The following is a 143,469-nucleotide window of genomic DNA, read 5'->3' as shown; positions in this document are numbered from 1 at the left end:
AATACAGAATAAACATGCCATTCCAAGCTGTGATGAATGGAAATTCATGAACGGAATCCCTGGAGGGGAAGCGCCTGGGGAGGTGACGTCAGGGGTGAGAGTGAAGGACGAGCCGGCATCTCCGGTGAAGAAAGGGGAACTGGAGCCCTGAGCAGAGGGGTAACAGGTGCAAAGGCCTTGGGAGCAGGGACTGGAGAGGGTGGTGGGTGAAGAGCTGGAGGAGCCAGCAGGGGCCGGATCGTGCAGGCAGCGGCTTACCCTGATGCCAGGAGCTTGGCCTTGTTCTGAGAACCTTGAGCCGCCTTCAGACGGAGTTCCTCACACTGGAAGAGGCAGGGTCTGGCTTGACTTCCAGAGCCTGGACTTCATTTATTATTTTGTGCCTCTAAGGACAAGGCTCTGCGCTGGTTCTTAGATAGGGAAGAGGGCCTGAGGTGCCTCTGGCCGTGTGGGCACCGGAATAAGAATCAGCAGATGGCGGGACACCCTGATGATGTAAGAACAGTAGTCTTCAAACTTGAGTTTCTGGGAATGGGTGGAGAATTTGCATCTAGTTCTTTTTCTTTTTTAAAAAATGTGTTTACGTATTTGTGTTTGGCTGTGCTGAGGCCTCGTTGCCGCATGTACGCTTTCTCTAGCTGCAGCGAGCGGGGCTACTCTGGCTGCACGGTGCGGACTTCCCACTGGGGCGGCTTCTGCTGCAAAGCGTTGCCCTGAGTGTGAGGGCTTCAGCAGTCATGGCTTGTGGGCTTGCTTAGCTGCTCTATGGCACGTGGAATCCTCCCGGGCCAAGGGTACAACCTGTGTCCCCTGCATTGGCAGGCAGATTCTTACTCACTGTACCACTAGGGAAGCCTGAACTTACATTTCTAAGTCCCCAGAAGGTGGTCTGCGAGCTGTCGGTCTGGGAGCACATTGTCGGGGGCCTCCACAGAGCCATACAGTGGAGCGCCTCCAGGGAAGGCAGATTCTTGGCTGGAGTCAGGGTCAGTCTGGGCTCCACCCAGAAGCAGAACCATAGGAGATATATACATGTATATACACATACATATGTCTCATGGGATTTATTATAGGGAGTCAGCTTACTCCCTTGTGGGGTCTGGCTTCGCAGGTTGGAATCCAGATGATTCTGGCAGTCACGAGGGGCTGCACAGACGCAGGCGGGACCCCACTGACATCAGCAGAGGCTTGTGGTTCCAGGAAGCTCTCAGGAGGGAGGCGCGGGGAAAGGAGAGCGAGCGCAGCCCCTGCTCTGGTCTGGACTCTCAGCCTCAGGGCCGCCTGAGTCGACCCAAAGGGCTTCTAAGTGGTTAAGTCAGGCCCACCCAGGAAATCCCTCCTTTGCTTATTTAAGGTCAGCTGATGATGGGCTTCAGCCCCGTCCGCGGGATCCCCCACACGGCGCCTCACAGTGACGCTGGGCAGTGGGTGGGAGGTGTGTGCGCTATGGGTTTCGCAGGTGGAGCAACGGTAACGAGTCCTCCCGCCAACGCAGGGGGTGTGGAAGACTCGGGTTCCATCCCTGGGCTGGGAAGGGCCCCTGGGGGAGGAAATGGCAGCCCACTCCAGTAATCTTGTCTGGAGAATCCCGTGGACAGAGAAGCCTGGTGGGCTACAGTCCACGGGTCAAAAGGAGCAGGACAAAGCTGAGTGAGCACATGCTTACGCTACAGTCGCCACGGCCCCTTCTGCACCCCAGGAGAACCGCTCTCAGAGCCCAGTGTGATGGAAGCATGCTAGAAAGGACACTCCGGGAACTGTGTCCCGCCTGGCGCACTGACCTGGCATGGAGCCTGTGCGACGCAGAGCGGGCGTCCCACTCTTTGGAGGCTCAGGTCAGGTCCTGTCTGATGCCCAGGTTCCGACGCCTGCACCCTCACCTGCTTCTTTGGTCTGGGCCTCCCTGGCCTCCCTGCCTACCTGTACCACCCTGGCCTCATGGCTTGTAAAACAGCTGCCCAGGTGGCCAGACTCTGTCCCCAAGAGTGGAGCTCAGCCTGCAAGACACTAACAGGGGAGACTGAGGCAGGGAGACGCCCAGAACACGTGGTGGGAAAGAAATCTGCACCCATCCAAGCAGGACAGGGGATGGAGCGGATTCCTCTCTGGACCCAAATTTCCTGCCTGGATGACAAAGTGTGGGAATCCAGGATCCTGGAGGACAAGAGAGGAGATTCTTGGAGCAAACTGAAGACATCCGGCCAGATCCCCAGGAAGGGGAATAGACGCGGCGTGGAACCGTTCTGTGCAGCGCCTGGTGCTAAGGCCACTGGGCCAGTGGCTCCCACACACTGATGTCGTTTAGTCACTCAGTCGTGTCTGACTCTTTACAGTCCCTGGACTGCAGCGCGCCAGGCTCCCCTGTCCTTCACCGGCTCCCAGACTTTGCTCAGATTTATATCCATTGCGCCGGCGACGCCATCCAACCATCTCATCTTCTGCCAACACGCTGAAGGATATTTATTTTCAACCTAGAATATGCTGCTCCAGCACATCATGATTTTAAAGTGAGGTTAGGTCCTTCACAAGGTGGTCCAGTGGTTAAGACTCTGTACTTCCACTATAGGGGCCGTGGGTTCAGGCCCTGGTTGGGAAACTTAAGATCCCTCAGGCTGCTCGATGAAGCCACAAAAAAGAAATGTGAAGGTAGAGTAGAATTATTGTCAGCCTTGAAAAACCTCAGAAAATTCAATTTCCAGACACCCTTTCCAGGGAAACTACCCAGGATGGGCTTTAGCAAGAGGAGGGACTAGACTGGGAATGAAGAGGCCTCGGGGATCTTAAAACGGTGGATCGGGTTCCGGGGAGGCCCAGGACGGGAGGACTCCCGGGGGATGCCCAGTTCAGGTAGAAAGACACCCTTAGAACTGGATTTGAGGTTTAAGAAAAAAACCCAAAAATCTGTTGGCCGACAGGTGGAAAATCCTGTGGAGCAACTGAAAAGAGAAACCAGCAAGAAGCCCATAGAAAAATAAGCTGGTGAAAAAAAAATGTCAGTGATTTAAGGAGAAGAAAAGATGTCCAAGGAAAAGAAACAAAAATTGTACTGTGCTGCAAACACTATATTTATATGATTATAACAATGGAAATAAACACTGTTGAGTAGAAGATATGATTATATTAACGGGGCGGGGAAGGGCCGTGCATGAGGGTGGGGAGAGCTGAAGCCTCAGCCATCCTGGTAGGAGACCTGCACAACACTATGATGGTTCAGTCATTAAGACAGAAGCGTCTTATTACCAAGAAATTTGTCAATTCCAGAAGAAACGGTTAAGAGAGGCCAAAGCAGATGCATTGCGTGGGGAGGGGCTGGTGGCTAAGCGATTGCTGTGTAGGCCTTTTAATAATAGCTGATTCCAGATCCGTATGCATATATTGCATTGGCCAAAAAGTTCTTTTGGAATTTTCCATACTACCTTATGGAAAAAATCCAAACAAACTTTTGGCCAACCCTACACAATTCTTGGGAAAGATAAAATTAATTTTAGAATGGCAAAATCCATCAAAATAAAAAATTGGAGAAAATAAAAAATCATGAACGCTATCTATGGGAGGCCTGCTGTGACAATACCTGACCATGCCCACCCCGCCCCCATCCCAACCTCCCTGCCCCAGTGAAGTTCTGCCAACCTACCCTTCTGGTGTCTGGGAAAATAAACTGACAGCTGAGTCTGTCTCTCTGAGAGAAGCCTATGAGCTCTAGCCAAGGAAAAAAAAATTTTTCAGTTTATTTTATTGACGTATAGTTGATTTACAATGTTGTGTTAGTTTCTCCTGTGGAGCAAAGCAATTCAGTTATACGTAGATATCCATGTTTGTCGTGTTCTTTTCCATTATGGTTTATCTTAGGATATTTGTCTGAAGAATCCCATGGACAGAGGACAGTAGCAGGGCTACAGTCCATGGGGTCGCAGAGTCAGACATGACTGAAATGACTTAGCACATTGAATATAGTTCCCTGGGTTATACAGCAGGACCTTGTTTGATCCATCCTCAATATAATAGTTTGCATCTGCTAATCCCAAATTCCCAATTCATCCCTCTAACAAGGAAAACTTTTTGATGTTTTGATTGTTTTAGGCAAACAGTCAATCTGAAAGAAAAAAACTTTTCAAGAGATAAATAAGGGCTTGGGTGGATGATCCCTTCCAAACTCTTAAAATAGCAACTCTTGGTTAAACAGTCCTTCCAGGGCCTCAGATATGTGAGAAGAGTTGGTAGCAGGTGGCTGTGTGCATAGTAGGAGCACCTTGCAAAGTGGCTCAGGGCACGGCTTTCCCCTGCTTTTAAAAAGCAAGCAGGTCTGTTTAGAGATGATGCTATGGGGCCGAGTTCAGGAATTACATACCGAACAGGTGCTAAAGAGGCAGGCGGATGCAGTGCCTGGCACTTGATTACTGTGTGTGCACTGGGTGCAGGGCTAGCTGCTACCTTGACAGAGCAAGTAAAGGCTGCATGCTGATAGCTGTGCAAACAGCGTCCCTCACGAGGGCTGTTTGTCCGCCTTCTGTATTTACCTAGCTGGTCCCTCTGTTTTCATAGGAGGGGATTCTCGGAAGGCAAACGTAATGTGAGTGTACTTGAAAGCAGCGCAGGTAGCTCTGTAAACAGCCCCTAATGAAGCTTTACAGGTATAGCCAGCCTTGTTCTTCATGGCTTCCCTGGCGGCTCAGAAAACAAAGCGTCTGCCTGCAGTGCGGGAGAACTGGGTTCAATCCCTGGGTCAGGAAGATGCTCTGGAGAAGGAAATGGCAACCCACTCCAGTACTCTTGCCTGGAAAATCCCATGGACAGATGAGCCTGGTAGGCTGCAGCCCATGGGGTGGCAAAGAGTTGGACAGAACTGAGCGACTTCTCTCTCTATTCTTCGTGGCTCTTTTTAAAATTTTTATTTTTATTGGAGTATAGTTGATTTACAATGTCATGTCAGTTTCAGGTGTATGGCCAAGTGATTCAGTTATACACACACACACACACACACACACACACACATTCTTTTTCAGGTTCTTTTCCATTATAGGTTATTACAAGATATTGAATACATTGCCTGTCCTTGTCCTTGTTGGTTGTCTATTTTATACACAGCAGTGTTCCCAGATTCTGTATTTGTGCATTTGTCTACTTGTTAAAAGGTACTCGTAACCCCTAGATCAATACTCGCAGTGTTTGGTTTTGGGGTCCTTTGCAGACACGAGCAGGCTTCGCAGGTGGTGCAGTGGTAAGGAATCCGCCTGCCGGTGCAGGAGAGGCAGGAGATGGGGGGTTGATCCCTGGGTTGGGAAGATTCCCTGAAGGAGGAAATGGAAACTCACTTGAGTGTTCTTGCCTGGGGAACCCCACGGACAGAAGAGCCTGGCAGGCCGCAGTCCATGGTGTAAAGAGTTGACAGGACTGGGAAACTAAGCATGCATGCGTGCACATGGACCCGGGCACAGGGCAGAGACGGGGCCACTCGATGTGTCTGTCCCCCGCTGGACTTGGGCAAAACGGGGACCTGCCTTCTTGTTTCAGTTCAGACTACAAGTAACCTCGTGTCCTTTTCATGGTCTGCTTACCGTCGTGGTCTTCACATTTTTGTGCTTTCTGTGGGTGATTTCACTGTTTAAAACTCCCTTCTGGCGAGTGCTGAAGTGCTGTCTAGTGCCCCATGGATGAGAAGGCTGTGTGTGACTTTTGGAGGGACTTGAGTCAGATGCGCCTCCTCCGTTCATGAGTTACAGCACTGCTGGCCGTGAGTTGAGTGTGAGTGACCTACAATGTAGATTAGATAAAGTGTCTTTACATAGAAACACTCAAGGTTCTAGACTGACTGGTGGACCAAAATCTGGCAACTGCAGGCTCAGGACCCTGATCCTGTATTTTCCCCGGGAGCGATGGTTCAGTGTCATAATCCAGTGTTCACCATGACTTTCTACACCAGCGGTCCTCAGCCTTTTTGGCACCAGGAACTGGTTTCATAGAAGACAGTTTTTACACTGACTGGAGTCAGGGGGAGGGTTTTGGGATGATTCAAGTGCATTACAATAGATGTAATGTGCACGAATCACTTTATTTCCATTATTAATACATCAACTCCATCTCAGGTCATCAGGCATTAGATCCCGGAGGTTGGGGACTGCTAGTCTGGACCACAACCACTGCCAAGGATGAGATCCAACTCTGCTCACTTATACGTGGTTACAGTCCTTGTGGTCGCCTCCTTTTCCCACCTGGAGCGCCCAGCCCCACAGTCTGGAAGGACTCGGTGTCACCCCCGGGCCCAGGTTGGATCCTGACAGGACTGTCTGCCTCCTCTTATAGCAGTCTGGTTCAGGAACAAGATCATGTCCTAAGTTGGTTCTCCCAGAGCACAGTTTGTCTGAAATGAGGCTCCTCAAAAGTAGCAGAGCTAAATACGGGACACCCACTTATTTATTTATTTACTTTTATTTTTTATTAGTTGGAGGCTAATTACTTTACAATATTGTAGTGGTTTTTGTCATACATTGACATGAATCAGCCATGGATTTACATGTATTCCCCATCCCAATCCCCCCTCCCACCTCCCTCTCCACCCGATCCCTCTGGGTCTTCCCAGTGCACCAGGCCCGAGCACTTGTCTCATGCACCCAACCTGGGCTGGTGATCTGTTTCACCCTAGACAATACACATGTTTCGATGCTGTTCTCTTGAAACATCCCACCCTCGCCTTCTCCCACAGAGTCCACAAGTCTGTTCTATACATCTGGGCACACCCACTTATATTTGAATTTCAGATCAACAACCAATTATTTTTTCATATAAGTGTGTCCCAAATATTTCATGGGACATATTTACACTAAAAATTAATTTGTTGTTGAAATTAATTTGATGTGAAATTCAAAGTTCACTGCGCTTTTATTAATTTACTGTGTTTTCAATGTTGTATAATAACCCACTAATGGAAAAATCTGAGAAAGAATATATATATGTATATATGAATAAATAAATCACTTTGCTATATACCTGAAGCTAACACATCATTATAAATCAGCTGTACTTCAATTTTATTTTTTTTTTTTTACTTTTTTTTTTTTTTATTAGTTGGAGGCTAATTACTTTACATCATTACAGTAGTTTTTGTTGTACATTGAAATGAATTAGCCATGGATTTACATGTATTCCCCATCCCGGTCCCCCCTCCCACCTCCCTCTCCATCCGATCCCTCTGGGTCTTCCCAGTGCACCAGGCCCGAGCACTTGTCTCATGCATCCAACCGGGGCTGGTGATCTGTTTCACCCTAGATAATATACATGTTTCAATGCTGTTCTTTTGAAACATCCCACCCTCGCCTTCTCCCAGAGTCCACAAGTCTGTTCTGTACATCTGAGTCTCTTTTTCTGTTTTGCATATAGGGTTATCGTTACCATCTTTCTAAATCCCGTATATGTGTGTTAGTATGCTGTAATGGTGGGCCATATGACCCAGCAATCCCACTTCTAGGCATACACACCGAGGAAACCAGATCTGAAAGAGACACGTGCACCCCAATGTTCATCGCAGCACTGTTTATAATAGCCAGGACATGGAAGCAACCTAGATGCCCATCAGCAGACGAATGGATGAGGAAGCTGTGGTACATATACACCATGGAATATTACTCAGCCATTAAAAAGAATTCATTTGAATCAGTTCTAATGAGATGGATGAAACTGGAGCCCATTTTACAGAGTGAAGTAAGCCAGAAAGATAAAGACCATTACAGTATACTAACACATATATATGGAATTTAGAAAGATGGTAACGATAACCCTATATGTACTTCAATTTTAAAATGCTTAAAAATAAAAATTAAATATAAGAAAGACTTTAATTTTGCTTATTAAGTATGACTAACCTTTATTTTATTATCACTGCGAACTGTATCTTTATTTGCTGAATTCTCAACCTTACCCAGACACAGACTCTGAAACAAAGATCCCCAGTCAATGCCTTGTGATGGAAGTACTCTTGGGGGGACCACTGGGGGCGTGGGAAAAGCCAGGCCAGGCTGTGACTTCAGGTAAGGTCCTGGGAAGGTAGCTGCAGAGGGTGGAGGGTCCTCCGGGGAGCTCAGGTGTGTGAGCTGCCCTTCCCAGGAAGCAAGGCAGCTGGGCTTGCAGAGGACCGCCCCCTGAGGATGAAAACCCCCTTGTTCTTTGCATGAGGTTCCCCAGGATGCCAAGGACAGCCTCTATGCAGTGTCAGGTGCTGGCACAGAGGCAGAGGCCGGCAGAGCCCACGAAGAGGACCCAGGAGGCCCGAGTAGAGCCCCCCAACACTTGCCCTGGAGCTTTCGTTCCCTAGTTGGGAAGGCACCTGTGTCCACCAGGCCCGTCTCCTCATTTGGCTTTCCGGCTCTCTGGTATCTGAAAGGGCAGGCAGCCAGAGGGGGGTTGAAGTGTCCCTCCCAATTCACCTGGAACCTCAGAATGTGGTTGGGAAATCCTGGGAAAGAGGGTCTCCAGAAATGTAATAAATTACGATGAGATCACCCTGCATAGGTAGGCCCTAAATCCCACATCTCTGATGTCCTGATAAAAGCACACAAAGGGAAGATAAGGTGGAGTTGAGAGATATAGGCTACAGTTTGAGGGATTCCAGGCTTGCTTGGAGGGGCAAGGAAGGGTTTTGCCCTGGGAAGCTGGGATGGGGGAGGAAGGATTTTTGCCCTGAGTCACAGAGGGAGCCTTGCCTTGGGACCACCTGGATTTCAGACTTTTAGCCTCTAGTCTCTGACAGGATGTTGCTGTTATTTAGTCACTAAGTAGTGTTCCAACTCTTTGCAACCCCATGGACTATACAACCCTGTCACCCTCGTCTGTTCGTGGGATTTCCCAGGCAAGAATACTGGAATGGGTTGCCATTTCCTTCTCAAGGGAATCTTCCCAACCCAGGGATCAAATCTGAGTCTCCTGCTTGGCAAGTGGATTCTTTACCACTGAGCCACCTGGGAAGCCCTCTGAGAAGATAAACCTCTTATTTTAATCAACCCAGTTTGTGGACATTTGTTACAGGAGCCTTAGAAAACAGAGGATGAAGCCGTCACGGTGACATGAGAAGCAGCATCCTGGAAATACACTGGCTCCCTTGCCTGGACCAGCCCTCAACTATCTGAAGTTGGCCCCATGGGCATTTTTGGTTAGAGGAGCTGACAGATTTCATGTGGTTGGTTCAGCAGGTGGACTCAGAGCTTCTCTACCTCATAGCTGAAAGCACCCTGACACTTACTCTCCAAAGTACTGTCTTGGGGACGGTGCTAGAGCCCCGCACACGAAGCCTGTTCTGAGCTGCTTGTGACGGGTTCCACTTGGCACTGAATCAGCACCCTGGCCACTCACTGTGCTTCTGCCTGCCCAGGCCTCTCATGGGAGCAAACTTTCCTTCTCTCCTCGGGGGAAATCTGAGTTACGAAAGTGTTCTATTAGGTGCCATCTGGGGAGAGACAGTTTTGTTATTGTTGTTAATAAATATTGGCTTATTTCTTAAACCTTATTGATATTTATTAAACAAAGAAGAACCAGGTGCAGATACAGCATTAGACGCTCTATGACTCAGTGTTCTCCAGAGAAACAGAATCAATAGGATGTGACTACATAAAGAGATTTGTCTTAAGGAATTGGCTCACAGGATTACAGAGGCTTGGTGAATCCCAAATCTGGTGGGAGAGGCCAGCTAGGTGAGGACTCAGGAAAAAGTTGCAAATCCAAAGGCAGTCTGCTGGCCAGCCAGGAAGAATGAGTGCTTCAGAGGCAGTCCAAAGGCAGTCAGCTGGCAGGACTCCTTTCTGCTGATGCAAGGTCAGCCATTTGTTCTCAGGGCCTTCAACTGGTTGGATGTGGCCCACCCATGTTATGAAGGACAATCTGCTTTACTCAAAGGCCACCCATTTAAATGGAAATCTCACCCAAAAACACCCTCACAGAAACATCAAGAACAGTGCTTGGCTGAATCCCTGGGCACTGTGGCCCAGTCAAGTTGACACATGGCATTAGAGGGCTAGTTGTTATCAGATTAGTCAGGAAACACTAGGAGAAACTGAGGAGCAGTTCTGTTGTTCGTTGTCTGAAACTATAGCTGTTTCCCTGTAGAACTGGCTGAAGCACCAGGTCTTGGGGACCCTGATGGACACTGGGTCTGCAGAGACCCTGGTGCCTCCTTCCCCATCCCCTGCAGTGCTCATGGCCCCTGGTGGGTCTGCAGACTGGTCACTGATGGTCCCATTTGATAGAGGGGTGGCCGGTTGGGGAGGCGGGGTCAGAACTCTTGGCCTCTGTGACGCCAGTGCCCTGCTCAGGGTTCTCTGTGTCAGAATCCTGTGGGCAAATACATTCCAGATTCTATTGCTTCTTTCCCTCCCAAATTCATGTGACATCTATCCAGAGTTTACAGTGTATGGAGTCCATGGTGAGTATTGAATTTTAAGTGGCATCTCTAAGTAGCAGCCACAAACCATCTTAGCAGGTAACTAAGCTAGCACGGTACAGCCCTAATGGACTAGATGATGGATGAGCCCCCCAGGGAGATGGGGCAGGAGGCCCAAATCAATCGCCTGGATGGTTCTCTTGCCTGCAGTACTTGCCGGGCAAGAAGTCCCTGACAACCCATCCACGATGTCCCAGAAACACACAAAGGGATCTTTTTCCTGCTTCCTTCGGCAGGCCCAAATGTTCTGAAATATTTATCTGGTACCAAGAGTGAGACACTTCTGGGTAGGGGAGGCAAAGAGCACTGGATTCTGGAGGTGCAGAAAGATGCCAAAAGGATTGCCTCTTTGCCTGTTCCAAAATGAGGATTCATTGGAGCTGGTTTATACTTCAGAATTCTCTCTGAAGTCCACAGAATGTAATAAAGAGGTTTTAAATGTTCGGTTTTCTGAAATGTTTCCTCTTAGAATAAAGGTTGTTTAACGAAATCTGGAATGTTTGGGAAGGGCACAAGGGATGTGATTTCATTTTGATTCTGCTGCTTTAGTAAGGGCGTAACCTTGGTTAGGTTCATTACTCCCATTGAATTGGTTTTGTCAACTGTAAAATCAAGATGATAACTCCAAAATGATAACTCCAAATATCACTGGTTTGTTGTGAAGATTGCGGGAGGGGGTTAAGGAATGTCACTTTCCCTGCAGCACTGACTCGGGGCCTGGGTGTCCCCGGGGTCAGCACTGACTCGGGGCCTGGGTGTCCCCAGGGTCTGGCCTTGGATTTTTTTTTTTTTTTAAGAGTTTTGTTGTTGTTGCCCTGGACCATTTTTTGTTACCGTATTGCTTCTGTTTCATGTTTTGCTTTTTTCACCCCTTGACATGTGGACTCTTAGCTCCCCAACCAGGGATCAGATTCGCAGCCCCTGCATCGGAAGGGGGAGCCTTAACAGCCGGACCACAGGGAAGTCCCTGGCCTTGGCTGTTCTTCACCCTTTCATTCTAGAGCGGTGCAAAGGACAGCAGCTCTGGGTAGGCAGGTGTCCACCTCCAAGTTAGAGAGGATATAGACATCTCTTTTTCTTTGCAGCCCCTAATATAATCCTCCATGCTGGGGCCACCCACCCACCCAGGACACAGAGCTCGGGGCCTGGAAACCTTTATCTCTCAGCCTAAATTGATGACTCGTTCCTCTCCCAAAACTACTAACATCCTCAACCCTGAAGAGGAAGCACCTATTTCCTTTGCCACGGGCCAGCTGTTCAACACTTTGGAGACAGTCTCACACCTCCCTGGAGATTCTCCTGTTAGACATGGTTCCCAAGCACTGGAGAGTCTCCTCATTCTCTTGGGGAGAGAGTGGGACTGTGAAATGCCAGTTCCAGGGACTAAATTTCACACTTCTAAGGTTCAAGTATACAAGAGGGAATCTCCATATTTAGCTAGCATCATTTAATTTCTCTTTTGTGGAGGCAGGGGCATTTAGATTTTTTTAAGTTCACTGCTTTTCTTTATAAATTTTTAAAAATTGTATTAAGTATAGCTGATGTGCAACATTGTATTAATTTCTGCTATACAGAAAAGTGATTCAATTACACATACTTATACATTCTTTTTCATATTCTTTTCCATGATAGGCTTACCATAGGATATTGAATATATTGAATCATTCCTTTTGCAATACAGTAGGATCTTGTTGTTTATCTATTCTGTATATAGTAGTTTGCCTCTGCTAATCCCAAACTTCTAATCCATCCTTCCCCCACTACCCTCACCCTTAGCAACCACAATTCTGTTCTCTATACTTGAGCATCACTTAATTTCTAATGCTGAGACCCATTCTGTTGAATGCCTCCTAGTCTCCTAGGAGTAAACTGAGTCAAAATCAGAGATTTCTTAGCTATTGTGGATTTAAAACTATATCAATTCAGAATTTCTCCCAATGCACAACTCCCAGCACACCAGTGACCAGGATGAATTGGAGGAGGGAGAGGAGATTAAGCAGATGTCCTGAGAGAGGGTGTTTTTGTCTCAGGGCCATTTTACTGGTACCTGTATAAGGTATGTCCTGTCCTATCCAGACTTACGCTCAGGTCCAGGGCCTGAGTGCCCTCTCGCCACGGTCTGTGGCTCCATCTTGACCACCCATGACAGTCCTAGGATAGAACGGAGTCCTCACCCTGTCTTCCAGGCACTTCTCTCTGCTGTTTCAGGAGCCCTGGCAGGTCTCAAGGATTTGTTCTTGCAGTTACCTCAGCTCCACAGTCCAGGACCCTAACCCTAAGCTGTGAAAATCCGTACACCATCCCAGCCACTGCCTTTCTCTAGGGTCACATCTGAGACCTCAGTGATACCCTACTGTCTTTCCCACATTCTATTGTCGCGCTGGGACCTGCCAGCTTTCGCATCTCTTGTCCTGGCCCCATACAGGAGTTGCTGTCCTCTTTTGCTTCCTTCTCTTCCAAGATTCAGAGACCTTCATCATGATCTCCCTTCCCAGAATATCTTTTTGTTGACAGCCTTATCTTTTTTTCTTTCGCCACTTGGGAAGCACTTATAATGTGCAAGCGCTGGGCTGATTTCGCACCCATTACCATTATCTTCGCACAGCTCCTGCAGGGAAAGTGTTAGGTCCACGTGACAGACAGCGGCACGGAGGCACAGACAGGGGTGGGCGCCCTAGGCCGTAACCAGGGGACACCGCGTGGCGCTCGTGACGACTCCTGCCCCAGAGGATGTGTTTACGGAGGCAGAGACCTTGCCCTGAATCTGGGGCTTGGCTCAGAGTCGAGGCCTCTCAGTCTTCCAGCTCATAAGAGGTTGTTGTTTTTCAGCCGCTAAGTTGGGTCTGAGTCTTTGGGACCGAACAGATTGCAGCACCCCTGGCTTCCCCATCCTCCACTGTCTCCTGGAGTCTGCTCAAGTTCATGTCCACTGAGTCGGTGATGCTGTCTAACCATCTCACCCTCTGCTGCCCTCTTCTCCTTTTGCCTTCAGTCTTTCCCAGCATCAGGGTCTTTTCCAGTGGATCAGAAAAGAGGGTGTCCCGATCAAATGCAGAGCAAGTTCTGATGGCCAAGAACAGAAAACCAAGGACAGCCAGCGGGCAGGGGGCTAGAGTCAGAGTCAAGGGCAAAGGACCCTCTCTCCATCCCTCTCCAGTCTCCCTCTCTCCATTCTGCCTGGTATCCTGCTCTGCCGGGGGACTCCGTCCTTTCTGCAGGCCAGTGTCCCCACATGTGCATGGGTAGACTCAGGGTGACCACACCAGAAATGCTGCTTGAATCCCTCAGCACCTTCCACACAGCCCATCATTCCACAGGTCTCCATGCCCAGTGGATCGGCCATGTTGCCTTTGACTCTACCACCTGTCAAGTCAGTTGTGGCCAGGAGATAGGGCCCCGGCCAGGGGTGTGGGCAGGCAGCAAGCAGTGGGCATTTCTTCAACTGCTCAGTAAAGGGCAGTTGTGTGAATCCCGTTCAAGGTCACTCACCAGTAACTAGAGTACTGGGAACAAATGCCAATGATCACACCTTCCCTGCAACACCAAACAGCTGTCCCCTGATCGCTTTTGCTGTCTTCTAAGCAGATCGGCTCTATTGGCAAAAGACCCCATCTCCATATCTAGGCCTGTTGATGAGTGAGTCACCCTATCCCCTTTGCAATGACACTTCCCTCTAAGCTCCAGGATAAGCCCCTTCCAGGTTAAAAATGGTTCATATGCAAACCATCATCTGTGAAATGGCAGGATGTTGCTCTTCAAGGGCTTTCAGAAAGGACAGTTCTGGGGGTTGAATGGCAGGTTAATTCTGATCCACAAATTAATTTTGTCTCTTTGTATATCAAGGGTGTGCAAGACTTATTTAATTTGAAATAAATGTAATTATAGAAATGAATGAGCTATCAAAATTTTAAACATATGATCCATCAATATTGGCAGGATGTGAGTGGCTGGTTATTATAAATAAAATGGGTCTTTGGCAATATGGAATCCAATTTCCCCCACAGTGTGTCTCATTATGTCTTGACATCTGGGTTAATGCTAAATTACAATCCTTAATTTCTAAATCGGAGCTTAATTTCTAAATACGAGGTTAACATAAATAACCTCTCCAGCTGTGGGGCTTTGGGGGGGCTCAGAAGAGAAACTTCAAGGCAGAATAGTATGTGGTTTTGTGCAATTCTTTGCCCCTCCAAATTCTCTCCACAAGTCAGGGCAGAGGTGGCAGCACTTTCTGGCCACCAGGAGTGTCTGTGGGATCCATCCGTTGGGCATGACGGCCCAAGCCAGTGGAGGGTCTCCAGACAGGGCTGCCCCGGCGCCTGTGTTCTCAGGGCTGGGGCTGGGTGCTGTGTTCATGAGCCTGCTCTCATCTGTCATGCAGGTGGAATTTATCCAGCCCCAGAGCCCATGGCACACAACGAGGAGGGGGCTTCTGTCCTACCCTCTGAACATCACTGAAAAGAACACGGCGGGACTTCATAACCCTCACCCAAGTGTGAGTCCAGGAAAGCAGACTTCTATACGACACCTGTGGAGAAAGACCACAGTGAGAGAAAGTCAAAGTCATTTTAAGGACTCAATATCCTCCCCAGAGGCAGAAAAGAACACGTGGAAGTGGGAAAAACTGAATTGACGGCACGGTGGATGAGTGAAGGACATTTTGGCAAGTTGTCCCAGATTACTGGAAATAATATAGAAGCAAATGATAAAAATTTTATAACTATATATTAAAGGTGAAACCAAGCAGGACACAGTGGGGCTCCTGGGTACGGAAGCCTGTCTGTGTCCCGTTTCCTGTTTGTGGGGAACAGACTCCAGCCTCCGTGACTTTCCCTGAGTTCTGATGAGCAGGTTCGGATCGCTGATAATCAGGTGAGGGAGGGGATGCAGAGACAATGGAGGAGCAGCCAAGAAGCAATAGTGCAGCCTTGGGACAGGCTCTGCCTCTGCCTCAAGGAACGCAGGAGGATATCTTTGAGTTCTTTTACAAGACTAAAGAAAAGGAGAGTGAAGTCGCTCAGTCTTGTCCAACTCTTTGCAACCCCATAGACTGTAGCCTGCCAGGCTCTTCCGTCCTTGGGATTTTCCAGGCAAGAATACGGGAGTGGGTTGCCATTTCCTTCTCCAGGGGATCTTCCCAACCCAGGGATCGAACCCGGGTCTCCCACACTGCAGGCAGACTCTTCACTGTCTGAGCCAGAAGGGAAGGCCTTTACAGAACTAAAACCTCCACAAATGGAAGACGAAAGTACTTGATGAGGCATTTTTCATTCCAGAGAGGTCACCGGTAAGCTCATCACCAGTTGAAAAGTATATAGCTCCCTTGCTAAGACTAGCAAGGGGGGCACTCTCCATCCCCCTTCTGATGTCTGTGTCAGAAGTTTTCTCTCTCCCTTTTTCACTTTAATAAAACCCTGCTACACAAAAGCTCTTGAGTGATCAAGCCTGATCCCTGGTCCCAAAACTAAATCTTCTTTGGAGATCACAAATCCGACATCATTCTCTGTAAGCTATCATCTTGGGGACTCACCCGGGATCTTCAGAACAAGATGGGAGCTAGCAGTTCCAGAGCCACTCCTTTCAAATGTATTTTTAAAAAACTGAGACGAATTTGATCCCCAGAGTTTAAGAAAAGACATGCCTGATCTTCTTCCGTGATCCTGGGTGGCCACTATATTCAGGGAACGCTGGCTGGGTGAGGGGCCTCAGCTATAATACTGTTTAACTGCTAGACTGGTTCTATAGAAAACAAGGGAGGTGGGCAGAAGCGCCATGTGTGCTGCTCTGTACCCTCGGTGAGACTTGCCAGACTTATGTCCTAAGAGTGCAGATTTGGGTGTGGAAGTCTCAGCTCCCTCCTGTCCTCTTACCATGCCCCTGTATCCAGGGCTCCCAGCCGCACAGGCTGAGAGTCAGGGTGAAACCGTTTACCACAGATTGGGACTTGAACCCATGTGCCGGGACTCGAACCCAGCCAAAGCCCAGTTGGAACTTAGACCCGCATGGCTGGGACTCGAACCCAGCCAAAATCCTGATTGGGACTTGAACCCACGTGGATGGGGACTCAAACCCAGCCAAAACCCATCGCACCTGGTTTCAGGGTCTAATGAAGTTCAGGTTCTTGATGTCTCATTGCAGAAAGAATTTGGTGAGAGACAAAGTGATAGGTAAGAAGTGGATTTATTTAGATACAGAAAGAAGTGCATTCCACAGACAGAGTGTGGGCAAAGGGTGTATGTGGCTGCCACATGTGGCATGGTTGGTTTTTATGGGCTGGGCAGTTTCATATGTTAATGAGGATTGGGAGGATTATCCCAACTATTCTGGGAAAGGTGTGGAGATTTCCAGGATTTGGGCCACCACCCCCTCCTTGGTCTTTTAACAGTGCCTGGGAACTGTCGTGGCATCTCTGGGTGTGTCATTTCCCTTGCTGACTGAGGATCAAGGTCTAGTCTTGTCTGCCATCTTGGTCCCATTTGATTCTAATAAGTTTATGTGATGTCCTTGGGCCTATGTCATTCTTTCAAAAGTCGTGCCCTGCCCCTTTTCCTCCTGTTACAAGAGCATCCTTCCAGGAGGGTTTGCTTCAGTCTCCATAGACTATTTAGAGGATATGTCTTGGGACAAACGTTGACCCCTTACTCAAAAACTCCAACTTTGGTGGGAGCTACTACCTCCACCAGAGTTTGGTCTCAGGTCAAACAACAGGAAGGGAACACAGCCCCACCCGCCAACAGAGAACTGGATTAAAAGTTTCACTGAGCATGGTCCCTCCCATCAGAACAAGACCCAGTTTTTCCCACAGTCAGTCTTTCCCATCAGGAAGCTTCCATAAGCCTCTTATCCTTATCTGTCAGAGGGCAGACAGAATGAAAACCACAATCTTAGAAAATTAATCAAACTGGTCACATGGACCTGTCTAACTCAATGAAACTATGAGCCATGCCCTATAGGGCCACCCAAGATGGATGGGTCATGGTGGAGAGTTCTGACAAAACGTGGTCCACTGGGAGAAGGGAATAGCAAACCACTTCAGTATTCTTGTCTTGAGAACCCCATGAACAGTATGAAAAAGCAAAAAGATAGGACACTGAAAGATGAACTCCCCAGGTCAGTAGGTGCCGAATATGCTACTGGAGAAGAGTGTGAAATAACTCCAGACAGAATGAAGAGATGGAGCCAAAGTGAAAACAACACCTAGCTGTGGATGTGACTGGTGATGGAAGTAAAGACCAATGCTGTAAAGAGCAATATTGCATAGGAACCTGGAATATTGGGTCCATGAATCAAAGTAAATTAGAAGTGGGCAAACAGGAGGTGGCAAGAGTGAACATCGATATGTTAGGTAGTTAGAATAGGAAAAACAAGTCCAGAATGGTTGTGGCTAAAAGACAAGGAAGGGGAAAACTCATGAAAATAGAACAAAGGAAGGCCCAAGGACCTCAGATAAAATAAACAGCATTCCTGGCTAGCCCAATTTACATAGGGCAGGCCCAGGGAAAGGAGAAAAACGTATAAGAAGAGGAGCCAAAATTTGGCTGGGAGCCTCTCTTTTCTTTGCATCTTTTGGGTTGGCATGCCCTCACGCCTCAAGGATGTATTTTCCTTTACTTTCTAAATAAAACTGAGCTGTAACATGGAGCTGTAACACTGGTCCTTCTGAAGGCTGTAACACTTGTCTGTCATTTCGAATTTTTGTTGTGATGAGACAGAACTGAGGAAATTATAGACATTTTAGGAATCAGTAAACTAAAATGGACTTGAATGGGTTAATTTAATTCAGTTGACCATTATATCTACTACTGTGGGCAAGAATCCCTTAGAAGAAATGGAGTAGCCCTCATAGTCAACAGAAGAGTCTGAAATGCAGTACTTGATGCAATCTCAAAAATGACAGAAAGATCTCTGTTCATTTTGAAGGCAAAATATTCAATATCACAGTAATCCAAGTCTATGCCCTGATCAATAAAGCTGAAGAAGCTGAAGCTGAATGCTTCTATGAAGACCTACATTACTTTCTAGAACTAACACCCAAAAAAGATGTCTTTTTCATCATTGGGGCCTGGAATGCAAAAGTAGGAGGTCAAGAGATACCTAGAGTAACAGGCAAATTTGGCCTTGGAGTAAAAAATGAAGTTGGGCAAAGGCTAACAGAGTTTTGCTAAGAGAACACACTGGTCATAGCAAACACCCTCTTCCAACAACACAAGAGAAGACTCTATGCATGGACCTCACCAGGTGGTCAAGACCGAAATCAGATTGCTTATATACTTTGAAGCCAAAGATAGAGAAGCTCTATGCAGTCAGCAAAAACAGACTGGGAGCTGACTGTGGCTCAGATCATGAACTCCTTATTGCCAAATTTGGACTTAAATTGAAGAAAGTAGGGAAAACCAGTAGACCATCCAGGTATGGCCTATATCAAATCCCTTATGATTATACAGTGGAAGTGACAAATAGATTCAAGGGATTAGATCTGATAGAGGGCCTGAAGAACTATGGACAGAGGTTCGTGACATTGTACTGGAGGTGGTGATCAAGACCATCCCCAAGAGAAAGAAACGCAAAAAGGCAAAATGGTTGTCTGAGGAGGCCTTAGAAATAGCTGAGGAAAGAAGAGATGCTAAAGGCAAAGGAGAAAAGGAAAGATATACCCATTTGAATGCAGCATTACAAAGAATAGCAAGGAGAGATAAGAAAGACTTCCTCAGTAATCAATGCAAATAAGTAGAGGAAAACAATAGAATGAGAAAGACTGGAGATCGATCTTTTCAAGAAAATTAGAGATACCAAGAGAACATTTCATGCAAAGATGGTCACAATAAAGGAAAGAAATGATATGGACCTAACAAAAGCAGAAGATATTAAGAAAAGGTGGCAAAAATACACAGAAGAAGTATACAAAAAAGATCTTCATGACCCAGATAACCACAATGATGTGATCACTCACCTAGAACCAGATATCCTGGAATGCAAAGTCAAGTGGGCCTTAGGAAGCATCATCACCAACAAAGTTAGTGGAGGTGATGGAATTCCAGCTAAGCTATTTCAAATCCTAAAAGATGATGCTGTGAAAGTGCTGCACTCAATATGCCAGCAAGTTTGGAAAACTCAGCAGTGGCCACAGGACTGGAAAAGTCAGTTTTCATTCCAATCCCAAAGAAGGGCAATGCCAAAGAATGCTCAAACTACTGCATAATTGCATTCGTCTCATACGTTAGCAAAGTAATGCTCAAAATTCTCCAAGACAGGCTTCAACAGTACGTGAACTGTGAACTTCCAGATGTTCAAGCTGGATTTAGACAAGGCAGAGAAACCAGAGATCAAACTGCCAATATCTGTTGAATCATCAGAAAAGCAAGAGAATTACAGAAAAACATCTGCTTTGTTGATTACTCCAAAGCCTTTGACTGTGTGAATCACAACAAACTGTGGAAAATTCTGAAACAGATGGAAATACCAGACCACCTCACTCGCCCCCTGAGAAATCTGTATGCAGATCAAGAAGCAACAGTTAGAACTGGACATGGAACAACAGACTGGTTCCAAATTGGGAAAGGAGTACATCAAGGCTGTACATTGTCACCCTGCTTACTTAACTTACATGCAGAGTTCATCATATGAAATGCTGGGGTGGATGAAACACAAGCTGGAATCAAGATTACTGGGAGAAATATCAATAACTTCAAATACGCAGATGATACCACCCTTATGGCAGAAATTGGAGAGTTACTGAAGAGCCTCTTGATGAAAGTGAAAGAGGAGAGTGGAAAAGCTGGCTTAAAACCCAACATTCAAAAAACTAAGATCATGGCATCCAGTCCCATCACTTCATGACAAATACATCTGAAACAGTAGAAACAGTGAAAGATTTTATTTTCTTGGGCTCCAAATCACTGCAGATGGTGACTGCAGCCATGAAATTAAAAGACGCTTGCTCCTTGGAAGAAAAGCTTTGAACAACCTAGACAGCATATTAAAAAGCAGAGATATTACTTTGCCAACAAAAGTCCATTTAGTCAAAGGTATGGTTTTTCCAGTAGTCAAGTATCGATGTGAGAGTTGGACTATAAAGAAAGCTGAGTGCTGAAGCTGAAGAATTGATGCTTTTGAACTGTGGTGTTGGAGAAGACTCTTGAGAGTCCCTTGGACTGCACGGAGATCCAACCAGTCCATCCTGAAGGAAATCAGTCCTGAATATTCATTGGAAGGACTGATGGTAAAGCTGAAACGCCAATCCTTTGGCCACCTGATATGAAGAACTGACTCCTTGGAAAAGACCCTGATGCTGGGAAAGATTGAAGGCCAGAGGAGAAGGGGACAACAGAGGATGAGATCGTTGGGTGGCATCACCTACTTGATGGACATAAGTTTGAGGAAGCTCTGGGAATTGTTGATGGACAGGGAGGCTTGGTGTGCTGCAGTCCATCGGGTCACAAGGAGTTGGACATGCCTGAGCAACTAAACTGAACTGAAGGAAGGAAGAGGCTGAAATTCCAGACCATTCACCCTCTCCTGCCACCCTAGGTGGCCTCTCTGCCAACCGCATTCTCCACCCCTCATGCAGTTTTATTATCCTCCAAAATCCTGCCTGCTGCTGCCTGGAGCTCTTGTTTGTCATTTTTGTTTGGTTATTGACTGTTTCCCTTAATATCTGGAAGCTCCCTGAGGGCAGGAGCTTTCTCCTCTTCACTGCTGAATTCCAGTCCTGGAACCTAGGTACTCAATAAACAGTTTGTGAATGTGGAAGGAGTGATCAATATATTATAAAAAAGAGATTTCCCAGCTAGAGAGCTGTGTATGTGGATCAAACAGGATCAGGGAAGATGTTTATACTCATATCATGCAAAACTTTTGGAACTGCATTATGAAGAAAAAAAGTCTTAGGCCATTAGGCAGAAAAATAAGAGTTTTTTCTTAAGGAACAAGAATTCAGCTAGTGTCAGCGTCCTATTCTGTTACTTCTAATGCCAGAAGTCAATGGAGCCATAGTGAGGCAATTTTGAAGGAGAAAGTTCACAGCCTGAGATGTTACAACCAGACAGATCACCTAGCACCAGAGATAACAGTGGAAAAAATGCAGCTAGTATGCAAGAACTGAGTGATATTGGCCAGGGTTCTAGGCCTTCCCCAATCAATAGAGATTGATAAGAGGCCAGGCAAGACATTCAGACAAATCTTTCTTGGGGTTCTTGTTGCAGAAGGAAGGAGTGAGAACCAATAACAGGTTCCCTTACTTTCTCCCTGAGGTGGAGTAGGCTACTTCCTCATGTGGGGTAGGGGTGTGTCCAGGGGTTGGGCAGAGGGGTGACTTAAGTGGTCTGCCCGTCCCTTAGGTGGTGTCATGTGAAGGGGGCCTGCCCTGCTTTTGCTCCTAACATCCTGTTTTGTCTCCTGGCTCTTCAGAAGCAGCACTTGGGACTTTGTTTTGGAGTGGGGGTGGGGGCGTCTTTTTGCATCTTGTCCATAATCTGTCCCAGCTGTGCACACCTGCAGTTGTTTTAGTCCCTTATAGTTTTTATTTATTTATTTATTATTTTTATTTATTTACTGGCCATGCTGGGTCTTGTCCCAGCGTGTGGGATCTAGTTCCCTGACCAGGGATCGAGCCCAGGCCCCCTGCACTGGGATGTGGAGTCTTCGCCCCTGGACCACCAGGGAAGTCCCAGCCCCCTGTAGTTTTGCTATTGTTGCTTGCAGAGATGTTTGTCTAGGTGCAAGCACTGCAGCAAAGAGTCCCAACCTGTCTCATCAGGACCTCCAACCCTTGTGTCCTACGGATGACAATCATCCAAAGACACACTTTCTAGGCCACCCCAAAGTAACAAATCAAAGAACTCAAGAATGAGAAAGCTGCATCATCAAACATCAGGTGTCCCCAGAAGGCTGGTCAGCTCTGAAGACCTCACTTGTCTGGGCCAGGGATACCCCCTGTGGCTTCAAGAATGTGGCAGAGCTGGTACTTCCTTCCACAATAGCCTCCAGGTGGAAACGGAAAGCACACAGTCTAGTTATGAAGACGATAATAATCAACACGATGAGAAAAACTCTGTGACTGACCGTAAAATAATCCACCAGAAACTCTCCTGAGGGCATGGCTTAATAGCAACTTCAGAAGTTCAGTTAAAGATGATTGCACCTATGTAATGGTGACAATAGCAACAGTGATGATTGTGGCCACACAGGAGCAATAATAGAGAGAAGGAGGAGGGGGAGGAAAAGAGAACAGCTAACGCTGAGCAAGACTTGGGTGCTAAGAATTTCTTGTGTCATTCTCACTGCAACCTTACTTAGATCAGTAATATCATCATTATTCTCATTTTCTATTTGGAAGCTCAGAGAAGTTATATTTATTGCTTAATTCACATGGCTAGTAAATAGCAGACCTGGATTCAAGCCGGGTTGCCTGCAAAATACACATGTTCCCTACGTGTGTGTGAAATATTCACAAAGGAAGACCTATCTGCTAGACCATAATGTAAATCTCAGTTAACTTCAGAAGACTGAAACCTTATAGAATATGTTTTCAACAATAGAATTTAACTAGGAAGGGAAACAAAAACAAAAAACAAAAACAGCCCAAATCCTAGGCAATCCCAAGTATTGGACACTAACATATTTTTTGGGTTGGCCAAAAAGTTCTTTTGGGTTTTTCTGTAACAATATAAATGACAAATAGCTTACAAGTAAAAAAATAAAATGATGAGGGAAATCTAAAAACATTTTGACTGAATGATAATGAACACGTAATAACAAGATTCGTGGCATACTGTTAAACTAGCATTTATAGGTAAATTTCTAATAAAAATGTATATCTGGAAAGAATAAAAATTTAAAATCAGTGACCTAAGTTTTCACCTAAAGAAGCTATGGGAAAAAGTTGATCATTTGACCAGATAAAGTTGGTTTGCCACTAGCAAGAATGATCAAGAAAAACTAAAAGAGCAAACAGGTATTACCACTATGATAAATAAAAAAGGAAATAATACTGGCTCTTCTACAGACATTAAAGAATAAAAAGGGAAATATTATGAACAACTTTATGCTAAGAAATTTGACTACTTACAGAAAATGGACAAATTCCTTGAAAAACAGTTTTATATAGAAAATGTACTAAAAGTGACTTATTAATAAATAGGATATCTGAACAGCCTTATATCTATCAAAGAAAACCCCAAGTCAAGATGTTTTCACTGGTGAATTCTATCAAACAGTTAAAATGAAATAATAATTATTTTACATAAACTCTTTCAGAAAATAGAGGAACAGGAAAAAACTTTCCAACTCATTTTAGGAAGCCTGAATAATCCTGTTATAAAACCCAACAAAGGCATGAAAGGAAAAGAAAATTATAGACAAAGTAAGTTCAAAGTAAGACATCATGACATTTCTTATTTAAATACTTTAGTGTGTGTCTCCTAAGAATAAAGACATTTTTATGCAAAACTATTATCACACCTAAATATTTAATAATTCCCTAAAATCTTCTAAGATCAGGTCCATATTCAGATTTCACTGATTACCTCAAGATTGTTCTTTATAGCTGTTCGTTTTGTTTTGGTTTTGGTTTGTGTGTTTTTATTTCTACACCAGGCTTCACTCAGGGTTAACCCTAGTTTGCTGAATTTCTTTGGACTCTTAATCAAGAGCTCCATGGATTAAAGACTTGGACAAAAGACCTGAAACCATAAAACTAGAAGAAGATTTGGGTGCTAATTTCCTTCACATAGATCTTGGTGATGATGTTTTGAATCTGACTCCAGAACAAAAGGAACAAAAGTAAAAATAAACAAGGGCCAGGTGTTGCTAGTGGTAAAGAATCTACTTCCCAGTGCAGGAGACACCAGAAACACGGGTTTGATCCTTGGTTTGGGAAGATCCTCTGGAGGAGGGCAAGACAACTCACTCCAGTATTCTTGCCTAGAGAATCCCATGGACAGAGCAGCCTGGTGAGTTATAGTCTGGCTTACATAGCCCACTAGGCTCCTCTGTCCATGGGGTTGAAAAGAGTCAGACAAGACTGAAGCAACTTAGTAGTAGTAGAAACAACCTGTCTCCACTGATGGATGAATGGATAAAGAAGATATGGCGTGTATACATATATATATATAGTGGAATATTACTTGGCCATAAAAAATAATAAATCTTGGCATTTGCCGCAACATTGATGTGTTAGGTAGTTTGAGCATTCTTTGGCACTGCCTTTCTTTGGAATTGGAATGAAAACGGACCTTTTCCAGTCCTGTAGCCACTGCTGAGTTCTCCAAATTTGCTGGCATATTGAGTGCAGCACTTTCACAGCATCATCTTTCAGGATTTGAAATAGCTCAACTGGAATTCCATCACCTCCACTAGCTTTGTTTGTAGTGATACTTCCTAAGGCCCACTTGACTTCACATTCCAGGATGTCTGGCTCTAGGTGAGTGATCACACCATTATAATTATCTGGGTCGTGAAGATCTTTTTTGTATACTTCTGTGTATTCTTGTCACCTCTTCTTAACGTCTTCTGCTTCTGCTAGGTGCATACACTCATTGCACAATTGCACTCATCTCACATGCTAGTAAAGTAATGCTCAAAATTCTCCAAGCCGGATTTCAGCAATACATGAACCGTTAACTTCCAGATGTTCAAGCTGGTTTTAGAAGGCAGAGGAACCAGAGATCAAATTGCCAACATTCGCTGGATCATCGAAAAAGCAAGAGAGTTCCATAAAAACATCTATTTCTGCTTTATTGACTATGCCAAAGCCTTTGACTGTGTGGATCACAATAAACTGTGGAAAATTCTGAAAGAGATGGGAATACCAGACCACCTGACCTGCCTCTTGAGAAACCTATATGCAGGTCAGGAAGCAACAGTTAGAACTAGACATGAAACAACAGACTGGTTCCAAATAGGAAAAGCAGTACGTCAAGGCTGTATATTGTCACCCTGCTTATTTAACTTCCATGCAGAGTACATCATGAGAAATGCTGGACTGGATGAAGCACAAGCTGGAATCAAGATTGCCAGGAGAAATATCAATAACCTCAGATATGCAGATGACAGCACCCTTATGACACCTTTTCTTATGGCAGAAAGTGAAGAGGAACTAAACAGTCTCTTGATGGAATGTGAAAGAGGAGAGTGAAAAAGTTGGCTTAAAGCTCAATATTCAGAAAACTAGGATCATGGCATCTGGTCCCATCACTTCATTTGCAAATAGATGTGGAAACAGTGGAAACAGTGGCTGAATTTATTTTTTTTGGGTTCCAAAATCACTGCAGATGGTGATTGCAGCCATGAAATTAAAAGATGCTTACTCCTCGGAAGGAAAGTTATGACCAACCTAGACAGCATATTAAAAAGCAGAGACATTACTTTGTCAACAGAGGTCCGTCTAGTCAAGGCTATGGTTTTTCCAGTAGTCATGTATGGATGTGAGAGTTGAACTATAAAGAAAGCTGAGCACAGAAGAATTGATGCTTTTGAACTGTGTTGTTGTAGAAGACTCTTGAGAGTCCCTTGGACTGCAAGGAGATCCAACCAGTCCATCCTAAAGGAGATCAGTCCTGGGTGTTCATGGAAGGACTGATGTTGAATCCGAAACTCCAATATTTTGGCTGCCTGATGTGAAGAGCTGATTCATTTGAAAAGATCCTGATGCTGGGAAAGATTGAAGGAGGGAGGAGAAGGGGCGAAAGAGGATAAGATGGTTGGATGGCATCACCGACTCAATGGACATGAGTTTGGGTAAGCTCCGGGAGTTGGTGATGGACAGGGAGGCCTGGCGTGCTGCGGTTCATGGAGTTGCAAAGAGTCGGACACGACTGAGTGACTGAACTGAACTGAATTTGATGTGTTAGGTAGTTAGAATAGGAGAAAGGAGTCCAAAATGGCAGTGGCTAAAAGACAAAGAAAGGGAAAAGTCTGTGAAAAGGGAACAAAGGAAAAATCCATGGACCCAAGTGAGAACCTCAGGTGAAACAGACACACCCCCTTCCTGGCTAGCCCTAATTTGATAGGGCAGACTTGGGGAGGAGACAGAACATATAAAAAGAGGGAGCCAAGACAGGTTGAGGCCTCTCCTTTGAGGTCCCCCTACCCTCAGGCCTCAAGGGTGTACTATCCTTTGTTTACCGATTGAAACTCTGAGCTGTCACTGAGCTGAAACACTGGTCATGGTTTAAAATCTGAGTTGAGGCGAGACAGAATCAATGAAATTACACACTCTCCTGATGGGAGAGTTTTATTAGACAAAGTATAGTCCACCCTCGAGGCATGAGGGCAGGCGGACCCCAAAGGTGAGGCCTCAACCCATCTTTCTCTTTCAGCCACCACCATTTTGGACTCCTTTTTCCTCTTCTAACTGCCTAACAGATGGACCTAGAAGGTAAGATGCTAAGTGAAATAAGTCAGAGAGACACAAATACCATAAATATCACTTATATGTAGAATCTAAAACAAGCAAGCAAACAAACAAAAAACCACCCCTAGCTCACAGTTACAGAGTAGACTGGTGCTTGTCAGAGGCAACAGTCAGGGGGACAGAGAAATGAGTCAAGATAAAAACTTCCAGTCGTACATTATATATGTCCCAGGGATGTACAGTGCAGTATGGTGATTATATGAATACTGCACTGTATATTTGAAAGTTGTTAACAGAACAGATCTTAAAACTTCTCATCCCAAGAAAAACAAATTTTTTGTAGCTATGTTAAGATGACAGATATCAACTAGATTTATTGTGATATTCTGCAGTGTTTACAAGTATTGAATCATTGTGTTGTACACCTGAAACTAATATGTTATATGTCAATTACCCCTCCAAAGAAAAATCAAAGTTAAAGAGAAAGAGAATCTCCAAATTAGTCCCATGATGTCAGCTTCCAGCAGAGCCAAGCCAGGTGTCCTGCAGGTGGAGGGCCGTGTGTTCACCGTGCCCTGGATGCCTGGGGTAGGACCGGACTGAGCAGCAGGTGGGGCCTGCGAGCTGCTGGACTTGACGCAGTTCTGAGTTCTCCTCCCCACCCACCTCGCTTTCATGCCCTTGGCAACACAAGTTGATGGTCTGCGTTCATTCTTCGGGAGGTTTAATCTGTTTTATTGACTTTTCAGATTCTCAAATCAATACTCATAATCATGCCCAGCAGAAATAAAAATCCCTCTCCAGCTATTTTGCCAAACAGAGTTGATATTTACACAAAGCTGGTTGACGGCTTCAAATAGCTCATAAGTCTCAGCAGAAGGCCGCCCATCACCTGGGGCTGGGGGCACAGGAGACCAGGCAGCCGCACACTGCTGCCTTCCAGAGGCTTCCCTGGGGTGGGGACCACAGGGCGGGGCCACAGGCCCAACTTCAGGGGCCCTCATGCAAGTTTGGAACCTCTCTACAGCATCCTCATTTGTAGATTGAGTGACACAATAATTATAGGACCTCCCTGCATTGGACAGGACCCTTATGTTAGCTCCCCACCAGGGCAGCCGCCAGGACACCACGGGGTGGACCAAGGAGAGACCCCTGGGTTGAGGCGGAGGGCTGCTCTCAGGAAGGACTTTCTCTGGGATTTACAGCAGGAGAACTTGCCAGTCAGTGGGGGTCCTTGAGATGGACAAGACCTCACAGCTGAGGCCTGCAGAGTAGGGGGCAGGCTGGTGAGTGGGCAGGGGATGAGGCCAGGAAGCCTGTTGTGAGTTTGAAGCGAGGAGACATGCATCCGGTGCCGGGTGCGGGATTTTGCGTGTCATGGGGCAGAGTACAAAGCCCTCCCCGCCCCCTACCAGCACGGCCTGCTTGGACATGGTTGGGGAGGAGCGCTGAGTAACAAGGTTTACGTGCCCAAGAAGGCTGAAGGCAGCCCCAAGCCTTCTAGACCTCTGCCCATTTTGTGGTTCTCCACTGCTTGGCTGTGGCCCCCTCATGAAGGCTGAGCACTGGTGTCCTGCTGCCCCTTCTCATGCAGCAGCCCTGCCCACCTCACGATGGGCGCTGGGGATGGAGGGGCAGAGTGGGACACCAGGGGCGGCCCGGTGCTGGCTGAGCACGGACCCCGGTGGAGCCCAGACTGACCTGCAGGCGCCGCTTGGCGGGGATTTAACGTGCCCACCTCATGATGGGCGCTGGGGATGGAGGGGCAGAGTGGGACACCAGGGGCGGCCCGGTGCTGGCTGAGCACGGACCCCGGTGGAGCCCAGACTGACCTGCAGGCGCCGCTTGGCGGGGATTTAACGTGCCCACCTCATGATGGGCGCTGGGGATGGAGGGGCAGAGTGGGACACCAGGGGCGGCCCGGTGCTGGCTGAGCACGGACCCTGGCGGAGCCCAGACTGACCTGCAGGCGCCGCTTGGCGGGGGTTTTACATGCCCACTTGGTAGAGAGGGGCATGTCAGGCGAGCGTCTGAAGAAAGGAGGAAGTGAGCTAGGCCTTAAAAACAGGGAAGACACTTGACTGAGCTGAGGGCTCTCGGGTCCTGAAAATGACTTGCTGTGCTTCTAGAAGGCCGGGGGCCTTGCCTTTGTTTTATCCTGTTAGCAGAAGATACCTAGAAGTTAAGTGGGACCTCATGATCAAGGGTGGGTGCTGGGAGGGGTCCAGTTTGGGTGCAGACAGTATGAGGGTGCATGGTTGATGAAAAGTATAAAAACAATGATAAAACAGGTTGAGTTGCTCTGCTTGTCAGTGTCACCCTGTACCAGTCATCTAAACAATGTTGGTAATAAGATTTTCCTCTGGGGAAAAACCTTTCTTTAAGTAAGTTCTAAATAATTGCTCTGGCTAGTTTTCATGACAGACTTGTGAGCACAATGTGCACATTTTTATTGTGTGTGTGACTGCTCGGGCGTGTCTAACTCTTTGCTACCCCATGGACGGTAGCCCACCAGACCCCTCTGTCCATGGAATTTTCCAGGCAAGAATAAGTTAGCCTTTAATAAACATCGGTTTCTACATGGAGGATGATGTTTTTCACGGAGTATAGTTGTTTCACTATGCTGTGTTAGCTTCCGGGGTACAGCACAGTGATTCAGTTTTATATACTTATACATAAATCTTTTTCAAATTCTTTCCCCCTGTAGTTTATTACAAGATATTGAAGATAGTTCCCTGTGCTATACAGTAAGCTCTCATTTTTTTTAATCTACTTTATGTATAGTATAGTGTGTATGGGAAGCCCAGCCTCCTAATTTATCCTATTCCCTGCACCCTTTGATGACCATGAGTTTGCTTTTTATGTCTGTGAGTCTTTTTCTGTTTTGTAAATAAGCTCATTTCTTTTTGTTTTCTTTTTAGATTCCACCTATAAGCGATTTCATATGATACTTGTCTTTCTCTTTCTGACTTACTACACTTGATATGATCATCTCTACACCCATCCATGTTGCTGCAAGTGGCATTATTTCATTCTTTTTTATAGCTGAGTAGGGCTCTGTTGTATGTATGAAGCACGTCTTCTTTATCCATTCTTCCGTCAGTGGATACTTAGGCTACTTCCATGTCCTGGCTATTGTAAGTAGTTCTGCTACGAATACTGGGGTACATGTGTCTTTTTGAATTAGAGCTTTCTCCAGATATATGCCCAGAAATGGGACTGCTGGATCATATGGTAGCTCTATATTTAGTTTTTTGCATGGAAGATAAGAGAACTCCCCTTTATACAGTATGCAGTTTAAGAAGCAGCAGTTAGAACTGGACATGGAATAACAGACTGGTTCCAAATTGGTAAAGGAGTACGTCAAGGCTGTATATTGTCACCCTGCTTATTTAACTTATATGCAAAGTACATCATGTGAAATGCTGGGCTGGATGAAGTGCAAGCTGAAATCAAGACTGCAGGGAGAGATATCAATAACCTCAGATATGCAGATGACACCACCCTTATGGCAGAAAGGGAAGAACTAAAAAGACTCTTGATGAAAGTGAAAGAAGAGAGTGAAAAAGCTGGTTTAAAACCCAACATTCAAAAAACAAAGATCATGGCATCTGGTCCCATCACTTCATGACAAATAGATGGGGAAACAATGGAAATAGTGAGAGAATTTATTTTGTTGGGCTCCAAAATCACTGCAGATGGTGACTGCAGCCATGAAATTAAAAGATGCTTGCTCCTTGGAAGAAAGGCTATGACCAATCTAGACAGCCTATTAGAAAGCAGAGACATTACTTTGCCAACAAAGGTCTGTCTAGTCAAAGCTTTGGTTTTTCCAGTAGTCATGTATGAATGTGAGAGTTGGACTATAAAGAAAGCTGAGTGCCAAAGAATTGATGCTTTTGAACTGTGGTGTTGTAGAAGACTCTTGAGAGTCCCTTGGACTGCAAGGAGATCCAACCAGTCCATCCTAAAGGAGATCAGTCCTGGGTGTTCATTGGAAGGACTGATGCTGAAGCTGAAATTCCAAACCTTTGGCCACTTGATATAAAAGAATGACTCCTTGGAAAAGACCCTGATGCTGGGAAGGATTGAAGTCAGGAGAAGGGGACAACAGAGGATGAGATGGCTGGATGGCATCACCTGCTCGATGACGTGAGTTTGAGCAAGCTCTGGGAGTTGGTGATGGGCAGAGAAGCCTGGCGTGCTGCAGTCCACGATGTCACAAAGAATCAGATAGGACTGAGCGACTGAACTGAACTGAGGTTTATACAGTTAGTCCCTGACACACACAGACTGAACTAGCCACGTCACAAGGGTAAGAACAAGTTTCAGAATCATCCAAGCTTCTTTCAGGCACTGTAAATGTTTCCAATTCCCAGTGAAATAAGCTGCTCAAGTATAACGATTAAAGAGAAAATTGTAGAACTTGTGATAATTAGTATTTGAAATTGAAAGCAGTTAAATAGTGTAATGCTTTTGTTCGGTAAGCACAGATTTCAGTTCACACAAGAACCCTTTGAATGGTCTCTTTAAAATCTCAGTTTACATTTTTCAATGTTGGTTGGTTATTTTGGAAAAAAACAGTAAATCAAAAAAATAAAACATGACATCACTGTATGAGTCAGTAATTGCCTAAATTGTACCCTTTGCAGATGTCTTTGTTTTATTAAATCTCACTTGTTAGTTACAAGATAATTATTTATGTAAAACACCATTACCTCAGCCTGTAACTAGGGGATCAGAGTTCAGATTGTTAGGTCGACAGGAGAGGTGTTGTTGATGCTTTTCCTTTGAAGTATTATAATATTTGATTTCTTTCCCTTTCAAGTTTTTCTTCACTGTGTGTGTGGTGTATGTGTGTTTGTAATATTAGCAAGAGAGAAATTTCCCAATAAGTGTTCTTTTCCAGTCATTAATATTTTTCTGTTACAAGATTATTACTGAAAACCATTTTGTTGAGTGGAGGAGGGTGTGGAATAGATGACATGCCAGGTCATGTGGAGGCCCTCAGAATCCAGCATCCTGAGCATCACACCTTGCCAGTCATGCTGGCACCACGGGACCTTGGCGGCCAGAAGACCAATCTGTGCCTCAGGTCCTCTGGCTGGAAATGGAAGTGACCACCCTCTGAAGGTGGCTGGGGACCCCTGGGTGACTGAGGTGGCTGAAGCGTGGGAGGATCAGGGGCCCAGGCCCCGAGGGGACACCTGTGATGTGAGAACATGTCCACTACCTGTCCAGGTGACTTTCGGTGAACAGGCGCGCTTTCTGAGCCTCTGTTTGCTCAGCTGTTGCAGAACATCACAACAGCTCGCTCTGAGGTCTGCGGTGAAGACTTAACTTAAACACCACATGCAAGAGCCAGGGCCCAGCCCCAGCTGTCGGGCAGCTCGCGTGGTCAGAACTGGAATTATTTGTGCAAGAAAATAGATGACGGCATTAGCTTGATTTTAACCCAAAGAGTAAATTAAACATTCACCTCTCTATACCGATATAAATAAAAACAAAATAAATACATAACTTGAAGAGACGAGACAACTCTTTCTTACAGTAGAATTCCATTAATAAACATGAGAGAGAGACCTCCTGCTGTTCCAGTGTTAGGACCTTGCCTTCCAATGCGGTGAGTGTGGCTTGGATCCCTGGTCAGAGAGCTGGGATCCCACATGCCTCGGGGCCAAGAACCAAGACATACAGCAGAAGCAGTGTTGTAACAAATTCAAAAAAGACTTTACAAATGGTCCACATCAAAAAAAATTTTTTTAAGTGGAAGAAAAAAGAGAAATTATATGTTTCCATCTCCATCTCTGTCTCTGTACATATATCTATCTAAGAAGTCATAAAGACTGCGGTGAGCAAGCTGAAGACACAGTAGAGTTGATGGGGTAGCTATCATCCAAGTCCAAAGGCAGGGAATGACCAATGTCCCAGCTTGAAGACAGGCAGAGAGAGCCAGTTCTCCCTTTTGCCTTTTGTTCTATTCAAACCCTTAGTTGATAAGATGAGGCCCATCCCACTGGGAAGGGCAATACACTTTACCCAATCTACCAACTCAAATGTCAATCTCATCCAGAAACAGCCTTGCAGATACCTCATACACATAAACCCAAATAACGTTTAATCGAATATCTGGCTGCTCCATGGTCTGTCAAACCACACAAACTTTACCATGTCACATGGTTCTTGGGGTCTTGTCCTAGTCAGCTCATGAATGGTGGTGCCATTTACTGAAATGAGGAAGCCTGGAGGAGAAAGTTTGGGGATTAATTAAAATGATGATGCCTATGAGATCTCCAAGGGAATGTCAAACAAGCAGGTAAATATTACAGCCTAGAATTTCTGAGTGAGGTCTGCATTTCAGAGTCATTAGCACATAGACCGTGTTAAAAGTCTTGACATTGTGTGAGCACAGCTGGGGAGAGAAAACAGAGGGAAGGGATGCAGACTGAGCCTGGGACCCTCCAGCACTCAGAGGTCAGTGGGAGGAGGAAGCGGCAGCCAAGAGACCAGGAAGGAACGGCCCCGAAGCCACCCGCCTAAAGCCACCCACCAAACGTTTGTTCCCAGCAAAGTCTGAAATGGGGCTCCACCAGCTGCAAATCCATTTAAGTGGATGGACAGTCATCTGACCCATAGTGCCCTGGTTTGTTCAGCCCATCCCAGGGCAGCAGCATTTCTGGGTGCTTCTTATGTGTCATGAGGGCATCCCTCATATTCCCTCATTCTTATGAGGGCTTCCCTCATAGCTCAGTTGGTATAGAATCCTCCTGCAATCCAGGAGACCTGGGTTCGATCCCTGGGTTGGGAAGATCCCCTGAAGAAGGGAAAGGCTACCCACTCCAGTACTCTGGCCTGGAGAATTCCATGGGCTGTATAGTCCATGGGATTTTAAAGAGTCAGACACGACTGAACAACTTTCACTTTCACTTATGTGTCAAGGCCTGAGCTGACCCAGACAAGGTACCTGCTGGCCAGAGGCTCACTGTCTAATGGGGATGTCAGCTCTTAGCAGATCACTTCAGTGCCCAGGTAGACAATTCCCACTTACACATGAATTCAACAATCCTTGACTGAATCCCTGCTCCGGGCCAGAAACAACTGAAAAAATAAAGATTGCAAGGTCTAATGAGACTTGGCCCTGCTTTTGAGGAGCTTGCGGTCTTTTGGGAAGACAGGTCTGAATAGATATTTCAATAAAATAGGGCAAATGCTCCCATGGAGACTTCCTCATATGCCATGCTGAAAGTCAGTGGATTTGGCAGGAACCAGCCACCTACTGGCTGGGGCTTCCCAGGTGGCACAGTTGGTAAAGAATCTGCCTGCCAATGCAGAAGACACAAGAGATGTGGGTTCCATCCCTGGGTCGGGAAGATCCCCTGGAGTAGGAAATGGTAATCCACTCCAGTGTTCTTGCCTGAATGACCCCGTGGACAGAAGAGACTACAGTCCATGGGGTCGTAAGAGTTGGACATGACTGAGCATGCACGCCACCACCATCTGGTTACCCGCCTCTCTCCCCCAAAACCTCACGGTCCGTGTGTGATGCAAAGGCCCCATTCAGAGGGAAATGTGTCATTTCATTTCATTTTTATAGCCAACAGCTTTCGTGAAGCTGTTCCTCTTTTCCAATACCTGGTAAGTCAGCAGACAGACGTAGCTCCATGTACCCGCCCCCCACCCCCCACACGCACCCTGTTTTCTGGTTTCCAAATATCTGAAGTGTTAGGTCATTTTCTTCCCTGGCCAAATGGCTGTCTGCCGAGTGCTGGGCGGCCCATAAATCGTCCTGCCCGTAATATAAAACACAGCCCTTATTGACAGCGGGTCTGCTCGTAGAAGCCGCGCTGGCAGCTCGTAAAGCAGGGCCCGGTGTCACTCCCACCGAGCTGAGGCCATAAAGGACGGGGGGATCACCTTGCGCTCGGGCAGCTGGCTGCGCTGGGGGCCCATGGCAGTGGGCCTAATGGGCCCCCCCCCCACCACCTTGTAAAGTGTCATAGTTAGACATCATTCCTCCCGGCTCCAGGGCACTTTCTTCCCAGGAGAGAGACAGTTCCCTGAACAAGGCTCTGTCCCCAAACCCCAGCTTGGCGCTGGGATCCAAATGCCCAAGTAGGAGGGAAGTGACACTTTTGGCTCTTTGGCCACAACGGCCCATGATGTGTGGCCGGGGCACATTTCCATAGTGCTTGCTGCTGCCGCACAGCTCGGCCCCCCACCCCCACCCCATCATTAGAGCTTCCCAGCTATGCCAGTATGGGTGGCCACAGCTTGCTCTCTCGAAACCCTGAGCAGCTCAGCCCTGCTAGAACAAGACCCCTACCCAGAGTGGGTGGTTCCATCAGCTGGTGATTCTCCTAACTCACTCTCCAGTGGCTAACGATCCCAAACCTTCTCCTTTGCTCTTAAGCTTGTGACCACTGGTCTCCCAGCAGACCACCTCAAGTCCTGCATCAAGGGGAAGAATGCCGGGCTGTGAGAAATCACTTTAGTCGTGTCCGACTCTTTGCAACCCCATAGACTGTCGCCCACCAGGCTCCTCTGTCCATGGGGATTCTCCAGGCAAGAATGCTGGAGTGGGTTGCCATTTCCTTCTCCAGGGGATCTTCCCGACCCAGGATCAAACCCTGGTCTCCTGCATTGCAGATGGATTTTTTTTTTTTTTTTACTGTTGAGACACCAGGGAAGCCCAAGAGGAAGATTAGGAGCTCCTTTCTCTTCCCAGGGTCAAACCTCCACGCCCACCTCCATCTGCTGCCCTCCTGCCTCCTCCCCTCTTGATCCTGGTTTCTGAGGCCGGTTCTCCTGCTGGCAACCACCAGGGTTTAATCCCCACCGTGTATCACGCCCTCTCCAGTGGCCTCTCCCTACAGCTGGGTCCCTCTCAGCAGCTCTCCAACACACTTAAATCTCCCAGAAGAAGTCACACACAGACGCTCTCCAGTTCTTGCTCTCTCTCTCCCTTCCCCTTAGCTGGCACCTTTCTTTTTTGTTTTAATTTGATTTTAATTAATTAATTTTTTTAGGCTGCCCTGTGTAGCACATGGGATCTTAGTTCTCTGACCAGGGCTCAAACCCAGGACCCCTGCCTTGGAAGTGCAGCGTCTTAAACACTGGACTGCCAGGGAAGGCCCCAGCTGGCACCCTTCTCGAAAGAGTTGTCTTCCATCACTTCCTTCACTCCCACCTTCTCACCTCCCTCTTCTTGCCCGGCTCACACACCCACACAGCTCCTGCTCCTGAGGCCAGTGAAGTCCTCAGCAAGTGTAAGTTTCACCTTGACCTTGATGCTCATTTGCGTTGCAGGGAAAATTATGCATCAGGAATGCAGGGGTGGAGGGAGTGTGCACTTAAATAGGGTGGTCAGGGCAGCAAAGACCTGAAAGTGTGAGCTGTGTGTGTATCAGGGGAAGGACATCTGGCAGTGGGAACAGCAAGTGCAAAGCCCCCGAGGCAGAGTGTGTTGGGAGTGGACGTGGGCAGCAAGGGGCCAGGGAGGGAGAAGGAGAGCAACTGGGGCAGGGGAGACAGTGAGGTCCTGGAGAGGCTCGTGGGCTGTAGCGCTTGGGCAGGGTGGGTGAGGGGTTCAGTCAGTGCTATGGGAGAAGTGGCACGATCTGGAAGGATGCTCTCATCTGGAGGATGAGACTAGGCCATAGGAGACAAGGGTGGGAACGGGTGGACCAGCAAAGAAACTTGGAATAAAGTGAGGATACAGCAGTGAAGTGGAGTGCTGGTCAACCAGCTCTCCCAGCGGGTGCAGGGAGAGCCCTGGTCCAGGCATTTCATGGTGAAACATTCCCCCATGGTCGCGTTGCATTGCTGAGTGTCTCACAGCTGGCTGGGTACTAGGGGAATCCAGCACCTCACAGGGTCCTGGGGCATCATGGTGAAAAGTGAACAGATTCTGGATTTTCTCTGAAGTTAGAGCCCAAAGGATCTCGAGATATGAGAGAAATGCAACAGCCAGGGATGACCGCAATGCCGCCCAGTCTAGTGGCAATCAGGAGCACTGGCCACAGTTGCCATGCCCCTTCCTGGAGGTGTTCCTTCTCAGTCTGTGTTCTGGAGAACCCTCCCCAAACCTGCCAATTCCGGTTCTTCACCATCTCTTGCCATCCCTTCTAGACTCTCTGGCAGCCTCAGCCTCTTGGTTCTGACCCTTTATTGCTGGGGTTTCATAAGACTCCCTTCCCGGCTTCCCTACGCCCTGAGGCTCCATGTTACCCCAGGTAGCCTCAGCCTCCTACATGTGGTTGACTCACAAGCCAGCATCACAGCCCTGACTTTTCTCTGAGTTCCAGACTCATGCATCCTAACTCCTCTTAGGGCACTCTCTGGGATGTGTGCGAAACACGCCTACTCAACACGTGCAAATCTGAACTCCTAGTGCTCCCACCCTGTCCTGGCCCACACTGTCTCCACCCATCACACTGGCCCTCGCACAATCCTTCGTCTCTCAGGGCAAGTAAGTCAGTAACTGGGGACAGCTTCTAAAGCCTCCATCTGTCCCTACTCACACGGAACCCTCCACCAAGTCCTCTGGATCTCACCTCCTAAGTAGTCCTTGGGTCCCCCACCATCGTCCATCTCTAACATCATCCTTCCTGGTCGCCTCTAATTGCCAGATGCCTGGGTTCTTGGTGTGGCCTTGTACATCCTGCCAAGCTGGACCAAGTTTTCATCATGCAAGTCTTAGCACACTTGCCCTTGCCTCTCGGATGTTTCTGGTGCTCTCAGGATGTGACAGAAAAAAGAAAAAACATTTTCCCCAAATCTGTGGCTAGTCTTTCATTCTCTTAACGGCGTCTCTTGCTGAAACACATTTTTCATGTTGATAATGCCCAGTTACACAGTTTTTTCTTTTATGGGTCATGTTTTTGATCATGTGTATAAGAATTCTTTGCCTAAACTCAGGTCTCAAAGATCTTTTTCCTAAAAGCTTTATGATTTTTGAATTTTGTATTTATATGTTGTATTTTGAGGTAATTTTTTTATGAGGTTTAGATGAAGGGTTTTTTTTGGTCTATGGATATTCAGTAGTTTCAATACCACTGGTTGAAAAGATTACAATTTCTCCATTGAACTGTCTTTGCTTCCTTGTCAAAAACCAATTGATCCTATTTGTGTGGGTTTATTTCTGGACCCTCTGTTCCAGGGATTGGCTGAATATTTTCTGTGAAGGGCCACATAGTAAATATTTTATGATTTGTTGGTCACATAGTCTCTGTCTCATATCCTTAAATAAACCCAACCCTTAAAAAATGTAAAAACTGTGCCAGTACTATATTGTCTTGATTACTGAAGTGAAGGGTACCCTCTTACACTGTTGGTGGGAATGTAAACTGATACAGCCACTATGGAAAACAGTATGGAAGTTCCTTAAAAAACTAAAAATAGAGTTATACCATATGATTCAGCAGTTCGACTCCTGGGCTTATATCTGGATAAAACTGTAATTCAAAAAGATACATGCACCCCAATGTTCAAAGCAGCGCTATTTACAATAATCAGGACAAGGAAGCAACGAAATGTCCACTGACAGATGAATGAATAAAGAAAATATGGTACATATATACAATGGAATATTATTCAACCATAAAAAGGAATGAAACTGGGTCATTTGTAGAGATGTGGAAGGACCTAGAGACTGTCATACGGAGAGTAGTAAGACAGAAAGAAAAACAAACAATCATATATTAATGCATATATGTGGAATCTAGAAAAATGATACAGATGGACTTATTTGCAAAGCAGAATTAGAGACACAGATATGAGAACAAATATGTGGATACCAAGGGGAAAAATATAGGTGGGAGGAATTGGGAGATTGGGGTTGACATATATACACTATTAATAATGTGTGTAAAACAGATAACTAACAAGACCTACTGCACAGCCCAGGGAATTCTACCCAGTGCTCTGGGGTGACCTGGATGGGAAGGAAGTCCAGAAACAGAGGAGATACCTGTGTATGTAGGACTGATTCATTTCGCTATGCAGTAGATAAAACCCACCATTGTAAAAAAAAAAAACTATACTCCAGTACAAAGCAATTAATTAAAAAATGTAAAAACCACTCTTAGCTCACAGTTCATACAAAACAGTTCTCAGGGCAGCTTTTCTCTTTGGGTTGTAATTTGCAGACCCTGGCTCTGTCCAGTCGATTGATCTGTGTGTTTCTGTCAGCAATATCACACTGTCTTATCCATAGCAGCTTTACAGTTGGTCTTAAAATCTGGTGGGATGAGTGCTCCAACTTTACTCTGTCTTTTAATTGATGCTTTTAGGCCACTTTCATTTTATGTAATTATTGATATGTGTGGACCCAGTTCTACCGTTTTATGGTTTGTTGTCTTTGTTTTGCCTTTCTTGCCTTCCTTTGGGCTCTTGGGCCCTTCTGAGGACTTCATTTCAGTTTCTCTATGGCGTTTCTGCACTCATCACTTTGTATAGTTTGTTTGCTTATTGATCGTACCAGGAAAGACAATACACATGCTGAACTTTGCTTCCTGACACTCAATGCCTTCCCACTGAAGTGGAATGTTGCCATCTGGCCCCTAAGTGCCTTAACCACCTGCTTCTTCCGGACACGTTCGCCCTACGACGAGCGCACCTGTGCTCAGGTGCTCGGCCGTGTCTGACTCTCTGAGATCCTATGGACTGTAGGCCACAGGCCCCACTGTCCCTGGAATTCTCTAGGCAAGAATACTCGAGTGGGTTGCCATTTCCTCCTCCAGGGGATCTGCCCGACCCAGGGATCGAACCCATGTCTCCTGAGTCTCCTACATTGCAGGCCTATTCTTTACTGCTGAACCATCAGGGAAGCCCATGTGCATCCTGTGAAAGCCCTCACTGCTTCAACTGTTAAATAGAGCAAGTCCTCTACATATAAATGAGTTTCATTCTGAGATCATATTTGTAAGTCCAGTTTGTTCATAAGTCCAACAAAGTTAGCCTAGATACCCAATGAACACAGTTAGCTGTATAGTGCTGTATTGTAATAGGTTTATGATACTTTTCACACAAATAGTGCGTAGGAAACCAACAAACACACAAAATAAAAAAGTTTAATCTTACAGTACAGTACAGTACAGTATAGTATAGTATTGTACAAACAGCTGGCATGCAGGGGCTGGCATCGAGTGAACAGGCAAGAAGAGTTACTGACGGGGGACGAGGAGGAAGTGGGAGATGGCAGAGAGGAAAAATTGTCAGCAGTAGGCGACGGAGGGCAAGATGCAGTTTCACTTGTGCGTGATGTTGATGGCACAGCCTCTGGTATGTTGCTGGATTTAATTCTATCTACTCTTTAAACAAGTGATCCAGTGATGTCTGTGTAGTAGTTCTTTTTTTCTCATCACATGACCTGGTAGCACTGGATTGCTACAAGCTTCATGTACCATTCTGCATTCAGGTCATCTATCTCAAAAACTGACATTGCCTCCTCAAATAAAGAAGACCCCCTTGCCGTTTCCTGCATCATGACTCTCTAGTTCTTTGGTTACTTCTTCCTCTTGTCTCTCTTCCTCCTTTCTCTGGGCCTCCAGTTCCATCAGGTCTTCATTACTAATCTCCTCGTGTTGCCCAGCAAGGAGTCCAATGAAGAGGTCCTCTTGCAGATCTAGATCCAGCTACTCACTGAAGATCAGTAAGTTGCTGATGATATCTTTGGATTCCTCATCCATGTCCTCAAATCCATGAAAATCATGAAAAAACTGCAGATACAGGTTCTTCCAAAACACATTCATGATGACAACTGTAAACTCACACCAAGCAAAGCCACTATTTTTTATGCCCTTGTAGATGTTATAGTCTTTCCAAAATTGTTGTAAGGTTGTTCTTGATTCATCATTCACCTTTACAGCTTGGCCCAAAGTGTGACATAAATAGTATTTTCTGAAAGTTGCTATAACTTCCTGGTCCGTATGTTGGATAAGCAATGTAGTATTCCATGGCAGATACATTACTTTGACTTTGGGATGAAGGTCATCCATGCATGAAGGGTGGCCCAGAGTACTGTCAAGTAGCAAAAGAAAGTTAAATAGGACATCCTTCTCCAAGCTATGCTTTCTCTACCTCCCGGATAAAGTGGTGGAAACACTAGTCCTGGAAAATGACCTGTGTAACCCAGGCTTTGGGGGCACTCTTCCACACAACAGGAAGACAGCCCTCAGCTATGTTTTCAAGGACTCTTGGGTTCTCTGAGTGATCAACTAAAAGAGGCTTAAGCTTCATATTGCTGAAAGCATTGCCAACATACAACAGCGTTAGTCTATCTTTTGGTGCTTTATAGCCTAATTCCAACTTTCCTACTTACTGATGTAACTTTGGTCTGGCATCCTCTTCCAGTACAGTCCCATCTCACCCACATTCAAAATCTGCCCAGATAAATACACAACTTCATCAGTAATTTAAGTGTTTCAGGGAATTTCCCAGAAGCTACCGTATCTGCACCCACTGCCTCGACACTGACATTTATATTGTGAAGTTTAGTTCTAGTCTTGAACCAATGAAACCAATCATGGCTGGTATTAAAATTTGCACCCTCTGAGTCATTCCATGTTTCTTCTTCAAGTCTTCATAAAGGCTTTTAACTTTCTTTTGAATAAGTATTAAGCTGAGTGGCACTCAACTCTGATGTTGATCCTGCATCCACACACTGAGAAATTTCTCCATCTTCTCCATCACTTTTCTAGGTTTCTTTGATATTATTGCCAATATCATTGGTACAGCAGACTCACATGTTCCATGATCTTGTCCTTGTTCTTTAGACCTGTGCCAGTTATTGAACAATTCATGTTATAAGAATGAGCGACATCTACCACCTTTTCACCTTGCTCCACTCTCAATTATTTCCACTTTTTTTCCAGTGGTTATTGCTTGGAGTTTCTGGACATCTTGGGCTTGAAATAAAGATACTGTACTGCAGTCTTCTATACAGTACTGTACACTAACGTACACAAAAACACAACCACTTGTAGAGGATACATGCTTATGACAATATACGCCAGATACATGAAATTATCATCAGTAATTGGACATGCAAAAAAAGCAGGTTTGCATCTTTGAAAGTCTGCAACTTGAAAGTTTGTATGTAGGGGACTTACTGTTTATTTTAAAGAACTCAGGAGGGAAGAATGTCCTACTGTATTTATCTAGATATCGTTTTTATTCCTCTTCCCTCCTTCTGGATGCTCCATTTTCTTCTTACATCATTTCCTTTCTGCCTTTAGAGCAGACCTGCTGACAACGAATTTCTCTTCCTTTTCCTTCATCTGAGAGCATTACCTTCATCCCCAAACGATATTTTCATGGATACAGAGTTCTGTCATTGACAGTTCTTTTCTTTCAACATTTAAAAAATATTTCACTTACTTCTGGCCTCCATGGTTTCTGATGAGATGTTTCCAATCCCCTCGGACAACTTCCTATTCATCTTCAAAACGTGGGTCAGGTCTTAGTTCTCATTCCAGCCATGCTGACTTTACAGGCCCCTCCCTGTGCCGAATACAAGCCCATCACGCCTTCCTCTGTGTGACGTCATCACACATCACTCTACCTCTAGTGATCCCATCACACGCTGGGCTCCCACTCTTGTTTTCGCTCATTTTCACCAGCTGAGCGGTGGAGGAGAAAGGAGCAGAGGGAGGAAAAAGGAAGGAAGGAGGGAAGAGAAGAGAAAGGGGAAGATGGAGAGGGAGAAGGAGAAGGATAAGGAGGAGGAGGAGGGGATGAAGGGGACGGAGAAGAAGAAATAAGAGGAGAGGAGGAGAAGGAGGAAATTAAGAAGACAGTGAAGACTGATCACCTTTCAGGAACCTCAGGTGACCTCTGAATTCAGGGGATGTTTCTGAACTTGAACTAATGCATGAACTTGGGGACCCTCCAAGGAAGAAACTCAGTTTACAACCATGTAGCAAGTCTTTCATACCTACCCAGTTGCAGGAAATTTCCAGGTGGTTCAGGAAGCCATTGATGAGGGCTTATAATGTTGCTCTGGGCTCCTCCATGCATCCTTCCATCACTGGATTATATTTTTCAGCGGACTTCAGTGCCTGCACTCAGAGGAAATATGCTTCAGTAATAGATTTCTGGAACCAAAGCAGGCCAGGGGAGTGCATTTTTGAAGTTGGAAGGGCCCATCAGAGACCCTTAGGTCACGGCCACAAGGCAGTCTCATTTCTTTTACTGTGAGACCATGGCCCGAGGCCTCTGGTCTCTGTTCAGCCCCCAGCTTCCAGATTTCCTCTTCTTCTTCCTCCTTCCCCCACCCCAATCTGTTTAAAAAGCAAACCCCATTACCTCTTAATGACAGCGTCACTGTTTCTATAGCTTCAGCTCTTTGAAGCCTCATTTCAAATAAACTCTGAATGGGCGACTCACAAGGTCCAGTGTCTATCCGTTTATCAAAGTTTGGTACACATCTTCCTGTATGAAGCTTTCTAGAACCACCAGATTCGGAACTAAACTCAGCAGAAATAATCAAAACCACTTATGGCTTCTCATGGGCTGAATCAGACACAGCTCATCCCTCAAAGAACTCACAGACCACGAGGGCCAGAAAGAAGGGAAGGACCGGAGAGTACGTATGGGCTATGCCTGTGTTAGTGTGGGGGAAACAGCTTGCTCGATGACCACTAAATTAGATGACCAAGGTAGCCATGGCACCCTGGACTCAAGTTCTCCGTGAAATAGGTTTCGTGGACTTAGAAACTTAGAAAAGAGCTCTAGGTGCATCGGGCTACTGGCAACTCACAGGATTTCAGTATGCTGCCAGGCACACTGGTAAATGTTTAACGACCAGCTCTCTGGGGTTGAGGGCAGAAAACCCTGATTAATAGTGTTTGCTGGTTTCCATGGTGTAAATTCTCCCAACACGGCCAGTGTCAAGTGATCACTGTAAATGTTCGGGACATGGATAGTTTCACTGACCAGTGGGATAGTCGTAAATTGTTCCAAAAGTATTTGTGTAAATTTCTCTGAGCCTGCTTTTCAGATTTGTATCTTAACAAGCAAAGGGAAGTAAAAAATAAAAAAATTCTGAAGCAACCCATTGCAAATTTCATCTGCCTGTGAAATAAGGTATCAGATTTTTAAAAATTACTTGCAAAACTGGGTTAAAAAATATCAAGCCTATGTAATAAATCATCTTCAAATCATTTTAGTACCAATCATTCTATAACTTTCAGTTTTGAATCTGGCATTTTGGAGAGAGGACAAAGTAAGGACCTGACTTGATGTCAGCTTGTCATTGTTCAGTCACTAAGTTGTGTCTGACTCTTTGCAGCCTCATGGACGGCAGCACGCCAGGCTCCTCTGTCCATGGGGTTCTCCGGGCAAGAATACTCGAGTGGGTTCCCATGCCCTCCTCCAGGGGATCTACCTGACCCAGGGATGGAATCCACATCTTCAAATCCTCGGCAGGTAGGTTCTTCACCAATAGTGCCCCTTGGGAAAGCTTCCATACATTTTCCTTAACCATAACAAAAGTTACTGGTTGGGAAGAAAAGTACATCATAGGATCAGAAGCTGTCTTTGGCATGTGACTGGTTACAGGGCATCAGTGAACGACTCCACTCTGTTCCCCTTTTGGATTTAGAGCCAGCTGAGCTACAGACTCAAGAGAGAGATGGAGGTCCAATTCAGTCTGATTGTTAATATGATCAAGGTTGGGCTGATGTGGGAGGTTGGATAATTGTTCAGATACTGATCTGTGATAATTCTACAGGAGGCGTGCGTTCCCGGATCCCATGATTTGGGGCTCAGTCACGTGACCTGCCTTCTGCTCCAAGCCTAGGTCCTAAGTGACCTCCTGTGTGTCCATGTGCCGTCTGGAACTTGTGCCATCACCATATCCAAGCAATGCTCCGGGCCCAGGGGAGAAGGCCCAGGGGCAGAGCTGAGCTGCCATCTGAGGCAACCCCCTCCGCTGACTCGCAGACTCCCAAGCTAAATAGTTGCTGGGTGTTTTGTGTTTCAGGACTTCTGTGCTTATCAGACAGTGTTACCATGCTTCTTCAGAAACCGGTACCCAGAATGGGAGGCTGTTCGCACAAGTTCTAAAATACAGAGCATCAGTTTGGTACAGGGCAGTGAGGACACTTAGAGGAGGTTGGAAACATGGCAAGAAAAACAGTGACCTGGATGGTGTGGTGAAGAAATAGTCGGTAAAAGGATTGCCTATGGTCTTCTGGGAGGGAGAAAATGTTCTCGTGAATTTGCGGAATTTGGCAGGCTGGTTTCCAGGCAGAATATTATAAACAGCATCTTCTTTGAACTGTAAATGATAAGGAATCACAAGTAAGAGATGAGTTCAGAAAGGAACAAGCCAGCGTAAAGCAGAATTTAGAAAATAAAACGATCACTTATCTCTTATCTCTTTGGACTGTCAAAGATGTTCAAATGAAGCTCTGGTCCACCGCAGAGACTAGGGCAGTGCCTGCGAGACATGGCCTCAGAGCAAAGATGAAGTCTAGGGTGTGTCCTTGATCTCATGGTCCTTGAAAGGGATAAGATGACTCTTGAATAGCCCTTCGGTGACGATGAGGTGCCTAGACATAGCCTGATGTGGGGTGTCAGTAATCAGTGTAGAGATGCCTGTTGACAAAGGAATTAAGGGTGTGGCTTTGGTGCAGAGTAGACCAGAATCAAATATCAAAACCCACCATGTTTGAGGGAGTTGAGTGGGCAGATGTATTGTAACCATGCAGTATATTGAGGGTGCTTGCCACATAAAGTAGCTTAAGCTCTCAACCCTCTTCAGGCAGGAAGAGGTTGAAGAGTTACTCTGCTCCCCAAGAGGGCACACTTTTCAGTGCCCTCTCCGGAAGTGGAAATGTTAATGGAAAAACTAAGAACGCCCAACATGGATGCCAGAGCAAAGAACAGTAGACAGGGGGAACATTCTACCCCAGGGTAAGGTCCTTGGTGACGTTTGCCCAGCATAACCTCAGAGGCCGTGGACCAGCGGCTGAGACGGGAGCGGAACCCTCAGTGACTTTAAGCCTGGGCCACTCTGAGCTGAGCGTGTGCACGGGCCTGGGGGACAGAGACGCTCTGTTTTTAGGTTAGAACAAATGGAGACCACATGATCCTAGACTTTGAGCCTGATGGTTGACTAGAGAGACCTCTGGGGATCTTGGGTGAGTCTATTCCACACGTGGGAGGGATCTGAGTGCGTGAGAGCGGACCAGGGGTGACTGTACTATTGCTGAGAAATAGTCACTCTATCCCTCTTATTCCTGCGGAAGGGCACTTCCCACCCTGATACGGGTTTGCCACATGACTTGCTTTTGCCAGAATGAGGTGAATGTGATGGTGCCCTGGTTCTGAGCAGAGGCTTGAGGAGGACTCACATTTTTCTGCTTGCTCTCCCACGCTTCTCTCATCACTATGAGAAGGCAGTGCCCAGGCCAGCGTCCTGACCAGGGAGGAAGATGAGGGTCGCGTGGAGCAGCTCCAAGCTGCCCCCGCCCAGCCAGCTGGATGAGCTGCTCCCAGCTGAGCTGCAGGGCCGCCCAACCCAGCGCAATGGAGATCAGCCCACTGTCAGCGAAGCCAGATTCCTGAGTGAAATAGAGGCTGTTCCCTGGTGCCAAGGCTTCATGGGTGTGGTCATGCAGCATGATCGTGGCCGAAGTTAAGTGACACAGCGCATGCGGCTGAGTTGAATGGCCTCACTGGACGTCTTAATACTGCAGCTCATCCAGTCTCAGGCAGCCCTGAAGTCCTGGCCTCTCCCTGCCCCCAAAGCAGGGCACAGCTGCTTCCGGGGACTCAGCGTGTGCTGAAGTAGCAGACGCGAGGCCTGAAGATGACGGGCTTTGAGAGCAGAAGGGCTCAGCCGGGACTGCTCAGTCCCTCCTCCTGAGGGTACAAACCGCTAACTTCCCGGGGCTGACTCGGCTGGACTCTCCACCCTGAGGATACAGCCAGAGATGCAACGGTTCCCTAACACATAACGAAGACCGGGACACCCCCAGGAAGGAAACCTGCTGAATTCCCTTCCCCTCGGGGGTCTCCTACCCTTGCTATTATTCTAAGCATCCGGGACACCCCTCCGAACCAGTTTTCAGCTGAGTGTCTTTCAGGCAGCTTTGGCAGCTCTCCGAGCTGGGTGCCAAGGTTTCTCTCCTAGAGCAGACGGCGCTAAGGGGCCCGGGCTGGGATCCCAGAGGCCAGCCTAACTGGCCCTATAGAAGGTGCCTTCTACTTCTTTCAACCCCATCCTGGGCTCTCCTCTCCCACTTCCAGAACCCACCCCACTCCCCATTGGTTCCCCTCACTGGTCCCCGAGACACACGGCTGTAGCTCAGTTGCTTCAGTGGCAGCTTGCTGGATCGCCAGACTTGGGTAGCCCTGTGCCTGCCAGGACCACCCCCAAGGGCTCAGAGTCCCTGCATCAGGCTGCTCCCCACGGGCTCCTCTGCCCGTGGCCAGCTGCTGGGTATCCAGGGCTTCATCAGCCTGCCTGATTCTGCTTTTGCACCAGAGGACAGGGAGCTGCCTGTCTTCCTCTCCCTGCCTCCCACAAACTCAAGTGTGCTCATCTGACTGCCTGGGCAAGAGGGGCTTCTGACATGAGGAGGGCTTGAGACCATTGCTGCATCTTACAATCAGCAAACCAACTTAGATATTCCAACCACCTGGCTGGAAGAACAGCAAGATATTCCCGCTACAATGTCAAAGCCTGCTCACATCTCCCCCTCCCCGGCCTCCGCCCTGAGACAACAGACAAACAGCCAGTAAATGCCCCAGCGTTAAACATTTTCTGGTGAAGGCGGGACAGTCAATTTTGATGCTGCTGAGAAAAAAATACAGCCTCATTCCTGTTCAAATGCACTGAATTTACTGCCCAGGTTTTCATTAACTAATGTCAAGGAAGAAGCAGACAGACCAAATAAATTATGAAAAAATTACTTTTTTTAATGTACAAAAAACGACTTATTTACAAGTTGAGTATGTCATCTCAATTCATAGCATGTAGAAAAAGCTAAAAATGTTTTGGAGATATAAATCTGACCAGATGATGCACCTACAGTATTTTCAGGGACGCCGTCTTCTGTACAGATTATATACAAACTGGGAACGGCCAGTGAAATCCTAGCCCAGGGAAAGAACATGCACCGCAGAGCCCAGATCCTTGGAGGCGTCTCAGGCTGTCATTTGAACTTGACCTTGTCTTTGAACCCTGACAAAGTCCTTGTTGTCCTGGGTTGTAGAGGTCCAGGTGAGGTTTTGGCCATGTTCTGGTTGAAGCCAGGCTCATAGTCAGTGTCAAGTTCATAGTGATGCAGGTGGATTCAGCGAGGTTGCCACAAATTCAACATGAGAAAGGTGTGGGGTGTTTGTGAACGTGTGTGGTGGGGAGGATGCATCCATTCACCCTCCCATATGTTCAGGAACAATGTCTTCTGATGCCAGTTCCAAATTCCATTTCCGGGTGGGGCTCGGTCAACACTGAACAGGAAAATTCAGAGATGGTCCCTCAGAGTCCCAAGAATCAACCCCTTCACAATCCCACCCCTGCCCCAAACACCATGCATATCATTACTCTCTGTGAAATGAACCGGTGGGTGGAGGGAAGGGAGACCAGAAGATACCAGGACTGCATGTTGTAGCTTGGGGTCAGTCAGCGGGCTGCTGGTGAGTGGACAGCACGGCCTGGAGGAATGTGGGCAAAGGCTGGCATCCAGCCCCCCAGTTTCCCACCATAAGGTGGGCAGACAGTGCATTGGAGGAACAGGGTTGGGTAAACATGCGACTCCCTCGTCCTACTGGGAGACCTCCAGGGCGGCCTGAGGCTGGGTCCCCAGAGTGCTTTCTTCACCCAGGCTCCACTTCATCACACACTTCAGCTCATCTTGGTCCATCCCTAACCCCCAGCAGCTCCAGCAGCCCTGAGGTATTTAGAAATGTGTTCTTTTCAGGAAGGGCTACATTCTACATGCATGAACACTGTAAACATGGTCTGGAGAGGCCTGGGCAGCTTCTGGCTTGCCCTGAGTATTACACTGTTTTCTTTCCTTTTTTGGGCAATGTTTTCATACTTTACTCATCCATATACACTTGGACAGTCAGCCAGCCGCAAAATTGGCTTTGCAGGGTAGAGACACCAGCTCTACCAAGCCCGTAATAAGGATGTGCTTTCAAACCATCCAGGTAAAAAAAAAAAAAATTCCCCTCCACAGCAAGGGATGTCAGAGGCTTCAACAATTAAGCTTCACAGAAGAATTCCCATGGGCCAGGAATTCCTTTGCCTTGCAGGCACCGGAGCAAGAAGCTTATCTTCCTGGATTAGAATATCTGGTATGGCTTTTGGATTCAAACCCAAATGTGGTTCCTCTCACCTCTTTCCCTGTGTGCTTGGAATGCCCTGGGCCATTGTTATCCCTCATCAGCCAAATGACAGAGGTGACAAAGCCAGAACAGAGCAGTCCCAGAAACACCAGAGGCTGGGAAGCACTGTGTACATGAGTTCTGTACCCCTGCCTTGCCTTTTCCGTGGAGATTGTGAGAGTTCCAAAAGATTATCTAAGGAAGACCAGACAGGATGCCCCTAAACCTGCCCTTAAAGCATTTGTGGTCTGAACCAGCCACTGGCCAAACTCCCTCAGACCTATTTAATACTTTTTGGGGAAAAAGGTAAAACAGAAAAAAGCACCGTGCCCTGGGAAGCGGTGGTCCCTCTGAGTCTGCCCAGTGCCAGGGGCCGGGGCCTTAGGTCATCATGTTCAAGAACTTGCTCTCCTCGGCCAGGCTGGTGAGCATGGAGCTCATGTCCCCCACGGCCATGTTGCTGATACCGGCGGGGATGGAGGGCAGAGTCAGGGAGCTGCGTGGGGTGGTGAGGCGGGAGGAGCTCTGGGAGAGGCCGTGGAGGAGGCTGGGGCTCAGGGCGCCAGAAAGCAAGCTGGAGTGGTCGCTGTCATCCATGATGGCGTCGAAGTCAATCTGGGGGGCCTCAAGTAGCTGGGAGTCCACGGTGCTGGACACCTGGTCGACCCCCGGCGAGGGCAAGGCCTGGGGCTGGGTTGGCTGGGGCCGCAGGGCTTGGCAGCCGGCCTGGTTCTCAGGGCCTCCGTTCTGCTCGTACATGTGGATCTGGCCGTAGTAGTAGAGCATGCTGTGGTCCTGGGTCCCGCCTGTGTCCTGCGGGGGTGGCTGGGGGGGTAGGGACAACATGCTGCCCACTGTCCCCTTGGGTACAGACTCTGCCATCTCCTGGTTGGCTGACATGGCAGCCATGGCATGGCCAGTTGCCCTGGCATAGGCCAGCTGCTGCCCAGCACGTACTCCGCGGTGGCGGCCGGCAGGGCCGGGCTCTGGGGGTGGCCGGGGCTGCATTAGGCCAAAGCTAGATCCGGCTGCCCCCATCGTGCCCTGCTGCGGCTCCATGAAACCGGCTTGGTGGGAGGGCACCAGGCTGGGGCCTTGGTGGTAGCCCTCCTGGCTCATGGTGGTCAGCAGGTGATGACTCTGCTGTGGGTAGTTCTGGGCTGGGTGAGGTGGTGGCATCCCGGCCAGGCTGGAATTGGGCATGCCGAGCTCCCTGTGGCTGCTGCCCATCATGGTGGGGTCAGGAGCAACTTCCATTTGTTGGGGGAGCCCCAGGTGGCCTGGCTTGGTTGCCATGTTGCTGTAAGAGGAGGGGAACTGGTTCAGGGTCCCACCCACGGTGCTCAGCTGGGGGTGGGCTTGGGCGTAGCTGGGGTGGGGGTTCACTGCAGCAGTCATGTTGGGACACTGGCCGCCAGCCCCTGGCTGCCGCAGCTGCTGTGTATAATTCCCCCTGGGTGCGGAGGGGGCTCCCCCGCAGGGCTGTAGGTGTGGCTGTGAGTTGTCTAGGCCCCCGGGGCTCGGCTGCAGGCCCTGTGGATTGTATCCTGGGTACTGGCCAAAGGCTGGCTTCTGCGGTACCACAGCGAGGTTGCCCTGTGGGAAGGGCAGAGGCTTCACCTGGCTGGCCAGTGCGTCCACGGTGCCTGAGCTCACTTCGTTCCACTGCACAGGCATGGTGTTCTTGTTCAGGCTGGAGGGGGCCCCGTAGGCCAGCGGGCAGCCTCCCAGCATGGGAGCAGAGTGGCCCACGTTCGAGTCTGCAGCTGCTATGGTGCGCTGGCCGTGCAGCCCGGGGCTGGGCAGCTTGGGGTTCTCAGAGAAGCACGTGCTTTCTGGGGGGTACACCGGTGGGGTACCCTCCTCCAGGGTGCCACTGGTACGTGCCCTGATGTACTGCACCACGTCATCGGGGAGCACGAGGTCGTCCTCTGCCAGTCCGAGGCTGACCTCTGGGCCTGTGCCGTCCGCCCCCGCCGCCAAGGCTTCCATCACCACGTTCTCGCTGATGCTGGGTGGCCGGGGCGAGTAGCCGCTGCGGGCCAGGCTGCCGTCGGCGTTCGGATGGCTTTGCAGGCGCAGGCCTCGGCCCTGACCGCAAGGTGGCGGTAGCGTGCCTGGAGTCACGTCGAGGGCGCTGTGGAAGCGCTGCACCCGCGGGGCCGCCAGGGCATCAGGCCGCCTCCCGGGATCGCTGGCCCGCCGCGCCCCGCCGCCTGGCGCCTCGTGGGGGAAAGCGGGCATTGGCCCCGTGGACCCGTAGTGTGGCCCGTCGCTGCCCCGCCGAGGCCCGACTGGGCGCAGGCAGGCAGCGGGCAGCGCGCGCTCGGGAGCATCCAGGAGCGCCAGCCGGGTCCGCAGGCTCGTGCGCTCCAAGCCGGGCAGCGGGGTGGGGGGCGGTCCACCTGTGGCTGCCGCGTACTTGGCCCGCAGGCTGTACTGCTGGGCGGGCGTGAGCTGGAGAAGCCCCGGGCCGCCGCCACACTGACTGGCCTCGCTCGAGCGCCGCGATGCGTCGGTGGAGATGGGGTCGTAGGAATCAGCGGAGCTGGCAGGGTGCGCGCGGCCGGCGCCCAGCGGCGAGGCCTCGCTGGAGCGGCGACTAGAGAAGTAGGGGGAGATGCCGGAGGAGCGGCGGCTCACGGTGTAGGCCGAGCTGACTGTGCTGGTGGAGCTGTCCCGGCGTTCCTGCAGGTGGCTCAGCACCGTCACCTCGCCCGGGAACAGCTCAGACAGCCGCGGGTTGGGCAGCAGCCCCGTGGGCCCGCCGCCGCCGCCGCCGCTGAAGTTTTCCAGCACGGAGCCTGTGGGAGAGGACTGCGATCAGCGTTGGGGATGGGGCACAAAAGGCGATGCTTTGACTGCCTGGAGGTCGCTGAGCTTGCTGGGCCTGGAGCCCTGGAATAGGGTCTGGCACCCAGTCAATGATTTCTCAACAAAAGGAAGAAAGGGACAATCGGGAGCAAATGGTGGCACTTACTGCCAGGGCACAAGCGGAAGTTAGGACGCTTGATCCCAGTCTACTGCTGCTGGCAGGCCCTGTGCTCTCATTCCGCCCCATTCTCGGTCTCCAGCTGTGGGTGGCATGTCTCCCTGGGGAGCACTGGGATACGGAAAAGAGCCCAGGAGGGCCCTGAACACAGCCTCCCTGCACCCTCTTCATCCATGGATGGGTGCTGCCAGCTGGGCTCCCCCGGGGCTGTTTACCCAGCAGGCTGTTTACAGAGAGCGTCCTGGGACCCAGGGCCACGGGAGGGCAGACAGGCTGCAGAGTGGGCCGGGAGAAGACAGCTGCAACAGTGGACCCGCGACAGCTGCGCTCATCTCACGGAGAGCTCTGGGCCTTGAGCGGCCTCTCCATCCCTGATTTGTCCCTGGATGTGGGCCACCCTGGGAAGGGGTGACCTTGGGTGAGGCAGCTGTCAGCACCCCAGGCAATCTCTGGAGGAGGCTGGGAATTGAAGGCCATCTGCTGGCAGCTCCTCCAACAGCTGGGGCAACAATCCTCCCTTCAAGGAAGAGCCTCTCAGTGTCACCCCTCTATAACCCAGTCCTACCACACGGGCCATCAGTCCCTGAAGGGCAGCCTAGAGGCTCAGCACCCCAGGGCGGCTGGTGCCCAGCACACTGCTCAGCAGAGTTGACACCCTGGAAATGCTCAGTGAGGACATCGTCCATCTCAAAGCCTGGTTAACTTCCCGAGGCTGAGGACAGGGCTGCCTCCTCCAGGAAGTCCTCCCAGCTCTTCCCCAGCTGCCCTGCTTTCTCTCACTACCCTGAGCTTTGTCCTTGGTGCTACTTGGCTCATCCTGCATCTGCTGGCATGGCCTTTCACCATAGGGACTAGAATATCTCACTGTCCTGCCGAGGGTCTTTGCTATGGTATATATGGCAGGTGCCTGATAGACAAGTGAATGGATCATGAGGTACAGGATGATGGGAGCTGAGTTTGCCTGTTTGGAGGAGTTATGGGGATGCAGCACGGTGTAGTTGGAAGAGCATCAGCTTTGGAGTCACTCACGCCTGGGCTAAGTCTCAGCTCTGCCAGTGATCTGGGCAAAGCACTTTCACCTCTCTGAACCTCAATTTCCAAAATTGTGCAATGGGTTCATAAGATCTATCTTCTCAAGAGCACATGGTGTTTGGTGGGTGTGAATCACACTGTGCTGCCCTGGGTTCCCTCCCACCCTACCAGCGCATCTGGGGCCTCCACTTACCACTTCCTGGGAGGGGAGGCAGCTTGGAGGTCCGGGTGTGTGGAGCTGGCCCGGCCCATGAGCAGGAATCCTTCAGTGACTTGAGTTTCTCCTTCTTGAGCTGCTCGAACCGGTGCATAGCGGTCATGTGTTTGCGCAGCTGCAGGCCACCAGCAGAGGGGGCGGCCAGGGCGGAGGAGTCAGCCCCTGGCGGCGGGTCCTCCAGAGCTCTCAGGTCTGCCAGGCTCCCAGGCCCTGTCCCCGGCATCTCCACGCCGCTGTCATTGTTGGGGGCACTGCCCAGGGGAGAGGGTTCGCTGCTACAGGAAGACTGGGCTCCGGGGCTGGACTGACACAGCTGCAGGGGGCGTGATAAGAAGGCACTGACTCAGAGGGTGCGAGAAGCCACGGGCCCTGCCACCCAACACAGCACTCCTGCACACCTGGGGAGGTGGGGGTGGGGGGCGAGAAGGAAGCTGCTGCATGGAGGAGCTTTCAAAGCATTACTTCTCTGAACCTCGGCTTCCCCAACGATAAGCTGGACCTGAGCTGCCCCCTGGAGAGAGTCAATGGATAGATGGAGACAACCCGGCAAGCAGAAGGCATCAGGTAATCGTCAGGCTCCCACCAACAGCCCCTCTCCCCCCACACAGCCTCCCTGCTGTGCTCCTAAGCTCTTCCAGCCAGTGTCTGGGCCGGAGCTCTGCTTGAAGAGCTTTCAGCTTTCAAGACACTTGGAAGCTGAGCCCCACAGAGGCTGCTGCAGCCGTGTGAAATTAACACAAAAAGAGGAGACTTAAGCATCCTGACAGCAGTGATGGGCTGCTGGAGGAAGCAAGGAAGAGTGGAGGCTGCTGACCTGCTGCCTGCCCAAAAGGCTGGAGACGGGTCGTTAGAAAGGGAGTTTGTCTGCAGGGGTTGTAGCTGCTGGATGCAGCCCTTGCCCTCACCCTCCCCAAACCAGCACTCCCTCTGAGTCAAGGCAAACGGGTACAGTGTTGAACTTCACAGAACGTGGGCAACCTTCACTGGGACCTGGCATCTGAGCCCAAATAAGGCTCACGTGGGATGAAGCATCTCAGGCTCACTCCTGGCGTGAAGGTCCCACATTCCAGGCCTCTCCAGGGAAGCTGCAGTGCTTTCACCTGCCCATGGCACTGCCCGCCTTCCTCACCTCGGGACTCAAGACCTCCTGGAGGTCTGTCCTCCCCTCCTCTGCAGCCTGGATGTGCACCTGCACTCTGCCCTGATCCTCATGCAGGCTTGGACCCCACGGCTTCCTCCTGTGACAGCACCCTTGAACCCTGCTGCCAGCTGTGACCTGTTCTGACGGCCCCACTTGCGGCACCTGCTGCCTACCTAACCAAAGCTGCCTTCCTGGCCCTTGAGGAGCCTGGACAAGCACCCCAGCCGCCCTGACTCATGCCAGCCCTCCCGCAGCCCCACCCAGCTCCTTGCTCACCTCAGTACCGTCTATCCTTAGGGGAGGTAGTCAGGAGAAAGAGGCGGAGACAAAGAACAGGTGGTTAGAACAAAAGAGGTGCAGGCCGGAAGGGCAAGGACGCAGAGACAGGACAGAAGGGTGGGGGGCGGCTGCGGAGCCCGGGGGGCCGGTGGGAAAGTCAGCCACCGGGACCCACCCGCCCCCTGCAGACTGACCGAGTCGGGGCAGGCATCCTGTTCCCCACGGTCAGCCCAGCAGAATGGGACCCACTTGGCTCAAGACAGGTTCGGTGGGGGCCCGAGGTGGTGAAGGGAGGGATGCTGGGCTGGAGAGAGGAGGGACATCCTTGTGCTTCCGGCGGGGGCCGGGCAGATGGCATCGCCCTCCTGCCGCGGGGCATGGCCTCCTGGGGCGGGGCGTGGACCGGGTCTCTGCCGCCCAGTCGGCTTACCCCGGAGCGCTCGGTCTTGATGGCCTTGACGTGCAAGCCGTCCTCCACGGCCTGGCTAGTGCTGCTGGCCTCGGCATTGTCCTCGGAGCCCCGGCCGGGCTCGGCGCCGGCCTCGCTGTCCCCATTCTCCCGGAGCAGGGGGGCGCGGAGGTGCACATCGTTGCGCTGCTTCTTGGTGACGTGAGCGTCTGGGCCGTGCACCGTCTTCACGTGCTTCCGGAGGGAGCTGGGGTCTGTGTACCGCTTGGTGCAGCCTGGAATCTTGCAGATGTAGGGTTTCTGGGAAGAGAAGAGGCGTCACGCACGAGGCAGGAAGGCAGACTCCTCAGGGGAGCCCTGCGCGTCGTCCTGATGCCGGTCCTTCCGCAGAGCTGGCGGCGCCCTTGTCGGGAGGCGCTGGACCCCTCGATGGAGCCACACTCCACCGGGCTCGCCTGCCACCTTTTCTTGAAGGTAAGCATGTGGTTAACGAGACCCTCAGCCCCACCTCCCCAGACTGGAGACACGGATCAGAGCCTGTGGAGGGAAGGAACACAGTGCCTGGCGTGATCAGCTTAGCCATCGGCATGTCGGGATTTTTAGTATCAGTGAGTGTATCACCTCCTTACACGTCAGTGAGACAGCGCTGAACACCCTCCTCTCTCTCATGAGGAAAGAGGTTCAGAGAGGCAAGGACACTGGCTTCAAGTCACCCAGGAGTGGGATGAAAACCCGGGGTTTCTGACGCGCAGTCCTGAGCTCACACACACACACACACACACACACCCCCACACACACGAGATCCACATATAAACAGACTCTTGTCTACATGTATACACACAGACATATACACACAGGTATGCACATCCACACACACACACACACACACACACTTGAACATGTATATAAACACCCACATGTGTACACATACTTACAAGTACATATACATACCTCCTCCCCGCATAATACATACAACCACGTGCACACAGGCGCACACATACGTGCAAACACACACACCTTTCCAAGCTATCTCTTGTCTTTAGACAGTCTTGAGTTGATACTTTTGAGAATTCCTCTGACTTCTAATCAAAGCAAGTCCATTTGGGGTCCAAAATGTGCCTAACCTTTTAGAGACACCCTTTCGTGAGTCTACCTGAGTGACGGTGGTTGACCCGAGGAGAGACTGGGAGGCAGGTACAGCCCACACCACGGGCTCCCTCAGCTCTGCCGGGGGCTCTGGGCCCCACGGAAGGGAGGCTGCCAGCCACCGCAGGCCAGGCAGCACCAGGAGCTGGAGCGTGCATCAGCAGCTGTTGGACTGTGGGGACAGGGGCTGCGGCTGTGTGCTGGGCCCCCACGGCAGGGGGTGGCAGGGAGTGACATCTGCAGGCTACCCAACGGCCATGGGGTGAGGGTAATGATGCCGGGGCCCCAGACGGGTACCTCGTTGGAGTGGGTGCGGTTCTGGTGCTTGGCGCGGTCTGAGGCGTTGGAGAAGGCTTTGTTGCAGCCCTCGTGTTCACACACGTACGGCTTCTCCCCGGTGTGGGAGCGCAGGTGAGTCTTCAGGTTCTCCAGGCGGGAATAGGCCTTTGAGCAGCCCTCGAACTGGGAACAGAAGGGTTTGGTCAGTGAGGGCAGACACAGCGAGTCCCAGATACAGTGTGGGGAGCCCTGCCTGCGGGCTGGTCCACTGCTGCCTCCCAGCCCCGGGGTCCGCTCTGCCCCACAGGTGCAGCCAGGAGCGTGGCTCTCAACATCTCCCTTCCCTCCTGATCACGTAAATGACGCATCTCGAAAACTTGAAGACTGAAGAGTGCAAGGAGGCAAATGAAACCTTCCATGGCCCAGGACAGGCACTGCTGACCTCCAGGCAAGTCTCATTCTGGGACCCTGCAGGTCATCCCGTCACATTTTAAAAACCTGAACTAGAACATCTCGAGCATTCAGCTGCTTATTCTGCTTGTTAAAATCAACAGCACATTATAAGACTCTTCCCATATGATTAAAAACTCAGTAAATATCATTTTCAACAGTTTCCTGATGCCCCTCCCTGATTAGAACTTTCTTATGCATTAAAATGTGCCAAGAATAAAATCCAGTGTCCCTCACATTGCTGAGGGAGCAGGTCACCTTGACCCTGGCTCAGGCCATGTCTCTGTCCTTTTTAGTCCTTGACCCTACTAAGTTCTTCTGCATGAGGGGCCTTGCACACACCATCCTCTCTGGCTGGAAGCTTTTTCCTGTCCCCACTCACCCTGGCCTTGGCCCAGCCCACCCCCTCTCAGTCTTTGGGGTCAACTCCTCCGAGAGCAATTCTTTGATTTTCTTAATTATAATAACACCCTTTTTTCTTTATACTGCCTAATGCAGTTTATAATTATCTTAATCGTTTTGTTATCTGGCCTTCCCACAAGGATACAAGCTCCCTGAGAGCAGATACCTTCTAGGTCCTATTCATTTCTGTGTTCCGAGGAATCTTGCCTGGCAAAGAGAAACATTTTTGGCACTCAAGAAACATTTTAGGAAAGGAAGAGGGAGCCAGAGAGAGGGGCAGGAAGGGAGGGAGGGAAGGATCATTTCTAGAGTTACCTACTCCAAAGATACTGCAACTGCATCCAGTGTAGCTGTGAAAACTGCCCCCAGAATGACACATAAACCCCAGCAGGAACTTTCATCCCTCCCATCCACCCCTTCATTCCTGACCAGTGTGGCTGAGCACACTTGGCTCCCAGGCCTTCCGTTTCTGCAGCTCACAGCTCATTCGGAGGGCTATGGCTTGCTACCACTCAGGATCTTAAGAAAACAACTTCTGCAAAGGACTCAGAAAAGCAAAAATAATTTTGCAAAAGAAGGACAAATTTGGAAGACCGACACTTCCCAATTTCAAAACTTGCAACAAAACTATAGTAATCAAGCAACTGTATAGCACAGGGAACTATATCTGATCTCCTAAGATAAATCATAATGGAAAAGAATATAAAAAAGAATATATATATATGTGTGTGTGTGTATAACGGAGTCACTGTTCTATACAGCAGAAATTAACATAATGCTGTAAATCAACCATTCTTCAATTAAAAAAGGCCATGTGAGGTGCTGGCATAAGGACAGATGTAGCAATCAATGGAACAGAACTGATAGTTTACAAAGAAACTCACACATTTAGGGTCAACTGGGTTTCAACAAGGATCTAAGACCATTGGATGGGGAAAGAGCAGTCCCTTCAACAAATGGGGTGGGACAACTCTGTAACATCATGCAAAAGAATGATGCTGGATCCTTACTTCACACCATATACAAGTTAAATGAATATGGGTTAAAGACCTAAATGGAAGAGCTACACTATTAAAAATATATATGTGTATATATTTATATGTTCATATAAATAAAACTACATACCTATAAACCATAAAACTCCCAGCAGAAAACAGGGATAAATCTTTGTGACCTTGCATTTGGCAGTAGTTTATTAGATATGATACCAAAAGCACAAGCAATATCAATAAAACAAACTCTCTGAACATCAAAAACTTCTATCCTTCGAAGGAAACTATGAAGAAAATCAAAAGAAAACCTACAGAATAGGTTTTATAGAACATAAATAGCATATCTATAGAATAGTATAGAAAATACCTGTAAATCATATAGCCAATTAGAGTCTAGTAAAACTACTACAATTGAACAACAAAAAGACAAATAATTTAAATACAGACAAAATATTAGAATAGAGTCTTCCTCAAAGAAGATATAAAAATGGCCTGCTCCTTTGAAAGAGGGAGAAATTCCTGTGTGTTAAATAACTGCTGCTACTGCTAAGTCACTTCAGTCATGTCCGACTCTGTGCGACCCCATCCCTGGGCGACCCCATCCCTGGGATTCTCCAGGCAAGAACACTGGAGTGGGTTGCCATTTCCTTCTCCAGTGCATACAAGTGAAAAGTGAAAGTGAAGTCGCTCAGTCATGTCTGACTCTTCGAGACCCCATGGACTGCAGCCTACCAGGCTTCTCCGTGTTAAATAAAGGTCTCACCAAATAGTCACAAATCCTGTTGACTCCATAAGAGATTGTCCAAAAGGCCTTATAATTGTGTTCACATTTTTTTTTTTTAAGTCGGCCAAAGTGACTTTTAAACCATCATCACTCAACCTGTGACTCTCCAGTGAAACTCTTCTCTGTGCAGAGGACAGCCTGCAGGCCAGCCGCTGAGCGGGGCATAGCTTTGGGGCTCCTGGTCACAGAGACACCAGCGCACCTCCCCCACAGGTGCCTGGAGGATGCACACGCGCCTCAGGGAGAGTAAGTGAGTGAATGGGGCCGCAGACAGAACGAGGGGCCCCTAGGCCCCCAAACCAGGCAGGAGCAGACAGGAGGCCCATTGACAATCTTGTCCCACTGTTCCAAAGCTGCTCCACCGGGTCCTTCTGTGGTCAGCGATGTCCACCCTGCCCCACGTCACCTGGCCGGGGGGCCAGCCCGGGCCACTCACCGTGCACTTGTGCGGCTTCTCGCCCGTGTGTCTGCGCATGTGCACCACCAGCATGTACTGCGCCTTGAAGGGCTTCTGCTCGCGCGTGCAGGCCTGCCAGCGGCACACGAACTCCTTCTTCTCCCCGTGGATGTGCTCGTTGTTAATGTGCTGCCAGGAACAAGCCCACGAGCGGGATGAGCCCAGCCACCCACCCCTCCAGACCTCACCTGGTCTGTGCAGACCACCCACCACACGGACCAGCACCCACATGCCGGCCACGCCTCCCCGTGAGTTATCTCAGCTGCTTTTTCTCATTAGTCATTAAAACGACCATCCATGACGGTCAGAGCCGCCCCCGCTCATCCCAGTCTGGGCTGGGCTCTAGTCTATGGAAAACTTCATATGATGATGCTTCCAGGCTGCAAATAGCAGGCATTTATTAGCTGCATTGAGGCAGACCTGCTCACAGTGGGTACATGAGCAGCCTCTCCCAAGACTGCCCCTATGGCTCCAGAAAGTTTTAAATAACAATTTTTTTTTCTTTTAAGGCCCCACAGCTTGTGGAGTCTCAGTCCCCTGACCAGGGATTGAACCCAGGATGCTGGCAGTGAAACTGCCAAGTCCTAACCACTGGACTGTCAGGGAGTTCGCTAACATTTTTATTACAACAGAAACATAAATGCATCCTCTTCTTTTTGATAGTGACCCGTGAGATGTTAGCTTTGTCTTCTTTTCACAAAAGCCCAGATTGTTAAAAGTGGCTTGCCTAGGACAGAGCTAGGGTCTGACTGACAGCATCCCCTGGGCACTGTGTAGTGCTGTCCCAGGGATAAAATGCCCAGAAAGCAAGGCGGGACAGCCCAAGACATCCAGCTCACTCTGCAGGGGCAGGGTGGGGGCTGGTGGGTGAGTGGGGTGGCCCTGCCTCTCAGGTGGAGCCATTCTGGGCAAGGCAGGGAAGTGCATGGCCAGTCAGCCTTCCCTGGACAGGTAGGCCTCAGACCCACCCCAACCACAGCGCCCTGGGCCCATCACCTGTCCCCCCGCTTGGCAGTTTCTCCGATGATGGGGAGCAATGGGCCATGGAGGTTTTCTGATACAGGCAACAGGACAAGCCACTCTCGGTAGACATTTGGTTTCCAGTTGTTTGCTTTGATGATGTAACTGAAGCCTGCTGTCCTCATGGGAGCAGAGCTGTTACCACTTCTGAGCTGGGAACACGTGGCTACTTGGGTAGGGCCTTGGGACCTATATGGCCTTGATCTTTCAGGCTGACCATTTAACTGGGGATGGTAACTGGCATTTGTCACTCACACAGCAGAATGACAAAGTATACTGGTCCTCTCCACTGGGGGTTCTCTCTGACAGTCACCAGGAAGTCTCTTGAGGCCCTATCTGTGTCCTACCTGTAGCTTTAGGTCCCCGAGGAGCTAGGAGGCGGGGCCCAGTGCCCCTTCCATCCCCATCCTCTTTGTTCTCTTGGTCCCCATTCCCTCCCCCAGCTTCCACTTCCTCCCCCCACCTCTGGACCTGCATTGGCCTAGGTCGTAGCCATTTTCCACTTGTGGCTGTTGAAACCCTGAAAGGTCCCAACCAGGGAGGGCTGGAAGTGTAAGCCACATACCTGTTTCACAGACTGAGAATGAAAAAAAAATGATGTGAAATTGCTCAGAAAGTTTGTTTTATATTGATTGCATGCAGGAAGGATAATATTTTAGATATATTGGGTTAAACAAACTATATGATTCCAATTGATTTTACCTGTCTCCTTTCCCTCTTTTTAAATGTGCTCCTAGCTAATGTAAGATTACATGTGTGCCTGGCATTGGGGCTGGCAGTGTCTTTCTCTTGGACAGCGCTGCTGTAGATCTTTGCAGCCTACAAGGCTGCCCAGAGCTGAGCATGTGGACACGGGCAGCCTCTCTCCTTGTGAGACAGAAAACCGCTGGGCCCTTCTGCCCCAGGTGACAAGCCAGACTGTTATGCATACAAATGCTGACACCGAGATAAGCAAAATCTACATCGCTTTGAACTTCCAGGGAAATCTTTCCATATTAGCCTCACTTTCCATTCTGAAAGCTTTTCAAATGATCAAAATGCTTCCTGACAATGCCTTTCATTTTTTTCTTATTGGTTTATTTAGCAACAAATTGTTAATAATTGACTAGGGGCTCTAGCTTATGTGTGTGCCTGGGCCATCCATCTTTTCAGGGGGCAGAGAGAGAGATGGAGCTGGGCAGAGCAGGCTGCCCTCCTCGTGGGACCCTGCTCCTTCCACCGCCAGACGCAGGTGGTCACCTACAGCCCCAGTGACAGCCCTGGGCCCTGGTAGGAGCCTGCAGCTGGAGCCCTGCTTCCCACTTCTGGACTGTCTGCCTTTCCATGAGGAATCCCCTCCCTGCTCGTTGGAGCCGGCTCAGTCCTTGCTAGAGCATCTTTTACATCCTCCCCTCCACTCCGCTGGGCTTCCCTGGTGGCTCAGATGGTGAAGAGTCTGCCTGCAATGCGGGAGACCTGGGTTCCATCCCTGGGTTGGGAAGATCCCTCAGAGAAGGGAATGGCTTCCCACTCCAGTACTCTGACCTGGAGAATTCCATGGACTGTATAGTCCACTGGGTCGCAAAAAGTCGGACGCGACTGAGCGACTTTCACTTTGACTCCACCCCTCCGCTTGGGCCCTCTCCCCACCTCAGATCTTCTCTTTCTCCTCCCTTCATCTTATCGGCTTAAAGCTCACAGCTCCCGTGGCCCAGACTCCACCTCAAGACTTGTTTAACCCAAAGAGGTGGCACAGGCTGAAAACTTATCTTCGAGTCCCTGAGGGGTTAGATAAGACCCTGCTTTAAAGGTTCAACATCAGCAGCAATGGATTGCTAAGAAACTCCAGCCCCCTGGCTGAGAATCTGGGGAGAAAAACCCCAACGCAAAAGAATCCTACAGTCTTTGAGTGCAAGCTCATGACGAAAGTAAGCAGGGGGAGTGGGCAGTGTCTTAAATGTTGATTTCACAGACCTGGGGAGGAGGTAACGCATGTGGGATGGCCTGTGGGTGTGACCACTGTGTGTGTGTGTGTGTGTAGTTTTGTGTATTTACCCAGCCGTTGAGCTGTCAGCTTGGTGTAGGTTCATCTTTATAGACACTCACTCACTAAAGTGTGTGTGTTGGGACTGGGGGAGACTTATTCTTGACTTAAAGTTGTTTTCTAGATGCAGAGGAGAACACTCGGCTGGTGTGGGGAACAGGGATGAAGAGCTAGGAGACCTGCTGTGTTTGGAGGGTTGCTCTCTGCTAAGTGTTTATGCAGGTATCATAGTCAGCCTTCAGCCCTCCGTAGGGTGGGCTCCACCTCTACTTACAGGAGGGAAAACCTGAGGCTCCCAGAGGTGCAGTCACTTGTTCAGAACAGCCTGGCTAGCTGTGGTGGGGTCAGGTAGGAGGCCAGGCACCTCCTGCCTTAAGCCCCTGTCCCTGCTTTTTCCACTGCACAAGTTAGCCCGCAGTGGCTGCAGCTGTAGGGAGTTTCGAGGCACACCCAGTTCTCATGATCTTCTCTGGTCTCCTGATCTGTCAGTACTAGGCATTTTTAAGCAGCTCAGTCCTTGTATGGGTGTATACATTCAACTGCACCCATGGACACTGAGAATCTGTGCATGGTCTCCAAGAGGAAATGACCAATTCCTTCCTCCATGGGAGAAACTTCTTTCTGATTTCAGTGATAAGTTTGTTATTATCTTGTGGGCACTGGCTGACTTAACCAATCCTCTTTCCCTCTTTGCACTGCCTGCCAGGAAGCTTAAAAAAAAATGAGATGTGTATGTGATCTCTAGCTCAGAATACTTGGTTTTTAACTAACTTTATTCGGGGCTTTATTTTATTGCTCCTTTTCCTTCTAACTTTCTCCTTACTTTTTTCATCTCTTGGACTACATACGTACTTATAAGCCCCATTTTAGACATAAGTAAGGCTCTGGTAAGTAGTCCCCCCCCGCCCAGGGGGCGGTCGGGCGCCTCTGGGAGCCCGTGCTCTCTGCGGAGGAGCTGGAGGCTCCGTGAGGCTGCTGAGGGGCTTACGTGCACCAGCTGCTCCTGGGTGCCATACTCCTTGGCGCAGTCCTCCCAATGGCAGTTGGTCTCATAGATGACCACCTCAGCCTCCTGCTTGCAGTCGTCTCGCTCCAGGTCCTCCTTGAGGTCAGCCAGCTGCTCCTGGGGGAGTGGGGCAGAGCACACCCACGTGAGCCTTGGGCAGCCAGCCAGTCCCGGGGAAAGGTCACTGTCAGCCCCGTGAAGGCTATGCCAAGGACCCATGGGCTGGGCTCGGTGGAGCCACACCTGCGCTCACATACACATCATGCACCTGCACACACAAGCATGCACATATGCTGACTTGTCATCAAGCAGGTGTCCCATCACATCCTGGGTCCAGTGGACACGGCTACGAGAACAGGACAAGTGAACTTTTGCTTATCGGATATGGTCTCCTCCAGGGAGAGCTGGGTGGGCCCCACAGGCTGGGATGGGGCATTTGTGTTCACAGCATGTATGTGAACAGGTTTGGCTCTTGTTTGGAGGCAAAAGGAAACTCCACACACACTGGCCTGGCCTTATCCTTGTACTGTCCCCTCCTCCCAGGGTCATCCATGGCAACCAGAGTACTCTCCCAGCATCGGCTTCCCTGCAACAGGCCTAAAATGTGGGTGTTTGTATGCTGTAGCCACAGCCAGGCACCCTAACATGCAAGCGGAGGCTGACCGTTCCCTCCACAACACAGTGCATTTGTGCTTACCTAGGTCTGGGTTCATGTTTCTGGCCACGCTGGAGCCCACATGTGCCCATTTCAGGGGGAAGGAGCGGCCCCTAAGGTGCACCTTCCACTGATTACAGGCACCAAAACGTGTTTCAAAGAGGACAAAGCCTTTTTCTGCCAAAGCGGCCGCAGGCTGAGAGTAAACCCCGCAGGGCCACCCCCGACCCAGCTGATGCTAACAGAGCTCGTGGGGCGGGGGACAGCCTCAAAGCCGGGAGCCCGGCACAATCTAGTGGTTCCAGGAGAGGGCCTGGGGAGAGGCACAGACAGCCAGGTTGGGAGGCAGGCCTGGTGAGGCCCCCCAGAACAGGCCGAGGCCTCCCCAGGACCCCCAGGCCTACGGGGCAGGCTCGGGGCAAAGCCAGGCAAAGGGGCAGAGGTTAGGGGACCTGTTTTACTTGCAAACTATTTCCAAAATGGCAGGAATGTTCTGTTTTTCAAAAGAGCCTCCAGGGAAAGCATTCATAGCTCAGGCTGAGTGCGGGGACAGATACCCTCCCTCCACAGCCAGGCACCCCAGCCCCCGCAGGCTCCAGAGATTCAATGAATCGGAGGCTGCAACCCACACCTCAGCCTCCCTCCAAAGCTGAGTGCATTTCTTGGGGCAGAAACCAGCCCCGTGACCCTCCCACGGCTGATGCGGACTCGCACCCAGGACCGGCTTTCCAAAATGTTTCAAGGCCTCCTCCAAGAGGCGGGTTTTTTTTTTTTTTTCCCCATTTATTTTTATTAGTTGGAGGCTAATTACTTTACATCATTACAGTAGTTTTTGTCATACATTGAAATGAATTAGCCATGGATTTACATGTATTCCCCATCCCAGTCCCCTCTCCCACCTCCCTCCCCACCCCATCCCTCTGGGTCTTCCCAGTGCACCAGGCCCGAGCACTTGTCTCATGTATCCAACCTGGGCTGGTGACAAGAGGCGGGTTTTAGGTGTCATTTCCCAGAGCACCTTACAATCAATGTTTGCGTTCTGGAAAATGATGACATGTTCAGTAAGTCCCCAGGCAGCAGCACTCAGCCCACCTTAAAAGGAGGGGCAGGAACCTTCTGTCCAGAATGCCTAGCAATGGGAGGGGCCTCAGAAAGCCTCTGCACTTCCAGAAAAACTGGAGATAACCTTATAAATCTTCAAGCTGCCTGATCTGCTTATTTCGGAAAAGGTGTGAAAAGGCTGCCAGGTGGGCCTGAGCAGAGGACCTGAGCAGGGGCCAGACCTCCAGATTCAGTGGGGCGGCATCCTAGCCCAGGAGTCTGAGGGCTGAAGCCGGGGAGGGACTTGTTCTGTTCTGCCAAGAGAAAGAGCCTGTCTGCCTTGCAAGTGAGTCAGGGAGCAAACGAGTCGGGCCCTAGTCACATGGTGACGGCCTCCTGGTGATAAACACCTGTCCTTTCCTGACACGAGGTGGGAGCCGAGCTGGGCAGGAGGGAGGGCGCTCTGTGCCATCCCCCACCCCACCCCCCGATGCCAGGTTGAGTGAGGAAGGGCAGCAGGCTCCCCGGGGCTGAGCGCCCTTGCCTGCGCCGACCCCCGATGCCCTGCAGTCCTGTCCCCACAGCTCCAGTGCATTTATCTCCCCTGGATGCATGCTGTCCTCATCAATTTCAACGGCCCCCGATGATGGCCAGCCACGTGGAGACCATGCATCACGCGGAGATGCTTTGGCGTCAGTGAAGGGAGGAGAATTTGTCACCAACCCCTGTGTTTGCCTGACAATAACAGAACCTAATATTTCATAAAAATTAAGTGCCCGGAGCATGCCCGATGGCTTACAGGTTTGATAAAGGATGGTCCGGCAGATGTAGGGGAGATGGGGACCAGAGGCCCCCAGGCCACTTGGTGTCACAGCTGCTGATTCTGCAGTAATGGGTGGCGGTACCGTGAGAGGCGGCTCCGGGGCTCAGTCCACACGCTGACCTGCCCAGGAGCTGGGGCTGCATGCCTGCCAGCCTGGTGTTGGAACAAGTGGCAGGATCTCCAGGGACCTCAGAGGTCCACTGTGGGCCTCAGGCGGCTCTGTTCCTCTCCTTCCCACCAGGACCTGTCCGCTCTCCCCTCCTGCACCCTGGAATACTCACTCCCTCAGCTCGGCACTGAGTCCTTAGAAAACCTTACCTCCCAGCTACTGCCCACCAGGCCCTGTGCAAACCCGGGGGGCCCAGAGCCAAACCAGGCACTGTTCCTAAAGCGCCACCTCTCTAAAGCTGACTGTGCAGCGCAGGAGACAAAGTGACCCAGAAGCTGGCAGGGCGGGGCAGGGCGGGGGGAGCCTCTGGGCGGATGTGACTCCTACTGTCCAGGAGATAAGGTGGGGGACGGATTTCCAGGGAGAGGGAGTGAGGATGGGCCTGAGCCGTTCAGGCACAGTTTTACCTGGGGCTTGTGCTGCAGACCCAGCATCCCTGCCTCCTGAGCACATGGGGTGCAGGGAGCAGGGACACAGCTCCAGCCCTCCTTGAACTCGCAGTGTGCCCTCATGAGTCATTCATTTACTCATTCATTCATGCAAGCCGTCCATCACCCATTCCCAACAGGGTCACAGCCCCGAAGGGATGAGCCGGGCCCCGGCCCGAGGACAGCTGACAGCTTACCTGTGTTAGGGTCGGTGGGGAGGCTGGCCGCAGGCCGTCAGCCTCAGTTTTGACCTTGCTGCGCTTGTGAATGATGATGGGGTTGACGGTGCTGCTCACGGCCGACTCACTGCTCTGCTTATTCTGAAAGAAGGGAGCACAGAGGGACCCATCACATGCGGGCAGGACCTCCCAAGTTTTCCTGGGGTTTTACCTCTGGGACCTTCTGCACACAGACCATCTATGTCAACATTTGTGACTGCAGTTACAGAAACACTCCCTCCCCCAACCCCAGCTTGGTTCTCAGGCCAGGGGTACGGCCAGGAGAGCCCAGAGCTTGGCCCATCAGTGCCCCCCTCCCCACTATGTAGCCCCCACCCCACAGAGATGGAGCAGGAGACCCTCTCTTTGAGAAATGCTGGGGACCCCCACTCCTGACTCAGTGGCCTCAACTTCTCAGCCCTTGGAGTCAGGGGCAACTTGGGTTTGAGGACGATAGGGCCTGGCCACTCGGGGAGCAGGACAGAAGAGCGTGGTCCCTTGGGACAGGCAGGTTAGAGCTACAGTGTCAGCTATTCAATTGCTCAGTCGTGTCTGACTCTTTGTGACCCCATGGACTGCAGCACGCCAGGCCTCCCAGTCTTATACCATCTCCTGGAGTTTGCTCAAACTCAGTCCATTGAGTTGGTGATGCCATCCAGCCATCTTATCCTCTGTCATCCCCTTATCCCCCTGCCCTCAATCGCTCCCAGCATCAGGGTCTTCCAGTGAGTCAGTTCTTCACATCAGGTGGCCAAAGTATTGTAGTTTCAGCTTCAGCATCAGTCCTTCCAATGAATATTCAGGGTTGATTTGCTTTAGGATTTACTGGTTTGATCTTCTGGCTGTCCAAGGGACTCTCAAGAGTCTTCTCCAGCACCACAGTTCAAGTGTCAGGGGATGTGACAAAAGCCGACAGCCACCATCTGGGGGAGGTGCTGGGTGGCTGGCTGGAGCCCTGGGGAGAACTTTCTTGAAAAGAGCTGTTCCTAAACTGAGTGGCCTGTGCTTCACCTCAAGAACTGTCACCATGGGTGCTAACCAGGATCCAGGTGGACCCAGGTACAGTGACTTAATATAGGTGACAGGCCCTACTCTGCAGGGGTGTCAGCTCAGGCTGAAAGAGCTTTCGGGCAAATCAGGGTTCAAAACACTATCTGATTCCGAGGCCTGTGACCTTCTTACTGTCTGATACTGTCTCCGTGACACCAGTTACATTTCCTCATCTGCAAAACAGGGCCTCGTTCATTCATCAAATGCTCATGGCACTACGTGTGTGAGTGGGCCCAGGCCTGTCCAAGGACCACTGGGAAAGAAATAAAACAGCTGCCATGCTCTAAAACTAAGCTGCATGGTATGAGCCACGACTCCATCTGTTTCATCCATGTTACGTGCTATGTATGAAGTCCCTGTGTGACGCCTGACTCTGAATCCTAGAGCTTCTCCATTTGCTCATTAGTCTTATTAGAAGGTGGCCAAGAAACTGAGGCTGGGCACCTGCCCACAGGGAGTGGGGGCAGTGTGACGCCCCAGGCTGGGTCCCCCGACCGGGCCTCCAGCCCAAGGCCCATGTGACCACGTGGTCTCTGCCCAGAGGTATCCTGCCGGCCAGGCCTGTGCCCAGAGTCCTTCCACAAGTTCTTGGCATGAGATGGCCACGATCGGCCTTCCCTAGGTTCATAGGAGTAGCTGGTGGCCCCCTGCTCCCTGCACCCCCCTACCTGATTGGCATCACTCAGACAGTTGCTGCTGCTGCTGAGCTGGGGGGGTGTGGCATTGACGGAGGTGAAGGCCACTGGCTGCTGGGCCAGGAAGGTGGGCGAAGGCTGGATCAGGGGTGGCGTGTGTCCGAAGGCCGAGCCCAGGCCCCGCTGCTGGCTCAGGATCTGCTGGTAGGCCACGGGGTTGATGGGGTGGGGGAAGGTGAAGGCTGGGCTGCAGAGAAGGGCAGACAAGATGAAGGAGTGGGGTTGGGGTGGGGTGGGGTGGGGGGCAGGGTTCTGTGAGGCTCACGCGTCCAGGGCAGACAGGACCCTGCCCAGAGATCAGGATGGTCAAGTTGTTGATTGCTCCCCATCACTGTGACTTTACCTCGCTCAAGCACCAGCTGTGGCTCCCCACTGCCTGCGGTCTCAGGATGCAGCCTTCTGCCCTGGCAAGTCACTCCCCACTTCCTGGCCCTTCGCTGCTCTGATGCCTGAGAGGCACCCCTGCATCCCTGATGCTCCTGGACAACTTGAACTCATTTTGGCCTCTGAAGTCCATTCTAATGCCCCTTCATCCAGGAAGTGCATCCGGAGCCCTCTGCTCACATCCTCCTCTTTTCTTGAACTCCTGCTGCACTCCTGAGCTCTACCAGGCCACCTGCCTATGAACCAACCACTCTTTCCAGAACAGGATCTATCAAGGGAGAAATGGTACCCTCGGAGGCTAAGTCATAGAAGATGCTGTGGCTTCCTCCTCGCCCTCTGTGGGATCACTTCCCCTGGGGGCTGGAGGAAGGGGAGCTGGCTGCCATGCTGCTAGGATGCTCAAGCAGCATGTTGGGGGAGGGGGCTCCCGTGAAGAGGAACTCAAGCTTGAGTCAACAGCCGCAAGGGCGAGCCATCCTGGAAACAGATGCCCAGACGCAGGTGAGTCTCACTGGCCGACATCTTGACTGCAACCTCCTGAGACCTGAGGCTAAGCCAGTCTCAAACTCCTAACCGTCAGAAACGCTGCAAGGTGGTAAATATTTATTGTTGTTTGAAACTGCTACCAAAGTGTTTTTTTGGTTTCTGTTTGTTTGTTCTGTCATGCACCAAAAGATAACAGATGCATTGTTATCCTGCCTCATCCTGGTCCTTGGGCTGAGCTCTCCTGACATTCCTATCTGCCCCCCTGCCCTCTTTCTGGAGGGCCATGGGAAGGATGTGGGCTTCAGTCAGGTTGGCTCGGGTCTGAGTTCTCTGAACAGCCGAGGGCTGCCCAGAGGGGACAGGGTGGGCAGTGTTGAGGAGGTCTGGGTGTGCCATGCTGTGACCCAGGAGGGGGGCTTCTGCCAGCCCAGACACGTGAGAGCTAAGTCAGTATCGTACTTCCAGCAGCCCCAGTGCTGGTCGGTGACACCCACCGAAGTATCAGGAAGTCGCCTCTGACTTTATGATGGAAGCTTTCATAACAGGCTCGGTTAGGGTAACTAATCACATCAGAAATTGTTTGGTGGGTGAAAAACAGGCTCATGAAGATGTACCCAAATGTTGGCACATTTCAACGTCAGCCCTGCTGGTTTGGAATTCGTGGACTAGTCGCGAGTCGGCTGACTTACAAATCCAGCAAGTCCTGTAAACAGTGAGGTGCCACTGGACAGCACAGGGAACTGTATTCAGTATCTGGGATGAAACATCGTGGAAAAGAATGTGAAAAAGAGTATGTGTTTAACTGAATCATTCTGCGTGTAGCAGCCACTGACACAACACTGTAAACCAACTACACCTGAACAAACTGAAAAGCAGTCCAAGCCGCGTCTTTCTCCTGGGACGGCCTGTGCAGGCCCTCCCCTCCGGGTCCCTGCCCGGCTCCCATCCCCGGCCCCGGCTCGGGCTCACCTGAGGGCGCCGGCTGACAGGTGTCCGTAGGAGCCGCTGGCGGCCGAGCTGCTGCGGGAGTTGTTGATGTAGGCCACCAGCGAGTTGGGCGAGGTCCGGATCATGCGCTGGAGGTCGAGGCTGGCGTCTGAGAGCGGGGAGATGGACAGCGCCCGCTTGCGGCTCAGGCGGGGCGTCACCCGGGGGCTGGAGAAACGCGATACTGTGGAACATCCAAGCCAAGCCGCATCAGCATGATGGAGCGCACCGGGGCCTGGGACAGGGGGACGGGGCTGGGACAGGGGGACGGGGCTGGGGGGACGCGACACTGTGGAACGTCCAAGCCGAGCCGCCTCAGCATGATGGAGCGCGCCGGGGGCTGGGACAGGGGGACGGGGCTGGGACAGGGGGATGGGACTGGGACAGGGGGACGGGGCTGGGGGGACGCGATACTGTGGAACGTCCAAGCCGAGCCGCCTCAGCATGATGGAGCGCGCCGGGGGCTGGGGCAGGGGGACGGGGCTGGGACAGGGGGACGGGGCTGGGGGGACGCGACACTGTGGAACGTCCAAGCCGAGCCGCCTCAGAATGATGGAGCACGCCGGGGGCTGGGACAGGGGGACGGGACTGGGACAGGGGGACGGGACTGGGACAGGGGGACGGGGCTGGGGGGACGCGACACTGTGGAACGTCCAAGCCGAGCCGCCTCAGCATGATGGCGCGCGCCGGGGGGGCTGGGACAGGGGGCTGGGGGGAAGTGGACGGGTCCGACGGGCACTGCAGCGCTGCCCCTGTCCAGCCGGGGGCGCCGGGGCATGCGCCTCCCAATCTGCTCACCTGCAGGACGGACCTGTCCACAGCTGGTGGGCCGAGCAGCTGTGTCCGAGCCTGCCCTGTTAGACACGCAGAGGCCGGGACTGCGTGCGGCAGCGCTTACGGGCACGACAGCCAGGTACAAACCGTAGGTGAGCTGCCTGGGGCCTCTCCACAACGGAGCCCGCCTGAGGAGCCAGCATCAGGCCAAGAGGCAGGGCCCAGCAGCCGCTCTGCCGCTTCCCGACCCTCCCCAGGGGCGGGCAGCCACCTTCCCGGCTTCTCACAGTCGCCTTAGAGCTGCCTGTTTTGCGCATTTGTCTACTACATAAATGAAAGTATCTTTCTCCTCCAGCTTCCTTCATCCAGCATGACCAGCTGTATGATAACACAGGCGCACACACATCTACGGGCTATCTGACTGCCCGTGAGCACTCTCTCCCCTCCCGCACATACACACGCGGCTGTGGGGGGCGGGGAGGGCCTGCCCCCAGCAGGGCTCCCTATTCCCGCAGGCTCCTGCTCACAGCCTCTCCTCGGCCGTTCAGGGTTCTGTTCTCCCCTCTGGACATACAGAGGCCGAGAAATGACAGTCACTGGACAACGACCCACCTGCCAAGGTTTCCAACTTCTCCCGACCCTGGCCGGGCCCCCTCCCTCTCTGGAAAGGGTAGGCTCCACGGCTGTGCTGAAGAGGATCAGGTGATGGGTGAGGCGCGCCTGGCACGGGCATGCTATACCCCTGCCCACCCCCTTCCCTCCAGTGGCTTTCAGCCTCACTGGGGCTGGAGGGGTTGCCTGTGAACAAGTGCGGCGGCTGCTGAAACCCAGCCTCTGACGCACATGGCCCGGCCCAGCCCACTCCCACGCCTGAGCCTGCTCAGACCCTGGAGATCCCTGCTCCAGGGAGACACAGGCCGTCCTGGCCGCAGGGTCAGCGTATCAGCGTGCCACACCACCAGCACTGCAGGAGCACCGGGGGCAGGAGAGAACCCTGTGACCCTCTGAACGCCCATCCCCAGGACCAGCTGGCCCCCGAGAAAGCCCACAGCCACCAAGTGAGCCCCTGCCCCACTGCCTCCCGCCCTGGGGCCGACCATGCCTGGCTCCCCTCAAACCCCTACCCTTGGTGGGCAAATCTGCGAAATCCCTTTACTGTTGGGTCCCGAGGAGAAACACCTCTCTGAGGCTGTGGAGAAGGTAGAGGTGGCCACGGAATCCTCCAGCTGCAAGGGGACCCTGGGACTTTCTTTCTTAACTGTCTCCCTTATGGATGAAGGAAGGATGCTGGGCCCAAGACCAACGGCCTGGGGTGGGGTGAGGGCTGGTACCCTGTGTGTATGTCTGTACAAGTCAGCAGAATGGCTTGGGGCAAACAGTTAAGCTGTGCAAGACTGGAATGTTCCTCCATGTCCTTAGTATAAAATGGGACCCCTTTCAGCACTGGGGTCACCAGGCTGCCATGGGATGACAGATGCTGAGATGGCCTGGGCACTCTGAAATACCCCCCAGTTGCAGCGTGCATGAAATTGTAGACTTCGTTTTCAACCAGAAGGATGAAGCACTGGTAGCATATCTTTGTTTTTTTTTTGTTTTTTTACATCTTTGTTTTTGTCTGTGCATTCTGTTGGGTTCTGAGAACTGGGACGTGTATATCTTTTAGGAAGCACGGCTATGGAGGGTACGCAGAAGGTGCTCCATAGATGCTGTGGGGGACACGGCCTCACAGAGGAGCCAGGAAGCACGGCTGGCACCCAGGCCAGCTGGTGACACACTCAGACCGTGTCACCCTCTTTCTCTTGTGGTGGGAAGGATCCCAGGAACACAAGGTCAGCCTGATGGAGCCTGGGCTGTGCTGCACCCGTCTGAACAATCATTCTGGATCAAGAACAGGCACATCCTGGCCCGTCAGCAACCAGAGACAGTGTGTATCCCTTTGGTGTGGTGTTTGGATAAATGCCCGCTTCTGGATTTCGGTGTGACGTACAACCCAGCAATGGACACTACTTAGGACGTTCAGACCCATTGTTGCAATTAACAGTTAGCATTGTCCCCCCGGCTGCCCCGGTGGATCAGACGGTAAAGCGTCTGTCTGCAATGCAGGAAATCTGGGTTCAATCCCTGGGTTGGGAAGATCCCCCGGAGAAGGAAATGGCAGCCCACTCCAGTACTCTTGCCTAGAAAACCCCATGGACAAAGAAGCCTGGTAGGCTACAGTCCACAGGGTCACAAAGAGTCGGACCCGACTGAGCGACTTTACTTTCACTGTCTCCCAAGAGTGTCCCCCGGGAGTTGGTGATGGACAGGGAAGGGCTGCAGTCCATGGGGTGGCAAAGAGTCAGACACAACTGAGTGACTGAAGTGAACTGTCGCCCAAGATGCAAACCCAGCTGTGCAAATAAGAAACTGAGGTTTGGGGAGGTTAGAGACTTGCTCAAGGGCAGGATTCGGACCCAGGTCCAGAGGAGCCCTGATGCGTGGCTTTTCTGGGTCCTCAGTGTTCACCTTCAGAGAGGTGGGCAGGGGCGAGGCCAGCAAGATCTCACCACAAACTGCTTTCCATTCCCCACTTTAAGCAGCTTCGACAGTGAACTTTCTGACAGCAGTTGCCCACCTGGCCTCCCGCATCTGAAGGGCGGCTGCCCTAGTTCAGCCCACACAGCCCCCCTCCTGCAGGGCTGGGCCTTGTGGGCATCCACCACCCATAGAGCAGCAGAGTTGGGGAGTGGGAGTCGGCCTGACGACCCCTCCTCATCTCCCTCACAGCCGAGTCTCCACTGAAGACCTCCACCCGTTTCTCTTGACTTCCACCGGTCCAGCCCACCATTTGCCTAAGGCATCGTGGGGCCCTTAGCTGACTGCCACCCGATCCACATTCCTCACTGCGGCCAAACCAGATCACGTGCCTGTGTCTGCGCACGCCTTTCCGGAGCTCCCGCTGCTGTTAGGGAAAAGGCACAAGTCCTCACTGTGGCTTCCACAGTGGCCCTGGGGGCGCCCCCGCCCGCCTGCCTCGCCAGCCGCCTCCTGTCCCCGGCACAGGGCCTTTGCACCTTCTGCTTCCTTTGCAGTGCTCTGTCCTCAGCTGGGTCATCACCTTCCCCAAGAAAACGTCGCTGACCTCCTGGAGTTGGGCTGCCCTCCGCCCTGTCCCGGATGATCTCAGGGCGCCCCAGTCCCTTCTGAGGGGGTTTGAACCCTTTTGTGTATATCTGGTTGCTTCTGCTCCTCCTGCGTACATGAATCAGGGACAAGGGCTCCCTGCTCACCACTTAATCCCGACACTGGGATCAGCTGGCTCTGTGGTTAGCTCCGTGGAGATGCTAAACACTGGGCATGGGGCAGAGGCCTGGTGTGTCGAGGGAGAACTGTTCGACGTCAGTATTTACTGAGTGCCCGAGGGTGTCTGTGACCTAAGCATTTTAAAGTATAAAGCAGTTTACTCTTCACAACTGTCCCATAGGGAAGGGGCTATTATGAGCCTCGTTTTACAAAGGACAAGACGAGAAGTTTGCCCAAGGTCTCACAGCCAGGGGAAGTACAGAATGATTGAAAAGCAGGACACCAGAACCACCACCGCACTGCCTTTGCCCAGGAGGTGAGGGCAGATAGCCAGGGACAGCCCTCATGGGCTCGGGGGCCCTAGGTGGAGACACACCCCCTCACAGCACTGAGGGCACACAGACAGACTGACGCATAGTGCTGTCCTGGGTGTATGACTAGCTTCTCGAGCCTCTCTATGCCCATCTGTACAATGGGTTCAGAGCAGCAGGTTTGCCCTGATGACTCAGGGACAGCACCATGGACAGTGCCTCAAACCCAGTAGATCTTCCAAAATAAAACTGAATTAATATGGCTTCTTTAGGGGCAAGGAGGACTCTTTTGGTAAGCAGGGTGAGCTTAGAGCTCATAATGGAATAAAGTACAGCAAATCTAGGGAATTCCATGGTGGGCCAGTGGTTAGGACTCCGTGCTTTCCCTGCACGGGTTTGATCCCTGGTTGGGGAACTAAGATCCTGCATCCCTGGGCAGCCTTAAAATAAAAAAGAGACAGCAGACCTAGAGAGAAATGACTGGGCCACACAAGAGGACATCCGTCCCTAAACACTCATCCGTCCATCTGGGCATCCTCTAAGCTTCTTAATTCTTATTTACTGGGCTCATTCCTTATTCAAGATCATTTTAAAGGAAACTCTAAGCAAGATGTAAAAGTGAATCTTTCGAAAGACTTCTATTACTTATGAACTGGGTGGCAAATGGGAAAAGACATGAGCGGGGTGAGATGTAATATCACACAAATTAAGAAATACACACATCTTTGTAATATGTTAAAAAAAGGATTTTGCTACTAATATTTGGATTCCCACCCTCATGAGTGCCTCCAACAAGAGGAAACAGGCCAAATCTGACAGTGATATTCATCTCTGTTATTCCCACCCCTCAAGGGAAATATGTTTATTAATGTGCCTCTTCCCTTGATAAATTACTAAATAGAAAGAAAAGCCTGGCACTCATTTCCCGTGGCTTCTCCTGTGATTTATGACTGGGATTGGTGGAGTCGTCACGTCCATTCATCTGTGGATGCCCTGTTCTGATAGCCAACAGCCACTGGGTGACCAGCCACCTGCTTGCTCTCACCTGGGCGAACGCCAGATGCTACCCACTCCTGTCATCCCCTGCATCTGGAGCACATTTAATCCATTAGTCGTTTCTTTTGCTCATTTGTGTGTTGGTTCAATCACCCAGCAGACCCTTGTGCAGCAGCTTGCCCAGCACAGGCCTGGACACCGTGGAGGCTGCAAGCAAGGATGCTTGGCCTCGTCTCCTGGATCTCAGAATCCCAGCGAGAGGACACAATGGTATCTGCAGCTCCAGGCAGGATTCGACAGATACCACCTAAGCAGGGTGAGCCCAGGTAACCCAGGAGTGCTTGCAGGGGTGAGAGGGGGAGTGTGGCCTTTCCTGGGCAGCTGGGATCAGCAGGAGATGTAAACACAGACCCTGGGCCTAGGAAGACCCAGTTTCTGACCCTGTCTACAGGCTCTGAGCTGGGTGTCTTTGGTGAGTCGCTGGACCTCTCTGGGCTGTTTCCTCACCTAGAAGATGGACCAACAGCACTAAAGGCTACTGAGCAGCTATCGCATACAGCTCTGAGTGGGCCTTCTGTGGACCCGGAACCTGGGCTGAGCACAGAAGGAGGGATGCAACGAGTCTGGCTCCATAGGACCCAGGCAGGGCAGACACTGTCCTGGCCCGACACCCCAGGAGCCTCCTCTGTCTGCAGCCCGGGGCTGGGACGCACCTTCCCTGGGGACATCTAGCCTTGGGTCAGGGGCTTCCCAGGTGGCTCCGTGGTAAAGAAGCCGCCTGCCAATGCAGGAGAAGCAGGTTCAATCCCTGCACTGGGAAGATCCCCTGGAGGAAGAAACGGCAACCCATTCCAGTATTCTCGCCTGGAAAATCCCACGGACAGAGGAGCCCGGCAGGCTACAGTCCACGGGGTCACATGCAGCCTAGTGTGAGGGCTCCCGAACCCTTCTCCCCACTGCTCAGGGAGCACTCCTGCATGGCCCAGCCCCTCACTCAGATCACTTCTGGATTCACTGAGAAGATGCTCTAAGGAAATCTAGCGTGAGGACCTTAACCTGCCCCACATTTGAAAGTGAAGTCGCTCAGTCATGTCCGACTCTTGGCGACCCCATGGACTGCAGCCCCATACTTAGCTGTCCACAAACCCTCTTGTTGGGGAGTAAAAAGCACCAAGGTTTTGGAGCCAGAGGTGTGAGATTGAGGGTATTTCCTAGATCTGTGATAGAGATAAAAGAAATTTAGGGCTCTGGGCCTGAGGTTCCTCACCTGGAAAGTGACTTCCTAACACTTGCGTCATGAGACTGTTTCTGCAGGTCTACCAGATGACCTGGACACAGCATTCAGCCTGAGCCTGCACTCAGCACCCTGCCCCTGGTCTCCCTCCTGTTGGCAGGCTGGGCACAGACTCTCCGCCCAAATGAGGCCTCTATCAGTTCCTCCATCACCTCTGCCTCTCTGTGGTGTGATCAATGTAATTGGTTTCTGAAACCTCCCCGGATCTGCAGGCAGCATAAAGAACGGGCGTCAGAACGGAGGTGACATCCGATTCAAATTAGTGTCAATATGACGATAAAATATACAGCTCAGAGGAAATATGGGCTGTAAACAGACAACATTTCAATCGGAAACATTTCAATCTTCTCAACGTGGCGAGGGTGGGAGGGGGTGGGATTGCGGCTGCTGCCAGTCTGCCGTTAAATCACCGATACTCAACAGCATCACAGGAGAAAATTCCATCTTAAGGCCCCGGTGACAACCAGTGACTTCTGCGCTCTCTAGAGAACCACTAGGCAGAATGATAACCTTGGATTCCCTGACTGGTTATCTATTACCTTCCAAAGGCACATCACTCCACAGCTTCCGGCGATAAATCAGCCTCCTTAAAGAATGGGGCAATGGTCCTTCATCGACCACCTGGAGGCTCCAGCAGAGGATGGGGGGCCTTCCTCAGGCAATGCCCCTTGTCCTACCCACAGCCTGGCCCCGTGCTCTGGAGGGCAGATAGAGAGCTTGGCTTTTCCATTCAATATGTACCCACCACCTCCAGCCTCACTGCTAAGACTGTGGCATCTCCCCCAGCCTAGGACACACACACAACCCACAGGAGATCATTTTAGGCTTGACAGATACACAGACGGGGACCTCTTCACAGACACCAATGGCTTTCTCATTTCATAAAAAAATAAACATCTGCTAAGCTAAGTCTGTTAAAAATATAATATTAAATAAATAACCGTGCAGATGGTACTAGGCTAAAGTAAGACTGTGGCTGGTTTGCCGCTGGGTGGGCTGGGACACTCTCTGCTGATGCGGCCCTGGGTGGCCATCCTGACACCCGCTCCGCAGGCCTCTCACAGTCAGGTGGGTGGACCTGATCTCCACGCCTTAGCTTGACCCTGGATGCCTCTGGAAATTCTCTCCCCCGTAGCTCTGCCTCCTCTTGGAACATGAAGGGAAGGAGGTTGGGGAGGTGGGGCGGCCTCGGGATAGGTATTCTTTGTCCCGACAAGGAGCTTCCTCAGAACAGCCCCGCTGGACGGTAGGCACCACAAGGGCAGGGCTTGGCATGCTGCGTCCCCAGCACCGGGCCCGTGCCTGGCACATAGGAGGTGCTCGGTAAGTATCCTCAGAGTGAATGAGGAGAGTGAGCGAGTGTGTGTGTGTGGTGGGGATGTGGCATGTGTGGGTGCAACGTGCAGTGTGTGTGTGGGGGGGGAGTATGGTGTGTGTGCATGATGTGTGCATGTGAGGTGGGGATGTGGCATGTGCGGGTGCAGGGTGTGTGTGTGTGGGGGGTATGGTGTGTGTGTCTGGGGTGTGTGTGGTGTGTGCATGTAGTGGGGATGTAGCATGTGCGGGTGCAGGGTGTGTGTGTGTAGTAGGGGTATGGTGTGTGTGTATGGTGTGTGTGCGTGATGTGTGCATGTAGTGGGATGTAGCATGTGCGGGTGCAGTGTGTGTGTGTGTGGGGTATGGTGTGTGTGTCTGGGGTGTGTATGTAGTGGGGATGTGGCATGTGCGGGTGCAGGGCGTGTGTGTGTAGGGGCATGCTGTGTGTGTGGTGTATGTGTGTGGTGTGTGCATGTAGTGGGGATGTGGCATGTGTGGGTGCAGGGTGTGTGTGTGTAGGGGCATGCTGTGTGTGTCTGGTGGCAGTATAGTGTGTGTGGTGGTGGATATGGCATGAGTGCGGTATGTGTGTGGGTGTGTGAAGGAGAGAGAAAAACACACATACACAGCCTCCCCGACTCCCCACGAGCTCTCAGGGCCCCCACACCCCCAGAGAGCTCACCCGTCACTGTCCTGTGTGCGGGCGGCTTCCTCCTGTGAACACAGGCCCGCAGAGCCCCAGGGCCCCTTGACAGGTCCCCTGAGCCCCACTGCCCCGGCGCCCAGCCGGCACCCCTTCCTCTGTGAGTCTGAGCACAGAGAAACTTGATTGGAAGAACCATACACCTCCCCTGGGTGGACAGAGCGTCCTGGGAGCACCTCTCCCCAGATCTGCGCAGCTGGGACCAGCCAGAAACACTGGAGCTGCTGGGCTTTCCTGGCTCCCACGGGTCACAGGGGTGGGGGCCAGGGCGTCCCCAGAGGCAGGTCTGGGCTCCACCAGGCACAGGCCTGGACCGTGATCACCTGAGTCTCTCAGGGGCCACGAGAGCAACACATCCTCATAGACATGGGAGCTGCACAGAAACGCCCAGAACTTGGAAAAGCGGAAGCAAAGTTTTGGTTGAAACTGGTTTGAAAAAAACGATGTAGGTAACAACAAATGCAGGAAATCGTAGTACACGTCACGCTGATTCCCTTGGATCCTAACTGATGGGGAGCAGGGCAAAGAAACAGTCTGCTGCTGAAATCCACCAGGACTCAGGAAAATCACCTGCCACGAGCCAGGGTCTGTTCAGGCTGAGGCTGGAGGTGGTGACGCTCCCCTCCGCGCCCTGAAGCCCATCACACCCTCAAGACGGCAGCAGAGGCAGTGGGGCTGCCGAGCTCTTCGGGGCAGCTCCCACGCCCACCGCTGAGCTCGCCCGACCCCTTGCCTCAGATGCTCAAGCACTCAGCGCCCCAGAACAAAGTGGCCGTGTCCCCTTCCAGGCTCCTGCAGGCAGACAGCTGCTGGCCTCAGCACAGCTTCTTCCCGGCTAAGTGGCATCTTTCTACCCAGGTTCCTTTGTGGCCAACGCCCCCTCCCTCCCTCCAAAACGCGAGATCCCTGCTCCTTGGCAGCCATGCTCCGCACCTGCCGGGTGTGTGAAGACAGAAGCACCAGCCAGTTACAGCTGGTGCACCCGGGGCTGGGGGGGGGGGGGGGGTTCCTGCAGGTGGGCGGAGGGAGGTGCAGAGCCCGAGGGGAGCTGATGTGGGTGGTGTCTCAGGAGAAGTGCCAGCTGACCTGAGCCCTGGGACCCTGCAGGATGCAGCCAGGTCCAGCCTGCGGGGGCAGGCACAGAGGCACAAGAGTGTGGGTGGGAGGAGATAGGCTGGAGGGAAGGCTGCTCAGGCCGCATTGTCAAGTCTGGGCTTGACCCTGAGGGTGACGGGAGCAGGGAGGGGACACCTGGTACAGGGAGGCGGAGATCAGGAGGAGGGACCCTGAGTGGAGAGGCTGTGCTGGGAGCTGGCACAGACTAGGTGTCTGGGGAGCTGACACGACAGACTTGGCGAGTCTAGGGTGGGCTGCATGGGGTGCTCTGGTGGGGTGAGCAGCGGAGGGGGGCCTGGATCCCCAGTGGGCGGCCTGGGCGAGTGAGCTCATCTTACAGCAGGGATGGGAATGCCAGCCCCGCAAGGGGCTGAGTGCAGTCACACAGGAGTGTGTGTGAAGCCACGGAACACAGGCAGACCTCACTTAGACGTGCATGCTCGCACGCACGCACGCAGCAGGCGCTCACATATGCTGACTCGGCTTCTTCTCCTGCCCTCTGGCGACACCTGCCTGACCACACCCCTTGGCCATGGCTTCTCCCGGTCTGCGCACCACGCACCCCGAGCCCTTGGAAGGCAGACGTCGCTTGGGGAACCTTACGTTCGGACAAGAGCAGCAACATTTATGCCCTGTATTGTTGCTGTCACCTGGCATCTTGATGACAAGCACCATGATCTCCCGGGAGCCGGCCCGCTCCCCACGGGGACACCTGTGGGGCTGTTAAGGGGAGCAGAGAGAAAATCACACAGGTACGTGTGCTCAGGGGGCCGACAGGTGTCACTTCACCTGTTGCTTCATCCAGGACAAGCTCACATCCTGCATGAAACACCATGCTGGGGAAGGCACGGGGTGAGATGGACCCAGAGATCAGGTGCGGGTGGCGCTGCTCGGCCGTGCTGTGGGCGCCCTTCAGGGCAGGCCAAGGGCGTCACGGGACAATGCCCACAGAGCCGGCGTTGGGAGGACTGCCATGCTCCTCCCTCGAGCACTCCTGCGGGGAGAGTGGCAGGGGGCCTGGGGGCTCGGTGACCACACGAGTGGCTCCTGTAAGTGTGAGATGTGATAGGGAGGATGAGACAGGCTGGGGCCTTTTGCTGCAGTTCTTGCACCTGGACAAACGTCTCCTCGGACAGCAAAATACAGACACTATGCTGCCGCTGCTGCTGCTGAGTCGCTTCAGTCGTGTCCGACCGTGCGACCCCACAGACGGCAGCCCACCAGGCTCCCCCGTCCCTGGGATGCTCCAGGCAAGACACTATAAGGGATTTAAAAAAACCAAAAAACTGCACGCATGTGTAGTAGGAGTAAATTGTGGACAACCAGATACAAAAACAGCAAACACCAACTGCCACTTCTTAAGGGTCAGGAGCAAAAGCACGGTCCTGTGCATGCCCCCTGCAAACTGCAACACTTAAAGGGTGGGCAAACCACCTAAGCCACCCCTTCAGCCTGACCCCTGGGCCCGCCTGTACCCTCACTCCCCTATGAGGAACTCCCGCGGGGAGTAAGTGAGCAAGGGAACCTGTTGCTTGTTCTTGCTACCCCCTACTGCAGCAGGGGCCCCAGTAAAGCCTTGTTTGACTTCTTGTCTGGCCTCTGATCAATTTCTATTGACTAAAGAGGTCAGTAACAAGAAAGGGAGGGGAGGGAAGGGACATCCAGGAGGACTTCTCAGAGGAGGTGAGGTCTCAGCCAAGCCTTAGGAAGTAAGGAGCTTGGCTTTGCTCCAGCCAATAAGGTGGAGTTGCATTGGCCGGGGGTGGACAGGAAGCCCAGGGCAGAGGACGAGAGGACGGGGGTGGGGGTCTGAGGGATGCAGAGCCCCTCCAAGCCCTGTATGATCCCACGGGGCTGCCTGCAGCCCAGGCAGGTCTTCTTGTAGGCCTGTGTGCTCCCTGAAATCAGGAAGTATAGAAGGGCTTGAGGAGGACAACCCCGTAGGAACCTTGCTGTGGTTTCCAGCCCTGCTGCCTGGCCTGTATCCCTGGGTGTCTCTGGGGGGAGCTCCAAGACCAGCAGGTGGAGCAGCACTGGCTGGGGAGGGGGCGAGATGCCCTTAGCGTTCTCCCCCTCCTTCACCCTCTCCCGCACAGGGGGCTCCATTTGACCCCAGGGGCTCAAGGTCAGGGTGCAGGTGCCCCTGGGAAAACAGCTGTGAGACTGCAGAGGGTAGGAGGGGGTCTTAGCATCTAAGGAGGACCAGGCCACTTCATCTCCCCGGGTCACCCAATCTTCCATCCACACAAACGTGCCTGCGGCCTCCTGGCTCAGTCCCTGACTACTCCAGCCTCCAACTGCTCAGGCTGGAGATCCTGATATTCTCAACGCCTTCCTTCCTGCCTTGCTCTGCATCCCATCCAGGAACAAATCTTGTGACTCTTCCTTCAAAATCTATCTGAAACGACCACTTCTCCCAATATCTGCCAGCTGGAACCTCCACTTCCACCTTGCCCCTAAATCTGCTCTCAACCAGCATGGACTGGTTGAACTCCAGAATGGAGTTCCTTTTAAGAATAAATCCGGTCTCACTACTCTTCTGTCCAACTCCACGGGCCCCATCTCACTCTGCTGTGAAAGCCCTGAGTGGCCGGCACAGCCAGCCCCAGAACTCTGGCCATAGCCTGTGGGCCCTGCACTCATAGGGTACCAGATCCGCTGGTCTCCTGGGCTTTTCTTGCTCCCAGCAGGCACACTGCTGCTTCAGGCCCTTTGCAAGTGCTGTCTCTCCTGCCTGTATCACTCTTCGGCTTATTTCTGCATGGCTCAGCTCTTTCAGTTCTTTGCTCCAGTATCTTCTCAATGAGGACTTCCTCATCCAAGATGGCACCCCCATCCACTTGAAGCTTCTTACCCCATTTCCTTTTTCCTTTTCTTTGGCCACACAGCATGTGGGATCTTTGCAGAGTCCCACAAAGACATCTAAGGAATTCCCCTTCCCCCATTTCTGAGCTGTCGGTCTGTCCCCATTATGCTATAAGTTCCATGAAGGCAGACATGAGTCTTTTTTTTCTTTGGACTGTCTGCAATTTCTACAACACTTCTTGGCCCTTGATGACCCATTAGGTATTTTTGTGTGGTGTTTACACTTGGTCCCCCACGGACCCTTCCATCTGCCTCCTCCAGGCAAAAGGAGCCACCAGCACCCGCCTCGTCCCCAGAGGGAACCGTCAGCCTTGTCCTGTTGCCCACCCCAACCCCGGCCCAGCACTCACCATCCACTGGATGGAGGTAGTCGTGGAGGTGGGGGGCGCTGGCCGCACCGCCACTATGCATCAGCAGGTCCCCATATGGCGCGGGGTGGCCCGCCATGAGAGCCATCTGGTGGTGATAGTCTGAGGCGTTGGTGCCTGCAGCGGGGAGGCCAAAGAGCCCCCGGTCCTTAAGGTGCTCATGAGCCACTGTGGCTGGGAGGGAGAGAAAGAAACTGTTAGGATCTGGCCAAAAAGAAGAGAAACACACAGCTGACCCGAGCAGGCCCCTCGGGGCCCACCAGCCATCCTCCACTCCCGAGGCTCCTGGGTCCCCTGGCCCCGCTGTCCCAGGCCAGCCCTGAGCAGACAGCTGGGCGGGGCCGGCTGGGGTGGGACGGTTTCTGCTGATGGGGCTGCAGCTCCCAGCCTCACATTCCTCTTTCCTCAAAGCCAGAAACAACTGCTTCCTCCTCCCGGAAGCCCTGAGCTTCAGGCTGACAGGGTCTGTGATCCACCAGAGTTTCCAAAGGAGAAAGAAGATGCAATGGGAAGTGCCGGGACGGCCAGACAGCTGGGCGCCAGGCCACACTCACCTTAACACTCAAGGCGGGACCGCAGGTGAGTGCTCACCCAGCCTGGCCAGGTAAAGCTCCCCGCCTGTCCCACAGCTGAAGAACCAGGGTGGGCTGTTCACCTTCAACCTCGCACTCAGCTCTGCCTGGGGCTTAGGAAGGAGGTGGGAGGATGAACTTCAGCATATCCTGAAGATGCCTGGCACTCAGGGGTGTGGTGCTAATTAAAGGGAGGCTTAGGAAGCAAATTTTGAGTTGCCCAAAAAGTTTGTTTGGGTTTTCCCATCAGAGGAAAATCTTAACAAATTTTTTGGTCACCCCACTATCCCGATTGGGAGTCTTGGCTTTTACCATGTGTGAAAAATGAAGAAGGCCCCACCTTTCTGAGCTGGCTCAGTTTGCCATCTGTAAAATGGGGGTAATCATATCCACACGTCAAATTACTAGTAAAAATGACAGTATCAGGCAATGTTGGGCTGGGCATTCCTGGGTGGGTGCAGTCCCAGGGCTTCGGGATCGAATCCACTCTCTAGTGGAATCCACTCTTGTGGAAGCATCACCCGGTAAGCCCCTTAGCAGCAGAGGACTCTGGCACTTTAAGAGTTGAAGATGTTGAATCCAGAGCCCAAGTTTCTTTTTTTTTTCTTTATTTTATATATTGTAGTGGTTTTTGTCATACATTGACATGAATCAGCCATGGGTTTACATGTGTCCCCCTTCCCAATCCCCTCTCCCGCCTCCCTCTCCATCCCATCCCTCTGGGTCTTCCCAGTGCACCAGCCCTGAGCACTTGTCTCATGCATCCAACCTGGGCTGGTGATCTGTTTCACCCTTGATAGTATACTTGTTTCAATGCTATTCTCTCAGAACATCCCACCCTCGCCTTCTCCTACAGAGTCTAAAAGTCTGTTCTGTACATCTGTGTCTCTTTTTCTGTTTTGCATATAGGGTTATTGTTACCATCTTTTTAAATTCCATATATATGCTTTAGTATACTGTATTGGTCTTTATCTTTCTGGCTTACTTCACTCTGTATAATGGACTCCAGTTTCATCCATCTCATTAGAACTGCTTCAAATGAATTCTTTTTAATGGCTGAGTAATATTCCATGGTGTATATGTACCACAGCTTCCTTATCCATTCGTCTGCTGATGGGCATCTAGGTTGCTTCCATGTCCTGGCTATTATAAATAGTGCTGCGATGAACATTGGGGTGCACGTGTCTCTTTCAGATCTGGTTTCCTCAGTGTGTATGCCCAGGAGTGGGACTGCTGGGTCATATGGCAGTTCTATTTCCAGTTTTTTAAGGAATCTCCACACTGTTCTCCATAGTGGCTGTACTAGTTTGCATTCCCACCAACAGTGTAAGAGGGTTCCCTTTTCTCCACACCCTCTCCAGCATTTATTGCTTGTAGACTTTTGGATAGCAGCCATCCTGACTGGTGTGTAATGGTACCTCACTGAGGTTTTGATTTGCATTTTTCTGATAATGAGTGATGTTGAGCATCTTTTCATGTGTTTGTTAGCCATCTGTATGTCTTCCTTGGAGAAATGTCTGTTTAGCTATTTTGCCCATTTTTTGATTGGGTCATTTATTTTTCTGGAATTGAGCTGCAGGAGTTGCTTATATTTTTGAGATTAATCCTTTGTCTGTTGCTTCGTTTGCTATTATTTTCTCCCATTCTGAAGGCTGTCTTTTCACCTTGCTTATAGTTTCCTTTGTTGTGCAAAAGCTTTTTAGTTTCATTAGGTCCCATTTGTTTATTTTTGCTTTTATTTCCAATATTCTGGGAGGTGGGTCATAGAGGATCCTGCTGTGATTTATGTTGGAGAGTGTTTTGCCTATGTTCTCCTCTAGGAGTTTTATAGTTTCTGGTCTTACATTTAGATCTTTAATCCATTTTGAATTTAGTTTTGTGTATGGTGTTAGAAAGTGTTCTAGTTTCATTTTTTTACAAGTGGTTGACCAGTTTTCCCAGCACCACTTGTTAAAGAGGTTGTCTTTTTTCCATTGTATATCCTTGCCTCCTTTGTTGAAGATAAGGTGTCCATAGGTACATGGATTTATCTCTGGGCTTTCTATTCTGTTCCATTGATCTATATTTCTGTCTTTGTGCCAGTACCATACTGTCTTGATGGCTGTGGCTTTGTAGTATAGTCTGATGTCAGGCAGGTTGATTCCTCCAGTTCTATTCTTCTTTCTCAAGATTGCTTTGGCTATTCGAGGTTTTTTGTATTTCCATACAAATTGTGAAATTATTTGTCCTAGTTCTGTGAAAAATACCATTGGTAGCTTGATAGGGATTGCACTGAATCTATAGACTGCTTTGGGTAGTATAGCCATTTTGACAATATTGATTCTTCCAATCAACAAACACAGTATGTTTCTCCATCTGTTTGTGTCCTCTTTGATTTCTTTCATCAGTGTTTTATAGTTTTCTATGTATAGGTCTTTTGTTTCTTTAGGTAGATATACTCCTAAGTATTTTATTCTTTTCATTGCAATGGTGAATGGTATTGTTTCCTTAATTTCTCTTTCTGTTTTCTCATTGTTAGTGTATAGGAATGCAAGGGATTTCTGTGTGTTAATTTTATATCCTGCAACTTCACTATATTCATTGATTAGCTTTAGTAATTTTCTGGTAGAGTCTTTAGGGTTTTCTATGTAGAGGATCATGTCATCTGCAAACAGCGAGAGTTTCACTTCTTCTTTTACTATCTGGATTCCTTTTACTTCTTTTTCTGCTCTGATTGCTGTGGCCAACACTTCCAAAACTATGTTGAACAGTAGTGGTGAGAGTGGGCACCCTTGTCTTGTTCCATTTTAGGGGAAATGCTTTCAATTTCTCACCATTGAGGATAATGTTTGCTGTGGGTTTGTCATATATAGCTTTTATTATGTTGAAGTATGTTCCTTCTATTCCTGCTTTCTGTAGAGTTTTTTTTTTTTTATCATAAATGGATGTTGAATTTTGTCAAAGACTTTTTCTGCATCTATTGAGATAATCATATGGTTTTTTATCTTTCAATTTGTTAATGTGGTGTATTATATTGATTGATTTGTAGATATTAAAGAACCCTTGCATTCCTGGGATAAAGCCCAGTTGGTCATGATGTATGATCTTTTTAATATGTTGTTGGAATCTGTTTGATAAAATTTTGTTAAGGATTTTTGCATCTATGTTCATCAGTGATGCTGGCCTGTAGTTTTCTTTTTTTGTGGCATCTTTGTCTGGTTTTGGAATTAGGGTGATGGTGGCTTCATAGAATGAATTTGGAAGTTTACCTTCTTCTGCAATTTTCTGGAAGAGTTTGAGTAAGATAGGTGTTAGCTCTTCTCTAAATTTTTGGTAGAATTCAGCTGTGAAGCCATCTGGTCCTAGGCTTTTGTTTGCTGGAAGATTTCTGATTACAGTTTCGATTTCTGTGCTTGTGATGGGAAATCCAGAGCCCAAGTTTCTAAGAGCTGTCTTCACAGTCTCTCTGATATTAGCTTTGGCAGACAGAGGAGATGCACACGTGCTGGGCAGAGGGAAATAGCCAACCCACAGAAGCAAGTCATCCTCTGCTTCTCCCCCCCCCCCCCCCCCCCCCCCCCGCTGTATCCTCCAGGGAGAGCGCCAGCCTGCAGCCCCACGGCCTCTGCCTGCCCTGTCTGTGCCTCAAACGCCCTCCCTTCCCCCTTGCTCATCCACCTCCTCCCTGACGCCTTCCCTGGAATGCCCACTGTCCTCTGCAACACACACTCTGGCGGATTCGGCCTCAGACTGCTGATGAAATGTTCAGCTGGCACGGCTGCTGGATGAACCTGTCAGCCTATCTCTGCTCACTGGGGAGCTTGGTCTGGGGACCAGCGAGGCCTCAGGGTCTCTGACCCATCCCCTGTAGGGGTCAGGGCCATGCTCATTAGCCAGGTCTCTTCGGTACATTCTCTGCTGTCTCGAGGGTCTGGGGCTGGGCCAAGTGAGTGTGGTAAGTGCTACAAGGCTGGTATATGGAAAGCAGGCACAAAATCAGGGCTCTGTCAACAGAAGTCTCTGCCTCCAGGGCAGTCTTGTCTTACCACTTAGATCTTCGTGGCTACACTGCTGTCAGTAGCCACGGGGTCTCTGATTCACAGGCTCTCCAGGAGGGCGCTCTGTTCCTTGTCCCTCCTCCAAACACCCCTCTGGCCCCTCTCTGACCCAGGCCTCGAGAGGACCGCCCATTCACCATGTGTATTAGTTTCTCTGGGCTGCGGTAACAAGTTAGTTCAGGCTTGCCATTAACTGCTGTGAAAACAGATTTGATTCTCTCACAGCTCTGGACGTCGGAAGTCCCAAATCAAGGAGTCAGCAGGGCCACCCTTTCTTGGAAGCTTTAGGGGGAAATCTGTCCCTTGCTTCTTCCAGCTTCTGGGAGCTGCCAGCTTCCTTGGCTTGTGGCCACATGGCTCCATCTTTCCATCGTCTCCTGTGTCTCCCTTGTAAGGACATTTATCATTGGATTTAAGCCCACGTGGATCATCATGATGATCTCTCTGATTCAAAATCCCCAACCTAACCATGTCTGCAGAGGCTCCTTTTCCACATGAGGCAACACAACTCCTGCCCACTGCACCACATGTGAACTTTAAGGTGGGGCAGCATTCAGAACGTGGTCTACATGCTCAGGAGAGACGTGGAGGATCTTGGGTCCACTTTCTGGGAGAGAGCAGCCCCACATGGAGGCAGCACAACCTTTCAGGGCATCCTGGCTTGGTCAAGGCCACTCGGAGGACCCACGCAGAGTCCAGGCCTGGGTCCAATCCCAAAGGGCCATTTCCAAATGACTGCATCCTGATCGTCCATCTTCAAGTCCTGTGGCTGTAGCCACTCACCTGGTCTAGTTTCTCTTTGTGACTCTGTAGTTTCCTGTCTCAAATGAATTGAACAGGTTTGTTATCTAACTCTGAGCTGGGCCACTCAACATCCTCTCAAGAGGGACATGAAGCCACTGGTGGTCTCCGCTGCAGCCTGGAGTCCATTTGGAGGCCATGTTTTGACCCACAAGATGATGGAGGCAGACAACCAGCCTGGCTCTGCCTTCCTTCTGCTCTGGGGGCCCCAAGACACCCGGATACAAGACCCGCTCTGCTTACTACCAGCTTCTGCAGGCTTGGGTGTCTCACAACCAAGCAATTCTCACCCAAGATAGGACCTCCATGAATAAACAGAACTTATCATTCTTATTACATCATTTTGCATGCTAAGAGTGTTTATGAACAGCTCTTCAAAATGAACGCAAAACCCAATGCACTCCCAGTGCTTATGGCTCTGACCACTCATTTATCAAAAGACCTGTTGTTGAGGGGTGGCAGGGAGGAAGGCCAGCCTGTTCGCCAACCCACGGAGAGGGGAGAGAAACACAGCATCAGAGTTTGCATCGCCCCTCTGATCCCACATCCCAGGCCTCCCTACTCACCATCTGCGGGGCTGAGGCCCCTGGCTGCAGAGATGGCGGGATGTGTCGGGCTGCCGTGCATTGCCCGCAGGTAATGGTCCATGTGGGGGCTCACGTACGGGTGGGGGGCGTTGAAGGGGGACTCCCCGGGGCCGGCAGGGTGTGGGGAAAGCCGAATCAATGAGATATCAGAGATGACAGGGCTGCCGCTCAGGGCGGGAGGTCTGCAGACAGAAACGACAGCGTTGTGAGAAAGCGTGGCCCACCCAGGAGGATGCAGGGGAATCCCATCAAGCAGCAGAACCAAATGAGCAACCACACGTTTATTTTATGCACCAACATCCCTTTCACATAGAGTCTCAACTCTCACATTAACACATGAGCCAGTGAGTGCAGGTGGAAAGCTCTCGAGACCAGTGTAGCTGACCACCCAGGTGCCTCATGTCAGTGATGAAAATTCTGCATACATGGGACTGGATCTACAGAACCACAAGCTCGGCAGGCCACACGCCTGCAAGCTGCCACCACTGCTTCCCCACGGCCTGCTCAGGGCTGGAGGCATTAACAAGGAAGTCTCCGTTAATGGACGGATGCATGCCTCCTACCAACCTGTGTGGAAAACAGACCATGAAAATGGGCTTCCCAGGTGGCGCTAGTGGTAAAGAACCAGTCTGCCAATTCAGGAAAGAGACCTGGGCTTCCCCGGTGGCTCAGTGGTAAAGAATCTGCCTGCAATGCAGGAGCCCCGGGTTTGATCCCTGGGTTGGGAAGATCCCCTGGAGGAGGGCACGGCAACCCACTCCAGCATTCTTGGGCTCCCCTCATAGCTCAGTCGGTTAAAGAATCCACCTGCAATGCAGGAGACCAGGGTTTGATCCTGGGTCAGGAAGATCCCCTGGAGAAGGAAATGGCAACCCACTCCAGTATTCTTGCCTAGAGAATCCCCATGGACAGAGGAGCCTGGTAGGCTATAGTCCATGGGGTCGCAAAGAGTTGGACACGACTGAAGCGACTTAGCATGCACGCATGCATGCGGAAGAGGCAAAGGGCTTATCTTCCGAAGAGAATTGAGAGAAAGAGGAATCAGGAGATGCCCTGAAAGATGGAGAGTTTGGGACTTCCATGGGACAATCCCTGAAGTGGAGCGCTCAGCCACAGGATCAGCTAGAAAGGAAAAGACCAGGATTCAAGAAGAGTTTTCAAAGACTGAGCCATCATTTTGGAATATCATTCTAGCTCTCTGTACATGAAGCTCTTTCTGATGTTCCCCGAGTCTCCCTTCTCTGACACCCACTGACAATCAGGGATGTGCCTGGCGTGGCTGGGGCCTTCTTGCATGGTCAGACTTGCAGAAGGGGCCTGCTCCACTTGACAAAAGGACAGGCCTGGCCCCCAGGGGCCTCCAAGCAGCTGTGGGCATGTTAGCTGCAGGGGTGTTCTGAGGTCATCTGCTCCAAAACTTGCCCATGTTAAAGAAAAATCAGATGGGGGGAGTTGCTGGGAAACCACAACTAAGTCACTGGAAACCAAATTTACCAAGATTTCGTTTTTTATTTTTCAGAAAATAGGGACCTCTCTGTGACTTTACACAGTGCAAAGAATGTGTTCAGACCAATCTGGTCAGCCTTGCAGGAGGTTCAGATCAATCTGCATTAGACTCTCAGCCACTCTAAAGAATAGTATGTAGGTTCCTTAGAAAAATAAAAGCAGCATATGATCGGCAATCCCACTCTTGGGCTTATATATGGATAAAACTCTAATTCAAAAAGATGTATGTACCTCTATGTTCATTCCAGAACTATTCACAATAGCCAAGACTTGAAAGTAATCTAAATGTCCATCAACAGAGGAATGGATAAAGAATACATGGTACATATATACAATGAAATATTACTCAGCCATAAAAAGGAATGAAATTGTGTCACTTGCAGAGACATGAATGGACCTAGAGACCATCATATTGAGTGAAGTAAGTCAGACAGAGAAAGATAAATATCATATAATGTCACTTATATGTGGAATCTAAAAAAATGATATGAATAAACTTACAAAATAGAAATAGACCCACAGAGAAAACAAATTTATGATTACCAAAGGAGAAAGGTTGGGGGGGGATAAATTAGGAATGTGGGATTAAAATACACCCACAATTACATATAAAACAGGTAATCAACAAAGACCTACTATAAAGCACAGGAAGCTATACTCAATATCTTGTGATAACTTACAATGGTAAAGAATCATATATATATCAAACTGAGTCACTTTGCCGCACATCTGAAACTAATACAACATTGCAAATGAACCACATTTCAATAAAAGTTTTTTTAAAAAAGCAGAATCTCGGCCGTCACCAGCTCAGTCACACTGTGCTCAGTAATTCAACCTCATCAAGGCTCAGGTTTCTCATCTGCAAAATAGGGGTAACAACAGTGCCCATTTCACAGGATCGCTGGGAGGATGAACGTCCCTCAAACAGTGCCTGAGACACAGCTATCAGTCAACAAATGAGAGCTGTTAATACAACATCAGTACCACATTTGAGGGCAAAATTCAGACGTGCCAGGGAAGCCCTCAAAACCGTTATGTCGGATGTGTCAAAAGGCACTGCGAGAACCAGTCACTTTGGAGAAGGCATGGTTTGTTTGTGGCTGCAGCAGACTAGAGCTAATTACTGATTGTGTGCAGCAGGGCATGAAAATTGTGCTTATGACAGAGCACATACCAGAACTCAAAGAGGTGACGGCCGGATGTCTTAACATCTGCGTTATACAAACTCCCCACGCAGAGGCCACTCCATCCGCCTAGGTGTACGCATTCTGCTGTGTCATTGTTGAGGTTTTTTTTTTTTTGCTGCGCCGGCTCTTTGTTGTGGCAAGAGGGCCTCTCTAGTTGTAGTGTATGGGCTTAGTTGCCCTGTGGCATGGGGGATCTTGGTTCCCTGACCAAGGATCGGACCCTCATTCGCCACATTGGAAGGCAGATTCTTAACCACTGGACCAGGAGGGAAGTGCATATTTTGGAGCTTTGGTAGATATGACTTGCAAGGGACATGCAGATACAATGAACCTGCCAAGCCGTCTCCTTGCTGCAGTGCTTTTGCCCACGTCAATTCATGGCCAACCTGCACCCTATACCTTGTCAGGGCGATTTCTTCTCCCTGCAGGCCTGGGTCCAGGGACCCAGTAGCTAGTGCCCTCCCTGAAGCCCCTCCCCCCGGCACAAGCTCTCTGCTCCCCCCAAGGGAGGCATGATTCTCATCTGAGGGGGGCAGGTGCGCTTGCCAGGTAACCAGGTTCTATTTAGGAGCAAGGTGTGTCCCAGGCACTGCTGCATCGGGTGCCTGGCAGGCAACTGACATCGCACAGTCATTCAGAGTTGTTTTCAAAGCCAGTGATGGTGACTCACCCGTGAGCCAGGTACCGAGCCTGGCAGAGGGGACCCTCTGCTGTCAGTCACGGCCTCCAGCCGTTCTCATTCACAGGCTGCCCTGAGAGCCCAGGGAGCGTCCTTGTAGCTCAAATGATAAAGAACCTGCCTGCAAGGCAGGAGACCCGAGCTCCACCCCCGGGTCAGGAAGATCCTCTGGAGAAGGCAATGACAATCCACTCCAGCATTCTTGCCTGGAGAATACCATGGACAGAGGAGCCTGGCAAGCCACAGTCAGTGGGGTCGCAAAGAGCCGGACACGGCTGAGCGCCTAACACTGCTAAGAGCCCAGGCCACCTGTGAGGAAACGGCACTGAGTCCATGGATCAAAGAGATGGCTCTGCTCTGGCCACAGAGGCCAAGGGTCATTGCAAGAGGAGAGAGTAAGTGATGCACCTCGAGTGAGTGAGTCCTCAGGGCCGTGGTCCTCCCCCTGGCGATCCAAGGTAGGGCCGGTTCTCGGGCTCGCAGGGAGGCTGGCTGGCATCGAGCTTAAGGCAGTGTGTCATCGATGAAGCTGGTGGCCCTAAGTGGCCTGGTCAGGCCTCCCTAGTATCAGGTCACCCCCTGGGGGGCATGGACCCCCGACAACTGGGTGACTACAGGGGGTTTAATGGAACACATGGAGGGGACATGGCGGCCCCGGTCTGTCCGTGGGGACAAACATCCCACTGGCCAGGCAGGAGGCTGCAAGGGGTCTTGTCATGGCGACGTGCACCCCACTGGGGAGCTGCCTCAGCGGGACTGGGATCCTGCCCAGCCTCAGTGGCTGGGCCCAGGAGTGGCATGTGGGGCCCGAGTCCGCACACCGAGGAGGTGGCCCTCATCTCCACACCCCTGCCACCATCCTTTGGAGGACAGTGACCTCTGTCATCCCCTTCCCATCACACTCTTCACCAAGGGAACAGGGAGCTCAAGTGTCTTCCAGGCCATCCCCTCCCCTCAGGGATGCCTTGCTGACTTCAAAACAGCAGGCTGTGAAGGAAGCAGGGGCTGACGGCCTCTGGGAGGAGACCTGAAAACTCTGGCACCAACAACTGTACTTTACCCATGAGGGCTCCGGGTCCAGAGACGGAAGTCACCCCCATGCCATGCTGCCAGAGACACGGGCAGGATTCAATTCCAGCTCCAGGTCCTCACTCCCAGGATCATGCTGCCCTCAGCCCAGGTCCTCCCTGCCCCAACAGGGAACAGAGCCAAGGTCTCCCTGTCCCCTGGGTGTGACACGGCAGGAAGCTTGGAGAGGCCACTGCCCTGTCCCAAAGCAGATTCGACAGGGGCCAGCCAGGAGATGGGTCAGCTCACCGGAGAGCTGATAGTGGGGTGCCCAGAACACCCCCTGCTCGTCCAGCAACCTGAGGGCTTCCAGTGCCAGGCCTGGGAGAGGGGTTTGGGCCAGCAGGGCCTCCCAGGAGAGGCAGAACCCAAATGTGAGTCTGGGCAACGCAGAGCAGGACTGGGTTCTGGGGGCTGTCCAGGGGCACCCAGGCCGGGGCCATCCTCGATCCTCCCACTCATCTGGGTGTCTGAGACTAGGGTGCTGCCTACCTCTGGTGCCTCACCAGGTGAGCAGCTAACTCCCTTCTGAGCCACCAGCCAACTTTGGGTGTGGAGCGTCTCCTGATCTGGGCTCCTAGGACCCAAGATGACAGGCCCATTAACAACATAGCTACAGGTAACAAACAGTCTAGACACTGCCTCTGGGAAGCCTCCCTGGGTGTCCCCATTGCAAGGCCCCGCTTAGCTGTGCCCTGACCTGGCATTGCCTCAAGACTGGGTGCCAGCTGCCAGAGGGTCACATGCATGTTTTTCCTTTACTAATCTCAATAAAAAATCCACAAAGTCGGCACCTTATGTCTATTTTACAGATGAGAACACTCTCACAAAGGCTAGGTACCTCACCCAAGGTCACTAAGAGAGCAAGTATTGGAACCACAATCAATCCAAGAGGGTCCCTTAGCAGAGAGGCAGGTGCTCTTGAAGACTGCAGTTCTTTGTGAGCAGGGCTCTGGTGGGCCAGGACCATGGAAGGGACGGCAGCCAGGAGCAGAAGGACTTGATTTCTCCCCCGGCTTTGTTCCAGCTCTTCCACTCCCTTCCTCCCCACTCCCACCCCATCACTATGCACAATCCAACACAGCTCTTAGGAGGGAGCTGGAACCTCTGCCTCACACTGGGTTGTGAGTGACAGATAGGTTCCAGGGTCACAAAAATGCCAGGAGATTGTCATTCTAACAGACCAAACACAGCGAAAGGAATGAATCTCAAATGGCAGAATTTAAAGCATTAGGAATGAATCAGGGGAGCAGGGGGCTTCCCAGTTGACCTTAAATCACATTAACACACCTAACTTTCAAGGTGGGGCCTTCAGGGACCAGAGTTGCTCTTTCTTGGATGCTTGTCCCATCCCAAGCACCACTACCAGTCCCCATACAGGCAGTGCTGCCAGGCTGGGGAACCAAGAACAGGGCTTTGGGGGTGCCAGGAAAGGCAGCTGCTGGTAACATTGGAGCTGCTTCTTCAGGCCATCCCCCAGCCACAGCCTCCATTTCTCCTTCCATTTCCATGCTTATGGGCTGTGGGAGCCTGACCCTGGTCTTAGCCATGAGCCATCCAGGCCTTGAATTCTGGCAACTGGGCAGACTCAAGGAAGCGGCCTTGAGGATGGAAGGAGGGACCAGGTGTGTAAGCTGATTTTAAAAGACGTTACATTCCCCTAGGTTGTAGGTACACACGTGTGCACACTCACATGCTTGCAGGCCTTTGTCAACTGGACTGACCACATCAGCCTCCCTGCGGGCTGCTCAGCTTCAACTCCACCCTACGTATCACCTTCTCCATGCAGCCCAGCTCTGAGCTCATCAGAACCTAATCTTATCAATCACTTCTTCCCATATCTGTGCATATTCCCAACAAAATTGCCCTGAGCACTAGCTATGTGCCCAGGGACCCACAGGGAGCTCACAGCCCAAGTGGAAGAGGCAGAAACACAAGCTGGTTTGATAAAGATCCCAGCAGAGGAACAAATTCCCTGACTCTGCCTGAAGGCTCCTCAGAGAAGGGGACATCTGGTCTGCGTTCTGGAGGAGGAACCCAGGAGGAGTTCATGGGGGAAGTATACTAAAAATAAAGGAAGCAAGCGCAAAGAAGGGCTGGAATGTAAGAACATGTTTGCGAAGGTTGTATTTTGGGGGGAATGGCAGAGCCCACAGAACCCACAGAGGACATCGGGCTGGATCGATATCGGATCTCTTTCCTTCTTCTGCTGTGGGTGGGGCATGTGACCCCAGCTCAGATGGTCAGTTTCCCATATTCCCAGGCACCAGGGGAGATGGGCGTGTGCCCAAGACAGCAGCTTTGACTGAAATCTTTGGGAAAGAAGTGGGCTCTGTCCACAGGTGGTGTTGTGCAGGTAGGACATAAGTGTGGAGCCGCTGAGGGCTTTGAGGGGCAAGGCCAGGAAGAGGTGATGAAACACAAGCATCAGAGCTGAGAGTCACAGAACAAGTTTCTTGAATTGAGCCCCTGGATAGGGATCTGGCTTTACTAGAAGCTAGCTGTTGGCGTTTAGTCGCTAAATCGTGTCTGACTCTTTTGGGACCATCATGGATTGTAGCCCGCCAGGCTCCTCTGTCCATGGGATTTCCAGGCAAGAATACTGGAGTGAGTTGCAATATCCTTCTCCAGGGGATCTTCCCGACCCAGGGATCAAACCTGTGTCCCCTGCATTGGCAGGAGGATTCTTTACCACTGAGCCACTAGAAGCCAGTACCTCGTCCTTTCCAGTTCTCTGAGCCAATACATTTGTTTGTTTGAACCAGTTTCAGCTGACTTTTTCTGTCTTTGGCAACTGCCGAGGCTTGTCAAGGAGAGCCTTGACGAATGAAGCCTCCCCCGGCTCCCCCTGTCTGAGATCTGGAGCTTGGCTTCCTGTAAGGCAGACTCGAGCTGTGGTTCTTCGGGCCTGATGCCCTCTGGCCTGCAGGCATTCTGCCCACAGCTGCTGGGCGGCGAGGGCAGCTGCGCTGGCCCTTCCGTGTCTGGGCACGGAGTACAAGCAGGAGTCTGGGTAAGAGGAATGGCCAGCTGCCTCCTGCCTCCTTACGTGTGTGTCTGTGCGTACATGTGTGTCTGTGTGTCTGTGCATGTTTGTGTGTGTCTATGTGTGTATGTCTGTGTATGTGTGCATGCATGTCTGTGTGCGTGTGTGGCTGTGTATCTCTGTGTGTGTCTGTGTGTACGTGTGTGTCTGTGCGTGTGTCTATGTGTGCATGTCTGTGTAGGTGTGCATGCATGTCTGTGTACGTGTGTGTGTATGTGTGTGTCTCTCTGTGTGTGCATGCATGTCTCTGTGTGTGCGTGTCTGTGTGCACATGTCTATCTGTGTGTATGTGTATGTCTTTGCGTGTTTGTGTGTGTGTGTGTCTCTGTATGTTGCGTGTGTGTGTCTGCATGTGTGTGTGTGTGTGATGAGCAGCGGGGCCCAGCCTCTCTGGGCTAATTCTGCTGCAGGACAAGAGTCCTGTGGTTCCTCCCAGCATTAGGGCTTTCCTCTTTTCTTCCCTCCCCCTTAGGAAGGGCCTGCAAAGCCCCTGGACAAGGTTTCAGGGCCAGGCTACCAGCCCGGGGAAGAAAGGAGGAAAAGGAGAAAGAGGCGCAGGAAAAAAGCAAGTAGGGACCAACTAACTGGCCCATTGCCATTCCAGTCCAAGTGGGCACTGCCAGGAAAGGTGCTGCTCACCACGTGGTCAACGTGCGCTGGAGGCCAGCCCCATGCAGCAGGTTCAGACACTCTTCAAGGCCGGTCTTACCGCCCGCACTGGGGGCAGTCAGGAGCCTGGCCCAAGGTGCAGAGCTCTAAGTGGCCGAGCGTTTTCTGACTCTAGGAAGGCATGCTTGGTCCTCTGATACTGTCAAGAGCGCATGGACAGGCAAGACCCCACCACAGCTGTCTCTGCCCTCAAGAAGTCCTGTCGGTGTCCCTTGACAGACATGGCTTTGACTGGACCCTGGGGATGGGGGCGCTGGTGGAGGGGAGCTGTCACACAGGTAGGCAGAGTCTGGACTCTCTGGGTCTGAATTATGGCTCTGCTACTTCTTGCGACCTTGGTCATGCAATCTGCACCCTCACCAGCAGGATGGGCAGCTGGGAGATGGAAAGAGCGCAGGATGGAAGCTGTGCTGTATTCCTGGGTGACAGGCAGGGGCTGGGCCCGTGCCCACGGTTTCCTTTCTTACATTTAACAGACGCCAATGGACGCCACTCAGAGGGTGGAGGAGAGGACCCCGCCCACCTCTCCCAGCATCCAGCCCTGGGCCCCGCCCTCCCCAAGTGCTGAGCACAAGCGTTGGAGGGAGATGAAAGGGAAGGCCATGGCGATGGGAGCCCTGCACGTCTGTGTGCATCGCCGCTCAAGCTGGCTGGACTTGAGCGAGCACGCCTAGACCCTTGGGGACGGGCGCCATCCCTGGGTGCTGGCACAACAGGCTGCGTTCCTAGAGGGTGTTGGCTTCCGCCCGGCTGCGGAGTCTGTGCTCATGGGAGGAGTGGGGGGTATATCTGACCCCTGGCACAGCCTGAGCCAAGGCGTTGGGCAGGAACCAACGTGCTCCTTCATTTGGGGATTGGGGGCCCTGGACCCCACCCAAGGTGCCTGTTTGGAGAGGAGAACAATGCGGAGCTGAGGGTGCTGACTCACCCAGACTCAGCACCAGCCGTCAGAGCAGGTTTGCCCAGGCGGGGGTCAGCAGCCGGAAGGAAGGACCCTTGGCCACCCAGAGACGTTCCTACTGGCGGTTACATTCACAGACCTTTTCCTGTGCAGGTCAGGAGGGCCAGAAATAGGAAGAGAATACCTTCCAAGTCCCATTTCACAGACAGCATGACCGACACCCAAAGTGGCAGCAGGCAGAACACGGACCCAGTGCTGGGCATCACTCTATCCTAGCCTGGTCCAGGAGCCTCACTGAGGGGGACAAAGGAGAGGTCTGGTCACTTGGGGCTACAAGCTTTCAAGCCTCCTCTCCAGCCTGCTTCTTGGGGTGACCGATGGCCTTCATGGCACCAGGACACCACATGCCTGTGTGGTCTGGGGCCTATGTCCCACCTCCTCAATCCTGCATGTCCCCTCGTGGTTTTCTCTCTGGTCCTGGGCCCTGCCTTGCTCCTCCTCCTCAGGGAGCTGGCCCCGGACACCTGCTTTTCCATTCACATCTTTCTCCTCTTCGTCCCTACCCTGCCCTGGATGTGGAGGACAGTTCCTTCCCCGGACCCTGAGCATGTCCATCATGGCTGGTCATCAGGCACCTGCAGTGATGGGTTCACATGCGACCTGTCTCCTCAATAGACAGGCAGCCCCAGCGGCAGACTCCAGGCCCACTTCCACTCACTCCCACAGCACCAGGACCTGTGTAGTCGGGTGCCACATGTGCTCAACCTTTTGAAAGAATAAATGGATGGATAGATGGATGGGTGATGGATAATGGATGAATGAGTGGATAATGAACAACAAATGGATGGATGAAATAGTGAGTGTGTCCAGTGTAGAGCAGGGCATTGTAGCAGAAGACAGGGGTTCCTTGCCTCACTTTTGACCATGGGCCTTGGAGCAAGTCATGCCCTTCTCTGAATCTGCTTCTTCATTCAAAAAGAACAATCTTACAAATACGAGTGGGGAGTGGAGAGGAGGCAAGTGTGGGAAGCTGATGTCTCTCAAAAGATGTCTCCATGTCCTAATCCTTAGAGCCTGTGAAATTACTGTATTTGGGGAAAAAGAAAATCTGAAGGATGTGATTAAGGTGAGGATGCTGAGATGAGATTATGGGTTATCTGTGCTTAGTCACTCAGTCATGTCCAACCCTTTGTGACCCTTTGGACTGTAGCCCACCAGGCTACTCGGTCCATGGGATTTTCCAAGCAAGAATACTGGAGTTGGTTGCCATTTTCCTCCTCCAGGGGATCTTCCTGACCCAGGGATTGAACCTGGGTCTCCTGCATTGTATGCAGATTTTTTATCCACTGAGCCACCAGGGAAGCCCTGTGGATTATCTGGGTGGACGCTAAATGCCAGCACAAGTGTTATGAGAGGCCAGGCAGGGGGAAACCTGACCCAGAAGAGCAGGAGGCAGTGTAAGTCTAGGGCAGAGGCTGGAGGGATGCAGCCACAAGCCAAGGGGTAGTGGCCACGCCAGAGGCTAGAAGAAGCAGGAAGGGCCTCCCCCCAGAGCCTCCAGAACCATAAGAGAAGAAACCGTGCTGTAAGCGGAGCTGGTGGTAACGTCCTAGAAGCTAAGAAGGTGTGTCAAGCATACTGCGCTGGTGTGGAGAAGGCCTCCGGGACAGGGCAGGAGTTGCCGTCATTATCACTGTCACATTTCTTCCGAGACGGTCAGCTCGTAGAGAGCAGAGTCAGTGTGCTGGTTCCTGGGGTAGCCTCGCCCCAGTGGGTACGCCATCAGTGGCAGGCGGGCCAGGAAAAGGAGCGCCCCTTCACACCAGGGTTGGGGTGTGGGGGAGGGTGTCTGAGGGTTGTGTTCCATCTCCCCTGTATCACAGGGCTCTGGAGCATGCTTTCCTGCCAGCCGCCTGGATTACACGGTCACTGGCTCTCCTTAGCTGAACGCGCCCTGCACACAGCCCTGACATGCCAACCCTGCCCGCCCCGGGGACTGCTTGCTTGTACGCACAGGTCCTGCCTTTGGGATGAGCTGCTGCCACCCACCAGGATCCCAGGGCCACGGACAGGATCAGTGGGCTCAGAGTGGGGAGGCCATGACCCTCTGCTGTGGCCGAGCCACCCAGGCCAAGGACCCACTTACTCAGAAACACCAGGCAGGTGACATCAGGCCCACTGATGTGCCAGAAAGCAAATGAATTTCCTAAAGCTGGCCTGCTCTTCTGAGCTCTGCTCTTCCCTAAACTGGGGCTCTTAGCGCCCGGGGCCAGGGAGGGCACAGGTCTGCTCTCACAGGCATCCCTGCCGGCAAGCCTTTGGCCTACGAACAGATAGAAAGAGCGCTCCAGGGGGACTTCCCTGGTGGTCCAGTGGCTGAGAAGGCGCCTCCCAGTGTAGGATCTCAGGTGCTCACACTCTGGAGCCCACGTGCCACAACTAGTGAGAAGCCCACGTGCGGCAAAGACCTGATGCAACCATAAATAAATAAAAAAATGTTTTAAAAGAGAAAAGAAACGCAGCGCCGTCATGCCCTGCTGTGTGGAGTCCAAGCTCCTGTCCAGGGCTTTTGTTTACTGGTTTTGTTTGTGTTTCTTGCTTGTCTGGTTTTCTTTCATTCCTGTTGTATGGAAACTGTACCTTGGTAAGCTTGCTTACCACCTTTTTCACACATTGATTTCAAAAAAGTTCCAGAAATCAAGTCCTTTTCAAGATAAACTATGGGGGTTTGCAATTATAAAGACAGGTACAGTGAGTTCCCTTGAAAGTCACTGGAGAGTTCAGTTCAGTTCGTTCAGTCGCTCAGTCGTGTCCGACTCTTTGTGACCCCATGAGTCACAGCACGCCAGGCCTCCCTGCCCATCACCAGCTCCCGTTACCTCTCCCTAAGTCAGAGAGCAACTGGCACACCCTGGTGCATCTGAACTGCACTCTGTCCGCATGGGGGAGGCTCTTGTTGTTTTAGCTGCTAAGGCGTTTCCAACTCTTTTGTGACCCCATGGACTGTAGCCTGCCAGGGTCTTCTGTCCATGAGATTTTCCAAACAAGAATACTGGAGTGGGTTGCCATTCCCATCTCCAGGAGATCTTCCCGACCCAGGGATCAAACCCATGTCTCCAACAGGCAGATTCTTTACCAGTGAGCCACCGGGTGGGGAGGCTCCACAAAACAGCCAAAGGACACCTGCAAAGAGGAGCCGGCCCGAAGCAGCCAGCCGGTCAGTGATGTGTTCCTGCGGTCATGCATCATCGCCTCTGCCAGATGAAGAGCATGGGTCTCTGACAACACTGGGTGGGGCTCTGACAGCTCTAAAATATAATACAAATGAATCTATATACAGAATAGACAGACTTATAGACAGAAAACAAACTTATGGTTACCGAAGAGGAAAGGTTGGAAGAAGACTCAGCCAGGATTTCACACCCAGAAAGCAGGGCAAGTTGCTGTCAACCCGAGCAATGGGTGCTGAACCAGGAGTGTTTGGTCACCCCTGACATTCCCTGGGTCCACTCTGAACCCCCTCTCCCCACACACAGATCTAAGCCAAATGACTGAGTGTCATATGGTCCCAGTAATGACAAGCTGTTAGGAAAAGACAATCCCCTAGCTCCTTCCCCCAATCCAACCTAAAGCTTGCTTTGGTGCCTTGACAAAATCACCATGCTGGACTATGTCCAACAACCAAGACATAGAAGCAACCTAAGTGTTCATCAACAGAGGAACGGATAAAGAAATGTGGTGCGCGCACACACACACAGACACACAGACACACAGACACAGACACAGACACACACACACACACACACACACACACACAGGAATATTACTCAGCCATTAAAAGGGATGAAATAATGCCATCTGCAGCCACATGAACGTTACTGTACTAAGTAAGCCAGACAATGACAAATATCATCTGATATCACTTATGTGTGAACTCTAAAAAATAATACAATAGGAACAGGCACACAGACTTAGAAAACAAACGGTTATCAAAGGGGAAGGGTTGGGAGGGATAAAGTAGGAGTTTTGGATTAACACACTACTATATATAAAATAGATAAACAATAAAGCCCTATTGTATAGCACAGGGAACTATATTCAAGGTGTTGTAATAACCTATTTAAAGTAAAATAATCTGAAAAAGAATATATATAACTGAACAACTTTGCTCTATACTTGAAACTAACACAATATTGTAAATCAACTATTCTTAATTTAAAAAAAATCACCATGCCGGGCCCTCTGGGATTAGGGAGGGAGTGTGGACACTGTAGCCTGCAAACAGCGCACAGATGCTAGAGCCAAACCAGGGGTGGGAGGGAAAGGTTTCATCCACTCTTCTGGGGCAGTCTGAGCAGTCTTCCTGTAGGAGGTGGCATCTGAGTTGGGCCTCAACTCTCACAGGGGAATGAAAAGGAGTCAGTGAGTGGGGCAGGCTTGGTGTTCTGTGATAGAATAGTTGAAAAAAAGGTGGGTCAAATCGGGAAACAGCTAGCAGAGTCCAGGGGCTGAAGCTCAAACCAGGCAGCTGGGTTGTGAGAGAGCATGTGGGGAAACTCACGAAGGAAGGGTCAGTAAGCTGTGCCAGGTTAGAACAGGAAGGTCCCTTCACCCAGATGCTCCATTACAGGAGCAGAGAGGCCAGGCACAGACTGGGAGAAGCTATCTGCAGCACAGGTAGCCAGCCACTAAATGAGTAGCCTTAATATAGAAAAAGCTTAGTGAGACGAGTAGGAAAAAGACAACTCCATAGAATAATGGGCAAAAGAACTGAACAGGCATTTCGTGAGAAGGAAAGGTTATTGGCAAATAAACATATGAAAGGATGTATTCAGCTTCATTAGTGACAAAGGAAATGGAAAAATCAAATCACAGGAGATGCCATTTTGGCAAAAATTAAAATGTGGATGACATCATGCTGGGAACAAGGATGTGGAACAGGCTGAGTCCTTGAACTTCGCTGGTGGGAGTGGCTAGGCAAAAAGTCTGGCAACATCTAGGAGGGTTAACACGTGAATACCCTGTGACTTAGCAATTTCATTCTCAGACACACACTTATTCTAAAGAAAGGGCAGTACTTGAGCCCCAGAGATCAGTGCTAGAGCATTCACTGCAGTGATGCTCAAGATAGCAAAAGCACAGATGCATCTCAGGTGCCTGTCAGGCCAGATTGCTTCAGAGCAGTGAGAATTCACAAATTAAGAGCACAGGCATCAATGGGATGACTCTCTGGAACATTCTGTGACCTGTGAAATCAGGTTTCCCAAGAATCCATCTGCAACGATTCTATTTATATAAACCACACAGAGAAAAACCAAACAACGTATTATTAGGAGAGTCAGATCCCAGGTCTCAATGGACATGAATTTGAGCAAACTTCAGGAGACAAGGAAGACAGAGGGGCCTGGCGGGCTGCGGTCCATGGGGCTGCAGAAGTCGGAGGCAACTCAGCAACTGAACAGCAGACGCCACATAGAGCTGCTACAGATGCAAGAAGGTGAGGACTCCAAGAGACAGGGAGCTCCAAGGAGGACCCCGGAGGGGCACGCGGGGCCCCAGGGTGCCAGCACATCCCCCATCCTTGGGCAGGGCCGGGCACCGATGGGTACTGCTACTCTTCACGTCATAACCAAGCTTCTGCCATGTTCCTGTACGCTTCAAAGTAATGAGACCAACTTTTTAGAAAGGTGGCTGGGCAGGAGCTGGCCGAGTGGACGGAAGTTCTGGGCTGGGGAGTGGAGAGACCACAGGGCTGCCGTGGAGAGCCTGTGGGCCGCTGAAAGGTACAGTGGTTGTCTCCAGGGTCCCTGGGTGGGCTCATCTTGGCCACTCCATCTGTCTGCTGCCAGGTTCCCTCCTAGCCAGCCTCAGCTAAGCCTAACCCTAACCCTGCTCTGTCTATACACAGACATCTGTGTACACACGTAATCCTTCACACATTCCGCTCACCCTGTAGAGACCCACATGCTCCACCAGACCTAGCTGAGCGCCAGCTCTCAGCTGTCACTCCCTACGCAGGGCAGACCCATAATAAAGAAATCACTGTGTTCAGCTGACAAAGAGCAGATTTCTCGCTAAGTAAACAGCGATGTTTGGGTAAGGAAATTAGGTTATAAAATTGCGCCTACAAAGGAGGCCATACAGATGGATTTGGTTAAGACCTAGCCACACAAACAACCGGGGTTAATTCAATCACTCACCCTTTATCACATTTTCTTTTCATCAGAGCAGAAGGATGGGAAGGTTATCAGTGTTTTCAAACATCCAAACCCCCAAAGCAGAAAAAACAAGAGGGGAGTTATCAAGAGGATTTTTCCCTAGCAAACTGATCACGTGTTGACTTGTGCAGGCTGAGCTGGGTGGGGGACAGGGAGGTGATGGATTCCATCCACGTGTTTTGGGAGGCAACTGGATTAGCTCCCCCCTAACAAGGTACCTGGGGGCTCCCCTGGTACCTCAGCTGACCAAGAATCCACCTGCAAAGCAGGAGACCCCAGTTCGATTCCTGGGTCAGGAAGACCCCCTGGAGCAGGGACAGGCTGCCCCCTCCAGTATTCTTGGGGTTCCCTGGTGGCTCAGGCAGTAAACAACCTGCCTGCCAATGTGGGCGACCTGGGTTCAATCCCTGCGTTGGAAGGTCCCCTGGGGGAGGGCATCCTGAGTTCCCGATCCCTGCGTTGGGAAGACCCCCTGGAGGAGGGCGTAGCGACCCACCCGTGTTCTTGCCTGGAGAATCCCATGGACAGACGAGCCTGGTGGGCTGAAGTCTGGGGTCACGAAGAGTCGAACTCGACTCAGCAACTACACCCAGCCCGGTGCTGCACAAGGCACCTGAGGTGTGGGACAGCTCCGGGGACGCAGGTCCTGCTTCTGCAAGACACGTCACCCTTGGCTGAGCATAGCTGCGGAGAACCTTCCAGAAAGTCATGGCTTTACGGGGATGGTCCCATCACAGGGCAAATGCAGGGGCTGGAAGGGGACCTACAGGTGGGAGTGGGACACTCCGTCTCAGGGCTGGGAGAGGGACTTTGTTAGGCTTCCCTGGGGTTTGGGTTTCAGAAAGGAGAAAAGGCCTGGGTGGAGGGTGGGCTGCATAGAGGGGATCTCCTCTCCAGTGAGAATTCTTCGACTCTGGGCTGGGCCAGCCAAAGGGGTGTGTGGAATTTCCTTTCCTGGCTGTCTGTCAAAACTAGATGGATAATCCCAAATAGTTTAGATAAGACATCTTGTCTTCTTAGAGGCGGGTGTGCAGCCAATTTTTACCAAGCTTCCGAATGCATCAGTACGTGCTTTGAAAAGGGCCAGGGAGTCAAGGCCCCTCATCAGAACAAGGGCAACTCCAGAAAGACTGTGGAGCTCCCCCGACACCCCGGCAGGCTGGGGCCAGGGGTAGTGCGGGCAGAGACAAGCCCTTGTGCCTTCCTGTTGATAAATGCTTTCCACTCCTGGCTTCCTGGTGCTCTGGGTCCCCTGCTTCCTCCACCACCCCACCCAAGCACACCACTCTGTAACTGCCCTCCCTCCCCCTCCCAGGCCAGTAGTTATTTGTGGGTACCAAGATTGCATCTCCTTGGGCTGCATCCCTCATACGTGGTGCAAGGCTAGCACATTGAAGGCAGTAGGTGAGTGTCATCAAATGAACAGGTGCTGAGAAATTCCCCACTGAGGGGAGCAACAACTAAACGCTGCTTTGCTTGGGCAGGACAGGTTAAGTTCACATGTCAGGCGTGCAGCTCCTGGAAGGGGAAGACGAGAGGACGGGCTCCCACGGTGCCAGATACACTTCTTCTCCATGGGTCCCCGAGCACATCATTGATGCAGCGATGCTGGCTGCATAACGAAGGCTTGGAGAGCAGCTGCAACAGGACTCAGGGGCAGGTCACTGCTCACAAATCCCCTCGACGGGTGTGGGCTAAGGCTGCAGGAGCAACCCTGAGTGGTAGCGCCCGGGACACAGAGAGATCCAGCAAGAAAGAATTAAGCTCAATAAACGGATGCATTCCGGGCACTGGTAGCAGCGTCCACCCAGAGTGAATGACATGGACACAAGCAGTGGAAAAAGAACCCCCAGGTCAAAGGCCAATCTGTCCACCCACACCTGAGACTTTACTGTTAGCGATTAATTCCTTTGGATTGATTATAGCACGAATAACACACCAAAGCCCTAAGACCTACAATGAGATGCCCCTTCCTCCCTGAGAATAATCACAGCAGAAAGAAGATCTCAGGCTTGAGGGTCAGATCTCACTTTCTGGCTGAGTGATCTGGGGAAGCCCTTAAATTCGGGAAACCTCCAAGTTTCTGTTCTGTGAATGGGGAAGAATTATCGTGCAACTCACAGGGCATATGAGAGGACTGGACAGAACATCATCTGCCCAGCACCCAGCAGAGTGCCTGGAACAAAACATGGGTTTCCTCCTGGTGTCAGCAGGGGAGTGAAAACAGCAAGCCATTATCCAGCAACCACCAGGTACCAGGACCTGTTCTCTCTGTTTCACACTATTCACTCACCTAAATTCTCACAAGCACCCCATGAAGGGGACTGTGTTTAAAGATGGGGAAACCGAGGCTCTAGAGGTTACACAGCCAGCCCAAGGATGTAAAGGTACATAGATGGCACAGGATTTGAACTCTGGCCTCACGCTGCACTGCTTACACCCTGGGAGTGTAGGATGGGAACAGCCCAAGATGATGGGGGCCCAGTAGGTCAGGAGAGAAATGAGAAAGGTCACCTCTCCACCCAGCAGGACCTTTTCCCCAGAGGAACTCCTCCCCATGCCAGCTCTGCACACCCTCCCCTGCTGCAGACCCATCTCATTTCTGCACAACAAGATTTGCTTTACTCTTAGGGCCCCTCCTGCCCTCGGCTGACCACACAGCTCTCCGCAAAGCCCAGAGTCAGGCAACAACTCCTCTGCGAGGGCCGGCATTCAGCAAAGATCAAAGAGCAGGCTGCCTTATCAGACACGCTCCTCATTAAACTTTTACAGGCAGATTCCATTATAAATGAGCTGCCTGTCCCATGCCGCTGAGCACGTTCCTGGAGCGGGGGATCTGAAGCTCTCTAAGTGTGAGAGGCTTCCACAGAGGGGTTGGGGCAAAGAGAAGCCCTCTAGAGTCAACCTGTCCGGGTTCCAGTCCCTGCTGTGCTACTTACTAGGAGAATGTCCCTGGGGACAGCAGCCAACATTGTCATGCCTCAATTTCCCCCATGTATCCAGCAGGTGTGAAGATGCTCAAGAGGTGCTGATGAGGGTTTGTGATGGTTTAGTCGCTAAGCTGTGTCCGACTCTTGTGACCCCCATGGATTGTAGCCCCCGCCAGGCTCCTCTGTCCATGGGATTCTCCAGGCAAGAATACTGGATTAGGTTGTCATTTCTTCTCCAGGGGAATCTTCCCGACCCAGGAATCAAACCCACGGCTGCTGCATTTCAGGCAGATGCTTTACTGACTGAGCTACGTAGATGACATAATCCAGAGGGCCGGACACAGGCTGCTGTGGCTGCATCTCAGTTAGTCTGAGCCCAGCATCCTGCCACCCAGAGAGAGGAAAGGACCTGCCTCGAGGGCTCTTTAAGGGCCACACCCACCCAAGGGAGGCAAGGATCCACACCGACCTGTCACTCAACTCTCAGACAGCCACGGACAGGGGGGGAGCGGCCCTACAAACTGCCTTGTCCCGGGGGGGGGGGGGGCGGGGGGGTGGTTTCTAGGTTCCACATTCACCCGCTGGGCAGTTCCTCTGAAGAAGTGGTCAGCCTTGCAGCTTTTAAGAAGCACTCCCTGGAGAAGGAAGGGCAGTGTAGACTGACAGGGAGGAAGACAAGGCCCTTCCCTGGTGGGCAACCCTGGGCCCACCCAGCATCTTGGCCTAGGAGCCAGGCGGACAGGCCCTTCAGAAGTCTCTTCCCCTGCTCCATCGCACTCAACAGAAGCACGGGTGATCTGAGGGCAGAGAATGCTCTTCTTGAAACACAAATAAAGCCCGTCCCCCTCTGAATGTGAACCTGGCGTTTGGGCCAAGAATCAAGAAAATTTCCACATATCTTTCTGCTCCTCTAGGTGGCTGGCTGAGGACAGGGCTGTCAGAGGCCCAGGACAATGGCGGTCAGCTGCCAGCCAGACCAGCTGTGTGTTTATCAATCTATGAGCATGGCATCTTGATGGAACACTAACTTTGGAAAATGCCATCCTCAGATCCACCCATACCCGACAGTTCATGAGCTCAGCCAGCAACGGCCAAGAAACTACTTTCTTGAGGGAAGTGGGGATGACCATCTGTATTCATGTGCAGTCACCAGGATGAGGGAGGGTTCAGACCCCCTGAATGGCCCTCAGGGGGGTGCTGGGCAACTGGCACATGTGACAAAGTGTCCAGAGGCTGGTGGAAGGTGGAAGCCTCACACCCACCAGCTGGTATTCCCGGTCTTTCCTGATAGGACCTGGGTCAGCATGTGGCCTTTCCATGAACTGTCGGCTAAGCCCCAGAGCCACCTGTCTCTAGCAACAACCCCCCTGCCGCCTGCTCCTCCTCTGTGCAGGGTGGCCTTGGCTGTGACTGCCGAGTGTTGTCCACCCGTCACAGCTCAGGATCAGCAATGCAGGGGAGCGATTAGCGGTGGTCCGGAGTCCAGGCAGGTTCTGGGGCCACAGAAGTCAGAGATCAGGAATGGAGCCCGGTGAGTGGAGAGTGGAGGGGACCGTCCTCCCTACAGTTGAGATGCTGTGTCTGTCCCCCTTCCTGCCCTCCCTCTCTCACCTCTGTATGCACATCTCCTCTGCAGGCTGAGAGACCCAGGTCATCTCGTGGGCATCTGTGAGAATATGAAGAAGAGGAAGCAGGGGACGTCTAACGCCCATATCGCAGAGTTGTTAGCACGGAGGGAAAAGGCCTAAATGCTCGATAGCTCTATGACTCTGGACAACCAACACACAGCTCTGCGCCTGCTTTCTCAGGCAGCAGATAAGCAGGGTGGCCTGTGGGTGCCTACAAACAACCAGACTCCCACACCTCACCTGAGCCTGAAAGAGTCTGAGCTTCTGGGGTCACTGCCTAGAAATGTGCATCTTTAAGACACATCCTAATTCTAGCAAACAGAATCCAACAACATATTAAAAAAATCATACACCATGACCAAGTGGGCTTTATCCCAGGAATGCAAGGATTCTTTAATATCCGCAAATCAATCAATGTAATACACCACATTAACAAATTGAAAGATAAAAACCATATGATTATCTCAATAGATGCAGAAAAAGCCTTTGACAAAATTCAACATCCATTTATGATTAAAACTCTCCAGAAAGCAGGAATAGAAGGAACATACCTCAACATAATAAAAGCTATATATGACAAACCCACAGCAAGCATCACCCTCAACGGTGAAAAATTGAAAGCATTTCCCCTGAAATCAGGAACAAGACAAGGGTGCCCACTCTCACCACTACTATTCAACATAGTTTTAGAAGTGTTGGCCACAGCAATCAGGGCAGAAAAAGAAGTAAAAGGAATCCAGATAGGAAAAGAAGAAGTGAAACTCTCTCTGTTTGCAGATGACATGATCCTCTACATAGAAAACCCTAAAGACTCTACCAGAAAATTACTAGAGCTAATCAATGAATACAGTAAAGTTGCAGGATATAAAATTAACACACAGAAATCTCTTGCATTCCTATACACTAACAATGAGAAAACAGAAAGAGAAATTAAGGAAACGATACCATTCACCATTGCAACAAAAAGAATAAAATACTTAGGAGTATATCTACCTAAAGAAACAAAAGACCTATACATAGAAAACTATAAAACACTGATGAAAGAAATCAAAGAGGACACAAACAGATGGAGAAATATACCGTGTTCATGGATTGGAAGAATCAATATTGTCAAAATGGCTATACTACCCAAAGCAATCTATAGATTCAATGCAATCCCTATCAAACTACCAACGGTATTTTTCACAGAACTAGAACAAATAATTTCACAATTTGTATGGAAATACAAAAAACCTCGAATAGCCAAAGTAACCTTGAGAAAGAAGAATGCAACTGGAGGAATCAATCTGCCTGACTTCAGACTATACTACAAAGCCACAGTCATCAAGACAGTATGGTACTGGCACAAAGACAGAAATATAGATCAATGGAACAGAATAGAAAGCCCAGAGATAAATCCACGAACCTATGGTCACCTTATCTTCGACAAAGGAGGCAAGGATATACAATGGAAAAAAGACAACCTCTTTAACAAGTGGTGCTGGGAAAACTGGTCAACCACCTGTAAAAGAATGAAACTAGAACACTTTCTAACACCATACACAAAAATAAACTCAAAATGGATTAAAGATCTAAATGTAAGACCAGAAACTATAAAACTCCTAGAGGAGAACATAGGCAAAACACTCTCCGACATAAATCACAGCAGGATCCTCTATGACCCACATCCCAGAATTTTAGAAACAAAAGCAAAAATAAACAAATGGGACCTAATGAAACTTAAAAGCTTTTGTACAACAAAGGAAACTATAAGCAAGGTGAAAAGACAGCCCTCAGATTGGGAGAAAATAATAGCAAATGAAGCAACAGACAAAGGATTAATTTCAAAAATATACAAGCAACTCCTCCAGCTCAACTCCAGAAAAATAAATGACCCAATCAAAAAATGGGCCAAAGAACTAAACAGACATTTCTCCAAGGAAGACATACGGATGGCAAAAAAACACATGAAAAGATGCTCAACATCACTCATTATCAGAGAAATGCAAATCAAAACCACAATGAGGTACCATTACACGCCAGTCAGGATGGCTGCTATCCAAAAGTCTACAAGCAATAAATGCTGGAGAGGGTGTGGAGAAAAGGGAACCCTCTTACCCTGTTGGTGGGAATGCAAACTAGTACAGCCGCTATGGAAAACAGTGTGGAGATTTCTTAAAAAACTGGAAATAGAACTGCCATATGACCCAGCAATACCACTTCTAGGCATACACACCAAGGAAACCAGATCTGAAAGAGACACGTGCACCCCAATGTTCATCGCAGCACTGTTTATAATAGCCAGGACATGGAAGCAACCTAGATGCCCATCAGCAGATGAATGGATGAGGAAGCTGTGGTACATATACACCATGGAATATTACTCAGCCGTTAAAAAGAATTCATTTGAATCAGTTCTAATGAGATGGGTGAAACTGGAGCCCATTATACAGAGCGAAGTAAGCCAGAAAGATAAAGACCATTACAGTATACTAACACATATATATGGAATTTAGAAAGATGGTAACGATAACCATATATTCAAAAAAAGAAAAAGAGACTCAGATGTATAGAACAGACTTGTGGACTCTATGGGAGAACGCGGGGGTGGGATGTTTCAAGAGAACAGCATCGAAACATGTATATCTAGGGTGAAACAGATCACCAGCCCAGGTTGGATGCATGAGACAAGTGCTCAGGCCTGGTGCACCGGGAAGACCCAGAGGGATGGGGTGGAGAGGGAGGTGGGAGGGGGGACCGGGATGGGGAATACATGTAAATCCATGGCTAATTCAATGTATGACAAAAACCACTGCAATGCTGTAAAGTAATTAGCCTCCAACTAATAAAAATAAATGGGAAAAAAAAAAAAAAAAAGACACATCCTAGGTCAGATTTACAGCCAGGTTTGAGAACTGCTCCATCAGCTGGTTTCTCTAGCCCTTCTGGGCTGCACACAGCTGGAACTGGTCCTCTACGAAGCCCCAGGGCAGGACTGGGATGGCAAGGACCCTACAGACAGTGTGGCGAGTTGAGAATCCACCCAGCCTCCTGCACCAGGATTATGAGATTCTGCCCTTCCTGCAAGCATGTGAGTGAATCTGGGCCCAAGGCAGGCCCCACTCCCATGCACACCAAGAAGGTGGGGGCTCCAGCTAAAAGCCCCACTGTGCCCCACCTCAGCCTTGGTTCTCCACGTGACCTGCTGAGCCTAGTTCCAAGGGGCAGGGGTGGAGGGGATCCACAGAGCTCCTGTTCCCTGCTAGTAGTCACCAGGTGATGGGGAGACCACAGGACCTGCTCTCCTGCCCTTGAGAATGGACTCTCAGAGACTCAGGGGCCCGTGCCCATGGTGGGGTCAGGGTGTCACAGAGGAACCACACCTGATCAGCAAACACACCCTCCCATCCATCCGTCTCCCCATCACCCGTGGTTTGCACAGGTGACGGGGGCTGCATCGGCAGTCCTGACCATCACTCTTCAGGAACCATCTAAGCATTCGTAAGCTGTGCAAGGCCTGTGGTGGGTCTGCACCTCCAGGGGACTCGAAGGTGGCTCTGGAGAGAGCTGGGTGGTGGGATGGCTATCGATGAGGAAGCCGTCCAGCTGGGTGGTGCTGGGTGGGTCTCACACTCTAGACCCACTGCCTACTTCTCCCACGTGTAGCTACCCGCCTGGGGAGGTGAGAGGCCAGCCCTGGCCAGACTCCTCCTCTGTCTGACCACAGGGATTGCTGGAGCCCATCTCCTTCCTACGGTCTCCCACTTCTCCTGCCCATCCTCTAGCAGCTCCTACAGTTACCCTGAAAATGAGTCAGGCCGCTCCCTCCTGCTCCTGGTTGCCAAAAGGAGAAAGTCCAAATTCCTCAACTGGGGAGGGTGGGGGGCGGGGAGAAGACCCCTCACTCCATCCTCAGTGGTGTCTCTTCAGCCCCATTTCCCACCTCCCCATGGCACGGCCCCCAGACAGCACCCCCTTCCAAGGTCACCCCATGGCCTACCTCTGCCACAATGAACCCCTCTCTAAAGGCCAACAGAAACAACCGCGATCACAACGCAGCCACTGCAAGTTTCCACACTGTTCCAAACACGCTATTTGTATTACCCCATTTAATTTTTCAAATAACTCAGTAAATAGGATAGGTACTATTATCGTGCCCTTTTACAGAGGAGAAAACTGGGGTTTATCCGTTCAGATTGATTAGATGGTCACCTCCCAAAGCTGGTGCATTCAGCCCTGGGGTTCAAGCCCAGGTAGCAGGGTGGGGCCAGTGGAGGGGCGCTCCTCCTGGAGCCACGCCCACCACGGTCAAGACAGCCAGTGCGCAGAGGCCTTGGGTGCCAGCAGCTGAAGAGGCTCTGAAGGTGGGACAGGAGATGACACTGTGTCTCATTTGCTGCACGATGTTTGTGTAATTAGGTATATTTGGCAGCGATGAGGAGGAGTGTCTACAGCAGGGGCTTGGTGGATGCAGCGCTCCACCAGGCTCAGACCACACTGATCACAGAAGTCACAGCCAGGGAGTCCACTTTTTCTCCTAGGCTTTATCCTGCTTCCCACCTGGGCGGACGAAGGAGTGCGTTTCCCAGGGCCCAAGGCTAGCCCTGAACACACGCTGTATTCCTCCTGTGGCCTGGGGGGATGGAACCAGGATAGTGTGGAGCTGCTGGGAGCCCACCCTAGCAGGAGGTGGGCCTTGGGGGGCAGGTGGGCTCCTCAACCCTTGAGGGGAAGCAAGCAGGCCCACCTTGCATGGATGACGTATGAAAATCGCTGCACCTCTCTGAACCTCAGTGTCTGTGGCCACAGGACATGGATTATAACCTCATTTCATAGGCAACCAGGAAACTCAACTAATACAGCCCCACCAGGCTCCAGTGCAGAGCTTGGCCCCAACAGGCCCTGTGCAAATGACTGACAACCTTTACTGTCTTCTACTGGGTGATGCCAGGCTTCACCACTGAAACTTCGTGATCACAAATGAGCTGAAAGATGACACCCAGAGATGTCTGTGTCCTAATCCTTGGAACCCTTGAATGCCACCTTCTGTGGGAAAAGGGGCTTTGCAGATGTATTTGAGTTAAGGTTCCTGAGACCGGAAGATGATCCTGGATTTCACAATGAAACATCACTGGCATCCTTCTAAGAGAGGCAGCGGAAGAAAACTACTATGGACGAGAAAGAAGGCGATCTGAGAAAAAATGCAGGGGGCACAAAGGCACAGAGGTGAGAGGCAGGGATCATGGGCGTGCAGGCAGCCTCCAGAAGCTAGAAAATGCAAGGAGATGGATTCTCTCCTGGAGTGGGAGGGTTCCAGAAGGAAACCAGCGCTGCTAACACCTTGATTTTAGGCCCAGAAGACTTACTTCTCCTTACTAGCCAGGAGAGAAGCAGGCCCAGAAAGGGGACATGACCTGTGTCCAGCCCTGACCTAGGGGATGACAACGTCTGGAGAAAGCTCAGGGACCACCTCTCACCCACAGCTCTCCATTAAGCCAGGGACTAACAGTACCAAGGGCCCCCTGATTCAGTGACAAGTTCCTGCCTGCAGACAGAGCATCTCAAACCTGTAATGTGTGTTAAACACAAATGGTGGGCCCACTCTAGAGCCTCTGACTCAGCAGGTCTGGGCCCGGGCCTGAGACTCTGCATTCTTAGCAGGCTTATGCTGCTGGTCCAGAGGTTTGGGGAACCACTGAATCTGGGGGCAGAGTCCTACTAAAGGGCTGTATGAGCTTCCAAGAAGGGATCGTGTGGACACACGCAGGGGACCTGTGGTCATACACATGCTCCCAAGGGAGAAGCCAGTGTCTGGCCGAGGGCCGTGATTAGGTTTCTAACTCTTTCACTCCCTAAGTCGGGGGGGGGCAGGGCCCTAATGATGAATTACTTAACCACTCTGTGCTGCCTCAGTTCCTTCATCTGTAAAATGGGGCTGGCACGAAACGCACACCTTAGAGGGTTGAGAGGATTAAGTGAGATGAACACATGAAGTGTTTACAGGCAGAGCGTGTCCAAAGGTCAGAGTTACTCTGAGAAATGGCAGTTGCTAAGAGCGAGGTGTCCTTATAACCCCGTCACTGTCCCTAGGCATGTGGGGCCATGGGTGCCTGGATGTTCCCCGGCAGAGTGACACATGTGTGCCTGCCTGCACGCTCACCAGGGAGCTCTCACCTTGCCCTGGTCTCTGCCCAGCATGGGGCCCCTTGCCGGGAGCACTTCGTTGTAGGCTGGCCAAGCCCAGGATCTGTGTCACAGAATCAGCCAAACAGCTTCCAAGAACAGAAAAACAGCCATTTCAACCCCCTCCCGAAACGGATTCAGCTCCCCTGATACTCAGAGGATGCTCTGCACCAGCTCTAAGAGGACACACCTACCAGAAGCTGCCATGGCTGTGGGCAGAGGGCTGAAATGGCCCCACCACCCACCAGGGGGACACAAGCCTGCCCACGGCAGGTACCTAGTCAAGCAAGCACCAGCTGCAGGCACCGAGGTAAAACGCAAAGATCCAAACATGTCACAGGGGACAACCTGAAGGGACTGACTCCCAGTGGGCAAACCTGGAACAATTTGAACAACAAAATGAATACTGATAGCAACAGAGTATAGCTCTTGGAAGAACACAAATATTCACACATTGATTCGATATATAAAGTGATCAAATAAATAGAGAAATGGGGAGAAGAGACAGAGGTCTTCCTTACAGTAGAATTCCAATCGATAAATGTGGAAAGAATCACAGAAACAGAAAACCACCATTTGGCAAATAATAGTAGTTACTGTTTTTGGCAAGAATCATCAAAGGATGCTTAGGTGAGTGGCTGAAAATATTATGAGAAATAGGAATTTACATATTATCCAAGTACTGTCCCACGAGAGACTTGCAATTATCAAGGGACTAGCTTTAAAGTGGAGAAACTCAGCACACCGCACTGTAAGCAAATGATCAAAGTTAGGATTCCCAGGGATGAGAAGTATGGCCGTCATGGGCCCTGGACCTGATGTTCTAGGATGGGAGAGCACTGCTTCCATGGCAGTATCCCCGCAATGCATCATCTGAATTTATCAGGAGGCAACATCAGGCAAACACAAACTGAGCACATTCTATACACTAAGTGGCCTTTCCTCTTCAAGTGTCAAGGTCATATGTAAACTGGTACAGCCACTATGAAGAATAGTAGTGGAGGTTCCTCAAGAAACTGAAGACAGAGTTGACACATGATCTAGCAATCCAGGGTATGTATGTCCTGGGTACATACCCGGACAAAATTCAAATATAAAAAGATAACATGCACTCCTATGTTCATAGCAGTGCTGTTCACAATAGCCAAGACATGAGTAACCTAAGTGGCCATTGGCAAATGAATGGATGAAGATGTGTTACATACATACAATGGAATATTACTCAGTCATAAAAAAAGAATGAAATAATGCCATCTGCAGCAACGTGGATGAACCTAGAGACTATCATACTAAGTGAAGTAAGTCAGAAAGAGAAAGACAAATAGCACGGTATTGCTTATATGAAGGACCTAAACTATTACATTTCTATGAAACAGACACAGGCTCACAGTTATAGAGAGCAGAGAGGGAAGATGGAGAAGGGAAGGACTGGAAGTTTGGGGTCAGCAGATGCAAATGATCATATATAGATGGATAAACAACAAGGTCCTACTGTATAACATAGGGAACTATATTCAACTGATAAACCATAATGGAAAAAGAAAAAAAGAAATGTGTCAAGGTCATGAAAGGCAAAAGAGACTGAGCCATGTCCTGGGGTAAAGATGACTAAGGAGTTATGACAACTAAATGTAAGGGCTGAATCCTGAACAGAGGAAAAAAGGATATCCACAGGCAACTGATGAAATTTAGATAAGATTTATGAGTTAGTTAATAACACTGAACCAGTCTTTGGTTATGTTAGATATGAATGTCTAAGGAACAGGGTGAGGATATACAGGAAATATTTGTACATTTTCCCAACTTATTTTTAAATGTCTGAGATTATTCCAGAGTACAAAATATCTTTAAAAAGCAAACAGAAGTCCCAGATTTGCTCTGTCTGGGGTGAGCAGTGAGTGTAGGAGTCAGTTTTGAATATAGAGAGGGCTCAGCAAGTTTTGACTGACTTTATTCCAGTGGGAGCTGGGAGAGGTGGCAGGGTCTGTCTTCAGCAGGTGGAATGTATGGAGGGGGTTCTCTGCTCAGCAAACATTGACTGTGAACTTATTACACACGGGTCAGCCATCGTCAAGGCGGGAATCAGAGCAAAGCCCAGAGTCTGCTGGAGGCAGTGTAAAAACAGCTCATTCCGGTGCTGCAGGGTGGTGGTAATCCAGGGGAGGGCCCCCACTCAAGGTGGGCTTCCCAGAGAAGGTGGTTTCTGAGCCAAGGCTTCAGGGGTCTGGAGAAGGGGCCATTCCAGGCGGCTGGGCAGCAGGGGCTGAGACCCAGGTACACGGGGGCTGGAACCATGAATGGCAGCTTGGCGTGGAATGGGAGATGTCGGTTCAAGAGGCACAGCAGAGATACAGGAGGTGGGGCAGAGGATTTAGTCTCTTTCCTGGAAGCTAAAGGGACACGGTAGCAAGGGCTCAGGTCTTGGTGTCATTAAAACCAAGAAAAGAGACATGGGCTACGGGCTCTGAGCCCGAGGGTGGGAGCGAAGAGGGACAGAAGCAGGAATAAAGAGAGACATGCAGGGGATGAGCTCCTTCACCGCCAAGGGGTGGGGGTGGTCTCAAAGCAGGGAGCAGGAGAGGCCCCAAAGTATAACTGAACTTGTCCTTATCAGCAGGGAGGCTCTAGAATTCACTGTCTGAACTGGGATACTTGAGGGCGTGAAAGGGGCGTGCTCTGAATGATTCTGTTGGAACATCGATCCAGAGTCTCGGGACTCATGTGCGGACTTTGGCCTGCAGAATGTCCCCGCTGCCTGGATGGGGAAGAGTCTCAGGGCGCTGGGACACAAGCGGGTGATGAAGGAGGGGGGTGCACTTCCCTCTCAGGAAACCAGAGGAGAGCTGGGGTTCACACGACAGCCCCCCTTCCCACGGGGTCAGTGCTCGCCTCGGTGGCACAGGTGGACGACGTCCACTGCGGGGCAGAGAGGCTGAGGCGGGGCGGCGGCGGAACTTACCCGTGCACGCCGGGGACCGAGTGAGGCTCGTAGTGGTAGCGGCCCTCCTGGTGTCGCATGTCAATCGGGAAGGGGGCGTGGAACGGCGGCAGGAGATGCGGCGGCACTGCGCAGGGGAGAGAGAAACAGGACTTCAGAAACTTTTCCCCTCCCTCGAAAAGCAATTTTCAAAGGGCTTTAAAGCTCGATGAATTTCAGAGCAAGAACGGCCAGGACAGGGGGGCTCCGGGGTGCCCAGCTATCACACACCCACGAAGGGGGATGAATAAATAATCAAAGTCAGCCCGAGAACCCTACATCTTTCACATAAAAGATCCCCAACCGCGCTCTTGACAAAGACAAGCAGCTAAGCGCTCTTTGAACTCGGGGAGATGACAGACTTGGCCGCAAATCAGGGCTGACAGCGCCGACAGGCTTCTGCGCATCCCGGCCTTGGCTGGATGTGGCTCGGGCAGCCCCGGGTCACGGCATCCGGGCTCTCAGTCACCCAGGCGGAGGTGTTTACCTAGAACCGGCTGCGGAGGCAGGACCGCTCTCGGCTGCGGCCAGCCTCCGTCAGGCCAATCCCACCGAGCCGCCCTCCCCGTCCTGTTGGCAGCCACAGTGGACACCTCTGTGGGTCTGTTAATTCTCCAGCTCTTAATATTAATTACAGACCCCAAGCGCTCCGGCCCCCGGGATGCCAATGCCAACACGTGAGACCCAGCTTCCAGAGTGCGTCAGCCTCCTGTCTGCACTTGGCCTGCCCTCCACAAATCATCATGATAATTGTAGGATGCTCTTTGCTTATTAAAAAAAGAAAATTCCTGGGTACCCTGGAGGCAAACATAATTATAGGCCTTAAGAAAACAAGGCTCTTTAAAAAGCAGTGAGACTGGGAAAGGGCTAAGATTTCTCAGTCAGCTCTCACTCAGGCTGAGAGCCACCGGCCAAAGAGGATGAGTGTTGAGTCTAAATTACCCGAGTTTAAAGAAGTCAGGTGGGTTTGTTTTCCATGTGCACAGGTCAGCTGACTGTCAGACTGGAGGTGATAAAGACACACAAATAATGCTGTGGGTTTTATCCAAGCGGATCCCAGTACTGGAAGCACCACGAAATCTTTTCTGATCGTGGTAAAATACATGTAACAGAAAACTTACCATGTTCACCATCTGTAAGCGTACAACTGAGTGTGCCTCCACCATGCATCACCAGAATTCTTTCCATCATCTCGGACTGAAACTTTCTCCCCATTAAACACCAGCTTCCCCTCCCCCAGACAATCACCATTCTCCTCTAGGGACCTCCAGTGAGAGGAATCACACAGTGTCTCTTGTCTTGTGATTGGCTGATTTCACTTAGCATAATGTCCCCAAGGTTCATCCACTGTGCCATGTGCCCAAATTTCCTTTTTTTAAAAAATATATTTTACTGAAGTAGAGTTGACTTGAAATTGTGTTCATTTCTACTGTATAACAAAGTGACTCAGTTATACATATATACATATTCTTTCCCATGAAGGTTTATCACAGGGCATGGAATACAGTTCCCTACACTGCACAGTAGGACCATTCTCTATATACTAGTTTGCACCTGCTCATGTCAAACTCCCAATCTATCCTTCCCCTACCTCCTTCCCCCTTGGCAACCACAAATCTGTTCTCTGCTTCTATGAGTCTATTTCTGTTTTGTAAATTTGTTTGTATTAATTTTTTTAGATTCTACATACAAATGATATCATTTGGTATTCGTCTTTCTCTAATTTACTTCACTTAGTGTAACAGTCTCTAGGCCCATCCATGTTGTTGCAAATGGCATGATTTCATTCTTCTTATGGCTGAGTGGGATAACTTCCTTCTTTAAGGCTGGTTAATATTCATTGTATAGATATACCACTACATCTGGATTATGCATTCATTCGCTGATGGACACTTGGGTTCATCGCTTATGAATTCTTAAGAAGAGTAAACTTTTCTCCTTACACTTAACCTTAACTTTTATGTATTCAATTGTATCTTCCTAATTCTACAGTCCTGACACCCTCCACGGGGACTGGGGATAAAGAAAGCAAATCCTCTCACCCTGATTGAATCAATTTGCCAAACCCAGACTCCACAAATCTTGGGCTCCAAGGAAACATGATGCTGGGCACACTGCCCCATCCCTGTGGTTGGCCGCTCCCTTCTGGGGCTGGTGATTGCGGAAAAGACCACCCTCTTCTCCCATTACGCCCATGTCCTTTGAGAAGGTGAGGCTGGGCGTACCGCTGTGACTCTGAAAAGAGTGACAGGAGGACTGGACAGCCTCTGGGAGTCAGAGACCCGGAGACCAGCTGCTGCTCACCAACTGCCTGGTTTTGGGCAAACTTCATTACCTCTCTGCATCTCTCTGTGTCCAATCCAAAGACAAGAAACAGGAACTACCTGTATGGCTGCCATGAAGATAAAGTGCTCCTGCTGAGAGATGCTTGTGCACATAAAAGCGCCCTGTCTGTTACTACTGATGACAATTATCACCAATGTTCAGAGCTCCACAGCCCATAATCAAACCGTGGTGGTGGTGTGCAGCTGCCAAGCCGTGTCCAACTCTTTGTTACCCCACGGACCGCAGCATGCCAGGCTTCTCAGTCCTCCACTATCTCCCGGAGTTTGCACAAGTTCAAGTCCACTGAGTTGGTGATGCTACCTAACCATCTCATCTTCTGCTGCCCCTTCTTCTTATGCCTTCCATCTTTCCCAGCATTAGGGTCTTTGCCAGTGAGTCGGCACTTTGTATCAGGTGGCCAAGGTATTGGAGCTTCAGCTTCGGCATCAGCCCTTCCAGTGACTATTCAGGGTTGCAATGAATATTCCCCTTCATGGACCACAGTCTTGTCATGACAAAGGGACTTCTGAAACCCAATGAAGCTATGATCCATGCCTTGTATGACAGACAGGTCACAGAGGAGAGTTCTGACAAAACATGGTCCACTGGAGGAGGGAATGCAAACCACTCCAGTATCCTTGCCATGAGAACCCCATGAACGGTATAAAAAGGCAATCAAACCATGACTACATCATTTACTGGCCACGGGGCATGGGACAAGTCTTCCTCTGCCCACTGCAGACCCTGGGGAGGGCGGAAGGGCAGAAGGCTGATACTGGTCTGCTTACAGCCTAGGAGGCAAAGTGGGCTTCTCTGAACCCCAGGGGAGTCAGCAGAGAAGCAGTGTTTACCTTCCCAAACCTGTAGGAAAGGGCCTTTATGATAGTTTTTAAAAATTTTATTAAAATGCAGCCAGGCAGACCAGATTACAGTATTTGCTAAGAAAATAAACATGGTTTGTTTTTGTCTATTTCTGACTGTTTCCCTGCATATTCAAAAGGCTCCCCGAGGAAGCCAGGGTAGGTGTCATTGGGCCCATTTCATAGATAAGGAAATGGAGACCAAGGCCGACTTCAGCTCAAAGTTATGGAGCTGAAAGATGATAGAACCAGGAGGGGAATCCAAGACCTGGGACAGCTGGGCATGGGCTTTTCCCTCTGCCCAGTTCCAACGAACACTCAGAGGCAGTCCCTGGGTCCAAGAGTGATCCTGGTGTCTTTCTGTCTGCACCCCGTTGATGTGTCATATTTAATAAACGCTCACACAGTCCCGGGCCCTGCTCTCACTGCTTTGCGAACATCAGTTCCTGGGTCTTCACTGAAAGCCCAGGCTGTATTTGTCCCAGAATGCCTATTCTTTCCACCAACCTCCCAGCACCTTGGGGTGCTCCTTTCCCCCTGCCAAGGTTGAAGGGGGTCCCCTGATGCCAGGAGAGCCCAGACCTCCCCCTCCCCCTCACCAGCTAACAGTGCTCTTCTCAGGATTCATTCAACTTCATCAGGTCTAAAGAGCTGTGAAAACCCCAGGAATGGCATGCTCACGGTGGCTGGCCAGGCATCCATGAAACGGAGGTGGCACCAGGTGACCCAGCAGCACAAGGCCAGGCTCTGTGCGTGTGTGCACGCATGCGTGCACAAGGCGGCGGCGGAGGGGCCTGGGGCTTCCCAGCAGAGGCAGGAGAGAGCCACCCGCAGGGTCCTCCTGCAGCTGGGGTTGCTCCCTCCTTTCTGCCAGCTTCTGGGGTGCAGGCTGTGGAGGTTACCAGGGAAAGCAGCTTCCTCTTTCTCAAGTCACAGCCACCAGGCATGAACTCCCCACAGCGCTGCTGCCCCCTGGGCAGCTGACACCCATGGGAGTAGCGGGCAGCAGGGGCTCTGGCCACACCCCTGCACCCACAGCCTCACCCCCTTGGGATCCTCAGGACAAGCCTGGGAATGCATGTCAGAAGTTCTAGTCAGGGAGGGGAAGGTGTTGGGTTGGCCGGCTGCTGACCATGGCAGGCCCCACCAGGGTCAGGAGGGAATGAGCCAGATGCTCATTCTTAGTGACATCAGCGGCCTCACACAGCTTTGCTTACAGTGCTTTGCTTCAACCCTTCCATCAACCCTGCCCTTATCCCCATTTTTCAGGAAAAAACATCAAGGCTCAGAGAGGTATGTCTCCACTCTAGGAGACCAACTAGTTCAACTGCTGGTTTCACTGCATCTCCCCACTCAGCCCCATGCACTTTCCTGGAGACCTCAGCTCAAAGCCGACCATCAGCCACAGGGCCTCTGAGCACTCACTTCCGATCCAGCAGCTCCCAGATGGACAGCGGGCCTCTCATCAGCCAGCAGAGAACAAGGAGTCCAACCTGGGACCTGCTGTCCGGGCCCCTCTGCCCACCCTCAGAGAACCACCCAGGCCACTCACATCAGGGGTGACTTCTGGGCAGCCGTCACCATAGCAACAGCCATCCATCCATTCATCCATCCAGCTCGTATCAAGGGCTGGCTCTGTCAAAGCCCGGATCCAAGTCTGGGAGGTGTGCGTCACGCGCCACCTACACTGCTGCCACCACAACGCTATAGGGCTTCCGGGGAGAGGAGGCAGGCAGAGAGCAAAACAGAAAGACATTGATGACCTAACGCCAGGGGTGAAGAAGCTAAGAAGGAAAGCCAGCCGGGCAGGGGAACACAGGGGCCTCGGGAGACACGAGGGAGAAGTCAGGGCTCTCAGGGAAGACAGTGGGCCTGGCAAGGGGCATGGCCGTTGCCAAGGCCTGGTGGGTGGGTGGCGGGTGCAGAGGAGAGCTTGGTGGTCTCAGCACCTGGCCACCTGGGCTGGAGCCGAGGGACAGAGCTGGGAGAGACAGAAGAGGTCCTGTAAGCGCGGATGGGACCTGGGAAGGACTTGGGGGTCCTTTTCTGGCAGATTCAGGTTTCCTGGGGGTACAGAGCAGGGAGTCATGTGCTCTGATGAAATTTCTCAGAAGGCCACGTGATAGAGCCAGGCCACATGGGGCTGGGCATGCATCGGCCAGGGACTCCAGATTGATTCTGCCCATGAGGCAGCCCTGGAACACAGGGAGCATGAAGTCCCCAGTCTGGGTCTCTCATTATCCTTCTGTACAACCGGGACTGATGCACTCCAAGCTCCTTCCGACAGGAACAATCCTGCTATGTGAGGGGTCACCTGCACCCCCAGGGAAAAGCCATGCTTGTCCCACCTGGTGACTCACCACGGCTTCAGGAGGGATACAGGCGGTGGGGGCGGTGGGGGTGGGGATGCTGCGTACAGGCTGTTTCATCTTTATGGTCCTCTGTGTACAACTCACTGACCTGGCGGTCCTGCCGAATCCACTCAGCCCTCCGCCCTGGGCCCCGGCACATGAGCCCACCTATACATTTGCCTCTGGGATCATAAACTGAGGATAAAGCTTATGTGGCTCATCTGGGGACTCAGGATCCTCACAGACCAGCATGGACCACTGCAGGCCCCACGCCCCCGATGGAAACATTCAAACTGGAGTGCGGTGCCCAGGGCCCCTCCGTCAGGCAGAGGAGGACAGAGCTCCACTTTGGACCTTCTGCGAGAGAGCACACCACCCGGAGGCCGTCAGCAGGATCCAAGGAACTTACAAAAAAAGTGCAAAGAACAAGGCAGCCTTCCAGAAACATATTGAATGGGACCCATCCACACATTGTTTTCATTGTGAGCTCTTTCTTTAAGCTTAAAAAAAAATTCAAACTAAATCATGTCCTTCTGGCATGAGCAGGGAACACACACACACACATACACACACCATATGCCATTTCAAAGAAATGGCTCTCTTTTTAAGTTTCTGAGGAAGAAACTCTAAGATGGAAATTTTCTATGCACTGCCCTGCCCTCTCTGAAAAAAAAAATGCACATTTGCTTTTGATCCTACATAGAAAGAGCAACAGTTTGAGAAACTGATGATGGTGGTGTGACGGGTTTTTCTAACCCCAGGATTTTTTTTGCACTAAGGTTTAAATGCTAAGTGCTCCTTGGCTGGTGGTCCCAGGGGTGAGGGCACATTTGTGCCAGCAGTGTCCTCAGTGTAAGGATCTGGCTTTGTCAGTGAGCAGGGCCGGGAAAGGGCCCAGGGGACCTTCCCCTGGAAGCCCAGCTCTAGTTAATGCCCCGTTACTAATGACTCTGGTGGGTTACTGCCTAAGAGGATGGGACGGTGGGGGTGGGGTGTCAGCAGAGGATTCAGACAAAGAATCGGGAAAACTGGGTCATGGAAACATGACCAGGCAGCCAGGTCAGCAGCTGGAGGAATTCTCCTCGGATGAAGTCATGTGTTGCTACGGTGGGGAGGCGCTGCCCCGAGGACTGGGCTCAGAGACACAGTAGGAGGGGCCGGTCAGGGGGAAGCAGCCATCTCCCTGGAGAGACCAGGCGTGCTGGGGACACCCCAGCCCTCTGGGCAGTCTAATTCCTAGAGATCAGCATGCTGTCCAGTTACGTGGTCATTCCCATCAAGACTGCAGCAAGGAATGAGCTCAGATCACATGGGCTCCAGGCCTGAGACCAGGAAAGAAAGGGGCTTCTGCGAGAAGAGCTGTCTAGCCCTGGCCCTGACCAAGGGAAGGTGCCGACAGCAGCCTCTGGAAGGAGGTTTGGCCCTGGCCTGACACAGGGCTGAGTTACAATGAGGCACAAATGCATCTCAGCTTGGTCTGTGGGACTGGGCAGGGGGGACATGAGCTCAGAGTGGCCAGGACAGGCCTTGATTCCATCCCTCTCAGGAGGCTGACCCTGGGGTGACTGTGTGGAAGGCCAGTGCTGAGGCCGTGTCAGGGGGTCTCTGCTGGGATCCGGGAGTCTCTGAGAAGCTGAGACGGAGGCATGGTTCTGGAGACCAGGAAAGGGGCCCCCACTATTTCTGCCTGGGATCCCCATTCATGACCAATAGGTCATGTTCCTTTCCTTTATAATTCCTTCCATCTTAAAAAACATCCAGGGCAATTGTTTCACTCTTCTTAAAAGTAAACACATCACGGGAAAGTCATAAATTCACACTAATGTGGAAATTCACAGATCACTTATCAGGTCACTTCCCCATCATGGAAGGACCCAAGCAGCAAGTGACACCTGTATCTTTGGAAAAGGAAGGGGCTAGGGTGGAGGAGAAACAAATGGAAGATGAGGAGGCTTGAAGTCAAGCATAGTGAACTTGACAGCTCAACTGACATCTGCCTTGCCCCTGAGTTGTGCATCAGTCAAATGAGAGTCCTAAGGAGTAACCTGTTCCTGTGGTCTGAGGAGCTCAGGGCAGGAATAGGAAGCACGTGGGCCCCAGACAGAGCTGGGTGTGAACCCCGGTTTTGTCATTTGCTAGCAAGTGACATCTTTTAACATTTAAAATAGCTCAGCTGGAATTCCATCACCTCTGCAAGCTTTGTTCATAGTGATGTGTCTTAAGGTTCCCTTGAGTTCACACTCCATAATGGCTGACTCTAGGTGAGTGACCACACCACTGTAGTTATTAGGGTCATTAAGACAATTTTTGCACCACAATATTGTTAATAGGCTATACCACAATACAAAATAAAAAGTTTAAAGTTAAAAAAAAAACTTCAAGCTAGGCTTCACCTGTACGTACTGAGAAACTCCAGATGTATAAGCTGAATTTAGAAAAGGCAGAGGAACCAGAGATCAAATTGCCAACATTTGTTGGATCGTGGAAAAAGCAAAGGAATTCCAGAAAAACATCTATTTTTGCTTCATTGACTTCATGAAAGCCTTTGACTGTATGGATCACAACAAATTGTGCAAAATTCTTAAAGAGATGGCATTACCATACCACCTTACCAGCCTCCTGAGAAACTTGTATGTGGGTCAAGAAGCAACAGATAGAACCTCACATGAAACAACTGACCGGCTCAAAATTGGGAAACGAGTACAACAAGGCTGTGTATTGTCACCCTGCTTATTTAACTTAAACGCAGAGTACATCATGCAAAATGCCAGGCTGGATGAAGCACAAGCTGGAATCAAGATTGCCAGGAGGAATATCAACAACTTTAGTTACGCATATGATACCACTCTAATGGCAGAAAGTAAAAAGGAACTAAAGAGCCTCTTGATGAGGGTAAAAGAGGAGAGGTAAAAAGCTGGCTTAAAACTCAACATTCAAAAAACTACAATCATGGTATCCAGTCCCATCACTTCATGGCAAATAGAGGGGGAAAAAGTGACAGTTTATTTTCTTGGGCTCCAAAATCACTGCGGACAGGGACTGAAGCCAGGAAATTAAAAGATGCTTGCTCCCTGGAAGGAAGGCTATAACAAAGCCAGACAGAGTATTAAAAAGCAGAGACATTACTTTGCCAACAAAAGTGCATATTATCAAAGCTATGGTTTTTCCAGTAGTCATATTCGGATATGACAGTTGGACCATAAAGAAAGCTGATACTTTCAAAGACTTGAAAGAAAGACTTTGAAAGAAAGTATCAAGAAAGACTTGATACTTTCAAACTATGGTGCTGGAGAGGACTCTTGAGAGTCTCTTGGACAACAAGAAGATTAAACCAGTTAATCCTAAAGGAAATCAAGCCTGACTATTCATTGGAGGGACTGATGCTGAAGCTGAAGCTCCAATACTTTGGCCACCTGACTCTAAGAGTTGACTCATTGGGAAAAACCCTGATGCTGGGAAAGATTAAACGCAAAAGGAGAAGGGGACAGCAGAGGATGAGATGGTTAGAGAGCATCACCAACTCTTTTTCAATGCTTTTTTGAAATGAATTTGAGCAAACCATTGGAGATAGCGCAAGACAGAGGAGTCTGGCATGCTGCAGTCCAAGTGGTCACAAAGAATCAGACACAACTGAGTGACTGAACAACAAGAAGTGACAAGGGCTGTGAGCTTTAGTCTTCATCCGCAAAACGTGATGGCACACACCCAACTTGTGTAGCCGATGACCGCATCTGCACAGAGCAGGAGCTCAGTAACTGGACGCCCCCTCCCCGCTCACCGTGCATCTCAGGAGAGGTGAACAAGAGTCACATGGGACCTTTTCTCCAATCCATGGCATAAGGGACACCAAGATGCATCTCACTGACCTCAGATGCACCACCCGCCACCAAATGTGCCCTCATCTGGAACTGCTGCTTCACACAGTGGGGACAGGTGGAGATGATGGGTCATGGGCTTTAGGGCACTGGGGGAAGATAAAATCTATGATTTTATTCCTGCTGAAGTCACCCCCATTCCCACATAGCTCACTGTAGGAAGCTCAGGCTGGTTGCTCCAACTCTAGCGGTCCCCACTGTTCCTTCCCTAGAATCTGTGATGTGTCGCTGAAGATGAAACAAATATGCGAGGGGATTTGCAGGTGGCCTGAGACTTCCAATGAACATCGTTGTGAATTTTGTTCAGATGGCGGCTTTTGATAAAAGTGTTTCCATCCCTTCCTGGCTTCCCCGGTGGCTCAGACGTAAAGAGTCCGCCTGCAATCCAAGAGACCCAGGTTCGATCCTTGGGTCAGGAAGATCCTCTGGGGAAGGAAACGGCAACCCACTCCAGATTCTTGTCTGGAAAATCCCATGGATGAAGCAGCCTAGTTGGCTACAGTCCATGGGGTTTCAACAGAGTCGGACGTGACTGAGCTTTCCCATGTGCTGGAGGGCAGCAGCTCAGAGGATGGGTCCCTCTTATGACCCAAACCCTGCTCTCCCTTCCAGGAAGCAGAGAGGGATCAAGGGCATGAACAAGTGGACCTCTGGGGAGGACTCTTAGAAGAAAATCACTATTCTCCATTCCACCCCCAATGCCCAACTTGGCAATTAAACTGTTTAACCCTTCAGGAACGAGAACATGAGGACACTTGGCAAAAGGAAAAGGACTGATTGTGTAGCGATGGGATGGCGATCAGTGCCTTTATATTTTGTGCCCCAATGAACCTGGAAGGCCCACCAGCCCTCAAAAAAGTTCGACCTTTCAGCCATTGAAGCTGGGCTTGTCTCAAACCCACAACCCCTCCCATCTCTGTGGAGACACCAGGCCCTCGCCTTCCCAGAAGATACCAGGAATGACGGTGCCAGCTGTAAAAAATACACGGGATGCCCCGTCCTCAGCACGCAGGTCTGACCTAGGGACATGATGCAGTTGACACGTGACTCCTCTAACATTGCCTTGACCTACACAGGCTGCAGGTCCCACGAGGTCCAGCTCCTTAACTTTCTGGGGAATTCACAGTGTGGAGCTCTCAACTCTGGCCCATCACAGCCTGGAGAATGGAAGTCAACTGACAGCCCACCTAATGCTCCCCTATTCTGTCCAAATAGGGGAGTCCTGTTCGAGGGTCCTGGAGGCCCAGAGAGCGAGGAGCAGTATTCCTGCCCACAGGTCATGCACTGGTCATCTCAGTGGAGGCTGTCTGCAAAGCTGGAGACCCTGACCCTGTGGGATCCAATGGGGTCCACAGGCATAGCTGCCAGAACGCCTCAGAGTCGAGGAAGCAAGATTTCCGTGGGATGCAGAGCAGCCAGGAGGACTCCCTGGAGGAGGGGTTTTGGAGCTGGGTCCTCAAGGAACAAGAGTGGGAGGGCTGGACAGAAGGGAGAGGATGATGTGTCCTTCGGGCTGGGAGGCAGTTTGGACAGAGTCCAGAGGACTCACTTGCATCCTGGCAGAGAGCTGTGTGCATGTGAGTCCTGGTCCAAACCACGTGGCCTCTCCGGTATATCCAGGCTGAGGAAGACCTGGAGCCCACTCAGGGATTCACAATGCAACACCTACTAGGAGCTCACCTCAGTGCTTCTCAGACCCAAGAATCACCTGCAGGCTTTGTTAAAACACTGTGGCTGGGCGTCTTCCCCGGAGTCTCGGCCTCCATGGGCCTGGGCGGGCCTGAGACCCTGCATTTACAAAAAGGGCCCAGGTGGTACTGAGCAAGCCTGCCAAGGACCACACTCGGAAAACAACTAGCCTGGATCACCCCGTTTACCTGCTGTTGCCCCAGAGTTCCCTCTGGCACCAGGAAGTGCCAGTAAGGAGATTACTTCTCATATTTCTACCTACTATGCATTGTCCTGGCAGAAGAACGTTCGCAGCTGGGAAACTCCATGGTTGAGGAGAGAGACCGCCTGGGTGTGTCATTTGAATCCAGGGGACCACCAAGCTGTCCCATTTACCAGGGCTCCTGAAGACAGACTTCAAATGGCCAGAGGATCATGAGGAAGGCGGCCCAGAGTTTGTGCTTTTCCAAGTTCAAGAACAAAGATGCAGGCAGGGCTGGAGAAACCACGTGGACGGCCCCTGTGCACACCTCCCTGTGCGGGGGTGGGCTCAGTCCACTTTCAAAACTGGACACTTTCAAAGGCCAGCTCTTCAGTCACATGGACTCAGATGGCCAAGGCCTCTCCCAGCAGGAACCAAGTAATGGGTTGAAGTACCAGGGCTGGGACGAAGACCTTGCAGGCGCAGCCAGGAAAGCCTCCTTCTCAGTGGTCAGACTTTATGCAAATAGCACTGTTACTCCCAATAATAACCGGGGGACAGGCTGCTTCCAGAGCCACTCCCCATGCCCGGGCACTGCCCCAGAGGAAGCACTTAATAAGAATAATAATATCCTGACTGGCACTCCAGAGCATGCAATTAAAAAGCGTTTTTGTCTCACTTAAGGGGGAAAATAGTGGGGGGAAATGAAAATCAGACAGGAAATTCCAGCACTCCAGGTTGGCGGGTGTCTGGGGGCTGAGGCCCAGGCCACTGGCGCAGTCAGACCTGCCCCCACACAGGGCCTGGCAAGACCAGGGCCGCGGCTGGGCCCACCTCACCACCACGGGCTGGCCTTTCCAAGGTTTTGCTAGACAAAAATAGGACAAAATAGCTGGGCGGGGGCCAGAATGAGCCACTCCATGAGGACAGTGCCCTGGTGCTGGCCTGAGGGTGGGTGGGCAGGCAGGCAGAGAGGAGCCCGAGGGCCACAGCTGGAGCAGACACCTACTGGGAGAGGACAGACACAAGTCCAGACTTGAGTGCCACACGGCCCTCACACATGGGTGCTTTGGACCTGCTCCTCTCCACCACAGACCGAATATTTACGTTGTCCCCAAATTCTTATGTTGAAGTCCTAACACCTGAGATGATGGTATTTGGAGGTGGGGCTTTGGGGAAGTGATGAGGTGATGGGGGTGGAGCCTGCATGATGGGATTAGTGCTTTTATAAGAGAGACCCAGGGAGCTCCTTGTCCCCTTCACACAGTGGAAACAGGCAGTTTATAAATCAGGCAGTAGGATGTCACCAGACACTGAATCTGCTGGTGTCTTGATCTCTGACTTCCCAGACTCCAGAACCGCGAGCAGTTAATGTCTGCTTGTTTGAGCTCTCCACCCATCTCTGGTGTTCTTGTTACACAGCTTGCGCTGACTGAGACAGATGCAGAGGGTGGTGGGAAGATGTGTCCATGGCAGGCAGATGGGGCCTGTGGGCCAGAGGCCTCAGGATTGTGGTGAAAAGCACTGAGGCTGCAGCTGATGCCCCACCCAGCCCCACCGCTATGCACTTAACCTCCCCGCGCCTTGGTTTCCTCATTTGTAAAGTGGGGGTGGCGTTAGGACCCAGGTCAGAGGCGGATGTGAAGCAGAGACCAGCTAACGTGTCAGAGTCTATGCCGGCTGGACACACAGTGGGGCTCCAGCAGTGCCAGCCTGGTCATCTCCACGGACCTCCTGCCCCTGCAGTGAGGACTGGGAGACTAGTGGGGAGCTCCAGGGAGGCCCTGGGGAAACCCCTGCTGTCTTAGGAAAGGGATAAGTGGCCTGCCAATCAGGGTAGACCAGTGGAGTCCCACATTACAGATTCTTAGGACCAAAAGAAACCTGGGAGATCAAGCCCGATTAATTTCGAAAACTGTCTTGGCAACAGAATCTATCCCATAGAAAACTGCATGCAGGGCCCCAAAATCTACAGTAGACTTGAGGCCCAGCAGACCGTGGCTCTAAAGGCGTCTCCTGCAGCCCTCTGAGGGGCCTTACCGAAAGCACAAATTCAGCCCAGGGGCCTGGAGAAGAGACTGACCTGTTCCTGTCCTCCTTCCAGTGGCTCCAGAGGCTGAGCTGGGTGGGGTGGCCTGGGATGGACGCACACAGCCCAGTGTGGACCCCGCACCGCGCAGCTTTACCTGCTCAGGCATGCCCTTGACTCACCCGCCAGCTTGCATGAGCAGTCCCACTAGCCAGCAGCCTCACTGCTGTGCTGTCGCTGACCCCAAAGCCCACGTGTCACAGGGGCATCGAGGCCCTTCCGGAGGACGCCTGTGACACTCCTCTGCCTGCCCCCCTGGGTCCCCCAAGTGTCACGTGTCACTCTGCTCCCCTCACCAGCATCTGCCCTTTCCTGCAGATCCAGCAGAAGGTGCCCCCCTGTCTGGGCTACGGCCCTGCCTCCCACCTCCCGAGAGCACCAAGAAGGCTCTGGGTCTCAAGGAGGCCACAGCATCCTGTCCCCACCAAGCACTGCTGATGCCTCCCCAGGCTGGCCAAGACCCCCGACTCCACAGCGTGTTCCAGGCAGAGCCCACCAAAGCCAGTCAGTGAGACTCCAAACCAGGCAGTGGAGTCTGCTATGAGAAACGCCTCCAAGTACTTCCAACCTCCATGGGCGGCACTTGCTCATTTTCCTGCCATCGACCGTTCATCACAAATGCTTTCCATTCCCTCACTGAAGCAGGACTCTGAAGGGTCCCTTCTGGGAGGCCCCTGTCAGTACAACACAGATGACTATATGCTACTCAAAGGGACTTTTTTCCTTCAATCTTCCTCAAATGAATCTCCTCCAGTGTTCCTCCCGTCAAGGACAGCCCTGGCCTCACAGACATGTGAGGTAGCCCACATATATTACTTTAAATTTTCTAGTAGCCACATAAAAAAAAAAAAAAAAACTAAAAAGAAACAGGTACTAATTTTCACATACAATTTCCTTGACCCAGTATATCAAAAATATTGTCCTTTCAACACACAAATCATTAAGCTAATGTTTTATTTTGGGGCTTCCCTGATAGTTCAGTTGGTAAAGACTACCTGCAATGCAGGAGACCCCAGTTAGATTCCTGGGTCGGGAAGACCCCCTGAAGAAGGGATAGGATACCCACTCCAGTGTTTCTGGGCTTCTCTTCTGGCTCAGCAGGTTAAGAATCCGCCTGCAGTGCGGGAGACCTGGGTATGATCCCTGGGTGGGGAAGGTCCCCTGGAGAAGGGAAGGGCTACCCATTCCAGTATTCTGGCCTGGAGAATTCCATGGACTGCATAGTCCATGGGGTTGCAAAGAGTAGGACACGACTGTGTGACTTTCACTTTTATTTGTACTAAGTCTTCCAAGTCAGTTATGTAGTTTCATTGACAGCACATCTCAGTTTGAATCGGCTCCAGGTGAAGTGCAGGACAGTCAACATAGTTAGCAGCTGCCTTACTGCACAACCCAGGCTTAACCAGTTATCATTATCGGACTTTGCTTTTGAATTCTAGTCTAGTTGGATCAAAGTTTCATTGATATATAAATAATGGTGACAAACATTCTCCCCAAACTTGTCCTTTGCTTCTGCATCTAAGCTCCCAGCCAACTTTGGCCCTTAAATTAGCCAATTAACAAGCAGTTAACTGTTCTTCCATTTCTCCCTCGTTTGCATCTATTTAAGTCACAAGGGCGCCCAGGTTCATTTCTTCCACATCCTTTTTTGTTTATTGTTTTTTAATCTATTGATTTTATTCATTAAAATTCTTTATTGAAGTACAGATAATTTAAAATATTACATTAGTTCAGGTATACAGCATAGGGATTCAGTGTTTTTCCTAATTATACTCCTTTAAATGTTATTACAAGATAATGTCTACAACTATACAACATACATATATGTGGGCTTCCCAGGTGGTGCCAGTGGTAAAGAACCTGCCAGTACAGGAGACCTGGGTTCGATCCCTGGGTCGGGAAGATCACCTAGAGAAGGAAATGGCAACCCACTCCAGTATTCTTGTCTGGAGAATCCCATGGACAGAGGAGCCTGGTGGGCTACAGTCTATAGGGTCACAAAGAGGTGGACGTGACCGAGCGACCAACACTTTTCATTATGTTACCATGAGATATTAAGTACAGTTCCCTGAGCTATACAGTAGACTGTGGGTAGTTATCTATTTTATATATAGTCATGTGTATATGTTCGTCACAAAACTTCTTCCATACCCTTAACCCTTTGTACAGACTAAGCCCTCAGAGCCTCCCCGAATTCTGCCCTGGACTGTTGCCCACTGCATTCCCCATCAGCTTGGGCAGGCATCCCAAGCAAGGCAGAGTAGGCATCTGGACTCCTGAGACCCTGTGAAAAATAAGAGGGTCCCCAAAGGACGCACAGGGTGTGGTGAGGGCGGGGCCGTGGACAAAGAAGCTGAGTCCTTCAACACTCCCGGAAGCCCGGCTCCCTGGGCAGCACTGGCTCCACGAGATTCTGGATCCAACTGTCTGACCGACAGTGCCAGCATATGCCATTTCCACCCCACATGCCAGCCCTCAGCATCCCACCGCCACATCCGGGAACATGGGATGTCCCCCTTGCAGGACTGGAGGCCCATTCACAGAATGCCCAGGAGAGCTCCTTTCCCCAGCACTGCTGATGGGGAAACAGACACAGAAAACATGGCCTTAAGACCCAACTTGCTGGCTCTGAACAGGTCCCAGGACCTGGTTTTTTAGAATTAAAGTTTATAACAGGGGCTAAAGATAGCGGGGGGCGGGGTGCAAAAAAGAAAAAAAAAAGACCTCCAAAGGCTCCCTGGACATCAAAAAGACCTCTTGCAAAACAATGTTTTGATGAGCTAAGTGTATGAATTAAAAGCAGATAGTGTGCACTTTCTTTAAAACAAAGAATGTTTAACATCTGAGGGTGAACTCTCTCACACAATGTATTTGGGGGCTGAAGAAACCAGGGCTGCCCTCCCTACAAACCCCAGAGCATCCTAGCCCCTCCTTCACCCCGTTCAAGGGGCTGTGGGCAATGGCCTTGCTCTGTGAGTCCAGCTTCACCCCAGCCAAGGGGACCCAGAGGAGGGATCCCATTGCTTGGGAGGTGGACCCCAGGTCCTGCTATTACTGGCAGAATGGAATCGAGAGCCTGGCCGGACCCTTGGACTCTCCTGATCCTGTCCCCAAGTCTTCCCTCCAGGATCAGTCAGACACCTTGCAGACCCCAGAAAGCTCCCAGCTTGCTACCCCCACACACTCTGCTACTCCCCACCAAGCCCATCTCCTACTTGTCACACCAACTAATACTGCCTTAAACAACTCCAGGCCGAGGCAGGCCGGGATCTGGAACCCTTTGATGCAGTGCTTGCATCTGAGCAAACATCTTCCAGAGCAATAAAATACAAAGAAACTCTAAGGGATTAAAAAACAAAAAACAACAAAAAAAACTGCCTGCATGCGTAATTGGGTCAAATTATGGACAACAAGATACAAAGAGACCAAAAAAGCCAACTGCCACTTCTGAGGAGCCCAGAGCAACAGCAGGGTGCCATGCACATTCCCTGCACGCAACATCACATAAGAGGTGGGCAAACCACCGAAGCCACCCCTCCAGCCCAACCCCTGGATGTACCCCTACCCTCACCCCATGTAAGAAACCAGCTCACCCCACCCTGTGGACTAAGTGAAGAGACCTGTTTCCTGTCCTCGATACCCCAATAAAGCCTTGCCTGAATTTCCTATCTGGCCTCTAGTCAATTTCTATTGATTAAGGAAGGCTGGGAACCCTGGTTGGTATGAAGATCAAGAGTGCCTTCTGCTGTGACATTTTCTGAACCTGTCTCCTGCTCCCTCCCCAAATCAGGCAGAAGACACAGCCTCTGGGCCATTTCCTCCAAGCCTGAGTCCAGCGCCTGGCATGGAGGGAGGCAGTAACTAAATGAGGGGATGAATGAGTGAGAAAATCTGTTCACAGCTAGAAAAGGGACTTGGGGATAACAAGGGGGCAATAGCTGCCAATGTTCTGCACAGATTAGGACCTGGGAGAGAAGGTCCTGCAGCGCAGGTGTGCAGTAGGCAGAGCAGTGATGGAGCAGGGAGAGCAGGCAGAGAGGATGGGACGGCAGCCGCAGGCAGAAGCGCACCAGCGGAGCCGCGGTGGCGGACATGGTGCAACAGTATCGCGTGCTAAGTCACTGCAGTGTCCAACTCTGCAACCCCACGGACCGTAGACCTCCAGACTCCTCTGTCCATGGGATTCTCCAGGCAAGAATACTAGAGTGGGCTGTCGTTTCCTCCTCCAGAGTATCTTTCCGACCCAGGGATCGAACCTGCATCTCTTGCATCTCCTACATTGGCAGGTGGGTTCTTTACCACTAGCACCACCTGGGAAGCCAACAGAATGTTGTTATTGTTCAGTCACGAAGTCATGCCCAACTCTTTGCAACCCCACGGACTGCAGAATGCCAGGCTCCCCTGTCCTTTGCTATCTCCTGGAGTTTGCTCAAATTCATGTCCATTGAGTCGTAGTTACAGGTAAAGCAGGACAGAGTCCTCAACTCGTCAGCTGGGGCCGTCCTCAGAGACTGAAATTAGAAGTTGTTCTAACAGCAGAACCACCAGGTTTCCTAGGTACTGGAGGCTACTTGAGTGTGTGACATCTGTTAACTGATTTAATCCTCGTAGCATTTGAGGAAGGATGTATTCTCATTAGCAGCAGCAGGCAGCAGCATCATGTCCATTTTACAGATGAAAAAACCAAGGCACAGAGAGATACAGGAGTCCAGCCAGGGTCAGTCACACAGCTAATCAGTGACACAACCACCCACAGAAATTCCAGCCACATTCTTATATAGGCGGAACAGGGCAGTAAGAGCTCTTCTAGGACCATGAAGGTAAAATGTGAGCCAGGGAGGAGGTCCAGGGTCCTCCTCTGTGGCCCAGCTTCACCCCCAGCCAAGGGGACCTGGGGCAGGGCTTCAGTGGGACCAGAGCCACAGGTGTGTGGCGGAGAGGGCGAGGCACAGGCGAGCCAGGGAAGCAAGGGGGCGGAGCTGACCAGCTCCAGCAGGCACAGGGCTGGACGCGCTCTTTGCACGTGGTCCATGGCCTTGCCAAAAACAAATTGAACCCCTCCTTCCCAAAATGGAATGAATCTTCCCTGTGGCAGCTTCTAAGCACTACCCAGGAATCTAGCAAAGTTCAGGAGGCAAGTCTGGGGGGGACCCACCAAGGGGGGTTATCTTTTCCCCATCTGTGTTTCTGGGGCCTGCTAATCGCCCCCATGGCTCACTCTGCCGGGCTTGGAAATGTGCTGACTAGTGTTAAAATTGCACCCCTCTGCCCTGCCAGGCTTGGTGGCCCCACAGCACAAGCGGGGTGCCCGCTGTTAGCATGCTGAGTGCATAATTAGGGCAGCGAGGAGGCAAAGGGCCCAGCCCTGGTCTCCAGGAGTGACTGTGGTTCAGAAAAAGCACCCACCTGGTTCTGTGCTGATTAATGATGGCCCCCCATGAGCCCTGCTTAACAGAGGAGTTTGTCAAGATTAAGTAATTGCCTTAAAGAAAGAGTGTATCACCTTTAAGGCCCCGCTGATGATTGACTGGTGCTGGGAGATGGGGTGATGGATGTCTGTGACTCCTACCACCTGCATTGATGACAAACAGCCTATAATTAGGAGGGGACCCCCCTGCATACCTGCCAAGGGATGGTGTGGCTGAGGCCTCTGCCACCACCCCTGCCTCAGGCCTGGGGGCCACAGGGAGACCCAGTGGAACAAAGGTCCCACTGGCAGGGTTGGACCAGATGCCCCAGGGGATCGAGGTCAGAACAGGATGGCGGGAAGGAAGAAACCACAGCCTGGGGAGACTGCAGGTGTCATCGTGGGCCCTGAGGGCACCCAGAGGGAAACGAGGCAGCCGCGCCCACGCCCAGCACGTGCACCTGGACCAGCTGCGGCTAAGGCTACCGTCTGATCTGTTCCCTTGAGTGCTGCTGTCCACGGGGATGAAGGCCCAGTGGGGGCCTGGGAGAAGGGAATGAGGGCCCACTGGTGGCTTGGGACAAACCAGGAGGCAAAGAAGGAGTGAATAAGGGGGCACAACCAGCAGCTGTCCCACCAGGAACGAGGTGTGTGTTTTCACTCCTCTGAGTATTGGCTTCCCCGGCTTGGAGCCATGCAACTGACATCCCTTCTCCAGGGCCCCTGAATATTTCACTCTCTCCCTCCAGAGGGCACTTTGGAAGAGTTCTCAGAAGTGGACAGAACCGCATGCAGTGGGGATTCAACTGACAGGGCACAGCTGGCCAGAGGCGGTGAACACCAGCAGGGCCGCTGGGAGGGCAAGCGGGGCTCACGGTGAGGGGAAATGACAGGGCCACGTTTCAGCAGAGACCAGGCCGGCCAGGCTGAAAGCACCAGGCGGGCCTCCTGAGTCTGGGAGGCGCCTCCAGGGGATCTCCTTGAGGGACCCTCCTCACCAGTTGGCCAAAAGGCAGAAGATGTGCTTATCTCCAAGAAGGAATGACAGTGAGCACACTGCAATCCTGGGCTTCACGGTGTCACAGGTGACTGGAACGAGGGGACCCTCCCTCAGAGCCACCCTGCTGGGGGTAAGATGACCAGCATAAGCCTTGGGAGGCACTGCTGCCTGATTCTCCCCACTGGAGAGAATCTGGACCCCAAAACCTGCTTCTCAGTGCTACAGACAGTCAGACCACTGCCCATGGGCCGTGCGGTGAGCCCCCTTCCTCTCCGAGCAAAGCAAGATTCCCAAACCAAACCCCCCACCATGAATCTGCCTCTGGACTGGAGCAACACCAGCCGGAGCCAGGAGCTGTGCCCACAGCACTGGCTTCCCGCAAACCGGAGCTCCAGGGCAGATGCCACGTGTGGCCCCTCGGCGGGCCTACCCAAGGGCGAGTGCTCGAGTGACCCAGAGACGCACGGCCACACTCGTGCTCCGGCTGGTCCTGGGTTCCCTTGCTCCCCTGGCTGGCCCTCTTTGGGCTGAAGCGGAGCAGACAGACCACCAGACCACCAGACCAGGGCCTGAGGGCCTCCCTCGTCACCACTGGATGATGTCCCACTACAGATGTTCTCTGCTCACCCTGCAGTGCTGGGGGGCACGTGGGGTCCCACACAGACATAAAAGAAGATCAAAAAATGTCCACGAGGACAGCAGCCTCCACATCTGTATTGTTCACTGTAGTAATTACATTGTTTTTCCACGCCCATAAGTCCAGAGGTAAACCCTCAAGAATATCTATTGAATCATTCTGAGGGACCTCCTTACTGGTCCGGCGGTTAAGGATCTGCCTTGCCACGCAAGGGATGCAGGTTCGATGCCCGGTCGGGGAACTAGGACCCCAGAAGCTGCAGAGACGCTAAGCCAGCGCATGGCCGTGACTGAGCCCGGGAGCCACAGCGAGAGGGTCCGCGTGCTGCGGGAGGTCACGCCCGAGGCAGAGAAGACCCCTGCGCCACAGCCAAGGCCCAACAGAGCCACACAAATCAACGAGGATTTTAAAACGGCATTGTGAGCACCATGCCAAGCATAACCCTGTGCACCTGACTTTCATGTTTATTTGCTCTTATATCAGCCCTCTGTGGGCTTCCCTGGTAGCTCAGCTGGTGAAGAATCCGCCTGCAATGCGGGAGACCTGGGTTGGGAAGACCCCTGGAGAAGGGATAGGCTACCCACTCAGTATTCTGGCCTGGAGAATTCCAGGGACTGTGTAGTCCATGGGGTCACTAAGAGTCTGACACGACTGAGCGGCTTTCACTTTCACTTCAGCCCCCCGTGGGGTAGGAAGCAATATGACTGCCCCAGTTCTAAAGATGAGGAAACTGAGGCTTGTAGAGTCCGTAGTGTGTCTAAGATTACACAGTGGGCAGTCACAGGCAAGAAGGGATTTCAAGCCTTGTCTGTGTTCTAGAGTCTGAGGCTTAACCACCCTTGACCTCTGCCTATCGTCACGACTGCTTTCTTACGACAGCATGGCTGGCTGGACAAATGAAGACGTTTAACTCCCTGGCCACAGAAAAGACAGTCCCTGTGGTCTTCCCCAGGGAGGCCAGCTCCACTCAGATTCCTTGGGAGAGTCCAGCTCCCTGTCCTGTCTGCTTCACCATAGAACACAGCTTCAGTCCCTGGGCCCAGGCTCTGCTCTGGAGACACAGGAGGGAAGTGCATGGACACCGTCTCAAGGACCTGCCAGCCAGTGGGAGACACCCAAACTAGCAAGTGACAAGTGAGAGCGGAGATGAGAAACAGCAGGGAGGCGTGGTATTATCACAGCATCAACGCGGGGCTGTACTGGGGGCCGGGGCTGGGGCATGAAACATCTCACAGGATGCCAAGGACACTCGACATTATATATTGTTACAGCCACTATGGAGAACAGTGTGGAGGCGTCTCAAAAAACTCAAAACAGAGCTGCCATATGATCCTGCAATCCCACTCCTGGGCATCTATCTGAACAAAACTATAATAAAAAAAAAGACATATGCCCCCTATGTTCACAGCAGCACTGTTCGCATTAGCCAAGACATGGAAGCAACCTAAATGTCCACTGACAGATGAATGGATAAAGAAGATGTGATACGTATATGCAATGGCACACTGCTGCTGCTAAGCCGCTTCAGTTGCGTCCGACTCTGTGAGACCCCATAGACAGCAGCCCACCAGGCTCCTCTGTCCCTGGGATTCTCCAGGCAGGAATACTGGAGTGGGTTGCCTCTTCCTTCTCCACAATGGAACACTACTCAACCATAAAAAAGGATGAAATAATGCCCTTTGCATTATTTCAAACATGGATGGACCTGGAGATGATGATACTCATTGAAGTAAGTCAGACAGAGAAAGACAAATGCCATACAACATCACTTATATGTGGAATCTAAAGTATGACACAAATGAATTTAACCTACAAAGCAGAAACAGACTCACAGACAAAAATACTTGTGCTCGCTAAAGGGGAGGATGGATTGGGAATTTGGGGTCCGCAGAGTCTGTGAGCTGCTGGCTTGGGTTCTGGGTGCTCTGCTTTGGACCCAGCTCACCTGGCATCCTGTGTGGGAGCAGGGCTGACCCCGGGGGCCAGCAATCCCCACCCACGCATGGGTGCAGGGCAGGAGAGGGGAAACCCATTTGGAGGTAGGACCCTTGCCTCCCCTAGATCAGAGTCCAGGAGCTCCCATCACGGCCAACCCCCTGTCTTCCTACTGGACCCACCACTCAGGCTGGCCTGCTCCCAGTGAGTTCCTGAGTCCAGAGACTGACCTGGCTCCAAGGGGACACTGCCATGGGAAGCTGGGTGGGGACGGGGCCCTGCCCACGGCTAGTACAGCTGCCTTCTCAGAGAGGCCCTGCTCTGAACGGCACCCTCCGCCCAAGCCAGCAGTGGGCTCAGGAGGTCACTGGAGCCCAGTGAGGGGCAGGGCACAGAACGAGCTGGGGTCCTGACACCTGGACAGAAACTCGGACTGGGATGGCCGTGGGCGCAGCCACTCCACTCCTCAGCAGTCCCTGGTGATCCCCCGGGGAGGCAGCAACTCCCGAGCCACAAGCCCCTACACCACACGATGAGTCTCGCTTGAGTTCACCTTGAAAACCCGCGTTCCCACCGAAGAGCCTCCCAGAAACAGGCAGGAGACCTTTTCTCAGCTGGATCTGCACCCCAAGTCCAGGCTCTGGAGCCTTCCCGGGGGCAGTGGTCAGAGGCTTGCCCAGGTCAGCCTGGGCCTCTAGCAGTGACTCAGGTTCCAACAGGGTGAGAACTCATCCCAGCGCTGGGCATCCTGAAAAGAGGAGGGTTTTGGTTTCCTCATCCTGGCTCTGCCACGTACTTGCTGTGTGATCCTGGGCAAGCTGCTTACCCTCCCTGAGCTTCAAGCTAACTTCCTTCTCTCGCTAATGAGCTGCCACTGAGTTTCCACAAATGGAACCTCATCCCTAAGCTGGCTGTGGGCACACTTGCCCCGGGGGAGCGGCCCTACCTCCACAGAAGTTGGTAACTGGAGGATACACGCAAGGGACAGCCCCGCAGATTAACCTGGGGGCTGCCGAGGAGCCAGCACTCTCCTGGCCAGCAGCAGACAGGGCTGAGCTTCTCCTCCCCTCTCTTTCTGTCCCTCCCTCCCCCTTTGCAGGAACCAAGAGCTCCCCCCCCTTTACAGCCCTCCTGCGGCCCGGGGGAGCCTGAGGCCGGCAGAAACGATCGCTAATACTCGCAGCCACACTTACTGAAACCTTTTGACACGGAGGATATTTTTATGAGATAAGTGCCCTGTGTAGGTATCAGCTGGCAAGTTTCATTGCTCACATTTCAGTCCTGCAAAAAGCCTTTTTCAATCACTGTCCGCGGCGACGATAAACTTTAATGGCTGAGGGAGAGCCTGCGGCGCCGGCTGCTCTCTCCATCCTTCTGTCCCTGCACCAGCTGGCCGCAGAACCCCCCATGCCTGAGGGGTTAGGGGTCCAGGGAGGCCATCACCCACCATTCCCCTTACCTCCCCCTGTTTCTCAACCTCAGGGGATTGCAGGGCCTGGAAGCATATTTGAAACACCAGGGAATTAAAAATGCCAATACCCAGCCCGCTCTGGCCAACAGAGCTTCTGGGGTGGGCTCCCAGACATCAGCATTTTTGAAAGCTCCCCGGGGGATCCCAAGGGACTTGTAGGCCCTGAGAACAGCTGAGCTTCCTCCAGGACAGGCCCCTCCATCGCTCATGCACGCTCACACCTGGTTCTGCACCCCGGAGGTACTGGGCAAGTGTGGCGTTCTCTACTGGCTGGTTTAAGAATCAAAACCCAGAGGTCACAAGGCCACCCTCAGCACCCAGGCCCCTACCCTTCCAATCTGAAGAAGCTGTGTTTGAAATGAGCTTCTGAGTGGAAGGTGAGTCCAGTGCTCAAGGGATGAGGAAGAACAAATGAAGGAATGGCTTCCACCTACAAGAAGCTCCCTGGACGACTCCACGTCCCCCGGGTCGGGATGGTGCTCAGGGCTCCCCAAACGCTCACCTTCCCGAAGCGCCGAGCAGATTCCAGAACTCAAGGCTGGCAACACCTCTGCCTGTCCTCAGAGTCACTCCCGGCACTGCTCACAGAGCTCTGCCCACTGCCCACAGTTGTTCTCAGGGATGAACACATCCCCAGGGCTGCGATGGGCTGAGGATGGCTCTTCCTGCCCCTGCGTCACAATCCAGGCTGGCCACACACCTCCTCCTCCGACGCCCCCCACCCTACAGATGCCTGCACCTGAGCAAGCTCGTTTCCCCCCGCCCACCAACACCTCCCGGTCACACCCATCTCCTCCCAGGCCCCTCTTATAGGTTCTTCTGTCATGACACCTCCGGATCAAATGTGGGGTCGTTAGGAAGACAGTGGGCAGAGGGCAGGAGTGGGGAGCACCATGGGGCCACAGAGGCGCCCCTTCACCTGGGTCATGGCTGCCAGCTCTGCGGCGTCTGAGGCTCGTGCCTACGTGCGTC

The 143,469-nt window shown here is 51.1% G+C and overlaps 1 protein-coding gene across 1 annotated transcript; it reads right to left on the bottom strand.

The window, feature by feature from the left end:
• Positions 1-47,677: 47,677 nt before the first annotated feature.
• GLI2 (GLI family zinc finger 2) lies at positions 47,678-118,764 on the bottom strand. Its single transcript, XM_020894702.2, has 12 exons — positions 118,660-118,764; positions 89,683-89,885; positions 83,689-83,880; positions 70,663-70,864; positions 68,797-69,010; positions 67,058-67,180; positions 63,727-63,861; positions 59,675-59,824; positions 56,629-56,793; positions 55,207-55,485; positions 53,333-53,669; positions 47,678-51,919 (listed from the first exon to the last, which is right to left on the bottom strand). The coding sequence occupies exons 1-12, from the start codon at positions 118,716-118,718 to the stop codon at positions 49,497-49,499; spliced, it is 4,482 nt and encodes a 1,493-aa protein (XP_020750361.2). The 5' UTR covers positions 118,719-118,764; the 3' UTR covers positions 47,678-49,496.
• Between the last annotated feature and the right edge of the window lie 24,705 nt (positions 118,765-143,469).

The sequence above is a fragment of the Odocoileus virginianus genome, chromosome 13, assembly GCF_023699985.2.
Source record: "Odocoileus virginianus isolate 20LAN1187 ecotype Illinois chromosome 13, Ovbor_1.2, whole genome shotgun sequence".
Lineage (NCBI taxonomy): Eukaryota > Metazoa > Chordata > Mammalia > Artiodactyla > Cervidae > Odocoileus > Odocoileus virginianus.
Note: the sequence above shows the minus strand (reverse complement) of the source record. Positions and strands in the feature narration are given on the sequence as shown.

Excerpts from the sequence above, each read along its gene's own strand:
- GLI2 (XM_020894702.2), bottom strand. The coding sequence starts at position 118,718 with ATGCGACACCAGGAGGGCCGCTACCACTACGAGCCTCACTCGGTCCCC. Across the intron at positions 83,881-89,682 it reads GGGCCTCAGCCCCGCAGATG|CCACAGTGGCTCATGAGCAC; the intron begins GTGAGTAGGGAG and ends TCTCCCTCCCAG. Across the intron at positions 51,920-53,332 it reads GCCTCCCCTCCCAGGAAGTG|GCTCCGTGCTGGAAAACTTC; the intron begins GTAAGTGGAGGC and ends CCTCTCCCACAG.